At 40.2% G+C, this 144,179-nt stretch overlaps 6 protein-coding genes across 9 annotated transcripts in view; 2 read left to right on the top strand and 4 right to left on the bottom strand.

Moving 5' to 3' along the window:
* Positions 1 to 6,647, top strand: part of rsph10b (radial spoke head 10 homolog B) — a 16,541-nt gene extending 9,894 nt beyond the window's left edge. Inside the window, exons 14-20 of the mRNA XM_007893571.2 lie at positions 733 to 840; positions 1,312 to 1,464; positions 2,480 to 2,575; positions 2,967 to 3,063; positions 3,838 to 3,975; positions 4,937 to 5,120; positions 6,410 to 6,647. Of these exons, the coding sequence (XP_007891762.1) occupies positions 733 to 840; positions 1,312 to 1,464; positions 2,480 to 2,575; positions 2,967 to 3,063; positions 3,838 to 3,975; positions 4,937 to 5,120; positions 6,410 to 6,596 (963 nt within the window). The 3' untranslated portion in view covers positions 6,597 to 6,647. The remainder of the gene's footprint in view (positions 1 to 732; positions 841 to 1,311; positions 1,465 to 2,479; positions 2,576 to 2,966; positions 3,064 to 3,837; positions 3,976 to 4,936; positions 5,121 to 6,409) is intronic.
* Positions 6,648 to 8,241: 1,594 nt separating this feature from the next.
* Positions 8,242 to 27,463, bottom strand: ccz1 (CCZ1 homolog, vacuolar protein trafficking and biogenesis associated). 4 transcript variants are annotated; one of them, XM_007893568.2, is made up of 17 exons: positions 27,374 to 27,463; positions 24,099 to 24,207; positions 22,269 to 22,362; positions 21,521 to 21,618; positions 20,954 to 21,047; positions 19,847 to 19,924; positions 19,219 to 19,266; positions 19,046 to 19,129; positions 18,368 to 18,543; positions 17,679 to 17,760; positions 17,140 to 17,201; positions 14,976 to 15,087; positions 13,253 to 13,286; positions 12,451 to 12,568; positions 10,807 to 10,965; positions 10,527 to 10,654; positions 8,242 to 10,103 (listed from the first exon to the last, which is right to left on the bottom strand). In XM_007893568.2, exons 2-17 carry the CDS (start codon positions 24,110 to 24,112, stop codon positions 10,048 to 10,050), a joined length of 1,437 nt encoding a protein of 478 aa, XP_007891759.1. In that variant the 5' UTR covers positions 24,113 to 24,207; positions 27,374 to 27,463; the 3' UTR covers positions 8,242 to 10,047. The 4 variants fall into 4 exon arrangements, with proteins under 4 accessions (XP_007891759.1, XP_007891760.1, XP_042197033.1 ...); XM_007893569.2 differs by having other exon boundaries at positions 18,368 to 18,519; XM_042341099.1 differs by having other exon boundaries at positions 24,099 to 24,204.
* A 6,628-nt stretch (positions 27,464 to 34,091) lies between these two features.
* LOC103178700 (parvalbumin, thymic) lies at positions 34,092 to 38,243 on the bottom strand. The gene is made up of 5 exons (XM_007893567.2): positions 38,091 to 38,243; positions 37,220 to 37,287; positions 36,855 to 36,987; positions 34,990 to 35,099; positions 34,092 to 34,352 (listed from the first exon to the last, which is right to left on the bottom strand). Exons 2-5 carry the CDS (start codon positions 37,278 to 37,280, stop codon positions 34,327 to 34,329), a joined length of 330 nt encoding a protein of 109 aa, XP_007891758.1. The 5' UTR covers positions 37,281 to 37,287; positions 38,091 to 38,243; the 3' UTR covers positions 34,092 to 34,326.
* Positions 38,244 to 40,613: 2,370 nt separating this feature from the next.
* Positions 40,614 to 44,222, bottom strand: LOC103178699 (parvalbumin, thymic-like). The gene is given in 5 exon segments (NM_001292852.1): positions 40,614 to 40,827; positions 40,960 to 41,069; positions 41,684 to 41,816; positions 43,304 to 43,372; positions 44,148 to 44,222. Coding segments are annotated over 4 exon segments (330 nt in total). The 5' UTR covers positions 43,365 to 43,372; positions 44,148 to 44,222; the 3' UTR covers positions 40,614 to 40,801.
* Positions 44,223 to 57,285: 13,063 nt separating this feature from the next.
* On the bottom strand, positions 57,286 to 61,524 carry LOC103178698 (parvalbumin beta 3). Its single transcript, XM_007893564.2, has 5 exons — positions 61,399 to 61,524; positions 60,274 to 60,341; positions 59,532 to 59,664; positions 58,254 to 58,363; positions 57,286 to 57,635 (listed from the first exon to the last, which is right to left on the bottom strand). The coding sequence occupies exons 2-5, from the start codon at positions 60,332 to 60,334 to the stop codon at positions 57,610 to 57,612; spliced, it is 330 nt and encodes a 109-aa protein (XP_007891755.1). The 5' UTR covers positions 60,335 to 60,341; positions 61,399 to 61,524; the 3' UTR covers positions 57,286 to 57,609.
* Positions 61,525 to 87,467: 25,943 nt separating this feature from the next.
* lmtk2 (lemur tyrosine kinase 2) lies at positions 87,468 to 143,660 on the top strand. The gene is given in 15 exon segments (XM_007893563.2): positions 87,468 to 87,564; positions 107,651 to 107,775; positions 108,309 to 108,462; positions 111,623 to 111,684; positions 112,696 to 112,814; positions 114,251 to 114,338; positions 121,195 to 121,331; positions 127,290 to 127,374; positions 129,052 to 129,173; positions 129,851 to 130,000; positions 131,173 to 133,966; positions 133,969 to 134,328; positions 134,982 to 135,120; positions 135,948 to 136,205; positions 139,873 to 143,660. Coding segments are annotated over 15 exon segments (4,701 nt in total). The 5' UTR covers positions 87,468 to 87,485; the 3' UTR covers positions 139,902 to 143,660.
* Positions 143,661 to 144,179: the final 519 nt, after the last annotated feature.

The following is a 144,179-nucleotide window of genomic DNA, read 5'->3' as shown; positions in this document are numbered from 1 at the left end:
GTAGAGGTTGGGTGAGGACAAAATTGGCCAGATTCCTCCCCCCCCACTGTAGTCATGTAGCCTGTCAACATCTAAAGGTTAACACATGAATAATGGCCGCTTGGGGAGATACTGGAGGGTGCTGGTTCTAACTGCACGTGCAAGTCTAATAGAGGATCGTTTGGATAATGAATAGGACTGATTGATTTCCTCCCAGAATTTCAGGAACATTAAGAACAATTGTGGCACTTCAACTGACGCCCCAACTGAGATCAGCTAACTTTGAACAAGCCAGAAATTGAACCTCGGATCTTACTTGGGTCTGTGTCGTTTTGTGTTACATTAGTCCTTTGCCCACTGTATAATTGTCCTAGATACATTATGGGAGCCAGTGATATAGTTTAACTGAAAAAGTGCTTTCCTGACTAATGTAATGCCAGTTTATATTAATAATCTTTTCATTTGATATTATGCCTTAACATGTGGTTGACACATCTCACAGCACTTCACAAGATTTTATTGTGAAGCTTTGTGATTGTGTATTTGTAGGTAGTAGACAATTTGCACACAGCATTGTCACACTAATAGCCATGAAGTTAATGATCAATGTTATTTGTGAGGTTGTTGGCCAGGACACTGGGAGAAACTCCCTTATAATATAGCATATAAAATAAACCAACATGGCTTGGCTTATTGTGTAAATAAATCCTTGAATAGCATTTATTCTGTTTTAATGTTCTTTTCTAACTGCAGGATTTAGATCTCCTGAGTATAGATTTAACCCCTGGACAAATTGTGAGATTATTTTCAGAGGACAACCCTGCAGTGTCTAATGGCCGTGACTTTAACATGGATCTGGAGGTATATCATAAGATCAGAGTGTGATACAAACTTTAGTGATTTAATGGGTATAGTCACTTTCCTATAAATGTTTAGTTAAATAAGAACCCATATTCCATAATTTGTGTTAAAATAAAGCCGATTGCGTCTTTTTCTACATTTTCACCATTTTACCATTTTATTAAAAAAAGTTTAAAATGTGAATGGTAAAACACTAAATACATTTCACTACAGGTAGAATGGTGTAGGAGTCACAGTTTTATTTTTTGGCTTGGTGGGATGGAGTCAGATTTGAACCAAGGTAAAAGCGGTAGCCCTAGAGTGAAAGTGGTATTTTAATAAAAATAATAATATGAGTGAACACATGAATAATTAAGTTTTGGAATACTTTGCCTGACTCAGGCTGCTGACTCCGTTCAAATAGAATCCAGCACTAAGCTGTGCACAAAAAGGTAGAAAAAAAACTCATTGTTATTTTGGAACTTTCTTTAGATAACGTTTCTGGAATTTATGGACTCCCTGCTCGGCTGTGCAGTGATTTACGTAACTAAGGATGTGATCAAGGAATCTGAAACACCTACAGACCTGAAGAATACTTTGAGTGTGGTTACAGACACAGCTGGAATAGCTGGAACTTGGGAGCAGGTAATGAGATGGATATCTTATTAAAAAAAGTGGGTATAGCTGATATGTTCAGATCAATAATTTTCAACTCCTATAAACACGTGATAATAATAATAATACTAATAAAATTCCTTGCATTTCATATAGCGCCTCATCACATCTTCGTGATGCCTCGAAGCGCTTCACAGAATATACTATAAAGTGAGTTGACTGTATATTTTGTGGGCGAAATGCATGATGTTTGGAAGGCTGGATATTGATCATTCATTAATGATCAATGTTGATTAATAACAATCATTAGTTACTGGTTCTTCTCCCCATGTTCTTTCCTGACTTGTTTAGCCGATTATTTCCGTGGGAACCAATAGCTGTCAGTTATTTTGGGCATAAAGAGCTAATTACTGTGTGAGCCTATACTGTGTGTCAGGTCGTTGATTGACCATAATTACATGAAGACTGAACTAGACTTTGTAGTGCCACTGCTCTGGATGAGATCAACTAACTCAAGCGAATACGGATCTATACCTCACAACACACAATTTAATCATTCAACTGTTGTGCAAAGGGAAGATCTAGTCGGAGGATAGATAAAAAGGCTATCTAAAAGCAATTTTCCGCCCATGTGGGTATTTCTTCGACATCCTACCTTCTCCAAAGAAACAATGAATATATCAAGTGAATCTGTTCAGAGCTCAGAAATATTTATTGAAAGCTCCTTAATTAAATATGTGCATTGTGTATTAGTCTGGCTCAGTTGGTAGCCCTCTTGCCTCGGAATCAAGAGATTGTGGGCTTGATCAAGCCCACGTCGGGATGTTGAACTCAAATTGTCTTCACTGACAATCCAAACCAATGCAGTAATGGGAGTGCTCTACCTTATTAGAGGTACTGTCCTTTGCATGAGGTGTTAAACCTATTTATTAACCTATTCGGGTGAATATGCCTGCTATATCAGCGCTACCATTTTCATTCAGTCGATTTTGAACGTGTGAGAAATATAAGGTGAGAATCAAAATGAACTATTGTTTTTTACTAGGATGTCGAACAAAATGTTCCTGAAACTAATCAGAGAATTTCGAGTGGATCCAGCATCCATAAACGAGCGTCCATTGACAGTTCAAGGAGATCTGAGGTTTATCTAGAACCTTTTTAATAATATATTGGCAAAGAAATATGATTGTAATTTTATAAATTGCAGTGTTCTTTCGTATTTTATGCATCCTCATGTGGTTAGCCCACAAACTGGTGATAGATGAATAGTTGACTGCTGATGTGGGTGCTTGAATTGACCTCGAAATCATCCATGTGTGACTGCCTGTGTGAGTCACACACGTGTGTGTGTGTGTGTGTGTGTGTGCATAGATGTAGACAATATAGGATGAAATGAACATTAAAGGTTTAGTGCTCATTTCATTCTATATTAAATGCATTAAATGAGCATTAAAGCCTTTAATTACAAACATTACACACAATTTCATGTCCTCTTTCTATAACAATTTTTTTTTTAAATATTGTTTCTTTAGTTATTGAGAATGAGATTGTCAGACGATGAGTTTTCAAAGGTGTTTGGAATTCAAGAAAAACATTCTGGAATCCAATCCAGTATGAAACCCAATCAGGGTATGTTCAGCGGGTGAAAATACAATTGTAAACACAGAAAACACTTGAAACTATAATGAAATGTATTTAGTGTTCTACTATTCATATTTTAAACTTTTTTAATAAATAAATAATCTAATGGTAGAATAGTGGGGAAAGTTGGCCCTAGTTTTCTTCACTGATTTAGTTGGTAGGACACTCAAAATTAGATTGGAAGTTTGTGGGTTAAAACATTACACGTGATTACAAGATCCCGTCTGCCTGCTCAGGTGGGCATTAAAGATCCCATGGAATAATTCGAAAAAAGAAGGGAGTTTTTCCCAGTGTCTTGGCAACAATCCCCTAAATAATATTGGGCATTCACTTCATGGATGTTTGTGGGACATTGTTGTATACAAACTGGTTGCCGTGTTTGATCACAAAATAGTCACTGCACTTCACAGTATATCCTGTGAAGCACTTTGAGACGTCTTGACAACGTGATAAGGCGTTATATCAAACGCAAGTAATATTGTTATCTATATCAGGAGATGTCCTCTTCAAATGTGCTGTATCAAAAGAAAGGAAGATTATTTATGCAGGGAGAGGGATGGATTTTAAAATAATCTTTACCTACAAAATACACAGTGTCCACTTATAGCAAATACTGGGAAGTATTTTGAAATGTTTTCCCTATGTGAAATACGTTGTATCAAAATTGCTTATTGTTTATTATTATCCCTAAAAAAAACAGATTGACTTGTTAGTAGTTTTATAGAATCTAGTGTTGTACCTCATTCCTTTTGATGTGTTTAGATTCCAGTAGGCCAGGTACAGAACTTCTGAATTACAAGGAAGATGATAGAATGCAAACCATCTTGGAATCTATCTTGATAATGGAACCACCAGTTGTAGTGGAAACGAATCGCAGTTCTGAGTCTGTGGCACAATCAGGTGAATAAATTAAGGCTGGTCTTATTTCCATGAGCAACATTTTGCAAAGTGCCTGTTTAAAGTCTGCAGTACTCAATGGGACAAGGCTCCAACTATAACTTTCAACAGTAATTGGGAGTGAAGAGTTTTCGTAAAATAAAAGTCATATTCTTTCAGCTTCACAACTGGGTTTGTAACTTGCAATGTTACCACCGGTGTTTCCCACTACAACAACAGGAACGAATTACATTTGTACAGCCTGGCTATACATGCTTGGATGGTCTCTTCCAAATTATTTTGTGAGGCCAGGGTTATAGCCGCTTGCAAGTGTTAATAGTCAAGAACCCGCAGGGCACATAGTTCCAAAGGGCTGCTGGATGTTTTGGCGGGCACAATTGTGGCAATGTGGATTACAATATCTGGTTTGTACCCTGCGAGAAATCAGCATATTTATTCTGAACGATACATGTAGACCAAGAGAAAAGAAAATCCAAGCCTTTTATTCCATCATGTACCTCACATAGCTTCCTCAAGACTGGTTTGTTCCATCCATAGTCTATGTAGGCTTAGTCTACAGCAAACGCCTTGTTTTGTGACCATCAAATCTTATGACCGTTTGAGAGAAGATATACTGGGATGAGGTCCCAAAATGTCTGAAAATAAATGAACCACGTGAACCTTGTAGGCCATCCAAGTTCGATCCTTGCGAAGTTGTGTGGAGTTAGCTAATCTGAGCCAGAGTGGCAATGAGAATAGACAGTCATCCTCAGTATTCCCAGAAGAGGAAGAAACAGCCAAGGTATTAATAATCAGTAATGCCTGCTGTAAAATGTTCACGTGTGGATGTGAGGTGGGTTTGACTGTGACGAGCACTCCCTAACCAACACTCAGGGCCTCACCTAGTGCCTATTGAAATAGTTCTTACATTATAAGTCATTAATAGTTTAATCAATTTTCTTTTCTCCTATGCTATTGTTTTCAGACAAGCAAACTGAAACCACAAATGTGTTTGAACTGTGGTTAAATCAGATTTACATTTTCTTCATGAAGAAGCTATTTCCTGCCTATGACTGCAATGAAGTTCTCAAAGTGGAGGCAAAGAAACTTAAATTGCGACAGAAAGAGCTGGATCACTTGGCTAAATTAAAAGTATCGGAACCAACTAGGTAATGTTCAAGTGACTAAAACAAATCTTAATTCCGTAGGATACTAATCCCTTCAAAAAAGATAATTTGGTCACTCACTGTTTGTGGGACACTGCTATGCGCAATTGGCTGCTGTGTTTCACCCACAAAATACACTGTCGCTACACTTTCAGTATATCCTGTGAAGCGCTTTGAGGTGTCTTGAAGACGTGATAAAGCGCTATAGCAAATGCAAGGATTATTATATATTCCTAACCAGGTAATTCCAGCGCCATGCTGGGAGGAGATTGGATTAATTTTAGAAGGGGTCCAGGATTTAACTGAAGTAAATCTTGTCTGGGATGGGTAGATATCTGGCAAGTAGTGTTCCCAGGAAAGAGAAAAATACTTTTAAAAATGTATATATTATTTATGTGTTCATATATTTTAATCACTTCCCAAAGATCTATCTACCTTCTGCTTAAACATCGCAGTTATTCAATCTTTTGTGTCTTTCTGAGGCAGCGCATTCCACATTTTTGGATATCTGTGAATAAATAATATTCCCTATAATAATAATCCTTACATTTGATATCCTGGTTGTTAAGTCAGTTAGAGCATTGCTTTCTGGGGGTAATAATCCCTACAACAAAAAAATCGGTCACTCAATCCATTGACTGTTTGTGGGACACTGCTGTGCACAATTGGCTGCCACGTTTCACCCACAAAATACAGTCAATTCACTTTACAATATATTCTGTGAAGCAATTTGAGACATCTCAACGACATGATAAAGCGCTATATCAAATACATATTACGTGTTAGCCTGGAAATGCTTTCTGATCTCAATTCTAACTGCGCAAATTTTAAGATTCTGCCCCTTTCGTTTATGATCTCTCCTCCTGAGGAACTAGTTATCCACTATTTAGTTATGCTTCATTCAGTAAAATGCTATTGACAGTGCACGATTCCTAACATTTACTCCCAGCGATACCTGACTTACTAGCTAGCATTAGCATTTAGATTCGTAGATTTTAATTGGTCCGACTGACTTTTGAATGTACTAGTATGTTACTGTATCAACATTCTTCATACAATAAGCTTTTAGATGTTGCATTTCAGAATATGCAGCATTTCCTTAGTGAGTAGTAATGAAGGCATTTACTGACACGTAAACTGTCTTAAGTTCCCCACCATCTCAAAATTCCCTACCTCTCATCGGTTCTGGAAAGTAACAGGTAATGTGGCATTCTTACTTACATGCTTCCAGCGCCTTGGGATATCCTCCTCATGTGATATAAATGCTGTATAAATACAATTTGTTGTTACAGTGTGTGCGAACAAGAGAACACCACCAAACAAGAAGAGGAAATTAAAGTTTTACGAGAAACCTATTCCCCTGAGCAGAGTGTGGAAAATGGAAACACTCCTCTACCAAAAAAGGAAAGCCCGATATCTAACACTGTATCTGGCACCAGCAAATCTGGAGTAAACAAAAAGAAGAAGAAATCCATTTAAAAACCAAGCAGTCTTGAAATTGAGCCGTTGCTTTTCATTAAAAGATAATTCAAATAAAAAACCTTTTATTGTTTCAGCATACTATTGTTTTACCTTCAATTCATATGTGAAGGTTCCAAAGTATAGAAACTATGATATTTTCTACAAAATGCAAAATACTGCAGATGCTGGAAATCTGAAACAAAAACAGAAGTGGCTGGGAACACTCAGCAGGTCAGGCAACAACTATGGAGAAAGGAAAGTGAGTCAACATGTTTTGGATCCACAAAAGACGAAGGGTCTTGTTCTGACGAAGGGTTGTGGACCCGAAACGTTGATTCACTTTCTTCATAGATGCTGCCTGATCTGCTGAGTGTTCCCATGATATTTTCTACCCTGGTTTAAGAGCAATTCTCAGATCATTAGAAGAAATGGCATTGTTCTGCCACTAAAGAAATGAATAAACACTATTTAAGTAAAGGTTAAGTAAAGTTTCACGTCAAAGTTTAGCGTTTATTAAATGTGGGAAGTTAAAAGGTTATTTAACTTTACAATTATTATTATCTTGTGATTTGCCTTTGAAAACCAGAGCTGATAAACCTTTTACAACATGCAGATAATGAACACTAGAGGTCACTTTTGCATATCGCATTGCTTTCTGATGCTTTTTTGCTGTTTCTCTGTTTTGCCACAATGTTAATTTTTTCATTTATTTTAAAGTGTTTTAAACCCCTCAGATATACATGTTGATATTACATTTGATAAGCACATTTCACTCGACTTTCAAACTCAAGCATTGTTACACTTTTTTATTCTCAAATGCCTTCATGTTTTGAAATCAAACCTCATAGCATAAATAATAATAATTTGATATAGTGCCCCTGGAGTACATCTCAAAGCGCTTCACGAGATATGCTGTAAAGCATATATATTGTATGTAGAATTTCCTGCTTTATTTCTTTTGAACCTTCCAGTCATGTTACATTTTTGTCTGATCTTATGTTCCACACTGCCCTTTTTTTATGAAGGACTGCTGTTGAGTGTAGGTCAAAGCAATTTTAGTTTAAATGTTGGTCTCGCTCTCTCTGTTGCAAATATTACTGTTATTTTCTAATCGTTTTGTTTTTTGAATGCTTCGTTAATGACATGACCACACCAAGAGCCTGATCTCACTGGAATTTACTGGCTCCATAGTGCCACACCCTAGTGGAAGGTGAAGCACAGCTGACTCAACTATCCATTATCAGTATCTGACCCTTTTTGGAGATGGGTCTTGTGCAACTGTGGGTTACTGCTGCTGACACTTACAAACCATCAACCATGTTCTCATCTCCAAATACACAGATTTGCTTATGCAAATCCAGCAGGAGGTGAGAATGACATGATCCCTGGCTGATTTCCCCCCTCCCTGACCCTGTGGATGAGTTTTTTTTGAAAAAAACATAAGTTAGGAAACTTTATACTACGTCAATGTGTGTTAGTCTCTCCTCTGAGCGAAAAGGTTGTGGTTTAAAGCCCTTGTGTCAATTCAATTCACTTTACAGTGTGTTCTGTGAAGCGCTTTGGGATGTCCTCCCGTCGTGAAAAGCGCTGTATCAAATGCAAGGATTATTATTATTATAATGCAGTTCTGTGTGGTAAGTTGCAGAAGAACAAGAGTCTCACATAGTGCAGACACATTTTATTTCAAAATATGCATCGTCACAATTATAAATCAGCACTGAGCTTTCCCACACAAACCTTCGGAGAAATGAGGAAGAGAAAGAATAACAGTTAACAGGTGGAACACTTATTTGTTTGCAGTATTCATCAGGGCTTTGGCGATGGTAAAACTCACATTTGGTGATTAATAAAATGTTCAAAATTTACAGGTAGCACATTTCTTACACCTTAAGAAACATTATTTAAGGATGAGGTTTATTTTACATCGGCTCCCCTCTGGCTTGCTCCCTGACTTTATTAAAGCTGGCAAAACCATGGAGGAGATTCACAAGGATACCAAAGATGAGAGACTTCATTTCTGTGAGTAGAGACACTGGAGCAATTTTCACCAGAAGATTGAGGAGACCTGATGTAGGTGTTCCATCAGAGTTTTTGAGGTAGAGGGAATAACTATTTCCACTGGACTAAATCAGTAAGTACGGTAAAGGGCAATAAAGATTATCACCTAAACAAAGGGAGAGATTAGATATTTTTACCCAATGCAACTGTTTTGGATTGTTTGTGGGGGGGGGGGAATTGCAGCCAAGCCTGGTCCTGTTCTCATACTTCTACTTTGTGAGTGTGTATGTGAGGAAAGAGTGAAAAACAGTAGGATTGATCCCCTCCTTCTCACAGGGGCATTGTGGTCAAGTATAGGACCACAGCTAAGATCAGCTAAGTCCAACCAGTGATTGAACCTGGGTCTCTATGGGTCCAATATTATGGGCAGGTTGTCATAGTAATGGAACTGCTCAGGTGAGCCTTTGAGAGAAATTGTGTTATTCACGAGGAGCTGAATAAGCCCTGATATAATTGGCAAAATACAACAAACGCTATAAGGACCAGCAGCAGTCTGACCATGAAACTCATTTATTTAAAGCTGTGATAGGAACTATATTATTCAGCTGCCTGTTTCGTGTGCAAAGATTTTTAAAAAATGCAAACTATTTCCTGGCTTTTTTGTGAGAAAATATTTTTTTTTGAAAAATAGTATCAAATACGAATCTAGAAACTGTACGGCTTTGTTAATGGTCAGTTTCTTTACGGATCACATAAACGGAGTATCGGGAGTAAAAAATACAGATAATCCGTCAAGTTTTACATGCAAAATTAGTAAACATTATGCATGCAATACTAAAATGCAGTCTTGATTTCAAGAAATCATGAAAAGTTTACCAATTTACTGCAACCACCTTTATGTACTGTTGTTGAAACTATTACAGAATCATAAATACAGAATAACACCTAAATCAAAATCCATATCTTTTAAGTGGACAAATAATTCATATCATGTAAAAAGACTTATTTACATCTTGCCTTCAAGAATTGAAAATTTCTAACCCATGTATTGAGGGTTAATGCATAAATAAACCCAAATACACACACGTACACGGAAATGAATTAAAAATCTCACTCAAGCGTTACTGTAAATTTATTTTACAGTACAAGTTTGTCATAAATTACAGGAGTGGAGTGGATAAAGTTGACGTTCTTTAATTCCGTTTCTCTATTAATTATGATAAATATTTAAAATCTTAACATTATTTTACATTCCATGAGGATTTCCTATATCAGCCGCTGCAAATTCCTGGGTGTAGCTGGGGCTTCTTGCTGAAGGCTGGTTTATTATCAGCCCGATGACCTCGCAGTCTAGAGCTAAAGGAGCCTCGTGTCCCATTTAACGTCACGCAGTTAACCTTATATATCTGACTAAGCAGGAAACTCACATTCCATCTGTAGACGTGGTTACAAGCGGCAATCTCAGCAATCATTAATCCAAGAAGAAAATGTTATTGAACTGAGTCGCACAAAGTTTCTTGACTTCCTCTGGCGACAAAAAAAGGCAGGGAAAAAAATTCAAAAATAAACATTGGTGATGTAGCAATTTTAATTTAAGATAATTTTAAGGTTATTAGTAATATAAGACATTATTATTATTCAAAGCGCTTTGAGACAACTTAACGTGATAATGTGCCATATCAAATGCAAGAATTATTATTATCAATGTACATCTCCAATCACTTCCCAATAGCCCAGGAAATGGTTAATTCAATTCACTACAAATTAGGGAGCCTCGTGAAAATATTTAATGTAACTTCCTTCCTAAGCCAGGGCTGCTGAGTCCAATCGTAGTGTCCCAATGTCTGCCCCAACTAAGATCAACACACTCAGCACAGTGATTAACTCTGGGACCCTGACATTCTCTTCCTGCACAGACAGAACCCATTGCTCCCATGTGAAAGATCTTACCGTTCACTTCAATCAAATTGGCATTTTTCTGATTCAAGATGACGTAAAGCTCCCGCTGGTCCGATCTTTTGCCGACGACCCAGTAATCTGTCATTGCCTTCACTATGATCTCTTCGTCCTCGTCCGCTCTGCGTACAATGACAACAATTGACTGTGTATTTTGTGGGCGAAATGCTATAATAGTGTTTTACTGAATGAAGCCGAGGTCAAGACACTTTAGTTGATAGCAACTGACTTTGTTACATTGGTAGTTACTGCCAATTTGAAATAAATATAGTACCTTGAGAAGTCACTGTTAATATCTCCCAGGATCTTCATAAGATCTGGGTGGACTGAGGTCAGGCACATGCTGGCTGTTTTACGCATGTGAATTGTGGTTTTCTCAGCCAGGTTCATGTGATTGAAGTATATGAATTTGAAATGTGGTTCCTTTTCAGGCCTGGAAAATAAGCAGATCGAACATTAAGGCGTTGTCCAGCAAAAGGAATTTACAAATAGGCCCGTTCGGTTTCGTTGGGTTAAACCATGCCAAAGTCATTTCTTGGTAAGCTGCTTTGAGAAATTATTACCAAAGTACAAAAGTCTCTGACACTATGTAAATCAGTGATGAGTTAATTGATAAGAACATAAGAGGTTCCACCATCCTGGTAGTCACATGAACATCAGATAGGTGCCTAAAAGACAAACTATATCCTGCATCCGAAGATATTATTTCCTAAAAGAAACCATTCTAATTTGCTTTTGAAAGAATTGAGACTTTGTACTTCCACCGTCTCCCTAGGGAGCCTGTTCCATACATTTACTACCTGTACCATACATCTGATCAGCTGGGTGATGATCGCAATTGGCCTCAGTGCCCCTGGGTTAGGGAAGGGGGGGGGGGAAATAAATGCCAGGGTTCTTGCTCCACGTCACTACCCAGTGACTCCAGCTGAAAAGGTTTAGGTGTCAGGCTGGCTTCATAGGTAAACAGCCGATACTCACCGCCACAGCTCAGTCGTGAAGACTTTGGCGAGTAGCCAGAGGGTGACTGGGAGAGGAAAGTGAAGGAGAAGAGAAGGTAGGCGAACAAAGTGCACACTACAACTTTTTTTTGTTTCTGAATTGGTGAATGATCCACAAGCCATAAACAGGGGATCGGATAACTAAAGACGTTCTGCCTATTGTGCTGTATTTGCAGATGAGCTGATCAACATCTAAAGTGTTCCATGAATCTATGGGAATCAGCAGATATCTGACGGAAATGCCCGGCATCTATTTCATGCTCATTTGTGATGCACTTAAAAATTAATAACGTAATATAGTTTGATCCCTGACAGCAGGTAATAGATACAAATCCCATTAAAAATGCTTTTGACAAGCGTGAACAGGACATGAATCACCCTGTTCGACAGCGAATGAGCCAATTGCTGTACTGTTTCTTATTTTATTGCGAAGCTCAGGCTGTTTGTCTTTTAGGCACCATCTGAGGACTCGGGGTCAATTAAAACGTCAGGCAAAGCTAATCAATATGAAGAACGTATCAATGACTCCATTGGAACATGGGAACAGGATTCTATTCCGCCATTCTATTAGATCTCGGCTGATCTGTACCTCAACTCAAAATAACCACCTGTGCCCCATATGCCTTGATATTTTTACCTAACAAAAATCTACCCACCTCAGTCTTAAAAAATTAAATGGATCCAGCATCCACAGCCTTTTGGGAGAGACAGTTCCAGATTTCCACTACCCTTTGCGTGAAAAGGGGCATAAATACCAGACGTGGTTGACCGTTTCAGGTCAGTTGGCATTAGTGGTGGGACCAGGGTCAACGTTCAATTCAGCACCAGACCAGGTGCACAGAATAGAGAGACAATGCTCCCAATAACACAGTCATTTGTGGATCACAGCCTGCCGGGATGGAGAATGTGAGCAAACTAACCCTGACAGACGTTTGTTGGTGTTGAATTGCTCGCAGATGTCAGACGCCAGCAGAGTGAGCTGTGGGCCCACAAGGCTGTCTAGCTTCTGGCAAAATTCCCTCGTCATCTCCACTGAGGCTGTCAAAACAAACCAAGGCAATTTTTAAATCATCATTGGAAGACCCAAGGAGCACAATGTGTTTGAAGATGAGAAGATCAGCATCTAAAGTGTTCTCAAATCTATGGGAATCAGCAGATTTCTGATGGAAATACCCGGCATCTATTTCATGCTCATTTGTGATGCACTTAAAAATTAATAACGTAATATGATTTGAGCCTTGATAGATCCCTGTATTAAGTGGCATAAACCAAGGCAGTTGTCCAGAGATGCACAAATATCTGTCTGTATTTACAGGGCAAACCTTTATCGTTAGAAAACAGTAATCCGGGTCCAATATCTCAGGGGCAGCCCTCATAACATAAAGTGCGAAAAAATGGGTCGTCACTTCCTGGTGAAGAAGTCTGCACACTTTTTGCGCACGTGTGCAATTAGAAAATGTCATCAATGGTGACCCCATGACCCAAGTGTCAGCCATTCCTGAGTGTGTGAAGTAAGCCGGGTGAACCACCATTTTGATTAACGTGGTCCACAGGACACAGTGCTATTAGGGAGCCTGCTCTAAAAAGATTGGGGGTGTGGGGGGAATATTCTAATGGGGTTGCCCTATACTCTCAGATGTTCACTTTCAGAAGGGGACTAAATGTGACGCACGTGGTTACAAAATCTAAAGTAGAACAGGACTTTCCGAGAAAGCAACTCACCATCGATCATAAAACAAACTGCGGCACTCATGGCCTGGAAACAGAAGCAGAACATTTATACATTTCAATTACAATGTGTAACCTGACCAGTACATATAGCAGAAGCACAGAGCATTGACAGTACAAAAAGAGGCCATATAGGCACCGCATCAATTGCAAGAATTATCATTTATAGTGTGAATAGAAACTATCGAAAGGATAGGGTAAACAGAGAAAGAAGTAGAGAAAGAGAGTAACCTGATTACTACCAGAAGCAAAATGGGGCAAATTGGAAGAAGCATTTTGACACAAAGGATTAGAATATGGAAATATAATAATAATCGCTGCATTTGACAGTGCCTTATCACGTGATTGAGAAGTCTCAAAGCGCTTCACAGGATTTACTGTAAAGTGGATTGACTATGTATTTCGTGGGTGAAATACGTATCATGTATGTCTGTTCTAGATTAATCCATATCAACGTTGAAAAGAACACAGAACAGATAGCTCCAGCGAGAAAGCTAGTATAGGAGTCAACTATTCGACTCATGGTGCCTGTGCTGATGCTTGCTTTCCCTCTAGAGCTCTCCTATATAAGCTATATCTTTCCATTGGAGAGCTCCTGCGAGAATTCTAGTTAAACCTTTGACAACCTGAACAAAATCTCTTTAATGCAAATCTGACTATCGTAGTGCTACCAACGGGCCTAGATTCCCATTTCCGCCTGGATCAATGGAGGAGCATTAAACTCACTGCAGAATTTCCATCGCATCCTCATCCAATAAATAGCTCAGGTGTTGCTGTATACAGTTACCATTTTGCATCAAAATTGCATTACCAAAGAACTTTTCTCAGTTCTCTGAACAATGCAGCCATCAATCAACGGTCATCACAAAGGGGCACACATAGCGACTGAGGCTGGTATCATATTGGTGTTGCAAATTTGTTTTGGCCGGTCCACAAGCTTGGAGTTATTGAGGTAGAGCTCAGTTACACATGTCTAGACCCGCTTCAGTTGCCTTGTTAACTGGGTAAAACTCGCCTCATTAGGACAGAACAAAAGGATAGATTGTTGCTTCCCATTCCAGCTGGAGAACTTTTATGTTTATCAAATGATTCTGGGAAAAATCCCTGCTTCTATTGTACACAATACATAGAAAATTCACAATGATGATACGGGTCAAAGCACATCAACACACCCCATTGAATAACTAGCTCGGTGTTTCTGCGCTAGGTGAAGGGACAAAATAACTAGGTTCCTGCTTATCATCCATCACTGCTCAGCTCTCCCCACACCATCACTTCTCACGGAGACAAAATTGACGAGATTAGTTAAACAGCTACTGAGGCTCATTATCTGGAGTTGCACATTAAGAACAGGCGTGGAATTGGGCTAAAAATGACATCTTCTTGTAGAAGGAAACACCAACATGAAAATGTGAGCCGAACGGCCTCCTGTTGTGTTGTACTTGTCCATGGTTCTGTGGCAATCTGGGCGCTGTAGGGTGCATGTGTGCGTGTGGAACTAGACTCCAGCGGAGTAAGGAAAGGAGAACATTTGGGGGTGGGAAGAATTATAGGAGGGGCAAATGGGGAAGGGGCAAAGAAGGGGACGAAAGTAAAAAATATAACTGCACTTTCTACCAATGGTTTCTCATACAGTTATTTCACCAAACTGCAATGCAGCAAAAGCTTACCCTTAGCCTTGTGCGGTTAAAAACATGAAAGGGCACCTCAGTCTCACCTTGTAGACAATCAGGTGCAACTCCTCGTACTTATCTTTAGTGTTCACAAAGATTCTGGGGAATCTTATTGGGATTTCCGGATCATTTATATTACTCGGGCCAGTCAGAAACCTGAGAAAGATCAAACATTTGATGATTAGAATCGTTCAGGCCTTGAGGTCAACGGCTACAGCATAACTGGTCTCTTACACCTCGCTGTTATTGGTAGAATAAGCCTTGCTTTCAACACACACACACACACACACACACACAAGTGATGAAACTCAAATGGCCCCTGTGATGGAAGAACATCACTGGGGATATGTTTCACTCAGGATTAACTTCAGAGACACAAAAATGAGCTGAGGATAGCACTCCAAGGATAGCACTCAGCAATGCGGAGGAACGAGCATGCACACACAAGGGAAAAACTCCACAAGAAATCCGCAGGCCAGAAGCAGAGGCGTCGCATAGAAACCATTTATGTAGAATTCGGAACATTGATTTAAGTCGCTGAATTGAAGTAAGGAGAAAGGCTTACACTGTTTAATGGAACTTCACCCCATGCAGTTTTTATGAAAAAGAATTTCATTTCAGCACAACAATTAAATTACTTTCTTACACATTGAGAAAAATCAAACATTTAACGATTAGAATCGCATTTAAAAAGTCCTTTCCTTTCCGCTGCCTCAGCTCCGAAACTGAGAAGAGTTTTTTTCTCTTAAGAAAAATCATTGAGGATAATATAACTCAAAGGAGGGGTGTGTACTGAAAACACCCCACTCTTCACCAGATTATTTTCTACTACTGATAAACCTAATAACTGCCCCTTAAACCCCCCCCACCACCCAACACACACACATATACACACAAGCAGGACAAACAGTTGTACAAATTGGTAGCTGACGACAGATGTCACTACACGGTGATCAATCGCAGGCACTTAATGCAGTCTCCTTCGGCCATTAGGTGACGCTGTGCCACAGCTGGTCACGTCGTTAGCTCCCACTGCACGAGCACAGGACAAAGAACATCATCACCCTCTACACAATCCCAATTAAGAGGTTAATAAGCTCTATGAATTTCAGTGCTTTTCTCCATTCAAGCAGGCAGCCTGCACCGCGGAAATCCCATGGCTTTATTTTGAAAACTAGTTTCATTACCTGTCCATCGTCAATCCCTCCCTCCCCAATAATTCACGGTAAGTTCCTTGGACAGGAGGGAAGTCCAGTCCAGGGATAGCTTCGGAGACACTGTCATCTCCTTGGCCAAGCCACCAGGAGGCATACTTGAAAAATCTGTCAAATAAGACACTGCGCCCTCGCGCCCTTACACACAAACAAAGATAGACGCTTCTCTCCCAACACCTCCTATAAGTAATGGGGAGCCGGGTGCTGTCAGTCTAGACTGGATTTTGAACATCAGTCCATCAGTGAGGTTTGCTCAAGGATGTAACTGGACAAAACACACTGCATTTTAATGACTGTTTTATACTGATATCAAACTCATTGCAGTGTGGTGTAGGGGGAGTGGGGAAGAGAAGGTTCACAGGCTTCTTGGGATTTGTTTCAAAGCAAGCCAGTTGGTGCAGTTAGCATTGTGTGTGGCTGTAGAGGAAGCCAGGGTGCGACTGCTTTGCAGTTTCTGTACTGTAAACACTGTAACTGATTGATTCAGCACCAGGCAGTTCCGAGGCCTGAAATTCCTCATTTCGGAAAATTCTGCACAATCTGAAACCATTAAAAGACAGTGGTCTTAAAGCTAAGCCCATGAAGGGTTTTCAGGCCACATTTATACCACCAGAATGTGACATGTTGTTTGTGTGGAGCACCGCATGTTCATGTAATACAGGGGTCTCCAACGGTCAATCGCCACTAAGTGGGATCTGGCACATGCTCAATAAAAACAAGGAGCGATGCAGTTTTAAACAAAACTGCAGTTTTAAACAAAGTTTATTTCCAGATGCATAGAATGCTTTGTGCATCTGGCTTTGTGGCTTCCAGCGCCTTGGGACGTCCTCCCGACGTGAAAGGCGCTCTATAAATGCAATGTTGTTGTTGTGATCAATTGGGCTAAATATTGACACAGCTCCTTCCTCTTGTCTTTTTGATTATGCTTGATCAGCTGGTGACCCCGGATTCATATTTAGATTCACCATCAGAACACAAAATGAAGTCCATGTACCTTCCATAGTGATGGAGGTTTCCCGTCATTCCTCCTCTCCCCGGCGAATCTCGACCTATCAACTTTAAGCACAGCACAGAACACAAAGTAAGTGCCCTGGACTGTCCCCATCAGGCAAGTGATGTTAACAAAATGTGAGTTCTGAGTATCATTGAACGATGTGTTGCTAATAAACCTGAAGCCAGGTAAGAGATGCATTTGAGAGCTTTAAGCAATAACCATGTGGGTAAACCCAGGTAGTGTTGAGCTGCATAGGCCGGTGTGTTGAGTTAGCTTATCTCAGCATTTGGGACTACAACTAGACTTGGTAGCACTGGGCTCTGGAGGGTGAGCAATGGCAAATTCAGCCAGGGAATCCGTGCCTGTTTACTTTGCAAGGCCCCATAATGGAAAAGGAATGTATGGGTGAGAATGGGCGAAGGAGTGTTTTGGGTTTGTCAACAGAGCTTGCACGATTCTACCTGAAGAATGAGGATGCTGACCCTTGTGAGGTGGTTGAGATGCAGGAAGGAAAATAAATGTACTGTATTTAAAAGTACCTCAGGCTCCATGTGTCTGGGGAAGAGTGAGGTTGTGAGATACTTGTAGAGGATTCTCATATCATCTTGTTCAAGTCCACTCCTGAAAATAAGATCACAATACAGGATCTGTCACCGACTCTTCAATAGTTTCTATTTCCTACCTATCTTTGCTGGAGTTACCAGGACCGGTTAAAATCACCCACCGCCTGTTGTATTACTAGTGCTGGGTAGTCTTACTGGAATTGGTAAGGTTAGTATTACTGCAACAAAGCCTCGTACTCAAATCCACTGTGCGTAGAACAACTTTCATTTACACAGCACCCTTCATGTGGGGAAACGTCTTGGAGCGCTTCACAACGGTGGGGCAGTGGCTGAGTAAGGGACACGGCATAGGGAGAGGGGAAAGGTGGAAAGGGCCATAAGCACAGTCCAAGTGATAATAATAATCGCTGCATTTTATATAGCGCCTGATCACGTCAGCGAGACGTCTCAAAAACGCTTCACAGAATCTGCTGTAAATTGACTTATTTTGTGGGCGAAACTCGGCAGCCAATTGCACACAACAGTGTCTCACAAACGGTCATGAAGAATGATTCTTTTTTGGAGGGATTATCAGAGAAAAGGGTTGGAATTTCTAAATTGAGAGCACATGTTAGAGACCCCAGTATTGACTAAGATATTGCTTGTCCCCCCCCCATCCAGCATACCAGATGAGCTGGTCGTTGTACAGAAACGCAGTGTACTTCACTAGACTCAGATTCTCCTCCATCCTGTTGACAAACGACTGGATTTTCAGGTACGTCATTTTATCCAAAGGGAAGAAGCTGATTCCCCCAAACACGTCCAGCAAATCACGTGACTGTAAGTGCAATGTTTGCAGGTACTGAGGGAGGAGTGGGGAGAAGAGAGACGGAAAAGAAGCCAAGAGGAATTAGACTCGTGTGCAGTATAGTATAAACACCGGCATGGACTGGTTGGGACCAATGGCCTGTTTCCGTGCTATGTAAATTGTTCACAATCTATTATTTCCTCCCCACCCACCATCAATTTCCTCCCCTCGTGAAGCCAGCTACTCTTGTCTCAGTCTTCACATGCGATAGTTGGTTTTGGAGGGTTATTCAATTCATCGCAAGTGGTCCTGATCCTCTCTTCACCCAATATCATAGTCGGTGGCTGAGCTTTCAGACATTATGGCCCTGCCCTTCAACAACAACTTGCATTTATATAGCACCTCTCATGCAGGGTAGCATCCCAGGGCTTGTGACAGCGGTGGAGCACAATGCCGAGACTGGGGGAGGGGGGGGTTCGGTGACCGTAATGCTTCAGGAACTATATAAGATAGAGGGTAAGTAAGGTTGAGCTAAGGAAGGAATCAAGGTGCCTACCCTGAAGAAAAACTTCTCCAGCTTCTGAATCAGCAGTTCCACACCTCCCAACTCCATGGATCTTGCAAAGGTGCCGTTGAAAAGCTGAGCAAAAAGGCAGGAGCAGACATTAAAGTGGGGAGAGCAGCCAGTTGGAGGGAAGTAAACAATGCAAAGAAAATAACTGTCCTTACTTTGTACATACTGTAGCACTGCTGTATCACAGCCCCGTAGACCGTATCCTAAAACATAGGGTTACTGTGTTATAAGATGAGCAAGAAACAAATTGCATTGAAGATGTTACAGGAAAGGTTCATACAGATGATGTTACAATTATAAGTATGGACTTATCCCAGTAACTCATTGAGTGTTTTTTAAGGATCGTTTAAAGTGAACATGAGATTGAGCTTTGAATGCAGACTGTTAAAGCACTCAAGAAATTGATGAACAACAACTTGCATTTATATAGAGCACTTCAAGCAGGATAGCGTCTGGAATCGCTTAAAGTGTTCGAGCCTGACGCCAAGCCAGGGGGAGGGGACCGTACAGGAGCCGTCTTAAGGCGTGATGTGAAATTGGGGAAGCAAGGCGGAAGGTTGAGGGATAGAGTTCCAGAGCTTCGGGGAGTAGGGGCTGAAGGCACAGCCACCGTTGTTGGAAAGGAGAGACGAGGGTCATGCAGGAGGCTGGAGCCAGCTGAGCGGAGCGTGGGGAATAAGCAATTTGGACACGTAAGAAGGTGCCAGGGTGTGAAGGGAGATCAAAATGGTAGGTCTTTAAAATACTGAAACAACGTTTGAAATGAGCGAGACACAAACTAACCAGTAATTCATCCTCCTGGTATTCCACAACAGTGCTTCCATCTTTATTAACCCTTTCAATAATAGGATTAGATACTACCTGGAAACACACAGATATAAATAAATAACAGTACTTGGTAAATTAATTAGCCTTAATTAACTAACCTTGTACACTGATGGAAGGGTAGGTTAGGGAAAAAGAGCCAAGCGAAGGAAAGAGAAGGATGGAGGGAGGGAGGGAAGAGAAAGAGAGAAAGGGAGAGCAAAAGGGAAAAGGAGAGAGCGAGAAGATGCTAAACCACAAAGTATTTCAAAACTTTTCAACCTGCTTTCTCTTTTAGCTGCCACATGTTTCCAAAACATTTTCAAAATGTTCCGCTGCAGTTCAGATTTCCAACCCGATCTTTTCTTTTTAATTCTATTTAAAAAGTCAATTTTGTGCATTTTTTAAAAAACTGAACGAGAAAATGCTCCACAATGTAAGGTCTGGGATTCAAAGTTTGCTGAAGCAAATAAATCCAAAAATACCACAGAAGAAAGCAGTTATCAAGTTGTTAAAACGATGGGTTAACATCACAAAGAGGCAATCAGGAACAGGAACCCAGGTAATTATCTTCTTCCGAAGCCCTAATAACAAAAATAATAATCCTATTGAGATGTTGAGCTATCTCAAAGCGCTTCACAGAATACATTGTAAAGTGTATAAAGGCTGTATATTTTATTGTGAATGCAGCAGCCAATTGCACACAGCAGTGTCCCACAACAGTTGTGAATTGAATGACCAAATTATTATATTTTGGAAGGATTATTAGCCCAGGAAAGCGATTCACCAATTGTCTAACAACTGGGTTCCTACTTACTGCCAGGTAAACAGAGGCGTGCGTGTGGAGTAAAGAGTGTTGAGTCAATTGCAGATCAATTACTGTCACTCCAAGAAAGTTCAACGAACTCAGCACAAACCCCGAGGGAATCAAACTTGGGACCTTCCTGCTCTGTATGGCTCAGACACTCATCAACCATGGCTTTACACATTGCGCCATTTGTGGAGGCAGCTATTCAGGTCAACAAGCCAAACTGCTCCAGCGAAACCCTCACAAAACCTTTCTGCAGAATGCCAAGTAGCGTGTACCATAACCATCCAGAAACTCTCCTCCGGTTCATGGAAAAACTGTCGATTCTTCTGGGTGTGTAAGGATTTTGCAGGTTTGGTGGGACAGAAGGTCCTGTGAACGGGAAAAGAAAAATCACTGAAAATTATCCCGAACTTGGTATACTCCAAAAACATGAAATTCCATCTCGTCTCAAGATGCAAGTCCATTTTCTTCCGTTCCGTTGAGCTCGGCAGCTCAGGCTCCCAGTCACCTGCGTGAAACTCTTTTAGATATCCTCCCAACGTGAAACACGCTTTGTAAAAGCAAAGTATTATCACAAAATGAATGCAAGACAATAATAATAATCCTTGCATTTGATATAGCGCTTTATCACGTCATTGAGATGTTTCAAAGCACTTCTCAGAACATATTGTAAAGTGGTTTGACTGTGTAGTTTGTGGGCGAAACGACAGGATGTGTCATCAATGCAAGGGTATATTATTTGAAAAGTAGGAAAGTGGAAACCTGGTCTAATAGTTGAGTTATAAACTCATATCTGGGATGCGTGTTTTGTGAATGGTAGTAAATCGATTGATTAATTTTACCTTGTGAACTGAACAATTGCTTCACACAATCCAACATTCCTAATTTTTTCATTCTTCTCAACCTCAGTAGGGTGATAAAAGAGGATCTTTTTCTCTTCCTGGAACACAAAGAACATCAGGGTCACAATCACCTCTCTCCCAATTCCTCCTGAAAGCGCTCAACTATTTTTTCCCCTTCTACTGGGACTTCTCCTTCCAGTACTGCCTTGGCAGTGGGTGTTAGCAGAATGTCCGAGAACATAAGGCCAATCTTGATCCTGTCCATTATCCACATGTGGATCTCTTTCATCTGGGGGTGCAGTTGCCTGGATAGCAAGCTGGTGTCCCCCTCCTGAACCAAAATAGGCATTGAGGGAAACTGGGCACCTCAAATGCTGCTCAAGCTGAGATCAGCTATCTCAGCACATACCAAACTCAACTTACGCTGGGTTACTTGTGGAGATAAGAGTGGTAATGACATTGCAAACTCTAAAATGGCTGTGATATCTCCAAACCTCTGCCCAGGACTTTGTGAGGATGGTAGTTATGATAATGCTTTGAACTTGCAATCGTCCTCATTCCAGGAGCCTTTTCTATCAGCAGTTTGCCGCTTTGTGGGAAGGTGCAGAGAAACACAACACATTTTCCAACCAGGCACAACCACTATTCCACCCCCCTCACAATTGAGACCATTAATGCTCAAGCCTTAGATTCAAGCGACTCACTCTCAATCCATCCGGCACCTAGTGAGTTTAAATTTCATACCTACCTCACCTTCCCTTGGTCCCAGTTTTGGATTGTAAATGAAAAAGTTCTGCAGCGACGGAGGAAACTGCTTTTCTTGTGCTGTTGTCATCCTAGGGCTAAGCACCAAGGAAAAAGAGACAAGGTTAGATGTAGAATAGCTCTATCTCTTCAACCATGTCTTTGGTCAACAGCCTTCACTTTCCCTTTCTCCACTCAGTCTCATTATTTATCTGTTAAACGTTTCAAAGCGTCCATTTCGACACAAGTCAGGGCATCTGTAAATCCTATCTGTAAGTCCCACTGTGCTTACTTACACGTGGCGCATCAGAGACCTAATAGTCTAAAGATACGTCGAAAACTAAATACACATCTGTTTATGGTCTCTCCTGAAGTCCTGACAACCCTCAAGATTAATTTGTCATTGACCTTATGGTTGTTTGTGAGTCCTGACTTTCCTTAATTCGTAAGTTCAAAAATGATCAGAAAGGACATGTGCAAATTGCTACACTATGCATTATTAATCACCTGCAATTCCACCGACAACTCCTGCAGATACTGGGTCTAATATTGCTTACGAGGGTATATGCTACTGGATCTGGTTTCAGGTCTACAGTATCAGTGTCGGCTTCACAAGCTGGTTGACAGTGTTTAATCAGAAGGAAGGAAAGGGTTTGGATGTGAAGTGCATTAATGAGAAGGCCACACCATTCCTTCCACTCAGCTGCAAACAAAGCAATTACAGAACCTAGATTTTAAAATAATTACTCGCTCCATTTTAAGACCAGAAAAGTGTATGCTTAAGCTCATCAGTCATCTATCCTGAGATGAGACATTAAACTGAGGTCTTGTCTGCCTGTTCAGGTGGACGTTAATGATCCCATAGCACTATTCGAAAAGAGAGGGGAGTTTCTCCCGGTGTCCTGGCCAACAATCGCCCAGATAAAATCGACCACTCACTCCATGAATATTTGTGAGGCACTGCTGTGCGCAATTGGCTGTCGTGTTTCACCCACAAAATATGCAGTCGATACAGCCATACAGTATATTCTGCAAAGTCTTGACGATGTGATAAGGTGCTATATCAAATGCTGCTATTATTAATGTTATTATTATTATTCAGTTTTATCCTCCTAAGTTGTCAGCCTGGTTCAGTACTCTTGCCTCTGGATTAGAAGCTTGAGCGTTCAAGCCTCATGTCAGGACATGAATTGACAGATGAGGTTCACACTCCAGCCCAGTCCTAGTGGAGCACTGCTTTGCTGGAGGAGCTGCCCTTTGGGCGAGACGTTAAATTAATTCACTATCTTCCTTGGTTGGGCGGACGTCAAAGATCCCATAAAACCTCTACGGCCAAATGTCCAGCCAATAATCCTCCACGTCGTTGAGGTGTCTCAAAGCTCCTCATAGTTTTACTGTAGGCAAATGCGGCAACCAATTTTACACACAGCAAGAATGAGGCACGTGCTCAATTAACCTGGAAGATTTCTGCCGATGCTGAGAGACACTCTATTCTCTTTTTGAAAACTGCCATGAGATTTTTAGAACAGCCGATCATAACTTGATCTAATCTTACTTCATATAGACACTTCCCAGAGAGACAGGTGGTTAAGCAATCAAAAGTGACACCCTGGCTGATATTATCCTCCCAAGTCAAGGGTACTTGACCACCACCCCAGGTGAGATCAGCTCACTGAACTCACAATCGAACCTGGAATCTTTTGGATCTGTAGTTCACAGTTTCACACTGGACAGCAGTTTTACCAAATGAACCAATAGGTGGGAGTTCTTATGAGTTTTCATTCCACACTTCTTAATGGATGCAATGAGACAAATAATGGGAATCGCGGCTCACCTTATCATCAACATCAGCAATGTCCAGTTGTGAGTAGTCTGCCTGTCCAAGTGTTTGAGCACATTACTTGGATCTCACCGGGCAACAAACAGTCTCAGAAACCAAGCTGCTGAGAGAGAAAGAGGGAAAGTCAGAACAAAACTAACGTCCACTGACCTCTGCGGCCATCGACCTCTAAGTCCTGATTTCCTTGGATTATTGGCTTTTTATAAAAAAAACATTGACTTTGGATCAGTAACAATTGACTAGATAGAAATAGAGATCATCAATGTTCTCAGTGTTCCTATATAGATTTGGACCCTTGCTCCCAACCAGCACTGAAAATCATGCATTTTATAGTGTTGTACAACAACAACAAGATTGCATTTATAGAGCCCCTTTCACGTCGGGAGGACGTCCCAAGGCGCTGGACAGTTGGGTCGGGACCCGAGCAGGGGGGAAATGGTCAGGGTGAGGGAAGGGAGGGAGCGAGGAGGGGGTAGAGAGTTGAGAGGGGAGCTGAAGGCACGGTCAAAGAGAAAGGTCTTGAGACCGGCCTTGAAGGAGGAAAGGGAGGAAGCGAAGGCACTGGGGGATGGAGTTCTACAATGCTGAAACAGCTCAAAGTGCTTTGCGGTAATTATTTCAAATCAAGGGACTTTTTCGTACACAAATGTGACAGGCTTTTTGCACACAGCAAGAGTCCCGCAAACGGCAGCCGATAGACAAGTGACTAATTTAAATGAAAGATTTTTGCTCAGAACATCAGGAGAAACTGCCTTCCGTTTTTGAATCGTGCCACAGTAACTTTATTGGGCACAGCAGGAAGGCCTTTGGTTTACCATCTGATCTGAAGGACGGCACCTCCAGCAATGAAGGGCTCCCACCTGTACTGAACTAGACCATGCTAACTCCCTGCTCACCAGACTTCCCAACTCGTCCCTCCAGACTGCAGACTATTCAGAACTCTGCAGCTTGTCTCCTCTCCTGCACCCGATTGCGCGAGCCTATCACCCCATCCTCTCCCTGCTCCCCATGCCCAATCTTATCTCCGTGACCTGCTAAAATTTTACCAGCCCGCTCGCTCCCTCCGCTCCGTGGGCACTGTTTCACGTCCCCTGCCCGTCCCACCATCAGCCTTAGGACCACCCTCTGGAACTCCATCTGAGAGTCCCTTTGCCTCTCGGATGGAGCTCCGTGACCCTACCCCACGTGAACGGCGCTATATAAATGCAAGTGGTTGTCGTTGCCTCACCCCGACCCTTGCCTCCTTCAAGGTCCATCCGAAGACCTTGCTCTTTGACTGTGCCTTCGGACGGCTCCCCATTCCCCCTCGGCCCCAACACATCTTGAAGCCAAACCCCACCCCCCCACCAACCCCTCCAGCTCGCATGCAAACCCTCAACTACATAAAGGCAAGTGAAAGGCACTGTATAAATACAAGTTGTTGGGCGTTGTGCGGCCTCCAGGGATTGGCCAGCAACTGTAATTTGCAGGTTATCTGCAGTATAACAGCCCCGCGCCCACCCCCCATACACACACACACACACACACACAGGACAGGGAATCTCCCCACCTGATCACTTGTGGAGTCCTGCAGCTCAGGGGTTAGAGCACTCGCTTTGCAAGTGAGAGACCTGAGTTCAATTCCAGGCAGAGGGCGAAACCTTGGGCAAGTTTCCTTACTCCACACAGAGCCTAATAATAATCCCTCCAAAAAAAACAAACCTATAATAAAATGGTCATTTTCAATCCACGACCATTTGTGGGACATTGCTGTGCGCAATTGGCTGCCGCGTTCGCCCACAAATATACAGTCAATTCACTTCACAGTGTGTTCTGTGAAGCGCTTTGGGACGTTCCCCCCGACGCGAAAAGCGCTGTATCAAATGCAAGGATTATTATTATTATTATATTATTATGATCAATATCAGGGCAGGGATGGCGAGACAGTGAGAGTGAGGAAGCAGCAATGGATCACGACAGTAGATCACCCTCCATTCAAAATGAGGTCCGAATATTAACAGTGGCTGATCCCAGCTCCAGGCAAACAACAGGGCAATAAATAAAGACATCCCCCCCCCCCCCCCCCAACCCAGTGGTTTGTACAGATCCTGTCTTGTGAGAGAGAGAGAGAGAGAGAGAGAGGAACCAGGAAGCACTTGTGTGTAGCACTAATTTTTGCTGAAAATCCCCTGTTAGCAGTGACATGAAGCCATGTGTTTCAGCAGCACCGGGGGGTGGGGGAGGGGGATATGGGGGGAGTGGGGGGGATATGGGGGGAGTGGGGGGGCTATTCCCCCCCCATCATCCAGTGCTTGTGTCCTGCAGTTAGGCCTCACCTGTAACCAGGCGACAAACTGGGACTAATCGCCCGAGTACAGAGGCCTCTCTCTCTCTCTCTTTTTTTGGGGGGGAAGCACCCAAAGCATTTGAACCTCAGGGAGGGAGGGAGGGAGGGAGAGGGGGCACTGGGGGGGGGGCGAACGAGGCGGATTCGGGAGCAGAAATAAAGCCGTTTGCAAAGCGCGTCCGCTTCACCGCAACCAACCTGTGCGGTTCTCGAGGCCTAGAGATCCCCCACACACACAGCCTCAAACACACACCCCACACACCACACACCCACACACACACACACCCCACCCCCACACACACACACAGCCTCACACACACACCCCCACACACACACACACACCCACACACACAGCCTCACACACACACACCCACACACCACACCCCCACACCCACACACACACACCCACACACACAGCCTCACACACACACCCCCACACCCACACACACACACCCACACACACACAGCCTCACACACACACCCCCACACACACACACACACCCACACACACAGCCTCACACACACACACCCACACACCACACCCCCACACCCACACACACACACCCACACACACAGCCTCACACACACACCCCCACACCCACACACACACACCCACACACACACACACCCACACACACACACCCCCACACACACACCCACCCCCACACACACACAGCCTCACACACACACACCCCACACACACACAGCCTCACACACACACCCCCACACACACCCCCCCACACACACACACACACCCCCACACCCACACACACAGCCTCACACACACACCCCCACCCCCACACACACACCCACACACACAGCCTCACACACACACCCCCACCCACACACACACACCCCCCCACACACACACCCCCACAAAAAAAAGCCGCGCCCCCCGTGAACGACGTCCAAACACACGGGTTTCACTTAAAAGTCAATTCACCTTCTTCTTCACTGGATTTCCAGTCCCCAAAAAAACCACCATCACCGCTACCACACGGCCCTCCCCTTCCCCCCTCACCCCACTACCGCCCTCCCCCCCGCGAGCCGTTTCCGTTTCCTGTTCGGCTCCACAGCGCCCCCCACTGGCCGAGCGGACACACCACCCCCTCCGCTGCTCCAAACCCTGACACGTCACCACATTGGCACTTGCACTGGGACTTGGAGGGCGAACACCAACCGCCTCCCTCCCCCACCCCCTCCCTCCCCCTCCCCCACCCCCTCCCTCCCCCTCCCTCCCCCACCCTCCCTCCCCCACCCCCTCCCACCCCCTCCCTCCCCCTCCCCCACCCTCCCCCTCCCCCACCCCCTCCCACCCCCACCCCCTCCTTCCCCCTCCCCCTCCCCCACCTCCCTCCCCCACCCCCTCCCTCCTCCACCCCCTCCTTCCCCCTCCCCCACCCTCCCCCACCCCTTCCCTCCCCCTCCCCAACCCCCCCACAAAAAGACACCCTCTGGGCGGGCGGTGGGTGGGCAGAGGGGAAATTGCGGTGCTTTTGCTCCGCCCACGGCGCGATAATCACTTGAGACGTCCCCGTTCGCGCGATATTGCCACGCGAGACGCGGACAGGGATTTACGTTGGTCGCCGTGTCTCGCGCGGGCGGCGGGAGGACGTGCCGGAGAGTGGGGGGGGGTGGGGTCGGGGGGGGCTCGACGGTCCCGAGGCGGCCGCCGCTGCGTGTCGGTGTTTTGCTCGAGCGTCTGGCGCCGCGTATCGAGTTGCGGGGTTGTATCTCCGGCCCAGGCGCAACCAGGCTCCAGACTGGGGCGGGGGGGGGGGGAGGGCGTTAGAAAATTTGGAACGAGAAGACATCTGTGTCACAGGAGTTATTGACGTGTGGAACGTGTTATCGCGACTGCCTATTGAAGCCGTTGCGTATGTAAAAGGGAACCAGATAAGCACCTGCGGCAAAATGGGCTTCGAGTAGATAGCTCGACAAAGCCAACAAAGCACAGGCACTCCGAAGCGAACAAACTTCTCTGCTGTCAAGTTCTATCGTGATATGATTTGATTTGAATCTATACACTTCTTTATACCCTTCAATCTTGTGGAATAGGGAACCCGAGCGAATGAAGGGTTTCCACCCGTGAGCAATGTTTGCACTGAGAAGGTGTTGGAATAATAATAATAACTAATTATAGTGATCAAATATTAATGGCTTTTACTCCACAGCCCATATCTGTAACCAAACTATGAATGACGCTCAAAATGGAAGAGTCTGCCAATTGACACCAAGCAGTGACACCTGTACAATACCTCTGAAACAGGACAAGATGACAAGAGAAACAAAGGATTTGCTCAATAAAATTTCATCTTAGATCAGCATTGTGCCTGGTTGGAGATACAATATTGTAACTCTATATCCAGCGATAGACACTTGAGAAAACATTAAAAAATGCGGAGCTCTTAAAACAAAGCCAACAACTGCAGAGCTAAAAATAGGAAGTCTTTCTCCTTTTATTGCCATCTTCTCCTGAAAGGGACAACTTGTGCTGCGACAGCCTCGCTCAGTCAGTAGCACTCTCTCCTCTGAGTCAGAAGGTTATTAGTTCAACCCCCACATTGGGTGACACTCCAATATAGTGCTGGGAGTGTGTTGTATTGTTGGAGGCGCCTGGATACAAAATACACAGTCATGTACTTTACAGTATATCCTGTGAAGAGGTTTAGGACTACCTTCCGACGTGAATGGCACTGTACCAAATGTAATGGTTATTATTATACATGAGTAGTAGGACTCTATTGAAAATTTTCCAGTGATGAAAACAAAGACCTAACTTCAGACTTAAAAGTTCTACAATTAATGCCAATAATCATCCCAAACTGCAACCCTGAAGCCAAACATCTATCATTTGAGGTCATTTTTAGATAGAACTATATGTCTTTAAGATTGTCATCTTTCAAAATCATTGTCTGTTTACTGATAAACAATAGCTTTGACTTTCAAAGGGCAATACGATCCAGAACAAGCAGAGCACTAGAATTGTGTGCTTGATAATAATAATAATAATAATCCTTGCATTTGATATAACACCTTATCACGTCGCTGAGATGTCTCAAAGCGCTTAACAGGCTATACTGTAAAGTGAATTGACTGTGTATTTTGTGGACGAAACACGGCAGCCAGTTTGCACACAGCAATGTCCCACAAACAGCCATGGAGTGATTGACCCATTTTATTTGGGGGATTGTTGCCCAGGACACCGGGAGAAGCTCCCTTTTTTTTGAATAATGCCATGGGATCTTCAATGTCCACCAGCTTGGATACGTGGTTGAGAGTTTCAAGGATATCGAAGAAGCGTCTAACTTTGTCAGGTTATAGCGTTCAACTAAAATAGACAAAATGCAAGTGGGTCACCACAATACAATTTTTGTTGTTCATCTTCATCGCTTGTAGAAATCCATCCATATGAATAAATCAGCAACGGCAGGAAATTTACATGGAAAAGTCCAAGCCATTGCCTCTTTCACATGGTTTGCGGTCAAAAAAGTAATAAAAGAAAGTTTGGTTCAAGCAAACAGGCCTCTTTGTTCTGTTTTATAACCCTCGGGATGAAATTGCTGCTGTCATGTGTCAGGAAGCAGCTATAGATTTTGAAAGATGGCAAGGACGTGCAGAAGAGAAATAATAATGATAATCCTTGCATTTGGTATAGAGCCTTACCACATCAGAAGGACGGAAATGCAACGCTAATAAATGCCCAGAGGAGACTATGTTGATTACAAGCATGTGTCACTCGGTCTCCTCTTTCCTCGGAAGATTGAATAATTTCGTCCACAAATCCAAATGCAAATATGAGCATGACGTGACTTATTTTCGCCATAAATCATTAAACAAAGCAAAACCCAGAGATCAGCATTTCGTGTAGTGAAACGGTATCGCCTGCACATAGCTTTCAAATAAACAAAGCAGGTGGGAAACTGGTATTGTGGTTACATCTTCATCCCATTTTCTTAATTGTTTGCAAGCCAACACCACACATTTAACCATGCTCAATGTTATTAGAGAACACAGCATCGAATGTACTTGCGACTGATACCTGACTCGAAGTCTTTGTGTCACACAAAAACTTTACCTTGCAGTTTTTCAGCGTGCTTTGACAATTACGTCAATGCACAACCCAACTCTGGGCTGGAAGAAGATTTGTACATGCTGTAAATAAATATCTACTGCACTTATGTTTTACCCATGTATGTTTCACTTTTGTTTTTGACGGAGATCAGATCTGTAACAGAGTTGGGAGATAGTGATACTACTACCTGTGATGGTGATGGTGTTTCCTGTTCATTGTGAGCTGGGATCCCAGGTACTATCTAGTGTCTGTCTGTCAAGTCCCTAATACACACTTAACAACAAATTCTGAGATGCTGGGTGTGATAGTTAGAGAAGGTTGTAAACAAAAATGATTGAAAAGAGGAAAGGTACACCGGTGCCTTTTTTTTCACATAATAGTTTGTTAGAAAATAAGTCACTGATTTCAGGAAAGGTAGGGGATAAATTCTGTGTGGGTGTGATTGGCACTATACCTGAAACCATCTCAGCTTATGTCCCCTGATTCAGTTGTTTGCACTCTCACCTCTGAGTCAGATCATGATCGAACATGAGCCAGGCTCTAGGGGAATTTGTGTTGGTTGAGCTATCTGTACCAGGATGGTGAAGGTGACATTTGATTATGGTTTCTTGGGTTTTGGCTAAGATCAAGCGTAACACTTGCTGGAAGTTGATCTGGTGTAAGGATCATTACTTGCTTCCTTTTGGAAGGGAAGATGGATCCCACCATTGTTATTGGCGTCTGAACCACAGCTCCGAATTACATCAAAACGTTCTTTTCCTAACCCTCCCCTAGTCCCCCAAAGTGCTGGCATAATCAGCGTTGGACTAATATGCACACAGAAATCAAAGGCAATGTTACAGAAGAATTTTTTTTGTTAAGAAATTGCAGCCCTGACCTTGTACATTTGTAGGTCCAGTGTAGCCAGTTCAATGCTTACTTAGGTAAGCTAAGCCATTAGAACTGTTGTGTGATTTAAGCACCTTTAACCATGATGGAAAAATAACATCATAAAGCGGCGAGCTGAAATGGTCTCAGGAAGTTCCCACAAACTATTGCTGGTAGCAAGATATCACATAATCATTCACTTATCAGCTGATCTTAATGTGGAAAAACAACGTCAGTGGAAAGGAAAGAACTTTGTAGCATTGTTTTATGAGATCTTATCTTCCTGATTTGGCAATTCATCATCTGCTATTGGCGTGACTGGAGGAGGAGAGTAAAGGTATGGTTGATTTAATGAGACCAAGAACTCTCTTCTCAGCCGCTGTTGCCTTTTCAGGAAATACTCAGTAGTCAGGGAAGATGATAAAACCTAAAGGATTCAAATGGGGTTCAAGAAGGAATGAACAGGAGATAGCAAACATATTAAATGACTACTTCCTGGAGGTTTTTACCAGGGAGAATACTAAGAACATCCCCCAACAGCCAGCAAACATTGTTTGAGATCCAGGACTTTAATATAATGGAGGCTGGGATTCCTGATAGGCTTAAATGGCTTTAAACTAACAAATCCCTTGGGATGGGTGAACTGTACCCTCGGTAGTAGTTCAGTAGCAGCTATACTCTAAAATTAATTTGCCTTAAATTCCATACAGAAACAATGTTGAAAATCCAAGGGCATTTACATCCAATAACTATCGGTTACTGGATACTTCTATCACCTTTTCAAACAATTGTACTAGATTAATGAGGCGTTACTCATTGCCTCTCTAGCTATGGTAGCTGCATTCTCAGGGACTCGATGGCCTTTAGATGAACATTTTGTCCCGAGAGCTACTTTGATGTTGACAGCACAAACCGTAGGCTTGGAGGGGATATGTTGCAGGAAAAGCATGGACAAGCTAAGTTACTTTCACAGATGGGCTAGTAGAAATCTTGAGTTTATCAATCCCATCTGAGTCTTAGATTGTTACGATGATGGGGGCAGGGAGAGGAATTCTCCCAGTAAACCTTTTTTCCCTCAACTGGTCATTTTTTTATTTTGTTTTTCTTTGGAGATTTTTGCCTCCCAAAGGAGAGGGTCCTTTGAGATGCTCTGAGATGCCGTCCGGAGTGGAGGGCGCTATATAAATCCAAGTTGTTGTTGTTGAGGGTCAGGTGGCTGGTAACAGGGAGGTGGAGTGGTGGGGGATTCTCCCTAGAGCTAATTTGATAATTAATAATAATCCTTGCATTTGATATGGCGCTTTATCAGGTCTTCGAGACGTTTCAAAGCACTTCACAGAACATACTGTAAAGTGGATTGTCTGTGTATTTTGTGGGCAAAACGCGGCAGCCAATTGCACACAGCAGTGTCCCACAAACAGTTGTGGATTGAGTAATCAAAATTTTTTTTGAGGGATTCTTACCCTTGGAAAACAATTCGCCAATAGACTAAAACTGGGTTCCTGCTTAGTGCTCGGTAAACAGAGGAAGGTAGAGGAAGGAAACTTGACTAAGGATTTTCCCCGGCCAGGAATCGAACCTGGAAGAACAGAACAGCAACTCCAACAATGAGCACTCCTCCAGCACTGGGTTGGTGTCAGACGAAAATATAAGCTCAAAGGCCCAATGGGGAGATTGTTTTCCAAGGGTAATAATCCCTTGTCTAACTTTCCGACAAGAGTGCTACCCTCTGAGCCAAGTGAAATAAGCTCCTATATAGTCTAATTCAAAGCTTGTGTGAAGCAAGACCCCAGAGACCAGGTTCAAATTCCTGTATGTGCTGAGTTAGCTGATTTCAGCTGAGACAGTAATTGGTGTCAGAGCCTTGGGTTAGGGAGAAAGGAAATCAACCTGGGTTTATGTACAGAAGGTGGGTATATGGAGTGGCAGTGAACAAGGATATTTTTCCACAGATTGAACTCCTTCCTTAAACAACCGGATAAGTAGTTAGGAGAGGGATTGTAGCCAAGTATGTATCAGTTCCTTCATGTCAGAAAGTGAAACACATGAAGGGAAAGTTTGGACTTTTATCAGGAAAGGTGAATGCATTGAAGAGGGAAAAAAAAGTGAATGTGTTCCAGATTAATATCATTAGTCAAAGACAATGCAAGTTGTTCATGTAAATTAACCTCAATTATGTTTGTTGCTCCATAAAAGGAATAAGATGCAGCTAATACCGCACAAAACTTAACTCATGGAGATAATAATAACAATATTAATCCTTGCATTTGATATAACACTTTTCACACCTTCTAGATGTCTCAAAGTGCTTCACAGAATATACTGTAAAGTGAATTGACTGTATATTTGTGGGTGAAACGCGGACAACAGTGTCCCACAAACAGTCGTGGATTGAAGTGACCAATTTATTCTTGGGTTTTTTGTTCTCTTGAGGGATTACTATTAGGCGTGTGGAGTAAGGAAACTTGCCCAAGGTTTTGCCCTGCTGGGAATCGAACACCAGGTCTTTCGCTTGAGAGGCGAATGTTCTAACCACTGAACTGCAGGACTCCGCATGGCCACAGCAAAGGAAAACTCATTTGACTGTTAATGTACTTTCACAGGTTCAAATATTTTTTTCCAGATCATCTTTCAAGTAGGACCGAACCTGCAAGATGTCATGCAATACACAGTACAACCTCTGCCTCATTCTACCATAAAAAGACATCCATTTAGTTTGTTGGATACAAGGACAGATCTTTTATTGTTTTGATCCTCCCATCTCATTGCTCTTACAGATCAGGTTATTCCATCTATATTATACAAATACCAGTCTGGACTGCAAGTCCAAAGCAACTTTTACAATGTTGTTATTAGTAATATGATTCTGCTGTATAAACTTGTGCCTTGTATTTTGATTTGTAGTTTAAGTAAGAAGCGAAAGAGGCAGTCTGTTCTCTTCAGTTCTGTAGAGTCTACGACATCACCAGGGTTACAAATTCTATAAATACATAAATAAGATTAGTGTTAACATGTGGATAGTTCTGCGTCAAAATTTAGTGCAATTTAGATAAAGGAGAAATGACCATTGACATGGTTGAAGAAATTAGTTTTAAGGCAGGATTTAAAGACCGATAGAGAAACAGAAGTGGTAGAGGGAGGCAGTTCCAAAGGTTTGTGGAGTAGTAGAAAAAAACATAACAGCACAGAAGGAAGCCATTCAGCAAACTATCTCTTTAATGGACCTCTGCAGCTATCTTCTCGAATCCCATTCTCTTGCCCTTTCCATGTATCCTTAAATATTATTTTCCTCAAATAATAATCCAATTCCTTTATAAATAACATATTGCAAATTTAAATTATAAATAAAATTACATTATAAAAATGAATTGTGCATTTAAAATTATATTACAATTACCTACAAGTGCACAGTAGCAATCTTTACCAGGTTTCCTGATTGTAGAATATTGTTTAACCCACAAACAAATTTACTGGAGAGCATAAAGCAGAACATCGCCCAAAATAATCACATAAGTTTTTGACCATCAGTGTTGAAAACTGAAGCCCATGTATATTCAAGTCAACAACATCTTTCTTAAATAATTCAACGTTTTGAAAAGGTCCATTTATTATCTTACCCTGAGTGCCAATCCTCTCATCACCATCGGTGTCTGCAGCTTTAAGGAATGCCTCAGTCTCAGCCTCAGTCAGCACCCTAGCAATTGGAGAGAACCTCTGCAGGAAGAACCTGAGAAAGAAAAACAAGTTATAATAATTCCTTTAAACAACATCAACAACAACAACAAACCAGACTCCTCCAATGAAACAATAAAGTGTATTGCTTCTCTGATGGTTTAGCTTCATTGTTCTGGAGTGTGGACAAGCTCAAATGTTCTAAATTTATTCCTGCTCTACAATTAGCCTCAGTATTAGGAAAGAAAGGTAAAACCAAAATTCCTATTGCTGATTGCCACCTAATTACTCTTGCTAGAAGGAATGTGTAGGAGGTTGTTGAGGGCAATCAATACAATTCTGCTGGATACATATTCCTGCCCTCCACCCCCTCCTACAGTCCAGGAGCACTCACCAATTAAGGTTGACACTTAAAGAATGGCCATTCAGGCAACCAGCACCCATGGATACAGACTTCAACACGAGTCTGAACTTTCAGAAGATCTTTCATTGGCTAATCTTAGTTTAGCACTCTCACCTCTGGGTCAAAAGCTTGTGGACACAAGTCTCATAATCTAGGCTGACACTCTGGTGCATTAACGAGGGTGCATGTATTAGGCTGCCCTTCAGATTAGATATTAAACTAAGGTCCAGTCAGGTAGATGTTAAAAATCTCAATCAATGTATTTGGAAGAAGAATAGGGAGTTCTCCTCACATCCAGCCCAATATTCCTTTCTCATCTAATGTCACCAAAAAAATCCGGAAGCTAATTGATGACTCTCTGTTTGTGCAATGTTCCAGGTGAAGATTAGCAGTCACATTTGCTTACATAATGGCTTGTATCAAAGTAATTTACGGTGTGAGATTATTGAGATGTTTTTCCATTATATGTCATTACATCAAATGGAAACAATTATTATTTTGTTAAATAAGTACTGTGCTCTTTTTGCTGAAACTATTTCATAGATTACCATACAGCTCAGAAACATGCCATTCTGCCCAACTAGTCCATGCCGGTGTTTATATCCATGTGATTGTCTGCCTACTCCTTATTCCCTCCCACACCCTTCTATTCCCATCTCCCGAGCTTCTCATTAAATGCATCTGTACTATCTGCTTCAGGAAGCAAGTTCCTCATTCTCACTAGCCTCTGCATTACAGCATTCCTCCTAAATTCTCTTTTGATCCTCTAGTCGTTATCTTATACTTGTGTTCCCAGTTCAGTCTAATTTTTTTTACATAAATGTATTCCCAAATAGAACTATGCTGCTCCCATAAGCAAAATTGGTAGAAATAATTCTTATTTTTTTCTGATTTTTGTCAGACAATATCGACCAGTCTCTGCCATTAGTTTGTTCCCATGTATTTATGTTAGTTTGCACTGAGGCATTGACCAGTATGGATAATCTGATCTATGAAGCCCATCCAAGACCATCTGTCACTGAGTTGTCTTAGTCTAATATCTGAGGTTACGACATCAAAGAAATGATTTAAATCCCAATCCCTATTTAAGTAGAACGGTTGATTAAAATCCACGATTTTTTTTAACCTGTAAGATGACATTAATGAAAGATAAGTTATTTAGGAATTAGTTATGTAAACCAAGTGTACAATAACAGTAATAATCCTAGCATTTGATATAGTGCCTGTCATCATGTCGTTAAGACGTCTGTCGCAAAGCGATTCACAGAATATATTTTTATACATAATATATTATTATTATACTGTAAAGTGAATTGACTGTGTATTTTTGTACAAGAGTGGGAAGGAAATAGGTTACAGTGCTCAGACACCCACACTGAGCAGATGAGACGTTATACATCAGCTTACTTCAACTCGTCCAGTTCTATGTAGCCACTGTCGTCATCGTCCATGGCCAGGAAAACATTTTTGATTTCGTCTGCAGACTTTCGAGATAGACCAGAAGTCTGAAAGAATTTCTTGAAATCGAAGGATTCAAGTGCTGAAAAAAGGAGAGAAAGGAAGGAACATGAAATGCTGTCTAGTGTAAACTTTATAATAATAATAATCCTTGCATTTGATATGGCGCCTTATAACATTGCCTTATGACATTGCTGAGATGTCTCAAAGCGCTTCACAGAATATACTGTAGAGTGGAGTGACTGTGTGCTTTGTCAGCTTTTGCTTATGACAAAGTGATGAAGACGCAGAAAATGAGGCAATGTATTCCTTACCCTGGCATTCTTTAATGGCGTTGCTAATGTCAGAAGCGGCCAGTATATCAGTGACTAACATTGTTAACCTGCTCGGGAATGAAATACAATAAGGTCATTGTGGACAAACATTTATCAGCAGATCTCTAATGCACGCTTGTACACAAAGCACTCACTCAGCACTGTTTCTCAAAGATCTTAGTTTGCAAATCTCTCAGAATAAATAGCAGCAGTGATTACACTAAACTTTTGAAAATAATAGTATGTTTTTCAATTTATATTCAAAATATAAATTGAAAATATAATTTCAATTTCCCTTTCTTTTCCAGTTTAAAGGTTGTTTTAAGACCATTTTCCCCTTCTTCCAGCTTCCAGAAATGCCAGCACTGAAATCCTTCAGAAAATAAGAATGCATTGATTTCAATGCAGCACATCTGATGTCTACAACCAAGCAAATCTTTTTTTTATTACATTTTAAAGCGACATGTTAATCATATATCCGAAGGTTTCAGTGCATTAGTTGATGCTATATCATTTGGGATCTCAAAGCACAGCATCCTTAAAAGTGTCCGGTTAAAACTAATACAAGAAGCATTGTTCTGTGCTTTAGAATGTGCAATAATAACTTAAAAAATAGTATAATTTTCTAAATAGCTTCTAGATAACCCTTCAAAGAAAAGCATTGTTTCCATGTCCCTCACATTCAGATATAAAGTCTCAGTGTGTGCGATGCGAGCTCAGTAGAAACTGTGTATTTCACACGTGAAACTGAGATAGTCTTCCAATTTCTCTTGCTTTAAACTCACAACTTGTAGAAACAGCAAGTCTGTTAATTTTCTACATTCTATTTGTAAGGGCAGAAAAAATCACACACACACACATAGAGTCTTACCTTTACGAACGTCTTGCTAGGATCTTGTCCCAGGTGTGATGTGAATGGAGCCCTTTCTGTAAGTGTGTGTGAGGGCGGACCTGGCTTATATTGCCAACCCATTAAGGTGATTCTTTACATTACTTGAATTGCGTTGGCTGGAATCAAATACATTTTTTTTTCACCTGCTATTGAATTACTTTACCTAGCTAATTAACTGATTCTATTTATATCTCGAGTTCACCTGATACAGTTCTTTTGGAAAGACATTTCCATTGGTTCTGAAACGCTATCTTTTTGTGTGTTTTTGTGTGTTGCCTTCGGAGCTTGCAATGCACCAACAAATAAGCATATTTGCCTTGAGGAGAACCAAAGTTTAAGGGGGAGAAAAAAAGAATCAATCAATCACAGTATAATGGACATTGGCACCTAATATAGTACTTGTTAATTAATTTTTGTCTGATAGCTGCACTCCTTTCAACAGCCCAGTTTATTCAGGGTTATCAACAACAACCACTTGAATTTATATAGCGCTCTTCACGCAAGGCACTGTTCTCGGAGCGTTTAACAATGGGGGAGCCTGACTCTGAGCCGGGGGCAGTGAGGAGGTGACCATAATCACGATCGCAGAGGAAGGTCTTCAGTCGTGATCTGAAAGGGGAAAAAGGGGGCAAGGCAGAGGGATTGGGGGAGAGAATTCCAAAGTTTTGAGGTGTAAAGCTTCAAGTTTTTGTGCCTGATGTAGAGGTGGAATGAAAAGCGGTAACATCCAGCCACTGAGTAAGAAATGCAATTATTAACCTGAAATGTCAGGATAATAAATAATAATAACAATGCATTTGATACAAGCCCCTATAATGCCCAACTGTCTCAGCACGCTTCACATGGAATTGCTGCGAAATGCAGCAAATGGATGCAATAAAGCATTGAATATTCACCATACATATCTGACTCAATGCTTATTAACTAGGTCTTTTTGGTAGTGAAAGTGAGACACGGGTATGTGACAAGCTGACCAGGTTTAATTCCATCCTGTGCATATTTGAAACTTGGGAAAGCTGTTTCAAGGTGACGCAATCTTAAAACCTGATCTGGTTGACAGGGCACTGAGGAGACGGCAGATCTCTTTGGAAATAATTGCATAACTAAAGGTGCAAGTGTCAGCTGATGTAGTTGTGCATTGTTCAATGATTCAGCCATTTGGTAATATCCCTCAATTTGCATTTATTTGATGCTCACCCCTGGAGTTATGTAACCTAACCCACTGGTAATGTTAGCATTGCACAAAACCAAGGGCAAGTATGAAAAAGATCGCAGCAGGAAATGCATCGATGGCAGAATCTAGGTGCAATATCAGTAAAGATGTTTCTGAGTTGTGGCAAGGAATTTAATCTTTGTTATCATGTTGCTTCCCCACATCCCCCCCACCAATGATCACACAGACTAAGTTGTAGGAACTAGCCTACCCCACCGTTTTGTATAAATGGATTTTATATTTCGATGCAATTGAACAAGTTTAAATTAAATCAATGGATAAGACTCTATTGGCCCAACTGGCCCATTGGCTAAAGGCTTCTACCTGCATTAGACTAGCGAGACAGAACTTGTTTAATATGGCCCCTCAGCATTGTCAAAATATCTCAAACTGTTTTAATTACTACTGTATCAAGTAGAGTGACTGTTTCTGTAGGCATTCATTTTGTACATAGTGACATACAGAAAGTCACACCTTGGATTCAGGGAAAGTGCTGGGTTTAGTTGCTGTTGGCCTCAATTCCCCAGTGTGTTTCCACAACTGATTTATATCCAGAGACTTTTGCCAGAAAGTATCTGACTATGATGAGGGACGAGGCTAGGACTGCCCTCTCCCCACAGTGCCAGCACATTGTCATAGTTTATATAGCAGGAATAGCCTCCTGTTTAAAATGCCTGAGGTCTGCCAGAGCCCATAGAGCAACACCTAGACGATTTAATCCCTGATGGGGCTTGTATTTCTGTGTTTGTGCCTGAGCATTTCTGTGTCTGTCTGTGTGTTTGTGCTTTCTCTCTGTGTGTATACTGCAATTCTGTATGTATGTTTTTATTTTAGCCTGACAGTCTACCTCATGTGTGCAATAGATTATATTCCCTTATTATTATGTACATCTCTACCTGAAATTGCTTATTTATATAATTTTACTATAAGAAGGAACTTTTGCACCTTCACAACAATGCTGACTTTGTTCAGTTAATAATAATAATCCTTGCATTTGATGTAGCATCTTGTCACATCCTTGAGTTATCTCAAGGTGCTTCACAGTTATATAAAATGTATAAAATGTATATTTTTGTCGGCGAAATTTATATCTTATAAGTTTAAGAATAGAAAGTGCACTTAAACAATAACCGAGCCTCAAAATGCACTTTGTGGCATATATTAACGCCCTCCACCTTAACCAGCCTTTTGGCTGAAATATTCTTTGAAAATGTTCTATTCCGACATTCACATATATATATATAGATTGCAAACTTGTTTCTCCTAAAAGTTTTTTATTTATTTATTCTGCCAGACAGTTTGAACAAATCCATCAATTATACACACAAAACACATGGACATTTGTACATCTTAGTAACGAGCCGTGTGGTTATAACAAAACCTTCAGGTAAGTATGCACTTGCCATGATTTGACAACACGCATCAGAACAGCACAGGCCCTCTTAGGCTTGTCTTCTCTCTTAGTGCTGATTCTCTTTCATGCACTTACCATGCGCTGGAATTCTGTAATGAATTGGATGCATTGAACTTGCATTAGTCAAGTGGTTTGTATCATTGTCATAATTCAACCCACTGGCAGTAAATTTATTCCTTTGTAGATGTAACTATGGTGATTTTTCTTAACACTTAACTTACCAGTTATCCCAATTTTGCCATCGCTGTCCTTGTCTCCGGCTGCAATAAAAATCTGGATCTCAGCTTCGGTCAGTGTTCTGGCACGAGAGGAGAAAAACTGAAGGAACTTCCTGAAATCAAGAGAAGACGACCATGAAACAATCAGTCTTGTGCCATTTCCAATGCATACCCGCAACAATAATATTCAAGAATAATTAAAGAAAGGTGCTTGTGGCATAAGTCACACTGATCAAACAGTGATAGTGCCACTGCTCAAAACTCCACACTATGTGGCCAATATAATATGAATATTAATAATCACTGTATTTGACATAGTGCCTTATTCCGTCGAAAGGATAACTCAAAGCGCTTCACAGGATTTACTGTTAAATAGAGTGACTGGGTATTTGTAGGCAAATATGGCAGCACAATTGCACACATTAACCATGATACAACCAACAATCAACCATGATAGCATTATCTTGTAAGCTTTCCAGCTGCTTATCCAGCTAGGACCATTCTATCCATGAGGGCTTTGGCTTGCGGGATTAACAGGAGCTGAACAGGATTCCCTGCCCCCAGTGAATGATCAATATCCATAGGCCAAAAGTTGAATGCCACAATTTCATGATTATCTATTAAAAAAGATGTCCATTGGGGGGTGTGGTTCTGTCGCCGTTGAAAGATTTAGGTACGCTGAAACACGTCACATACGCCTTTGGCCCTTTGTCACCCAACCTCTTACTTGATCTCCTCCTTCTCGATGAAGCCATTGTTATCCTGGTCCATTATCTCGAAGACCTTTGCCACCTCGTCTGCAGATTTCCTGGAGAGACCAGATGCCTCAAAAAACTTCTTCAAGTTGAGTGAATCAGGAGCTGAAAACCACAAATGCCTACTTAAAAGAGGACTGAAACTTGCACTGCAGCCCCTCAACAATACAGCACTAAACAACTTGTCTGCTATCTTGCTCTTCAGTATTCCACACTGTGCTGGAACTATGATAACAGTAATCTTTACGTTTGCTATAGCGCCTTCACATTGGAATGCTTCAAAGCGTTGCTGTCAAGTGTAGTGATTACTTGTAACAAACAGCAATTTGAAAACAGGAAGGCCTTACAATGATCGATCAAGTGAAAGGCTATGGACGGAACCTGAAGGACGGTTGGCCAGGACGCTGCAAGAAACTTCCTTCTCTTTTCAAGTAGTGTCACAGGATCTTTAACATCCACCTGCACAAACCTCAGAACCTCAGTTTAATATCCTATGCTATGGGAAAGAAGGAAATTTTGACATTGCAATTTTTTCCAGGGGCAGTATTGTAGTATCAATGAGCTCATTTAGAATGAAAGATGTACAATATATCAATCAGGAAGTGTTATGTGAATCCTCAGAGGAAATTTCAAACAGGTTAAATCCCAGAACCATCACCAAATTTGCTTTAAAAGCTACATTGGCACCTGGTTAGTTTGGTTTTCTGTCTCCACTGAACTGGAAGAGTTATGTTAAGTACAGTAATTGTAATTGTAGTGCCCCCAACTGGTTAAAATAGTGAACTAAACTGCAAGAGGGGATTGAACCTTTCTGTGTTTAATACTGAGTTACCAATACTAAATAGAGAGAATAATCGGATGTATTTCCTCAACCGTGATAGGATTTCAACCATTGTGTGTGAATTCAGTGACATCAAACCCCCTTCAAAGCACTTGTCACTGCTGCTCACTGTCAAATCAAGAATACTTGAAAAAAATGTACCGAATTGTCAATTTTTTAACCACAAACAACAAAACTAAGATGGGAAACTAACAATAATCGACTCCAAAAACAATTGTTAAAAGCTGATTATGATTATATGAACAATTTTAGACGGAGCTGACAGCAAGACTTCTTATTTTATACTTTTTGTATAAAAATACACTTGTTTCCCAACTTTTCCTTGATTTTGAGTTAGAAGCAGGTAGTTGATTACATGGATAAATCTAAGAATCATAGGAAATAACAATATATAATAATCCTTGCATTTGATATAGCGTGTTATCACATTTTTGTAATGTCTCAATGCGCTTCACAGAATACACTGTAAAGTGAATTGACCGTATTCTGGGTGAAATGTAGCAGCCAATGTGCACAGCAGTGTCCCACAAACAGTCGTGAAATAAATGACCATATTATTAATACATATTATAGTAGTATGGTTTGTAGTACAAATGTTTAAAGAAGTTTAGACCCAGTATCTCACAATACAAAAACGTTGCTAGAGACATTTCATGAAGCATTACTCATTGAACTTAAATATGAAAAATCTTAAATATTTTGGATTTTACAGGTGAAAACCTAGAAAACTATAAGAAGTGTTGTACTTTACCACTAAATTGCGAGATAGCAGAATCGATGTCAGAAGCAGCGAGAATGTCAGTGATTGCCATTTGCAAAGCTAAGAGAGGAACAATTAAGAGAGAGAAAAAAGTAATTAATATCATTCACACCCATGTTAAACATGATTTTTAACATATTAGTTTTGCCGATGGGTTTATATAGATATAACTATATAAAAAGTTTACGTTTATTTTTGACAGTTACAAAACTTATACTGGAGCTTTATAGAAAAAAATGTTTGCTTTATAGTCAGTCGTATCAATAAATAGTGATCAGGGTCTAGACTAGATAAATAGACTAGAGGTTACTCAGCATTTGAAAGAAGAAAGATAGGTTAACTCGGGTCCAACTGCTTAGACATAATTCCTTCGCCCTCAAACATTAATACATTAACCAATATTTCTCTTTGACCTGCTATAGATTTCCAGCAAATACCTTACAAAGTTCTCTGAGATGCTAACTGTGTGGAGGGCTCCATATAAGTGCAAGTTGTTGTTGTTGTACTGAGTAAATACTTTGAAAAAAACAGTTAAGTACTCCTTTTTTTAAAAAAAAGCCTGATTATCAATTTCAGTTTTCCCAAACACTGCTCCATCCCATCTGTAATGGAACAAAACTTGCGCAAGTAACCTTGTAAATTACACCTGGTCATTGTGTAATTTATAAAGAGTACAATTACGCATGTAAGGTGAGAGAGAAAGAGAGAGAGAGAGAGATCTGGGATAATCTACCAATTTATCCAGCACAATGCTGTGGTTATTTGACAAAAAACGAGGAGCAGTCTTTATGTGATCCCCTGGTCCGATGAACAGGAAGAGTCAGACTTAGCTTACCTGGTTGTGTGATCTTCTTTTTCCAAGAGACAGCAGGTCAGAGTGAAGATGCACTGGCTGACTGTGCGTGTGTGTGTCTTTTTGATGTGAAATCCTGCGTTATATACGCTTCATTCGACACAACCTCTGCAAAATTAATCTCCCAGCGTCATGGCTCACTGAAGAAGGGAAGGGTTCAGTGTCAAGTCAATTGTAGTTCTCATCACACCTTTCGGGAGGGAGGGAGGGAGGGAGGGAGAAGAGATTAGTTTGTCTTATCCAGGTGAGGGATGCAGGTGCTTGGGATGGAACGTTTCCCATCTGATTCCCAGTGAAAACAAGCCAAGGTCTTGCATTCCCACCCTTCATCTTTCCATCACGTAACCTTTCACATGTGTAAAGGATGTTAGAGCAAAGTTCTGACCCCGTTAAACACACGATTCAAATGAATAATCAGCCACCAGCTATTACAAAGATCCACCTTGTACCCAATGCCTCTCAACTGGAGTTGACAGAAAAGTCATTTTGCATAGAGTTCACTATAGTTGTAATAATTATAATCCATTATAATTATTAATATTCAAACATAAAATGGTAATTTGCTTTTGCATATTATTGCCATTCACTTAATTTTGTGTACCCACTGCAACTAAGTGTTGATTCCTTCAAACACAGATAAGATAGTTTCCTTTTAGGAAATAGCATTATGGGATGTAGTACATAGGTAGTTTGGGACATATGTACATGCGACCGCCAGGAAGGTGGAAGGCGAACTAGATGGACCTTGGTCTTTTTTCATCTAGCATTTCTTATGTTCTTATATCTCATGGGAGCGCATTACCACTTGGTAACACTATAGTATTTGTGTACTTTGATAGTTACAAATTAAAAGATTCATTTTTCAAATAAAAATACAGGAAGAGGAGCACAGGGCAATTGACAATGCAATCTCTATATCTGGGTTACTGTTTATTTACCTTTAGAGCTCAGTGAAGCTCAGTGTTGAGTATACGAAGTTGGTGCTGGTATTAATTGCAAACACACAATATATGGTAAAAGCAGAAGATTTTATGTATTTTTAGGTCATTGGTCTAACTATAACTGTAATATAGTCAATAAAATGACTGTATAATAATATTCCTTGGATTTGATTTAGACTCTTTTCACATCATTGAAATGTCTCAAAGCTCTTCACAGAGTATATTGTAAATTGGATTGACTGTGTTAATTGTGGGTGAAACCACGGACAGCAGTGTCCCAGAAATAGTCATGGAATGAGTGACCAAATTATTATTTTTGTGGGGGAGGGATTATAACTCCCGGAAAGCGATCCGCCAATCGACTAACAAATGGGTTCCTTCTTACTGCTAAATAAACAGAGGCATCTGGAGTGAGGAAACTTATTCCTTGCATTTAATAAAGTGCCGGAACTGGAAGGATTGGACGTTTATTCTGTGTTTGATTGACAAGGATCAGATTTATTATGATTCTGGTAGGATGAACCTTGGTATGTCATTTAAATCTGGACAATCCTCATGTCAGGCCTAAAGGAACCTAAAAGGAAATTTAAGATGGTATCGATGCTTAAAATAACCTACTGAAGCACCATCTTGGCTGTGCCAGATTGCATTTTGTAGTGTCATACATAATAAGAAAAATGCAGTATACCACATTTGAAATCTGTTTCTGGGGGTAATAATCCCTCGACTGCTACATTTCACCCACAAAATATACAATCAATTCACTTTACTGTGTATTCTGTGAAGAGCTTTGAGACATCTCAATGACGTGATAAGGCATTATAGCCATGCAAGGATTATTATTATTAAAATATGCTGTGAATAATTAATTTAATCTTTGAAAACATATTAATCAATAATAATCCTTGCATTTAATAGAGGGCAACATCTTAAAGCACTTCACCATTAATTTTCCGTCAAGTGAGTGACTGTGTATTTTTAGACTAACATGGGCAGCCAATTTGCCCAGAGCGAGTCCCACAGCTATGAAGTGAAAAATAAATTTATCAGGAGGATTGTTGGTCAAGACCTGGGAGAAACTCCCTGCTCTTCTCAACTAGTAACAATATTCCTTGCATTTATCCAAAGCATTGCATTTTCTTCAATGGAGTGATCCCAGTACAAGACTGGAATGTTGTCTCAACCAAGAGCAAAAAATTCAGATGTAGGGTTCCAACAGAAAAACTTGATTCAGGGACAAGAATGTTATCAAATGTGCCGACCTAACAAAGCAATAAAAATGTGGATCAGTTGAATATTAGTTTTATGAAATTAGTTTGATATAGCAATGTAGTAGTTACTTCTCTTAAGATGTAGGTTTGGAGGAAATGTTTTTATCCCTAATTGGAATTTATTATTAAATTAAGATTAAATTAAAATTATTAATAATAATAATTTTTCTTGGTCTTGAACCCTTATTTAAATGTTATGCAATAGTCCAAGGTTAACAAGGGTGCCCTTTCCCAAGAGCTTACCAATACAAAGGCTTGCCCTGTGAGAGTGCAGTTCAGGGACCTCTGGCTTCTTTGAGATAAAGTTGTCACCCAGTTCACATTTCTGTAAAAATGGTGAGCAGAAAGTCACGCGCCATTAAATGAAAAGAATGTCTGACATCTGTGGAAACCAACCCAGCTGCAACCTTATTCTCACAACCCGCTGAACCTTCTCCTGTTATAGACGGGGAGCTTTTGTTTTGTGGAGCTAGTTTTGACAGGTTAAATCATGGTCTCAAATGTCACTGGAGACAAAAAGTTAAAACAATGTCAGCAATTCCATCAATATAACAGTCGTAATTAGTCAGAGGACTCATACAATAGATTTCCAGGATAAGTCGGAACGAGAGGGAAAAAGTATTCTCATTTTCATTATATATATACTCTTTCCCATTATTTCATGAGGCAATGACGCAAGAGACACGACTCTAGACTACTAATGTGTATATTTTATGTATGACTAGAGGGATAGTCCTATAATAATTAGCCATTGTAATTCCTAGATCAGGTTTCTACATATAATTTTTGTCTACAGCTGATCTCTCTAATGCTATTCAAGTCTGAGTCTGGGTCTACATCACTGTGTCCTGATGTACCTTGGATACAATGGATAAACACAATTCTAAACACGTATAAATCTAATATCAATATAACATTCAGTGCATGTCTACTACCTATACTTTGGATAGAGCTATAGAGCTTTCTTAGAGCTATAGAGATTTATAGCATAGAAGGTGGCCATTTGGCCCCATCATGCTGGCTTGATGAAAATCCTGGCTTAATTAAAGAGCTATCTGTTTAGTCCTATTTGCCATATACCCTCTTATAGTTCTCATTTGCAGATACCGTCTTTATCTAATTCTCTCTGAAAACCTAACAATGGTTGTATCTTAATTACCATTACATATCCTAACAACACTTTCTTTAAAAACTAATTTTCCTAACCTTGAGCAGAGAGCCCAGCAGCATGAGGAGGGAACTGAGTGAGGTGGAACAGAGTGAGAATTCTGTTAAGGAGTGGGAATTCGGTGCAGAGGGGGAAAGAGGTGCAGAATTAAAAAATATATCATAGGTATATTAAAATAATATAAAACGTGTCTGGGAATATGGCAGGGCAGCTGAGACCAGTTGTATGCACAATGTGTACCATGTGGGAACTCCAGGATGCTTTGGGTGCCCTGGACAGACACGTGTGTAGGAAGTGCCTCCAGCTGCTTGAGCTTGAGCTCAGAGTTTCTGAGCTCGAGGAGAGGTTGGTGTCACTACATAGCATACAGGAGGCTGAAGAGTCCATGATCGAACATTTCAGGAGGTGGGCACCCCACAGCCACAGAGGGTTAAGAAGGAGAGTGAGTGGGTGACCACTCAGCCTGGTAGGAAGAGGGGACGGGCAGTGCAGAAATCCCCTGACAGTGTGGCACTCACAAACCGGTTCTCTGTACTGAATACTGGTCAGGGTGATGACATCTCTGGGGATGGGAGTCAAAAGCAAATGGGTGAACAGGGATGAACAGGTTAGAGTATCAATGCAATTGCCATTGAGGACACAATAGTGTAAAGAGTAGTATGTTGCCTCCCTGGTGCCAGGGTAGAAGACATAATGGAATGGGTGCAAAACGTTCTACAGAAGGAAGGGGAACATCCAGAAGTCATGGTCCATGTCAAGAAAAGGGCTGAGATCCTACAGAGTAGACCACCAAATAGTGGGAAAGAGATAGATGAGCAAATAATAATAATAATAATAATAATAATCCTTACATTTGATATAGCGCTTTTCATGTCTTCTAGATGTCTCAAATCGCTTTACAGGATAGACTGTAAAGTGAATTGACTGTATATTTGTGGGTGAAATTATCAGGCGTGTGGAGTAAGGAAACTTGCCCAAGGTTTCACCCTGCCGGGAATTGAACCCAGATCTCTCGCTTGCAAAGCGAGCACTCTAACCACTGAGCTACAGGATCCCAAATCTGCAAGCAGATTTCAGAAAGATGCAAAACCAATAGAGTAGTGATAATGCGTGACTTCAATTATCCTAACATAGACTGGCAAAATAACAGTGTAAAGGGCAAGGAGGGGAAGGAATCCTGAAATTTGCGCAGGATAACTTTCTGGATCAGTATGTTTCCAGCCCAATAAGGAAGGAAGCAGTGCTGGATCTAGTTCTGGGGAATGAAGTGGGACAAGTGGAGCATGTTTCAGTAGGAGAGCATCTGGATAACAGTGATCACAATATCATTAGGTTTAGAGTACTTATGGAAAGGCCAAGGAGCAATTAAAGGTGAAGATACTCAACTGGAAGAGGGCTAATTTCAATGAGATAAAAAGGGATCTAGCGAAAGTGGACTGGAAAGAAAGACTGGCAGGTAAAACAGTTAATGAGCAATGAGCCTTCAAGGAGGAGATAGTTCAGAGACAGAACAAATACATTCCCACAAAGGGAAAGGGAGGGCTTCCAAACCTCCCTGGATGACTAAGGAAATTGGGATTAAAATAAAACAGAAAAAGGAGGCTTATGAGAAATGTCAGGTCCAAAATACAGAAGATAATCAAAAAGAATATAGAAAGTACAGAGGAGAATTGGAAAAAGAAATAAGATGGGCAAAGAGATTGTATGAGAAAAGTTTAGCGGGTAACATAAAAGGGAACCCCTAAGTATTTTATAAGCATATAAAGAATAACAGGTTAGTCAAAGGTAGGGTGGGTCCAATTAGTGGACCAAAGAGGAAATCTTCTTGTGGAGGCTGACGTACTGAATGAGTACTTTGCATTTGTCTTCACAAAAGCGGAGGATGCAGCCAATGCAGCAGTATCGGAGGAGAGGGTAGAAAAATTGGATAAGATAAGAATAAACTGAAAGGAGGGACTAAAAAGATTGTTGGTGCTCAAGGTAGATAAGTCACCGGGTCTGGACCGAATGCCTCCCAGGTACTGAGGGAAGTTAAGGGTAGAAATAATGGAGGCTCTGACCACAATCTATCAATCCTCTTGGACACAGGGCTGGTGTCAGAGGACTAGAGGGTTGCAAACGTTACTTCCCTGTACAAAAAGGGGCAGAAAGTTAAACCCGGGAATTACAGGCCAGTCAGCCTAACGTCAGTAGTGGGGAAACGGTATTAAAGGGATAGTGGCAGCACGGATACAGAACTGGCTTGGAGACAGAAAGCAGAGAGTTGTGGTGAACAGTTGTTTTTCTGACTGGAGGGAAGTGTTCAGTGGTGTCCCCCAGGGGTCAGTATTGGGCCCACTGGTGTTTTTGATCTATATAAATGACCTGGACTTGGGTATAGGGAGTACCATTTCCAATTTTGCAGATGATACTAAGCTAGGAAAGTAGTAAACGGTGAGAAGAATAGTAGCAGACTGCAAACGGACATAGACAGACTGGTAAAATGGGCAGACAGGTGGCAGATGAAGTTTAATGTGGAGAAATGCGAAGTGATGCACTTTGGGAACAACAACAACATTACATTTTAAAGTACCTTTCACGTTGGGAGGAGCAAGGCCCTAGACAGACAGAGTTACAGACCTGGGCTTTTTAAGCAAGAATGAGGAGAGGCAATATAAGCTGATGGTACAATCTTCAATGGTACAAAGGGGGTGAAGGAACAGAGAGACCTGGGGGTTCATATAAGTAAATCTTTGAAGGTGGCAGGACAGGTAGATAAAGCTGTTAAAAACAGCATACGGGATACTCGGCTTTATAAATAGGGACATAGAATGCAAAAGTCAGGAAGTTATGATGAACCTTTATAGAGCACTGGTTAGGCCTCAGCGAGAGACTGTGTTCAGTTCTGGGCCCCATGCTTTAGGAAGGATGTCAAGGCATTGGAGAGGGCCCAAAGGAGATTTACCAGGATGGTACCAGGAATGAGGGAAGCTAGGATGATTCTCATGGGGCAGAGGACGTTAAGAGGAGATTTAATAGAAGTTTTCAAAATTATGAGTGGATTTGATAGGGTGAACAAGGAGAAACTACTTCCACTGGAGGGTTGGTCAGTAACTCGAGGACACCAATTTAAAATAGTTGTTAAAAGAAACAGAGGGGAGGTGAGGAGAATTTTTTTTATATAGCGAGTTGTGCAGATCTGGAATGCATTGCCTGAAAAGGTGGTGGAAGCCGATTCAATATCAACTTTTAAGAGAGAAGTAGATAATTATTTGGGAAGGACAAGTTTGCAGGGCTGTGGGGAGAGCGCGGGGGAGTAGGATTGAATTGGATAGCTCTTTTCAAAGACCTAGCACAGACACGATGGGCCGAATGGCCTCCTTCTGTGCTGCATGATTCTATGAACCTCTCCCTTTACTCTTTTCGTAATTACTGTAAATTGACTCCCTCTAGTTATTGACTTACTGATTTATCATAACTTTCATATCATGGCATTTCTGGTGTATCATCATATTGAAATCCCTCAGAGTGCTTTATGCGCATTGTGGCTTTAGCTGAATTTGAACCAGCTAAAAACTGGCACTAGACATTGCTTGTCCAGCTGTAAGTAGGATGTTTGTTTGGTGGGGTTATCAGGAGACAAGTGAGGAGAGTCCTGTCACCGAGTGATGTGTCTTTAGCCCCAAATTGCAATCAACAATCAGTCAGGCAATCACAACAGCGCCAACAACAACAACTTGCATTTATATAGCGCCCTTCACCCAGGGTAGCGTCCCAGAGTGCTTGACAGTGGTAGAGCACGACACCAAGCCAGAGGGAGGTGACTGTAGGCACGGTCGAAGAGGAAGTTCTTTAGGTGCGACCTGAAGATTGGGAAGGCGGAGGGATACAGGAAGAGTAAACAACTCTTACGTACCTGCCTGACTCAGATATCAAATGGCCGACTCATGGCAAAGAACGCCTTCAATTTCGCTCTCCCTTTACCAAGTGTGTCACCATCGAGTCAACTCTCATTCTCTTAATTGACAATTCAATTCCATTACCAAGACGAAGAGTATGCAGACAGTGTGCAGGAGACCCAAGGGACATAACACTAATGTAAGTGATGCCACTGTATAGGAAAATATTGAACTGTGTTGACCAAACACTGTTGCAGCCTTCCGACTGATAATCTCACTGTTTTCCAATACTTTTCCCTCTTCCAACCCTCCTTGCCCTCCGCACTATCTGATACCGAACCTCAGCCCAGGTGGAAACTTGTTATAAGTGGCGGATTGTATTGAATGCGGTTGGCCTGCCTTTATCTCGATTTATTTAATGTAGAAAAAAACACTCGCAGCTATTTGATATTTCCCTTGCATCAAATTTGAAACATTTGACATTGTAGCTCCTTTAAAGGCAAAGCTTAAAACACAAATGAAGTTAAAATTCAATGTTAGAATACAATGAGATCATCAGTCAAAAGCCTGCAACGGTGTTTGACCAACACGCTTCAAAGTTTCCCTATTGAGTGGCATTATAATCTGATTGCGTAAACTGAGGAACTGCTTCACTGCTGTTGCTTGCAGGAAAAAGGAGATATGAGTTGAGTCTACAATAATACAGGTTGTATTAGTCATTCACTCCCTTTTGTTTTCCCACAAAGATCACATTGTATTTAAGAGGATGTCTATAATGCACTTTAAAGCTCCCCTCGTTTTGGCTTGGCTCCCTTTATGGCTAGACTTTGTCCTTCTATTGATCACTTAAGCGCTCTGGGAGGCTAACATGCATGAAGAGCACTATATAAATGAAAGTTGAGCCAGTTTCTTATTCGTGCCCACCTCTGACCCTTGATACACACTGACATCAGTTTACAACAGAGTTTCTCCTGATGCACTTTATCTCTCCAATAGCTGGATCAATATTGTTGAAGTAAGAACATTTCTGTTCCATCAGTTTGACAAACATTTTAAACCTGCGTTTTAAAGTTAAAAGTTGTTCAGTGTTCTGCCAAAGAAACTTCAAAAACACTGGGTGTGGTTTTTTTTTGCACCGGTTGCAGGTTTTAATATCTCAGGATATAACAACAACAAAATTACATTTGTATAGCGCCTTTCACGTTGGGAGGACATCCCAAAGCATTGGACAATCAGTGTTTCAGACCTGAGCTGGAGAGGAAGCAGGGTGATCGAAAGCATAGTCAAGGAGGAGGGTCTTGAGATGGGCCTTGAAGGAGGTGAGGGAGGGGGCGAGGCAGAGGGACTGCAGGATGGAGTTCCAGAGGGTGGGGACAGAGTGGCAGAAGGCCCGCTCGCCAATGTGGGGACTGGAGAGATGGGGGAGGTGAAGCAGGCTGGAGCCTGCTGAGTGGAGGGAGCGGGCAGGTTGGTAGGGTTTTAGAAGGTCACAAAGGTAGTGGGGAGCAAGACCATGGAGGGCTTTGAAAGTGAGGACCAGGATCTTGACCTGTATCCTCTGTGTGATGGGAAGCCAGTGGAGTCGGACGAGGATGTGGGTGATAGGGTCACAGAGTCTGGTACGGGAGAGGACACGGGCTGCCAAGTTCTGGATGATCTACAGCCTATGGAGGGAGGAGTTGTGGAAGCCGACAAGCAGGGAGTTTGCATAGTCAAGCCTGGATGTTATGAAGGCGTGTATGAGGGGCTCGGTGGCCTGCAGTGTGAGACATTGGTGGAGCCGTGCGATGTTGCGGAGGTGGGGGAAGGTAGAGCGGGTCATGGCGTGGATATGGGGTAGAAATGATAGTTGAGGGCACTGTTCCTTCTAAGCTGCGTGCATGCGCAGCTGCTCAGCAGTCTGTTGTGTGCTGCGCACTTTTTCTATGGTGACACACACAGCCTTTAAAAATTAGAAGGAACATAGGTTGAGGGTCAAACAAGACGCCAAGGTTCTGGACTGGCTTAGCAAGGTGGAGTGTGCAGCCATGAATGGTGATGCTGTCAGCGCCTGAGATGTGGAGGTGCTGACGGGAGCCGATCAGGAGAGCCTCGGTCTTGTTGACGTTCAACTGAAGACATTTAGTTCTCATCCAGGACTTGATGTCTGACAGACATTCTGTCTGACAATATATAGTTTGAGACACGGCATGTCACGTGACTGCCAGGATGGTGGAAGGCGAACTGGATGGACCTTGGTCTAGCCTAGCAAATTCTTATGATTTTATGTTCTTTAAGAGACCAATTCCTCTTAAAGACAGTCTTTGCACCCCGGGTAAAAGCTACAGTCACCCTCGGTTCCTCGTGTGAGCAGGAGCTATGGTGGCTTCAAACCAGCCCGGTCCAAACCCCACCACAGTCCAACGAGCCCGGCACTCTGTGTGCCTCCCACTGACTGCAAAGGTTATTCCAGCAATGAATGCACACACTGCAGTTATGACATTCAGGAGTTATTTTCAGAGCCCTGGTAGTAACAATATTGCAAAATGCCTCATTAGTAGATATAGGATCTCGCAAGCCTTACATGGCATTGAACAGCACCCTACTGCAAGCTGTCAACAGAAGCCATCCAGAAAAACCTTAGCGCACAACAGTTTTGACTGAACTCATCCTGGCCTGCGATGAATCTTCAGTTACATATTTCCCCCGTTCTTCCCAATTTAGCATAGAAGGAAACCTTCTAGTAAATAAAATGCTTCCCATTCTGTCTGGAAGGGGCACAACCGTATTTATATTCATTAGCTTGCAGTTGTATGTTGCTGATATTCGAAAAAAACACACCCCAGATCTCTCACTAGAGTCGTATTTAGTTGCTATATAACAGCACAAGTCAATGCCTGATCTGTGGTATTAACAGATTAGCATCATAAACTGATATGGTGGCGTAAACTGATAGTCTCTTCACTGGTAGCGATCTGATTCCCTTTTTATCCTCCCTGTGTACTGCATGAAAAGTTCTAAGAATATCCACATTCAGAGTAACTCAGCCTCTATCAGCACCAGTTGAGGGGAAAAGAGTCACAGTACCTTTCAGTGGTATTCAAGATGGAAAGTTACATTGTCTGTTGAACAGGGATTGCAAAAATAATTCACGTTAGAGAAGGGTGTTTCTCCCAGTTTTCCTCAATTGCCCCCGATTTAAAAAAAACATTCATTTCAAGGCTGTTTTGTGACATTGCTTTGTGCACAAGTTGCCTGCTGCCTTGGCCTACTGATACACAGACACTACACTTTCTAAGAGAGAATGTAGTAAAAAATACTAATCATTAGATCTGGTAGTGTTTTACATGTCAGACGGACAGGATATACTGTAAAGTGCAGTGTTCACTTTTGCAGAACAAGTGGAAAGAAATATAGGAAAATAGGAATAGAAGGAAACCATTCAACCAATCTAGTCTATTCCACCAGTTGATTTTATCCCATTGCCCCGGCCTTTTACCATACCCATTTTCAAATATTTCAAAATAAATGGGTTCTTCAAAGTTCGTTTAAATCAGAGCAGGCAGACAACAGGATGTGATTCCTGAATAGGTTAACATCTCATCCAAACACTCCTGTTCACAAAGCCTGGGTTCAGTCATTTGCGGTGACTTATGTTCTGTTGCATTGCAAAACAAATCAATCGTTGGCATAGTATCTTTGTACCCCAAGGGCTTCTCTTTGTTCTCAGTGGAATGCGATCACTGTGGTCTAAATGGGCTCTGCATAGTTGCACAGAATTTGGACTCAAAAGTAAATTTAGTAGTGAATCAGTAGAACATTTAAAGTTCTGAAGGTAGAGAAATGCAGCATATTAGAATTTACAAACATTTATAATGTAATCCTATCAATGTCTACTAGAGGGCAGTGGTACAACATTTTGGTGATAGTTCAAGTTTGGGTTCAGTGGGCAATTAGCTTTCTTTGGGTATCTTATCTTGAAAAATTAACAATACTATATCTAAACTGAACTCTTGTGCTTACAGGTCTCAATGTGGACCAGCGTGATTTTATGCGGAATGTAATACCTCATTGATTGATTGTGTTATAACTTTAGATTTCTATTTTATGTGATTTAAATGGGCTCAAAGTCGTTGTTATTTCAAAGAAACATAATGTTTTTCTCCTGCTTAACCTGGTTTATATTCTCTCCAAATTATCCAAATTTGAACTAATTGTTTATTAATCTCATTGTTGTGTGTGTGAGATGATGCTGGCACAGATTGCCGGTCACTTTTATCCATATGACGACACTCACTTTTATTTCCAATCAGCTATATTTTATAAAAAAACTTTGGGATGTTTGTTTTATGTGACATATACAATTATAAAGCATAAGTGAATGCCTGGACCTTCCCATTCCCTGCAAATGTTAGCAAATTATTCCATTTTGCCCACAAAGTACACAGTCAATCGACTTTACAATATATTCCGGGAAGCGCTTTGAGACGTCTCAATGATGAGATGTATAAAATGCAAGGATTATTATTATTATTATATATAACTGTGGAATAAGGGAAATAATGCTTGTTTCTTCTCCCAAGAGTCACACATACATGTTTTAAACATGGGTCACTTAGCAATGATCAGAAGCAGGCACACATTCCCTAAACCCCAGAGTGAATCCCACTATCAATTGTGGTTCTATTATTGTTGACTGAGAACATCTAGTACATCAAACATTGGAGAAGCCAACCTAGAGCTGTCTTGTGTGTATGGCTTAGTGTCATGTGAGGAAGTGTCTTTGAACAAGCAGAGGAAAAATGTTTTACTTAACAAATTTTATACTATTTCAATAGAAAAGGCACAGTGCTGGTTAATCATAGGCAAAATGGTGAATGTCCAACAGGTGGTGAGGAAATGGTCCCAGGCAGACCATATGTTTTAGTCAACTTTAATAAAGCATTGATTGAATGGATAAATCTTGAAATATTATCTCTTTCAAATTTTCAAGTCGCATTCGCCTCTTCATGTCTTTCTGACAATTGAAACCCAGACTAATTTTCTAGCCTTTCTATTCTGAGCTCTGCGCTGCTCAACTACTCACTGAATAAACCAATGAGTCTTCTGGAGAGGGGGAAGCTATACAAATGAAAATAACAGGAGGGAATTTGTTATCAGCCTATAAATGTAATGAGTATTTAGGAGCTAAAAGAATAGCTTGTTGCATTATTTATTTCGCACAAAAAAGTTTTTGTCCTTGGAAATGTGAAGTGTGAGTCAATTATATTTGTATACTTTAACTTACATTGAATTCAAAATGCAAAATTATGTTTCCGAAGTATATCCACCTACAAATATCACAGTAAATTCCCGTGAAGCAAATTGAGATGTCTCAACAACATGATCTGGCGTTACATTAAATGCGGAGATTAATATATTAATTATAATATAAAAAACTATTTCCATGGTGTTTTAACAGTCACTTAATTGGTTATGTTCTGTGGGTCTTGCTGAATGAAAGATACGAATTAGTAATTAGAAATAGATTGCGGTAGAACACACATATTGTCCATAAACATGTGTTCCCATTGTCCCACCCAATACCACTTGATTTTCAAAAAAGGCTCAAATAATGCTAACAATTTAAAAAAAAATCTTCTCAAAGTTAACTGAGTGGAAAACTTCAATGATGTTACCTAATGTTCAAGAAGGCAAAACATCTTATTGAGGTTAACACGTTTGGAAAAAAATCTTAACAAATACTAAATTAAAAAGTACATGCAAGTGAAAAGGCAAAATCTACGTAATTATTCAACTATAAACCAAGTTATGAAACAGTGGGATGCTATTGTGTTTACGGTTTCCAGATCACAGCAGATGGGACAGAAAGCGATACACAGAGACTTTGCCAAACTGTTTTATTCTTGATTTCCTCCTTCTAACCACAATTTACAAATGTTTCATCTGGGTTAGTTCAATCCATACGGCACCTTCTATAAAAATTAAGACATTGAAAACAAAGGCTGAAATGTCTGTTGGCTGCAATCTTGTATTGTATTGTATTTCATCCAACAAGTACAATGTACAGGCATTTCGCCAGTGCTATTTGACTATAAAAATGTACAAATAAATAATCTGTGCCTCATGCAATGTGCAACGTTTTTACAGGACGTGTCGAACTTCAGCCATGAAAAATCTGTTCCACTTATCTTGGTCTTCAATGGTTTATGCTGACACCAGTTTCCAGAACTCTGTAAAACAGATGATTTGGATTAAAATCAGTTTGGAAGAAGATGAATCCGACTATCACATTACACAAGGGCAAACAAACTCAAAGAAAGAAGAACCTATCAATTGAATGTCTCAAAGCATTTCACAGAATTTACTGTAAAGCATCAAGACGATTTTTGTAGGCAAACTTGGCAACGATTTTGTATACACCATAAACAACCATCAGGTAAATTAACCATTTATGACTGGAGGCTTGTAGGTCAGGACGCCAGGAGAAACTCCCTCTTCCTTTCAAATAGTGTTATGGCGTCTTTAATATCTACCGGAAGAAAAGGCAGATGGGAACTTAGTGTCTCTCATCTTTAAGGATCACAAAGTCATGTTCCCCCATAACTGACTGGGCTATGAGGTCAAAGTGACGTTTGAACCCACAACCTGTTGCCTCAAATGCAACAATGCTGCCAAATAAGTCAAACTGACATCATGCATTCAGATTACATTAACATGTGACTTTGTGTTACGACTTCATCATTGATGGAACTTCAGCATTTATGTTTACTCATTTGGGTACAAGAAATGCACAATATGCGAAATGTAAACATCATTTGCAAAGGATATTTTGCAAAGATTTGACGCACCATCAGCTCCAATCATGCCATCACCATCTTCATCTCCAGCTTTCAGGAAAGCTGCGGTCTCAGCTTCAGTCAGTTCTCTGGCACCTGTGGAGAAGCTCTGGAGGAACAGCCTGAAATAAAGAAAATAATACAACAATCACCTTAGAAACTTGCATCCACAGGTTGGTCAGACTCCGCCAGTGTTAAGCACTCCAGGACACTCCCCGGCATGAGGGATGCTATATAAATGCAAGTTGTTGTTGTTGTCGGCAGCAGAGAAATATGCCCCCATTTTCCCTCAACTAATATTTATTTCCAACACCACATATTAATTTAGACAAAAATGTGAAAGTATCATTGCTTGGGATGAGAGCTATTGTGGCTTTATTGCGTGCACAAGTAATACCTTGGCTCCAACCCAAGATCTAAGATGTGTGGTGTTGTGAATCTGCGGCATCCTAATAGGCATTTTAAAAATACCCTTTCTCAGCTGTCGTTTTTACATTGATCTGATAGGATTTTAGAATCGCTAAAATTGCTACATAGAATTGCAACCGGATTTTAATCCTCGGGCTCAATTCATATAGTTGGCCCTCGTGTTCCTGAGATAGGAGAGGAGAAAAACTTAATCATCGTCTATTGACCTCACTGGAAAGTCTACATGTGGATTTCAGGTGAAAATGGGCTTGAGCTTGAGCTACAGTATTGGTTGACATTCACTAGCCAAGCTCACGCATGTCACTTAGGAAAGGTAGGGAGGGGCAATGTGTAACTGTAACAATGTACCCCAGGAGGGTAAGGAGGCCCTTGTATTAGTGTTGGTGATTGCTCTTCCGATGAAGCTACTACCAACTCTCTCAGTGCCCTGGAGAACCATACATGGTACAGATAAATGAGATAATAAACATAAAATAACTAGAATATAAAATATGAGTAAATCTTTTGCCACACAAAATATACAGTCAATTCGCTTTCCAGTATATTCTGTGAAGCACTTTGAGACGTCTCGGAGATGTGATAAGGCGCAATATCAAATGCAAGGATTATTGCTATTATATACAGGAGTGTTTGCCTTCAAGAGAGACAAAATTGGTGGAAAGGATGGTCAAAGATGGCTGGTAAAGATAAATGAGATTAACAAGTTCAAAAATATAAAATATTAGTAGATCTTTGAACATGTCTATATTGGCATTGCTTATGGACTTTTAATGCAGAGATCTCAAGTGCCTTGTGCCTTTCTTCCTACATTGCATAAGTAGTACGATCTTTATGGTTAGCTATTAAAGTTGAGATTCTTACTTGAGCTCAGCATCCTCAATGTACCCACTTTGATCTTGATCAAGCACCTTGAAAACCTTTTTGACATCAGTCTCACTCTTCTTGGAGAGACCACAGGTTGTGAAAAATTTCTTGTGGCAGAAAGAATTGACGGCTGGTTGGAAATATAACAACAGGAGAATGATGTTGAGATGCCATAAATATCGAACTCAGATGGACCTTGGAATGAGGAGCGAGCAATTTGATCAGAACATTCGAAAGACACCAGGGTTGGAAATAGTGTAAGAATGTGGGGGAGCGAAATAGGACTCTTGTAACGCCAGCTTCAAGCTGAAACCGTAGAGCCTTCATCTGAGAAGTGATATTTATTCCAGGTCTAGCACAGTTAAAGGAGAATTTCTTCCTCCTTGTAACTCATCAGTCAACAAGAGATTTTATTTATGAGGGGAATACATAATTACCCCTGAACACTGCAAAACTCTGACCTGAACCAAAATTGGGTGTCCAAAAAAACTACTCCATTTCACCTTTCTTCCACTTTTACTCAATGATTTGCAATTTTTTTTTCTGTCTGGTCTTAAGTACAATATTGTTTTAACATCAACCGTTTACATCAGTGACAGACTATATATATATATATATATAAAACACGTTGACTTCGAAAGTTTCAAGCCTTGATATTACTGCATTTTAATTGCTTTCTATTTCTGCTGAACACATTTGAATTGCTTTCAAAAAAGGAGACAAAAAGAAAATACTTTACCAGAGCACTGGGACACAGCAGAGGCGATGTCTGCAGCAGTGAGTATATCTGTGATGGACATGATGAAGCTGTAACAAGAGAATGAGGAGAAAATAAAAATCTATCCCAATATCCCAATGCAAGTTTTTGCAAACTTTCTCTTAGGAACTTTTGTGTGTGTGTGTTGTGTGTGTGTGTGTGTGTGTGTGTGGTGAACGGGAGGGGTGGAGGGGATTGCTTGAATTGACTGCTAAGACACTGAAAGAGTTGGAACGGTTTTCTTTTGCTTTCTGTTGCAGCAGCTTTTGCTCGTTGTTTACTGGGAATATGAATGCAACAGGTGGTCCTAGCAGGTGCCTCGCCCACTTGTTTTCGAGGAGCTCGTTTCAACAGTGAAGGGTTCCTCATTCCCTGGCTTGTGCAAGTGGCTCTATAGATTCTGCACAGTTACATGGTAGGATTGGCTTGGATCCAGCTGTTTGAAATGTCGATCCAGTGGCCCCTTCCCCTGCATCTTAAAGCTACAATGCAGAATGCTCCAAGATCCAGATACATAATATTGAGATCTTTCCATTTCTTGTTTTCCAATGAGTCGTCCACTTTGCAGGCTACTTGCTTTCTGATAATCGTGCTTGGAAGTCAATCACCAATTACCAATGCACATGTATAATACGCACCGTTTTATACATACATATATACATATATGTATGTTATATTACTTTCAGTGTAACATTGCATGTGTTCATTTTCTTGTCTTGCACTTAAACAGCAACCACCAACTAACTGCTGATGCAATTCGCTTCAAACATTAAATATCATCAAAGCTCTGAGTGACAACCTCAATCTCAGAACCTCCCAACCACCCCAATAACCCCCCACCCACCCCCCAAATAAAATAAAGATGCCACAGTAAATGTTTGAAGCAGGCGATGTTTTCTAGGATGCAATGTGTAATTAACCAACCAACCAACCAACCAAGCAACCAAGCAACCAAACAACCCAACTCGTTTAGAGAAAACAGTTGATTGATCTAAAGAAAGAGAGAGAAGACCTTATGCAAAAAAGATCAACTTGTCTATCTGCAAATGGGTGGTGGGTGGGGTGGGAGTCTACCGACTTGAGAGAAGGTGGGAGAGGAGATCTTACCGGTGTGTTCCTCCTGACTTGAGTAAGGAATCAAGTTGCAGGTTTGTGGAGCTCTTGGCTGGGATAGCCTTTTGGTGTGGAATAGTCCTTTATATATCCTCTCTGTATAATAGCGCTCCATTTACAGATGCAGGATTCCAGCGTCACTGATCTGATAAACAGTGGGGTCGAGGATCCGTCTCGAATTATAACTTGCCTTTACTAATCAGCCTCTTCTATTTATAGCTGGGAATACATATGGTGATTCTTTTTTTTTTTGGATGGGTGGGAGAGGATTTTTTTTTTGCACCAAATCAGATTGAGCAGCAACATGCATTGGATGGGATGAAATCAACTGCATCGACTTTCATCTTTCCACGTTGCATCAAAAATTCATCTCTTTTTTTTTCCCAATAAAAAAAAAGTTGCTTCCAACACTAACCGTGTGGTGCAGGATTTCTTAGTCGAATTCAGTCGATGGACTGGTTGGAGATGGTTCCAGTCCACAGATGGGTTTGGCTGGGGGGGTTTAATCATCTAAAGGCAAAGGACTGGATGCTCAGTTTTTTTTTCTTTTCATGCATTGCAATCTGTGGTGCATTTTATTTATTTCCAAAGTACCAGTGGGTGCCTTGAATTCGTATTTTTTATTGCTAAATTGTCCCCCCCACCAAATCTGCCAATTAAGGGACTCACACCAATTTGGTGAGATTTAATGGTTAGCTTTATTGGCAGATTTAGGAACCTGCTCCATAAATTAACCAGTGGTCGACAGCTCCTTTTAAGGTGCTAAAGTAGGTGCGACAAATATTTTACTGAAACAAAAAGTCAGCAAAAATGTTTTTTTTTTTGGGGGGGGGGGGTGGGTTTTTAAAAAAAAAAATGCATATTCGACTCTGGCTGAGAATAATCATTTCCTGGAATCAGATCAGTGCCAAATCCCCAGGTCTTTCTGTCTGAAATGATACTCGAGTTGACTGTATCTATATATGGTTAAAGTAACCATACACCTTAGTGAGATACAGTGATTTAATAACTGCTTCAACCGCTGGTACTATTATTTAAGGGCAATGCAGCAAGAGACACAGTGGGGTGACTGACCTCTGGCCATGGTTAAAACAGATAAAAGAACCAAATCTGAAACATATGAATGATTACACCGAAACGTTATTTTAGGATAAAATAATAATTAACAATAATCCTTGCGTTTGGTAATTTTCGCGTCTCCTCGACGTCTCAAAGCGCTTCGCAGAATAGACTGTGAAGTGAATTGGCCGTATGTTTGTGGGCGAAACGCGGCAGCCAATTGCGCACAGCAGCGTCCCCACAAACAGTCATGGATTGAAGCGGCCAATTGTTTTTTTTCTTGAGGGATTATTATCAGGCGTTCTTTTATTTTGTTGTTTTGTTTTTATTTTATACGTTATTTTGCTTTATTTTATTTTTATTATTATTTTGCTTTCCTGCAACACGACTAACCCGTTTTTTTTTTGATCACTCCTGCCCACAGACTCCACTTTACGGAGCAAACGTTCAATCTTTACAAACATATGAAGTGCAGTGGCCAACCTATGTGTGTAATCCATATCACCTGGTTCTGAAATAGAGATATATTATCAGTGGTCTTTGCAAAAGAGAATGGGCTGAATTGATTTGACTGTATTGTAAGGAACAACAACAACAACAAAATTACATTTGTATCGCGCATTTCACGTCGGGAGGACGTCCCAAGGCGCTGGACAGACAGAGTTATGGACCCGAGCTGGAGGATGGGGTCGGGCAGAATGGAGGGCAGGGGTGGGGGAAGCAGGGAGATCGAAGGCACAGTTGAAGAGGTGGGTCTTGAAGGTGGTGGGGAGGGGGCGAGGTGGATGGTAGGGCGTTAGGAAGTAGTAGAGGTAGCAGTAGAGGGGAGCAAAACCATGGAGGGCTTTGAAGGTGAGGACCTGGATTTTGAACTGTATCCTCTGTGTGATGGGAAGCCAGTGGAGTTGGGAAAGGATGGGGTTGATAGGGTCATGGAGCCTGACCATGGAAGTAATGATAATAATCCTTGCATTTGATGTAGAGCCTTATCACGTCATCGAGACATCTCAAAGCGCTTCACAGGATATATTGTAAAGTGGATTGACTGTATTTTGCAGGGGAAATGTGGCAGACAGTTTACACAAAGGGGTACTTGCATTTGATATAGTAGCTTATCTATATCAAAGCGTTCTGGGACGCTATCCCGAGTGAAGGCCACTATATAAATGCAAGTTGTTGTTGTTATCACGTCGTTGAGACAAAAGTGCTTCACAGTATTTACTGTAAGCGAATGCGGCAGCCAATTTGCACATCAAGGTGAGTAAACAGTCATGACATGAATGGCCAATTTTATTTGGGGGATTGATAGTGCCACTGGGAGAAACTCTTCTCTTGAAGAGTGGAATGGGATCTTTAACGTCTACTTGAACAGGTCCTTAGATTAATGTCTTATCTGAAGAATGGCATCTCTGACAATGCTTTAGTCCCAATCCACCACCCGCGTCCGCTCGACTAGCACTGACCTCCTGCTCATCCCTTGCACCCTTTGCCCCCCATTGGAGGTCGCGCTTTCAGCCACTAAGCCCCAAAACTCTGGAACACTCTCCCCCATCCCTCCGCTTTGCCTCCTCTTTCCCCTTTTTCTAGTCCCGCCTGAAAATTTTCCTCTTCGACCGTGCTTACAGCCAACTCCCCCTCCCCTCCCCACCCCCCCCAGTCAGAGTCAGGTTCCACTGTTAAGCGCTCTGAGACTCTACCCTGCGTGGAGGGTACTATATAAGTGCAAGTTGTTGTTGTTATCACATTGTTGAAATGTCTCAAAGCGTTTTGCAGAATTTACTGTAAAGTGTAGTGATTTTGTATATGTAGGTGAACATGGCAGCCAACTTGCACAAAGCAATGACTACACAAACTGAAGTAAATGACCAATTTTATCTCATTGAAGCTTATGCACAACCAATGTTCACCAAGTCATTTTGTGAGGAATTTTTAGCGTGTTCCAACATATTCTAATGAGATGCTAAACTACATATAGAGGTACAATGATGAAAATGATAATAATAACAATCCTAACATTTGATATAGTGCCTTTCACCTCATATGCTAAAGATCTTTTAGCCTTATTTAATCTCATCCTTCCGGAATACCAATCCTACCAGCATGAAGCTCTCTCTTAAATTAATCCAAAATCCTGGCCTTAACCTTATAGTAAACTGTTTCTTACCCTCTGCAAAAGGTACCCTCTGTATTCGCTGATGCCTTTCCTAAACATATCCACAATTAATAACATTTACCCTCTTGCCCTGCTGCTTTCTTTGCTTGTTAAGCATTCTACATAGCTCCTTAAGGTCTCCTTGGAGATGTCTCCTTATGAAGGCTTATCTAGCCCCTTCATTTATCACTGGGGATCTTCTGCGCTGCTTTCCTCAGCACTGTCTCAGGCAAACTCTAAGTGTTGGGTTGCCACCTATGTTGCAGAACTATGTTGTACACTATCTCCAGGTGTAGCATAATTGAAGCAGTTTGAACAGGACTTTTGAGAATTTTGACTCAATTGGTTTGGCAATGTGACCCCCTTTGCTTTCTTTATTGCGGCCTCATGCTGTTTGGACACATTGAGCTGTGAGTTAATAAACATCCCTGGGTCTCTTTCAACTTCTCCCATAGCAATTCTGTCCTCTCTGTGTCTCCCATTTTTACTGCCAATGGGCAGTTCCTTCGCCTTGAACGTCAGCCCAAAGTGATTATCCTGTGCAGCTCGCCTTGTACAACTTTGGCTGCCTCTTCGGATTCCACAGTTCCTCTCAGCTTGACGTCACCTGTCTTTCACCTCCTTTCATTCAGTCAGAGAATCCAGGTCAATTATGTATACAAGGTTCATGAAGATTCCAAGCTTCTGAGGTGCTCCTGCTCAATTCTCCTCTATTTTGACCCGACATCCATTGCAATTACGCTATGACACCTCTTATTCAGACAGATAATAATCCACAACCATGTCTTTACCCTTCATACCCTACAATATGTAGGCATGCGCCTTCAAAGAACATAGTCACTATACATTACTGTATGTCCTGTGAAATGCTTTGAGATGACCTCTGGATGTGAAAGACTCTTTATCAAATGCAAGGATTATCGTTATTATTAATAATAATTACATTAAAAATTATTGTATCCCAATCATCAAGTTCCTACTGTTGCACTTTACTGCACATTTGTCGTCGCTTGGTAATGAAAAAATTATATTCAAAAAAATTTGGCCACACAATCTACCATTGTTTTTGGGACACAGCTGTGCGAAATTGGCTGCCGCGTTTGTGTGATTGTGTGGCCAAATTTTTTGACATATAATTAATGTTATTAATAACCATTGGCATTCGTTTGAAAAAGAGTCACTTAAATATGTGTCAAATGCTTTTTAGAATTTCTGGGGGGAATATGAGAATAGGGGCAATTAACAGTAAGATTGAATTTATTTTAAATGCTTTGTTTGATACTAGAGATACACAATAACGAGGATTGTGCAACTCTGAAATGTTTACAACTTTATCTATATTATATACTGTTGTTGATGAAAAGGGAAAGAAGATAAATTGAATTGATGATTGCCAAATAAGATTTAAACGCGCTGTCGCTAACAGCAGTTTAGCCATTAATCTTTTACTGCAAACCGGGTTAAGGCTGTGACAATAATAATCCTTGCATTTGATGTAGTGTCTTATGACATCGTTGATATATCTCAAATCGCTTCAAAGAATATATCTTAAAATGTAGTGACTGTGTATTTTGTGGGTGAAACGCGGCAGCCAATTTCGCACAACTGTGTCCCAAAAACGATGGTAGATTGTGTGGCCAAATTTTTTTTTTAACATAATTTTTTCATTATCAAGCCAAGACAATTGTGCAGTAAAGTGCAATAGCTAACGACTTAATGATTGGGATGACAAGAGAGCGGTTTGAGCAATCCACATTGACACATTGAATAAAAAAAAGGACTGGGATATTGTCCTATATGTCTGTGTATCCCGGGGCATCTTAATTTGTACTTGTGCTCAGGTTGTATTCAGCTCTACAAGCAATTAAGAGAAAGAATATAAATGCTGAAAAGGGAGAAGGTTTATTCGCAGGGCACAGAAGAGAAATGGGGTTTGTCCATTGTTGATTGCCTAGTGCTTCATGATTCTATTTTAAGTGTTTTTTTGCCCCAAACCCAGCCTTACAACATGCTCTCACAGTTGTTGCTGATCCTCTCCTTTGCATTATGGGCTTATATATATATATATATTACACCAGATGTTGTTCTTCGATCTGCAAGCTTGAACTCCCCCCTCCCTCCCTCACTCACTCCCTCCCTCCCTCCCTATCGCATTTCTTTATTTAGGACAGGACGAGCTTCAGTTTATCAGCGAATTTGGATGTCTTGCTTTGCTGTGCTTTATTCTGCAATGAAAGAGGATTCCAGGCAGACAAGACTATCAGATGTCGTGTGAGTGAGCAGCACTACTTGTACCATTTCGGCTCAGCTCACGTAGAGATTACAAGAGCAAGACTTAACTTTAAAGGCCATGTGCATGTGATTCAGAAGATAACACAGTTATTTAAAGAACCAAAGATCGCCCTCTATTCATTCACTCTCTGCCTAGCTCTTTTTTCAGAGAAGGTTTTTGCTGTCCAGTTCAATTGTTTTCAAAAATTGAATTTAGTGGAATTTTCTGCTGGTGGATATATTTTGCTCACAAAATACAAAGTCAAATCCACTTTTCAGTATATTCTGTGAAGCGCTTTGAGACATCTTGAAGACATGATAAGGCACTCTATCAAATGCAAGGATTATTATTATAACAGTCTTTTGATTTCATTGAGATGCCTCAAAGCTCTTCACAGGATATATTGTGAATTGGATTGAATGTGTATTTTGTGGGCAAAACTGCGGACAGCAGTGTCTCACAAACAGTCATGGATTAAGCCACCAAGTTATTTTGGGGGCAGGTGGGGTGGAATTATTACCCCCATAAAGCGATCCGCCAATCGACAAACAACCAGGTTCCTATTTACTGCTAGGTAAACAGAGGCATGTGGAGGAAGGAAACTTGCCCAACATTTCACCCTGCCCGGTAATTGAACCCAGGTCCTCTCGCTCACAAGACAAATGCTCTAACCAATGAGCTTTAGGACATCACAGTCCTGTAGCGTGATAGTTAGAGCACACACCTTGCAAGCGAGAGGACCCAGGTTCGATTCCCAGGCAGGGCGAAACCTTAGGCTGAGACGGCGTCTCAGAGCGCTTTGACTTCACTTGTGTGAATGTTTTTTTTTCATCTGATATTCCCAAACAGTCATCTTCACTTCATACTGGCTCTCGAATTGGGTCTTCTGCGTCAGTTACATTGGCATAGAAATGTCCATTACACATCCCTTGAGAACTTTACTGTAGAATATTTCCTTTCACCATAGATTTCTTTCCACTCTATAATTAAATACTTTTGCTTTAACCCAATGCCAGTCACCATTTGTTATTTATCTATTTAGAAGTAATTCTCAAGTGATGGTCATATCAGAAACAAACAGTGAACAACATATGCAAATATTATTAGTTTTTAATGAATAATTTTTATGATTCAGAGCAACACAATACACTATGTGTTCACCACAAAATATACGGTTAATTCCACTTAACAATATATTCTGTGAAGCAATTTGAGACGTCCCAACAACGTGATAAGGCGCTATATCAAATACAAGTATTATTCTTATTTCTTGATAGTTCACACATTTGAAAATGCCGGTGTCTAATTTGGAATACTGAAAAAGTGGATTATCCGTTTGGTTTGTGAGTTTCGCAAAATTGTCAATTGCGATCCTGAAAGCCAGCAAAAAGTAAGACTGATAAAAAAAACTGCTGAGCAAAAGTCGGCTAGAGTCAGCAAGTGGGTTATCAGATTTTTAACTGAACCAAAACATTCTGAAGAGCCAACGTCTCACTAACTGGAAGTAAAACTCACAATCCATGACCTGGAAATCCAATTCATGGATATCCCCATTGAGAATAGCATTGCGAGAAATACTCAAGACAATCTGAGCACATTTCATATGATAATATTAAATTGATCCTGACACCATGGTTTGGATAGCAACACATTCTGATTCAAAAACAAACACATCAATTATTAAAGCTCTTTAGCTCGGAGTATGGTTGCATGAGGTCCATTACTGAGTTTACTTTTCCAAGTTGGAGCAGCCTTACTGAAGATACATTTCATCCGGTAGTAATTTTTCTCTGAGATATGCTTGGCTCCACATATTGACCATTTGAACGTCAGGGGACAAGGGCAGTGCACTGGGATCAAGTTTCGAGGATCAAGTAGCCACACATGCACATCATGTTCATATTCAGAGGCCATAAAAGCTTCTGAGGATGTCTAACAACCCTGTTTAGTTCGGCCCAGCCAAATAGAAGATGAAGGAGTCTTTAGGCAGATACGGTAGACATTATAAGCACAAGATTTAATCTTCATATGTATTGAGTATGCCACATAACTTTGCAATCTTCAGCTCATTGCAATCTCCTGCTTACCTTATTAATCGACCCTATGAAGGTCTATTTACCATAATTCTCCCCCCATTACTCCCTTCATTACTTGTGAGCCTGGGATTAAAGAGAGAAAGAACAAATGAATAGCAACACAGAAATTATATTCATCTAGTTATAGCTATTTATTACTCTCTTACCGATTTTACCTGAATTGAATTGAAATGTGGTTTTCAGGCATAGTTTTACTGATATTCATTGTCTCAAATTCACTACAATACAGTGATGTCAACCAGCTACACTTTTGACATTGTGCACTGTCCTATATTGTGAGCTATTGCAATGGACAATATTGTGATTTGCTGCTATACAACATTTTCGAATCGGATACATTCTCATAACACAAAGCTGTTTACAGCTTCCAAATCTGGAAAGATACACTTTATCTACAGAGTATACTACTACTACTACTACTACTAATCCTTGCATTTGTTATAGCCCTATATCAAATGCAAGGATTATTATTATTTTATTAGCAGGTGTTCATAGGCATTTTATTTGCATGCATTTGCTTACAGAATCCACTCACTACAATTTACAATAATTGAAGCGCTTTGAGGCCTCTTCCCTACGTCATAGGTGCTATATCAAATGTAAGGTTTATTATATTATTATTTTAACATTTCTATTGGTGTAAAAGTGTTTTTAGTAATTATGCATCTATACTAACAAAGTTAGAAAAAAGGAAACTCTTATGAGTTTCTTATGGTATGAATGATAGTTATCCATATTTTAAAGTCTTTGTTGATCCCTGTGGGTACATTATGCGCTTTGTTAAGCAGTAATGCTCTGGTTACTATGATGTGTATGTTTTGGAAATTAGGAGCTACCTTTTTATTAAAATACGCTTAGTCCCTTGAGATTCCCCCAGCAAATATTCTATCATTCACTCCTACAGGCAGAACTCGTGCAAAGGGTCAGCTACATGGGCACCTGCACCTTCATTCAGTATCTCACCCAAGGCAACCATTCTTTATATGTGCGTCTAGAGCACTTGTGTCCATTGGTTGTTCATATATTTGCATATTAAAGCAGGAGGAGAAAATATCTACCTGGAATAAATGAAGGGTAAGGTATTCAGCGTTGAAATAAATTCTCATGCAGGAGTATAAAGCACTTTGAGACGTCCTCCCGATGCGAGAGGCACTATGTAAATATAAGTTGTATTGTGATAATAATAATAATAATTATAATCTTTACATTTGGCATAAGCGCCTTTCAGGTCAGGTGTACATCTTGAAGAGCATCACAAGATTTACTGTAAAGTATAATGACCGCATATTTGTTGGGAAATGCAGGAGCCAGTTTGCGTACAGCAATGTCCCACAAACAGCCATGAATGATCAATCATATCTGAGGAAACGTTGGCCAGAACACGGAAAGAACTCCCTTCTGTTTTCTGTTTTCAAGTAGTGCCATGGAATCATTAACATTCACCTGAACAGGCAGATGGTGCCTCGGTTTAACATCTCATCCAAAGAATGGTTCTGTCGCAGCTATCAAGCTACCGGCCCATCTCCAACCTCCCCTTCCTGTCCAAGGTCCTGGAACGATTTGTCGCCTCCCAGATGCGCTCTTTCCTCTCCACCCATTCATTATTCGAACCCCTTCCGTGCTGCCCATAGCACAGAAACTGCCCTGGTCAAGGTCACCAATGACATCCTGACCATCTGTGACCAGGGCTCCCTCTGCCTCCTCGTCCTCCTCGACCTATTCGATACGGTCGACCATGCTATCCTCCTCCACCGCTTGTCCTCCCACCTCAACCTTCAAGGCCCTGTCCTTGAGTGGTTTAGGTCGTACCTCTCCCACCGTCTTCACTTTGTTTCCACAAATGGTTTTTCCTCCAGCCGTCTGGAGGACGGCTGTCTCGTGCGGTGTCCCTCAGGGCTCTGTCCTCAGTCCCCTCCTCTTCACCCTCTATATGCTCCCCCTTGGTGACATCATCCGCAGACATGGGGTTAACTTCCACATGTATGCGGATGACACCCAACTCTACCTTTCCTCCTCTACCCTCAACTCCACGACCACTGATGTCCTGACAACCTGCCTGTCCGACATCGAGTCCTGGAAGAGAGACAACTTTCTTCAGCTCAACGTGCGTAAAACTGAGGCCCTCCTGATTGGCCTTTCTCGACTCTCTACCCCCTCCTCGCTCCCTCCCTTCCCTCCCTTCACCCTGACCATTTCCCCACTGCTCGGGCCCTGACCCAACTGTCCAGCGCCTTGGGACTTCCTCCCGACGTGAAAGGCGCTCTATAAATGGAATCTCTGTTGTTGTTGGTGTTGTTGCCAGCAACGTAGTGTTTGCTTCATTAGAGTGTCAGCACTGTAATTGCTATTAGCTACAGTGTTTTGAAAGAGATTTTATGACTATTATTAAATCCCATGGTAGTCTACACAATGATTCAAATTGTGCGACAAAGGATAATTATACGCTCCTATTGCTAACCCATGAATTATACTATTATGTCTGTGCACGCAGCTTCAATGTTTAAATGAAAATAATGAGCTGATTACGGCTAAAACAATGAATCCCAGAAATCTATATATTAGGAATAGTTCCAGCACTCCGAGATGGTACCCCCACCTCCCCCCCCCCCCCCCCCCCCCCGTGTAAGGTGCTATAAAATTGCAAGTTGTTGATGTAATTTGCCTACTATAAGTAGTTTTTTTTTGTCTGAGGGCATCTGACATATGCTCGCATATGAGGTACTCTCAACTCCCACTCCAAGGCCAAACTCGACCTGCTCCTGCTGTTTTCAGCTAAGCTCCTAAAGCAAGCTAATCTTTGCTCCTTCACCCACGTCAGCTCACAGGCCAACCTGGACCTGCTCCTCCTGACCCTGTTTCCAATTTCCTGAGTGGTTTTATTCTGGCAGTCAAGTTGAATTGGAACGGCCCTTTGAAAACAGCAATTTTAAAAAAAAAATCCAATTTTATGATAATTATCGTGTTCACAGAAATAAACAGAGGAGCGGCTTAAAATGGATGCGTCCTACTGTGCGGCAACACAGCTGTTGCTTGTGGCGTTGCTATGCTGCCAGCTGAATGTGACTCTTGGGCTGCAAGCACAGCCTTTTCAATGTTGAGAACATAGGGCTTGGTTTTAAGTGTTTCCATATGTTTACCTTTCTTTTTTTTAAAGTGTGGGTGACATTTTGTCTTGGCATTTATTAGGAAATCTACATGCAGAACAGCAGAAGGGTAATACCAGGTCACTTGGTGTATTTCATAACCAAGCAGTCTTGTGAGAAAAGGGGCACCTCGACAGTTTTTATTGGATTTTTATTAGAAAGTTTTTTGAGAACCACAATGATTAAAAATGTTCGAAGATCGACAGGTGATTATTAATGGCACACTTGACGCTATCTGAACACATCAATTGCAACTACAAATTGTATTCATATAGCACCTTTCATATTGGATGAATGTCTCAAAGTGATTCACAAAGACAATGAAGATCCCCATGCAGGGAAATAAGGAAGTGGGATTTAAAGTTGTTGACCCCTTAAGGACATGATCGCAAAGATATATTTTAGGATGGATTCTTCTATTATTAGAATTAATTTTCTATTATTATAAATACTACTCCAGCTGTGGAATAAGACAGACCAACCAGGAGTTCTTTTAAAGTCCAAATTTGGAATTAGGTGTTAAGTCGGGCTGATTCAATAATGGTGACAAATAAATTGTTGTAGGAGAAATGTAAAGGCGTTTAGATATTATATCCTATTAACTTCAATCCGGAGATACTCAAAGGCATCTAATTGATATCGTACTTCTATTTATATAATCTGTCAATGAAAATGAAATCAATGGAGTTGACAGCTCCTCTATAGTCAGCCAGTGACCAGATCGCCATGTCCTATGTTACAGGGTAGTGCCACCCAGTTCCACAGATTAAAACTATGGCAAGACTCCCACCGTTAGGGATGTAATATTTTGAGATAGACCAAGTGTCTTCCATTATTTCCAATTAATATAATACAAGTTGAGAGATAAAACTAGAAACAGATATCTCAAGATATAGCAGCACAATTGTTGATTATTTTTCTCTTGCGAATTAAAATGAGAGATATTGTTTGATAGGAATAAAAAGCTGCCTTTAAACCATCAATGTTAATCTCAAAACACAGCACCAGTTTCAGATTTGACTTTCCATTGCCTTGATTCATCCGAGTTCAGTCGGTAGCACTGTCACCTTTGAGTCAGAAGTTTGCGGGATCAACATTGGGACTTTCGACTCACAGTCTGCACTATACTCCAACACAGTGCTGTTGGGGCGTAGGTTGTGTTGTTGGAAATATCATCCTTTGGGTGAGTTGATAAACCAATGTCCAATCTGCCTGCTCAGGTAAATGTCAAAGATCCCATGACACTATTGGAAAAGAGAAGGGAGGTTCTCCTGAGGTCCTGGTCAACATTCCTTCAAATAAAATTGGTCACTCACATCACAGTGGGACATGTGTGCAAATTGGCTGCTGCATTTGCCTGGTCATTACACTTCACAGTAAAAAAAAACGACAAAGTGCTTTGAGATGTGACAAGATGCTATATCAAGGATTATTGTTATCTCTTGACTGCCAATTACTGAATGTTGGGCAGTTTTACAATGTGGTCTCACATCTACTGAAAATTGGATCTACAATCGTTTAATTTTAAAGATCGTTATAGCTATGAAAACGTAGGACTACATCTGGCCTTGTTAGAAAAAATTGCGAGATAGTCATTAATTGTCTCTTTCTTTGGTGAGTAGAGAGAAGGTGTATCATCCAAACAGCATTTTTTTTCCAAGAGACTTGGCATGGATGGTCTTCCACTAAATGTTACCATGCCTCCTCATAGGTAGGAAATGCATATTAAAATGTCATCTATGATTTACCGTTCATCTCTAATTATAGCATATTGAATATAAATATCTCCTCTCAGTACTGCCAGCCGGTTTAACACTATTTTCTTTTCCCATTAGCCAGGGGGAAGCCATTTTTTNATTTACAAAGCGCCGAACTAGCAAATTTGTAAATCATACAAAGAAATGTGTAAATCCTGTATAGTCAACAAGGGCAGCAGAGGTTATGTTCTTTGTTGTGATTTGCTGCCACTATCTGGACACATCTGCCCTTGCATTTTAGGTAACAGCATTGCAAGTTATTTTTGCAAATAGTGTCATGTGACATAATTATCAGCCCAAAGTTTTTTTCCACATTCTTCACAATACTGGACCCTGTGTTCACGAAATGTTTATTGCAACATCTGTTTCTGTGACTTGTTTAATTATTGGTGTTTCTTGGGGTATGATAGGAAAAGCAGCTGCCTCACACGCTGCTGTACTGAGCCACATTCTTGCTAAGTGCTGCACTGTACAAATTATATATTTTGTATTTTAAACATAACTGTATTTCTTATAGTTTTAATCCGGGTTGTTTGACTTTTTAGATTATACAATACAAAAATATCCAAATGTTTTGGTAAATCCCGTGAGGAAGCCAAGGGGCAGCAGGTCTCATTTGCCATCTGTCCCTCAGATAGAATTGTATTCTATCCAGATGTTCTTTATGAAGAAGAGGGGCAGTTGTTTTAATCCGTTTTGCTGCCACACAATTGACCATGTTCGCAAGTTCACCATTGATGAGCACGTGAAATCTCGGAAACATTGCGAACACAAGGCAGCGGCAATAAAGAAAAAAAAGGTAAAATACTTTTGATATATATATTATAATAAATGAAAATGTATGATTGTTTGCTTTCACTTTAATTTTGAAAGAAAATCTTAACTTGTATGATTACAAACGTTAATCTCCCTCCTTTTCGATTGAATTTTAGAAGCACATAAAACCAACAGCAAACAAAAACAAATAGACAGAACATTTCTAACGACAGATGCATCAGGAAGATTAATTTTTATTTCATCCTTGGATCTGGTGGATCTGGACCTCAAAGAAAACTTGCTCTGACAACTTGTTTCTCTCGAGCCACTGCATCATCTATGGAGAGGAATGAATTCATATTGGACTTTGTGCGGTGTTTGGACTAGAGCAGACATACTGCTTGAAAAAGCTCCTGCCTCCCAAGAGCTTCTGTGCAAATACAGGGTACAGGGAGGGACTATTCCAACACCATCACAGCTTCGTAATACATAGGATCTTATTCCTGAGGATGAAGCATTTTTGAAGAAACATGTTGAGGGCGTGGATGTGTACTTGTTCCTGGATGAGACCACTGATTGAAACTGCACTTTTGCATCTTTTGAAACGTGTTATGTTCTGTTTTTGTTCAAGAAAACTTGAACCAATTGTTTTTTTCCCAATAATTTGTGATGTGCTATTTCTTCAGGTTTAGTTTTTAAAAATGAGAAAAAAGTGTAGGTTAGCAGCAAAATGGGTCTCTCGATTAGCACCAATCATTCCATCCCTCAGCAACCCTCCGCAAAATTCGCAAAGCACTCCACCATTTCCCGCAAACATTTCCAGACTTTTTTATTGGCCCATGATATGAGAACATAGTCTTAAGGTGACATTCTGTATGAGTGCAGGACTGGGAGCTGTCGCATTCAGCTGCAAAAACATTCATCACATATGACACTAAATTTTTGGGCAGTCCCCTGAGCCATTTTGATAAAATAAGCGCGATGAAACGGTGAGTTATTCCCTTCTCTCTCTATAACACAGATCAGGAGTGAGAAACTGCAATTTCAGCTCATATCAGGTAGGTGGCATCAATCTGAAAGTAGATTTCCATGCAGAAGGTTTAACGAAATACAGTGTGTGATTAGCTGATAGAAAACCATAAACATTTACAATTACATTTTTGCAAATAAATAACTAGCAGCTTCAATTTACAATCATGTTTCTCTCAAGCGTCAAAGATTAAACCTTATTCCTCAGTGTTTCTGCTGAATTATAGTGGATTTGTTAAATAGGTTTGCTTTGGTATCTGTGCCAACAAAATTCCCTGTGTGTAAATAAGGTTTTTCTTGCCTCCCCTTTATTTTTGTGATCATCTTGATTTGTGCTCTCTCAAAATTGGTGTTTGTGAATGTATCTTACACCAATGTGAGTGTCAGCTTGGGTCAGAGCGCTAATAATCTCAAGAGCTTTCCTTCAATATATGTGCATTTTGTTGGCCTAATTTTCAGGATATCGAGATACACAGTGACATTGGAAGACTGCTTTTAAATTGAGTCTTGAATATTTGGTTGCAAGATAAAATTATGCATCAATGGGGGATAGATCAAATAAAAATAATAATAAGCTTTGGATTTGATATAGCGCTTTTCAAGTCTTCGAGACATCTCAAAGCGCTTCACAGAATATATTGTAAAAGTGAATTGACTGTATATTTAGTAGCATGCTTCGTAGTCTTTACTTATTGAGTATCAGAAAAAATACATGAATAGGAGAATGACCATGTAAATGTTGGAAGTATATTAGCTCAGTTACTGCATCAATAACCTTAAATTGTACAAAATGTAATATTGTAATGCAAATTGCATACTACAGCTGATCTGTGAGCCATTTACTGGTAGGATTTACTTCGCATTAATGATTACACAGAAGCATGTCTTCATTTTATGAAGGAATCAATAAAAAGATTTTGGCAGAATTGATTTAGGAATTTGGCTACTTTAGCCATTCATTCTTTATTAGCGTGACATGGTGTTTTAATACACTACTGTACCGCAGCACAGCAACAATTACAATATTAATTAAAAAGCACATTTTTCTTTGAGGTTTCCTGCTGCCTCTGTGCTAATAAAATTTTCTCTTTCCTTAAAGTCTATTGCAGTGGCATTCTTTAAGTCAAATATATTTGAAATATCTCAGTTCTCCAAGTTCAAATATGGTATCTCATCTCCACTTTATTGGTCAGGAGATTTGGCTGATTATTTCAGTTTTCTGATGTCCTAAATGTACCACTGGATCAAATGCAAGATTCATTAATTCACTGATTAATAGTGTTCCAGGAGACACAAATCGTACACAACTTTCCAAACATACCAAATACATTTTGAGAGCTGGGAATGACATTGTAAAATTATGTTTTTGTATACTATGACTGCACTCACCCATACATTTTCTAGCAAATCCACAAGTTCATCACCCCAATCCTCACCAGGCTCCACTGGCTACCTATTTCAACGAATCAACATTAAAGTTCTTCACAAGTGTATAAAACCTTAATACCTTCCGATCTCCTTGATTTTCTCATATTCCACTCCTCTGCTCGCCCCTCCACTCAGCTAACACAGGCCTGTTGGAGGTCTCCAGCCCCTCCGTGCCACCATTATGGCTGAATCCTTCATTCACTACAGCTCTAATCTCAAGCCTCTCTATCCACTCCACTTCCCCCCCTCTCGATCTTTAAATCCCATCTTAAAACGTACCTCTCAAAAATGCCTATGGTCAGCCCCCTTCCTCCCTTGCTCGGCATCTGACCTACCGGTGAAGCGATTTGAGAGGATATCCTGCATAAAGGGCTCTACATAAATAATAATAATCCGTGCATTTCTTATAGCGTCTTATCACATCTTCGAGACGTCTGAAAGCACTTCATAGAATATACGGCAAAGTGAATTGACTGTATATTTTGTGAGTGAAATCCGGCAGCCAATCGCGCACAGCAGTATCCCACAAACAGTCGGGGATTGAAGTGACCAATTTATTTTTTTGAATGCATTATTACCCCCATTATTAATTAAAACGTTCTCATTATCAGTTGCACCACATTGAGGTCATCTCCAGGGAAAACAGGTAGTGGACCGGTTATCCACACTAATTTGAAGCCCTTATGTGGATATCGGGACAGCACAGATATCACTGCATGTGTTTCATTCACTCTCTCGAAATTTGTCTGTGTATGTGTGAGAGAGTGTTCTGAGTGAGTGTGTATGTGATGCATAATTTCCAATCAATCTGAATTTACAGAAACAATGGTGCCGCAAAATATGTGATTAAATGTAATCGGAGGAGACAATTTACGTGAATATTTATGGCAGGGAAAATGAATAATGCCTACCATAACTAAACAGATATGAACAGTGATTCCAAAATTAATAACACTGGAAGCTTCGATTGAACCAATTCCAATTATTCCACTGATTTTTTTTTCTTGTGCAAGAATTAGCAATTATTATTTTACAAGAATCTTTTAAATGTAAATGACAACATTTATTACTTTAGCAATATTCGTCACATTTCCTTCAAAGGTTGTTTGACTTGAAAGTAAGCTGATAAATGTCAGAAAGATTAGTACAGTACAACACTGGTGCATGTTGATATAGATTTCCCACTGTAAGTAATAACTGCACTAACTAAAAGCATCCCTCAGTGCAGCCTTTATTTAGAAAATGCACTTCTCTTTTATTTTCCCTAGATTGTGTACCATTTGGCAGTTAAGAGGGAAGAGTATCCATGTTTTTGCAAATGTCGCTCTTGAGCTAGCAAATTGAGCAAAAGCGGTCAGCTCTCTGATTTTCTACCCCCTGTGGAGAATGCAACTTGCAACAGAGCTACTCCTGATCCATGATACTCAAAAGGTAATAGGTGTTTTCATGAACCACATTTAAGTGCTTATTGAACTTGGAAATGATTCCTGGTATAAGTCTGAGTGTATAAGAAAAAAATGTTTTACCAATAGGTCAGAAATTTATTTGATCTGCCTTTTAAGCCTGTAATGAAAGCCTGTACAGTATTTAGTGTAAGCAAATAATTTATGAATTATTGTGCTGTGACAGATGCCCATTAGGGTTGTGACTCCTCAGACTTATTTGAGATCCTGACAGACGCCAGAAAGAGTCTTTTGTTCCATTATGGGTGAAACTCGAGTCTGAGAGGTGAAAACACCAACAGCACCTCCCTGGTTTACACCTTGTGCATTTTAAGTGTATGATTACATCATAAGTGAACATAATTATGCACCTGTATATTTCAATAGTACATTTTAAAGGCTTGCCTTCACTTTGTCCATACAATTCCTGTCCTTGGATTAGCTTTAAAGGTTTGATGATATGACAAGTCACTAAAGAGCCTTAAGGCCCCTATGATCCCATACCTTCTTAATACAACCCTACACTCTTCCCAGTAATGCACAAGCGGTTTCTTAAGTGAATCTAGTCCCCTGGCCCAACTTGTTCTAATTGCCACCTATAATATCAATTAGAATAAATCAAATGTCCTGCCAATCTCTGGCAATGATTCTGCTAACTATTTCGGGATCAGAACCCTCTCCAATTCATCTCCATAAAGGCCTACAATCTGTAGAACTATTAGAAATTGGATGTGATTGGGGCATTGTTGTCTATTTTTTGGATGATTTGATGTTATTACGGGTCAACCGTACCCCATTTGTTCTGAATTATTCCACCACATTTCCGATAACCAAGAAGTCTCCTTTGAAGTGCTCTTGATTTATCTCTGGCCAAGATTAAATGAGGGGTGTAGCTCACCACACCCCAAAACAATTCATGCATTTACAATTGCATTCTCCCACTCTGTAGTTGCCTTTAGATCCCTGTGGGTTCCAACCCTCTTTCAAGTTAAAAAAAAGTATAATTATTAAAAAGTATCCTTCGACCCAGTAGAATTCAAATCTACAGAAGTTACGCGCTAAAGGTTTGCAATGCCATGGTCAGACCACACCCGTTTTATGTTTCCCAGCACGATGGGATGTCCTCGCGACATGAAAAGCGCTATACAAATGTCATTTTTTGTTGTTGTTTTTGTCATCTTTCTTTTAAAAATGAATGGAGATCCAAAAAGAGTAACAAATCTGGCGCAATGTGTAAAAGAAATGAATTAGAAAAACGTAAGCTTTACCATTTCGGAAAAAGCCAGTCAAGGGGGGAACCTCAATGAAATATAAAATATTTCATGTTATTGACAAGGTAAACCCAGACTATTAGTTCATGCCAAGGAAAGAATGTACACCCAAAGGATATAATCCTTGCATTGGGTATAGCTTCTTTCACATTGGGAGGACGTCTCAGAGCCCATTCATTGTGAAGTGAAGGTGTATTTTGTAGGGATCTTTACTGTTCTCCTGAACGGGCAGATGGGACCTCACATTATCCTCTCATCCAAAGAATGGTACCACTGACAATGCAACAAACACCGCCAGTGCTGCATTGGTGTGTCAGCCTAGGCTATTTGAATTCAAATCCCGATACATATATTGTTATAATTTATAATAAATTATATGATAAATTTATTATTAAAATAAAATTAAAGTAAATTGAAAAGTCCACTCAACAATGGTTTTCTTTCACAATCGCTTTTATCAGGTAGCTAATGTTCTCTTTTCGACTACTAACTAAAATAAATCAGTGAAACGGCGATTTCTAAACTGAAAGAGGCAGCTCGACTATAAACGTGTATTCTTTATATTAAAATTTACTTGACAAGGTTATACATTCTTGTCATAACAATATTTGGACTTCTGCCAAGGCAGTCCATCATACCAAGTGCTGACTTGTAAAATCTCACTTATTAAAATCGATATATTTATTCTTTTTTTAAAACATGATTTTCATTTATTTCACTGTGAAAAATAAAACAACTTATTTCGGTTCAAATGGGCGTGCAAAGGATCTCACTTGCTGTGATCATGAATCTCAGTCTAAACATTTCCTTGATGTTGGCAGCTCTGCAAAATGTCGAGCGTGTGGTGTTACCATTAGAGCTTTGGAACTGAATTCTGTGGGATCTGAAAGGTCAACATATAATTGGCTTCAAAAATAACAGTCCCACTTTTAGCATTAGCACATGCCTTTTTATAAACCTCTTTCAAATTTATGCTTCCCAATAAAATATCAATAAGATATCATCTAATCTCTCCTTCTACACCCCCCCACCCCCACAAACACACAAACACTAATTAAGGAAACGTAGTCAGGGGGAGGGGGAAAGAGTCCCATGATATTTTAACTGAATGCAAATAATGTTGAACAATGTTGGCAACACTTAAAAGGGCCAAACTAAACAAAGGGAAAAAAGCCTTAGTTCCCCTGCTTATGAATATAGCAGGACCTGAGGTAATGCAAAGATTGAAAAATAGAAAATTGCACAACATAGGAGTGTATAAAAGTGGAAATGATCATGAGGTCATTCTGGTTGGTAATAAGAGATAATGAACAATTTTGTTAAATACAATTGCTCACGATCTCTCATTAACTTCTCCCCTCTCCGAAACCCCTCATGAAATAGTAACACTGTGCCCTGTGTCATCCTGGGCAATCTGTTCTTCATACAAAGTAGTTAAATCTAAAGCACTTATTCAGCTTCTTTTTCTGAGTGTGACCTCCTTGTGGAATTCTTGAGACATTAAAACTTATTATTGGAGTCCATCTTATCTAAAGCTTATTTTAGCATCCTGAAAACTTTGCTAACATCGCATCTTAATCTTTTTCTCCAGTTTAAACCTGCTTGTCGGCCTTCCCAACTCTTCCCTCCACAAGCTGCAAATCATGCAGAACTCTGTAGCTTGTGTCCTCTCCTGCATCAGGCTCTGTGACCCCATCACACCCACCCTTGCCCGGCTCCACTGGCTCCCCACCCCTCAGAGGATCAATTTCAAAATTCTCATCCTCAGCTTCAAGGCACTCCATGGCCTTGTCCCCTCCTAACTCTCCAACCTGGTAACCCCTTATCAATCTGTCTGCTCCCTCCGCTCAGCAGGCTCCACCTGCTCTGTGTCCCATTGTTGGTCAGGTCTTCAGCCTCTCTGCCCCCGTCCTCTGGAACTCCATCCGACATTGCTTCCCTCGCTCCCTCCCTTGCTTCCTTCAAGGCATGCCTCAAGACCCTTCTCTTCGACCATGCCTTCAGCCACACTCCTCCCTTCAACCTCCCTGGTCTCACCCCCTCATGTCCTAATCCCTGACTGATCAGCGCTTTGGGACGTCCTCCCAACGTAAAAGGCGCTTTACAAATGTAATTTTGTATTGTATCTTTTTTTTCCCCCCACATAGAACAGGTGTACCTTGACCTAACTGAATGAAGCAAGGTTTAGGTGGTCATGTTTCTAGAATCAGAAATTTCAGCACATAAGAAGCACCATTTTACCTCTGCCTTACTAGTTCCCAACTAAAGCTAACTGCTCTAATTCAATGTTCGTGTTCTTTCCTGTATATTTATATATATACGTATATATTTTTAAAATGTTTATCATTCCACTCTTTTAACAAATTCGACTTTAACTTTAGACGATAGAATTGGCTCAAATACTAACTCGCGTTTGAACAGTGCAGGTCACATAGAAAGAAATGCCTTGCGCTAATCATCCTGCCCTTCGAATGGGGCGCCTTATCACGTCATCGCGACGTCTCAAGAAGCATTCCGCAACGTGTACTGTAAGGCGTCCGCGTACTCTCGTCCAAAACATCTTTTCCCACCTTCCCTTCAGATACGCTTCCAGGAACAAGAGCTGGGTTTTAGCAACCTTGTCACATCGGTGGCCGTCTTACAAACCTGTTCTGCTGCGAGTTGAAAGGGATGAATCATAATCTATATCAACAAGAAGAAGATTTCATTTATAGAGCGCCTTTCACGTTGTGAGGACGTCCCAAGGAGCGGGGGGGGGGGGGAAATGGTCAGGGTGAGGGGAGGGAAGGGAGGGAGCGAGGAGGGGGTAGAGAGTCGAGAGGGGAGCTGAAGGTACGGTCAAAGAGAGAGGTCTTGAGACCGGCCTTGAAGGAGGAAAGGGAGGAAGCGAAGGCGAAGGCACTGGGGGATAGAGCTCCAGAGCCTGGGGGCTGAGAGGCTGAAGGCCCGGCCACCGATGGTAGGGCGGTTGGGGCGGGGGATGTGGAGCAGACCGGAGCCAGAGGAACGGAGGGGACGTGAGGGGATAGTAGGTCGGAGAGGTATCCTCTCATCCCTGGGCATTAAAACCCTCTCCAACAATACAGCACCCTCTGTATTGTTTAGGATTGATTTTTCACCCCCTCACCCACACAGGTGTGTGTGTGTATCAGAATATAAAACCATCATCCCAGCAACTGGCCCTTAGCAACACACCCCCCCCACTCCCTGGATCTGCCTCCTGCCTCCTGACTCCCTCCTCCTCCTCGGTTGCCAGGCGAATGACGCAGTAGCATCGCCCCACGGGGAGTGGGGGGGGGGGAAGCAGCAACGTCACCGGAAGTTCCGCCCCACGCACAGAAGCGATTGGCTGACAACTCGCCGGGTCCGTCCCGGAAGACCCAGAGCCCGATTCTATTGGTCGTTCGGCGGTCAATCAAAGCAATCAATCGCGCGACGTGGAGGAGGAGGAGGAGGAGTGACGACGGTTTTTTTTTGCCTCCTCCTCCTCCTCCCCCCCACTCGTCATCATTGACGCGCGCGACCTGTCATGGCGGCTGTGGGACAGCCTCGCGGACGATACTGGTCGGCGGCGAAGCCCGGACAAAGCAACGCGTAGAGGTAGAAGCGAAGCTGAGAGCCCGCGCGTTGTGAAGACACCGGGAGGGAGGGAGAGAGGGAGAGAGGAGTGGGGGCGGAGTTGACAGCGCCGCCCGCCCGAAGCCTCCTTTTTTTTCCCCCACCACCACCGCCGCCCCCCTTCACTCTCTCTTTTCGTCTTCATATGTGAGGATGCGTTTCTATGGCGCGGCTGTAGCCAACCGGAGACACAGACGACGACGAAGAAGAGGAGGGCTCTGCGGCGGCGGCGTCGGCGGCGTCGCAGGTCCCGAAGGAGAAACCCGGTCGTCGCGCGCTCCTCGTTTGGGGCCGTTCACCGAAATTCCGGGTGGGGGGCGGGGCGATATATGTCGATATCTGTCTGTCTATCTACCGGTCCCTTTTCGGTGCGGCAGTTAATAACACACTGATTTAAAGTGCTCCCCCAGCCCCCGCCACACCCCCCCCACCCCCCCGCCCCCCCCCCCAGTTCCGTCTGCGCTCCCGGAGGCCCTGTCGAGAATGGCGATACGTTGGGATGTTCTGCTGGTGTTGGCGTTGCGCAGTGTTCAAGGTGCTCCACTTCCGGAAACAGGTGCAGGTTCGTACCCTCGTTCGGTGCCTTTTCTTCTTCTTCTTCTTCGTTATTTTTCTTCTTTTTTTTTCTTAGCCTCGCGAAGCGTTCGCATTCACATCGTTTAGTTTCAGTTGCAGGAATCGGTTATCTCTGTGTGTGTGTCTGTGTGTGTGTGTGTGTGATCTCTGTGTGTGTGTGTTCTGTGTGTGTGTGTGATCTCTGTGTGTGTGTGTTGTCTGTGTGTGTGTGTGTTGTCTCTGTGTGTGTGTGTTGTCTCTGTGTGTGTGTGTGTTGTCTGTGTGTGTGTGTGTTGTCTGTTTGTGTGTGTGTGATCTCTGTGTGTGTGTGTGTTGTCTCTGTGTGTCTGTGTGTGTGTTGTCTGTGTGTGTGTGTGTTGTCTCTCTGTGTGTGTGTGTGCGTGTACATGTATAATTCGCCCACAAATGTACAGTCACTTCGCCTCGCCGCGCGTTTCCGCGAAGCGCTTCGAGACGTCTAGAAGACGCGACAAGCGCTAGATCGGAACGCAAGGGTTATTGTGGTTTTATTACGCGTGGGTTTTTTTTTTTCGTTTCGCGAAACTAATCGGATGCGGAATGATGCACGACGACAGCAAAAAAAAAAGACGGGGGTGGAACGGGGAGCCTAGATGTATGGTGATGAGTGCGGCACCAATCGGAATTCTGCATTCGGGTAATTTCGTGTGGCTGCTGAATAGGCAAATGGGGTTTGTAACACATAGTAATGTTTAGTAGTAATAATGATGATAATCCTTGCATTTGATATAGCGCCTCATCGCGTTGTTGAGACGTCTCAAAGCGCTTCACAGGATATACTGTGATTTTAGGGATTATTACCCCTATTATATGTTTAATATATAATACTAGAGGCAGTGGTGGTACATTTCAGAATGTTTTAATATGCTGTGATCTATTGTGATTGAAAATAATACAGAGCAGTTGAATAGGGCAACTGGAGTGAAGTATCCTACTTGTCTGCCTGACCTTTTTGCTCAGCTGGCTCAGACCTGCTGGGTTTCTTCCAACCCCACTGTGCCATTATTGATACCTTCAGCCACTTCCCACTCTCCTGTGGAACTGCCATCCCCAGTCTATCTGCTTTGATCCATCTTTATCTTTAAATCATATCTTTGACAACGCTTATGACCAATTTCCAAAGATATCCTAATTCTTGAGCTTCTCTACTTAATATACTTTATGAAAAATAAATTTATAAATTACACATTAGTCTTTATGTTAGAAGATGGCGTGTGCTATCTAATCGGTATGCAGGCTCCTTTGAAGAAATTTGCTGAATGCCACCTTGAAAATCTCCTTTTGAAAGAAAGAATTTAACTCAAATGCTGTTTCAGTTTGAAACGGAATGTATTTGAGCGGTGAGATACAGAGATATTTATTTCTTCATAAGGAATGTCATAGTTAAATTTGGAATTTGGCTGCTATAGACCAAAATAAAATGCAGCTTCAACACTGTACAGTTTCTTTTCAAATAATTCTTAAAGACGAGGAATTCAAGTCAAAATCGATCTCTCTGGTCTGAAATCTGTTCAGATTGTGACTGAGATGACCTGAATTGTTTCATCATTCTCTGAGACAGTGAGACAGCCCTCTGGCCTTCCAGTATGGCAGTTGGTAAGTGACTGAGTCAGGGTTGTCACATTCTTTCACATCTACATTTTTTTTATTTTTGTGACAAAGTGCACTCTTTATTTTCTGTTTTAATATTTTTAAAATGTTTATCATTCCACTCTTTTAACAAATTCGACTTTAACTTTAGACGATAGAATTGGCTCAAATACTAACTCGCGTTTGAACAGTGCAGGTCACATAGAAAGAAATGCCTTGCGCTAATCATCCTGCCCTTCGAATGGGGCGCCTTATCACGTCATCGCGACGTCTCAAGAAGCATTCCGCAACGTGTACTGTAAGGCGTCCGCGTACTCTCGTCCAAAACATCTTTTCCCACCTTCCTTCAGATACGCTTCCAGGAACAAGAGCTGGGTTTTAGCAACCTTGTCACATCGGTGGCCGTCTTACAAACCTGTTCTGCTGCGAGTTGAAAGGGATGAATCATAATCTATATCAACAAAAGAAGATTTCATTTATAGAGCGCCTTTCACGTGGGAGGACGTCCCAAGGAGCGGGGGGGGGGAAATGGTCAGGGTGAGGGGAGGGAAGGGAGGGAGCGAGGAGGGGGTGGAGAGTCGAGAGGAGAGCTGAAGGTACGGTCAAAGAGAGAGGTCTTGAGACCGGCCTTGAAGGAGGAAAGGGAGGAAGCGAAGGCGAAGGCACTGGGGGATAGAGCTCCAGAGCCTCGGGGCTGAGAGGCTGAAGGCCCGGCCACCGATGGTAGGGCGGTTGGGGCGGGGGATGTGGAGCAGACCGGAGCCAGAGGAACGGAGGGGACGTGAGGGGATAGTAGGTCGGAGAGGTATCCTCTCATCCCTGGGCATTAAAACCCTCTCCAACAATACAGCACCCTCTGTATTGTTTAGGATTGATTTTTCACCCCCTCACCCACACAGGTGTGTGTGTGTATCAGAATGTAAAACTATCATCCCAGCAACTGGCCCTTAGCAACACACCCCCCCCCCACTCCCTGGATCTGCCTCCTGCCTCCTGACTCCCTCCTCCTCCTCGGTTGCCAGGCGAATGACGCAGTCGCATCGCCCCACGGGGAGTGGGGGGGGGGGAGCAGCAACGTCACCGGAAGTTCCGCCCCACGCACAGAAGCGATTGGCTGACAACTCGCCGGGTCCGTCCCGGAAGACCCAGAGCCCGATTCTATTGGTCGTTCGGCGGTCAATCAAAGCAATCAATCGCGCGACGTGGAGGAGGAGGAGGAGGAGTGACGACGGTTTTTTTTTGCCTCCTCCTCCTCCTCCCCCCCACTCGTCATCATTGACGCGCGCGACCTGTCATGGCGGCTGTGGGACAGCCTCGCGGACGGTACTGGTCGGCGGCGAAGCCCGGACAAAGCAACGCGTCGAGGTAGAAGCGAAGCTGAGAGCCCGCGCGTTGTGAAGACACCGGGAGGGAGGGAGAGAGGGAGAGAGGAGCGGGGGCGGAGTTGACAGCGCCGCCCGCCCGAAGCCTCCTTTTTTTTCCCCCACCACCACCGCCGCCCCCCTTCACTCTCTCTTTTCGTCTTCATATGTGAGGATGCGTTTCTATGGCGCGGCTGTAGCCAACCGGAGACACAGACGACGACGAAGAAGAGGAGGGCTCTGCGGCGGCGGCGGCGGCGTCGGCGGCGTCGCAGGTCCCGAAGGAGAAACCCGGTCGTCGCGCGCTCCTCGCTTGGGGCCGTTCACCGAAATTCCGGGTGGGGGGCGGGGCGATATATGTCGATATCTGTCTGTCTATCTACCGGTCCCTTTTCGGTGCGGCAGTTAATAACACACTGATTTAAAGTGCTCCCCCAGCCCCCGCCACACCCCCCCCCACCCCCCCGCCCCCCCCCCCCAGTTCCGTCTGCGCTCCCGGAGGCCCTGTCGAGAATGGCGATACGTTGGGATGTTCTGCTGGTGTTGGCGTTGCGCAGTGTTCAAGGTGCTCCACTTCCGGAAACAGGTGCAGGTTCGTACCCTCGTTCGGTGCCTTTTCTTCTTCTTCTTCTTCTTCTTCTTCTTCGTTATTTTTCTTCTTTTTTTTTCTTAGCCTCGCGAAGCGTTCGCATTCACATCGTTTAGTTTCAGTTGCAGGAATCGGTTATCTCTGTGTGTGTGTGTGTTGTCTCTGTGTGTGTGTGTGTGTGATCTCTGTGTGTGTGTGTGATCTCTGTGTGTGTGTGTGATCTCTGTGTGTGTGTGTTGTCTGTGTGTGTGTGTGTTGTCTCTGTGTGTGTGTGTTGTCTCTGTGTGTGTGTGTGTTGTCTGTGTGTGTGTGTTGTCTGTGTGTGTGTGTTGTCTCTGTGTGTGTGTGTGTTGTCTCTGTGTGTGTGTGTGTGTTGTCTGTGTGTGTGTGTGTTGTCTCTCTGTGTGTGTGTGTGCGTGTACATGTATAATTCGCCCACAAATGTACAGTCACTTCGCCTCGCCGCGCGTTTCCGCGAAGCGCTTCGAGACGTCTAGAAGACGCGACAAGCGCTAGATCGGAACGCAAGGGTTATTGTGGTTTTATTACGCGTGGGTTTTTTTTTTTCGTTTCGCGAAACTAATCGGATGCGGAATGATGCACGACGACAGCAAAAAAAAAAGACGGGGGTGGAACGGGGAGCCTAGATGTATGGTGATGAGTGCGGCACCAATCGGAATTCTGCATTCGGGTAATTTCGTGTGGCTGCTGAATAGGCAAATGGGGTTTGTAACACATAGTAATGTTTAGTAGTAATAATGATGATAATCCTTGCATTTGATATAGCGCCTCATCGCGTTGTTGAGACGTCTCAAAGCGCTTCGCAGGATATACTGTGATTTTAGGGATTATTACCCCTATTATATGTTTAATATATAATACTAGAGGCAGTGGTGGTACATTTCAGAATGTTTTAATATGCTGTGATCTATTGTGATTGAAAATAATACAGAGCAGTTGAATAGGGCAACTGGAGTGAAGTATCCTACTTGTCTGCCTGACCTTTTTGCTCAGCTGGCTCAGACCTGCTGGGTTTCTTCCAACCCCACTGTGCCATTATTGATACCTTCAGCCACTTCCCACTCTCCTGTGGAACTGCCATCCCCAGTCTATCTGCTTTGATCCATCTTTATCTTTAAATCATATCTTTGACAACGCTTATGACCAATTTCCAAAGATATCCTAATTCTTGAGCTTCTCTACTTAATATACTTTATGAAAAATAAATTTATAAATTACACATTAGTCTTTATGTTAGAAGATGGCGTGTGCTATCTAATCGGTATGCAGGCTCCTTTGAAGAAATTTGCTGAATGCCACCTTGAAAATCTCCTTTTGAAAGAAAGAATTTAACTCAAATGCTGTTTCAGTTTGAAACGGAATGTATTTGAGCGGTGAGATACAGAGATATTTATTTCTTCATAAGGAATGTCATAGTTAAATTTGGAATTTGGCTGCTATAGACCAAAATAAAATGCAGCTTCAACACTGTACAGTTTCTTTTCAAATAATTCTTAAAGACGAGGAATTCAAGTCAAAATCGATCTCTCTGGTCTGAAATCTGTTCAGATTGTGACTGAGATGACCTGAATTGTTTCATCATTCTCTGAGACAGTGAGACAGCCCTCTGGCCTTCCAGTATGGCAGTTGGTAAGTGACTGAGTCAGGGTTGTCACATTCTTTCACATCTACATTTTTTTTATTTTTGTGACAAAGTGCACTCTTTATTTTCTGTTTTAACAATTAGATACTTTTAAATACTGGATGAGAGCTCTGAAGCATCTTTTTATATAGATAGTCTTGCATATTGAAACATTTTCAAGGAAAAAATATCTGATTTATATTTTTAGTAACAATCTATATTTGCACACTATTCTTTAGAACTTGTATACAATGAGGATATGTTAAATTCATAATGTTATTGCTGTTATCGGCCATGGGCCATGAGTTGACTGCCATTATTACCAGTACGATGAGTTCCTATTTCAGTTAATGTATCCCAGAAGGTTGAGAAACAGTCAATTTTCACAGCTGTTGCATATCTATCAACTGACTGGAAGGTAGTTATTTACAAAAAAAGCTTTTGACCCTTTTTCCTTTTAAAATGGTGGTTGCTGGAGTAGAAAGTGAAAACCGCTCCCTTCACCTTCTTCCATTGTAAACCGAAATGTACTGAATGCCAACAAAGCATCAGCAGCCAAAAAAACATGCAGTGATCAAGTATAATAATAATAATAATCCTTGCATTTGATATAGCGCTTTTCACGTCAGGAGGACGTCCCAAAGCGCTTCACAGAACACACTGTAAAGTGAATTGACTGTATATTTGTGGGCGAACGCGGCAGCCAATTGCGCACAGCAATGTCCCACAAACAGTCGTAGATTGAAAATGACCAATTTAATTATTGTTTTTGGTTTTTTGGAGGGATTATTATTAGGCTCTGTGTGGAGTAAGGAAACTTGCCCAAGGTTTCGCCCTCTGCCTGGAATTGAACTCAGGTCTCTCACTTGCAAAGCGAGTGCTCTAACCACTGAGCTACAGGACTCCATACTCCACTCCAAGTATGGAGTGATGGAGTACCTGAAGCCTTCCTGAATTCACCAAGACTGAGATGTATTCGTTTCAGTGCTAGCAGGGCAATAATTCAAACACCATTATGGATCAGAGTCTCAGTATAAATAATATGTTTATATTGTAGGTGCAAGTTCAAGTGGTTCTGTAATATCCCAAATACTCAGTGCTGTGGAATACATTCCATTTGCATTATAGTGCAGGTTCTACAGTGTTGAGAGCAACTCAAAAACAAGTGGGCTTATTTAAAAGTTGAAATGCAAGTTTTATTCCTGCTGACTGAGCCTAAATGTCTGTACTGGTGAGCCAAATGTATTACCTGCTTGCAGCTGCACTATTATAGCTCTAGAGCATCACTTGGCCATAACTCCATTCTGTATCCTTTATTCCAGCATATAACATTTTGCTTTTTAATTAGTTATGAAAGCGTATCTCAAGTTTATTATCTAACCTTGTAGTTCTGTTAAGACATTTTTGGAATTTTTTTTATTCTAGCAAGTATAAGTTCTTTGAAACCCATTTCCAATAGCAACTGTCAGTCTGGTGCTGATGTATACCAGAATCAACAACAACAGCTTGCATTTATGTTGGGGGAAGCTTCTCAGAGCATCTAACAGTGGCGGAGCCTGACGGCGAGCTGGGGGGAGGGAGGCAGTGACCGTAAGCACGGTCGAAGAGGAAGGTCTTCAGTTGTGATCTAAAAGGGGCAAGGCAGAGGGATGTAGTGGCTGAAAGCTACTTGGTGCAGTATGGATATTTGGTGCAGTATGTTACTAGGACGTTCACTGGTAATTATGGCTCAAAGTATATTTCAATATTGAGATTAGTTTTTGTGAAATTTTTATGCAAATAATATTGATGCCTAATTTTGTCTCATGGGAGATATTGCTGTATGAATCTTACCACAAGTGTTCATTTTGAACTCTGGGTGTGATGTATGCACTGGTTGGTTCGAGTTGCTTTTCTCACTGGTTGTATGTTTATAAAGAGTGAAGTCCATTTCCAAACTGTTAAAATCAAATACTTAGTTGAGTACCCAAAAAAGAGTATTTTGTTAATTGGTTATGCTTGTGTTCTGTTCATACACCTAGAAATTGAATATTTTCACTGCTTCTTGTGTTTCTCCTACACAACCATCTCAAAACCTAGCCAAAGCAGACATTGGATCAGATTGTGATTGCAAACAGCAACCAAGCCTGAACTGATGCTACAATGCTTTGAAATCAAATTAGGGCATATAGACACAGGGGAGCATGGTATCAGAAGGAAAATCAATTTTGAGCATTTTTTAGACGCATCAGCTTTGTGTTGACGTTGCAAGGTGAGAATGTTGTTGGATCAGCATACAGGATTGTGTACTTCGAACGAGAAGGAATGAGTCAACTCTAGGCCAGCTGGCACAGGATATTTTTCTGCAAGCAAGTAGTAATAGGTCAAGTGCTCAACCAAGGGGCAAAGGGCCAGTTGAAAAACCAACCGCACAAGTTTTACAATTTGTTTAACCATTTAGCAGTACTCTATGTGTATTTCATTACGTAGTTTAATTTTCGAAGGGGAATACTTGGAAATTGATACATAATTTGATTTATTGCTTGGTGTATTTCATGTTCTGATGTTATCGTTGTTGACGAGCATTGAATTACATGTTGGCTGATATTTGAATGCAGAAGTTATTAAAGGCAGAAATTTTTGCCATTGCTGCACTTGGCAGCTAACTCTTACAAGGCTGTTACTACAATAATTGCAATATGACCTATCTGAGACCTATTTGATGTAGTGTTTGGTTGGATATGGTTCCAATTCCATGGGTGCTGGCAGTTTTCCTTTACCTTACCCAAATGGTTGAGGAGCATGTGGAGCAGGTTGTGACTATATGGAAATTGCAGAATGTCGTAAAGCTCTGGGGAAACTCTTGTAAAACACTTGGAAAACTTGCATATGTTCTATTCACAAATTTCTGTAAGGTTTTTGACCTAGTGCCTCATGAAAAAGCTGGAAATTATGGGGATAATTGGCCAAATCTTGAATTTTATTTGGGATGTGTATTCCAGCTCCGAGATCCTTATAAGAGTTGTTTGGAGAATTAACCAAACTGTGTCTCAAATGGGTACGATAAGGTCGTCCACTGTCACCACCTTATTTGATGCATTAATATTGGACGGACCTTTGTGTCTCAGGTATTTCTGCTGGAACTGCTTCACTTCCTTCCTTCCTTTTGCAGACAATATTGAATTGCATTGTTTGTGCACTCACCTGGCGCTTTCGTGTGCTTCACTCAACATCTTGAAAACATCCTACTCAGTAGGCCATGCTGGTGCGATGTGTAGTGTCGTGGCTCTGCACGACTTGAGAGAGGACACTAAAGGTATCAATTGAAGGGTACAAGAGTACCGTGTGAAGTCCAGAACCAAGTAGTGAGTTTGAGTTGTGGGGAGAAGTGGCTGGTGTCCACTGACCTGTCGCTTGGTATCCAGGTGATGGAGGCAGTATGTCTCCTTGTGTGTCAGATGCCCGGCTGAACAAAAAGATATTGTCAGTTTATGGCTGGGGGGCCTGATTCCAGTATCGACTACTAGTTAGTGACTAGTGGGAGGGAGAGAGAAGAGAACCTGTTCTTTCAACATCTAAAGGTGCTGAGAAACAATATATTGGATGCAGCTTTGTTTTTTTTCACTGGCCTTCAGTATTGGCTTCTTTTCTCCCCGTTTTGGGGAGGATGGTGGCAGGCGGAGGAAGAATGTAATTTTCAATTCAGTCACAGAAGGCTCTGTCGTTCCATGTCTTTCTACGTTTCTGAGTTTCAAATTTCCATGTTGTGAGGAAGTGCTGAGTGGAAGGCAGGCATTCCCCATAGGAAGTGAAAATGAAACTTTTGCACACCTCCAAATGGCCAGAACAACTGGTGCATGATATAGGAAGAAAAAGACTACCAATTATTACATTTTTAAAGTATTCAGTTGTGTTCCTTCATAAGTGGAAGGAAAGGTTAACTTTTTTGTATTTTGAATCCACCCTTATTATTGCATGGAAAAGGTACAGATTGGAAATAAGCAGGCAGGTAAATTGATAACCGAGTACGGCTCTGTCCCCATCTATTCCCCTACGCGGATGAGATGTCTGTTCAGGATTAAATATAATTGCTTGAGGGCATTCCACTAAATTTGAGCTTTGTAGATCAGAATCTCTCTACATCGCTGTGTGCAGCAACCATATCTCTTGCATTTACTGGAGGATGGGATTTCTATTTTAATTTTTTTCACTTATGAAAAATGTCAGCCAGAAGAATTATTGAGGTTTCCGATTTAGTTACTGAAGTTTTTTTTGTTTCATTTGCTGCTTCAGGTTGCCTCAGATGTTTTTTAACCAAAAGTAATACTAATTTCTCATAACCGAAGAAGTCCTTGTATCCTGTATCTTGCAGCAAAATAATTTTATGTGTGTGGCACCGAGTGAATTTCCATCCTTCATGTTGATTTTTGAAGATCATCTATCTTAAAATTATAATTGTTGCAGGGCACACAATACAGTAAACCGCAAAATCATTTCTAGGCTAAAAGAGCATGTGATTCAGATGAAGGAAGGATTCTTCTCATGCATGACTGAAAATCCACTTAATAAAATGAAACAATCGCACTGCACCAGTAGAATGGATAAGGAGATTTAGAACTGAATGCAGCAAGGAACAAGCACTCTGAATAATATAGCCCATGTTAGAAATTTGACACAGTGAAGAGACCAGAATAGGCTTCCCCCAACATGAAAATATGAGAACAAATTGAAAGAAGTAGCAGTAGATACGAATGTAAAATGCGCCAAACTGCTTCAAAGATTAATGGTGACAACCACTAGCTACTCAGATTGTGTTCAACACAATAATTAACATCTGATTCTAAACCAGTAAACACAGGTATGAACCCCAGGGTAAGCGGCACAAAAGAATTCCTATTACGTAATCAAAGTGTATGATCCACTTTACATGTAGGTGAACCAGAAACAAAATGTATGCCTAGGGAATGAACCACTCCTCCCTCCGGAATGCTGCTGCGTCGTGAGAGATCTGATTTCCAACAAGGCGAACTAAAATGTACTAAAAGAATTTCAGTGCATTGAAGCGTAAATAATTTGTGTATAACCACTTGGTGCTTTAAATCAATTTTAGTGTAAATTAAAGTAGAAAAAGTATGAATTATGCTGCTTGCATCATGTCTGATGCATACTTTTGTATTTCCTTAGTAACCTCATTGGCCTATAGAATAGCCATCACTCTCCAGGTGAGGATTTTTTTCACTCAGTCATTGGGATGTGGAATGCCCAATCGAGCAGGCTGGTGGAGTCCATTGTAGCTTTCAAGAGGGAAGTAGACAGTGTATGAAAGAGGGACTGAAGGGATGCAACAATAACTTTTATCTTGTGCCTTTCACATGCCAGTGGAAGAGACAGTGAAGGAAAGTTTACACCCCTTATGCCCAGGGAGTAGAGTATGGGATGTTGACCTCGCTCAATGGTAGCATCCTCACCTCTGAGTCAGAAGGTTGTGGGTTCAAGCTTCACGTCAAGACTTGGAATCGCATCATCTAAACTAACACTCCAATGCAGTGCCGGGGTGAGGTGTTGCAATGTCGGAGGGCAGAGAGATAGGAGGGCTGCTGAAGGCACGGTCGAAAAGGAGGATCTTGAGTCGTGCCTAGAAGGAGACAAGGGAAAGAGTAAGGCAAAGGGATTGGGATGGAGTTCCAAAGGATAGGAGTAGAGATACTGAAAGCCCAGTTGCCGATGGTAGGGTGGGTTGGGCAGGAGACATGGAGCAGGCCTGAGCCTGTTCAAAGGAGGGAGCAGGCAGGTTGATAGGCGGTTAGCAGGTCAGCGGTAGGAGGGAGCAAGGCCGTGAAGGGCCTTGAAAGTGAGGACGAGGATTTTGAATTCTATCCTCTGAGGGATGGGGAGTCAATGGAGTCAGGTGAGGGTGGGGGTGATGGGGTCAAGAAGCCTGGTGTGGGAAAGGACACAAGCTGCAGAGTTCTGGTTGATCTGCAGTTTGTGGAGGTAAGAGTTGGGGAGGCTGACAAGGAGGGAGTTTCTGTAGTCAAGCCTTGAGGTGACAAATCCATATATGAGGGCTTTGGCAGCCTGAGTGGTGAGGCAGTGATGGATTCGGGCACTGTTGCAGAGGTGGGTGAAGGCAAAGTGGGTCATGGCACGAATATGAGGGAGAAAGAACAGTTGAGGTTCAAACAAGATGCCCAGGTTCCTGACTGGCTTGGTAAGGTGGAGTGTGCGAGGTGCTGACTTGAGCCAATCTTGGTCTTGCTGTTATTCAGCGGTAGAAAGTTGGCTCTCATCCAGGACTTGATGTCTGACAGTCTATCAGGATATCAGTTGTCCTGGAATCGAGGATGGAGGCAGAGAGATAGAGTTGGGTGTCACCCACATACATGTGGAAGTTGACCCCATGTCTGTGGATGACATCACCATGTTGAAGAGAGGGGGACCGAGCATAGAGCCCTGAGGATCACTGCACGAGACTATGCGGGGGCTGGAAGAGAAACTGTTGGCGGAGATAAATTGGAGGCGGTGTGAGAGATAAGACCTGAATCATTCAAGGACAGCAGGGAGGTCGAGGAGGCAGAAGGAGCCTTGGTCACAGATGGACAGGATATCGTTTGTCACCTTGACCAGAGCAGTTTCCGTTCTGTGAGCACACAGTCAAAAACACTTCACAGTATATCCTGTGAAATGCTTTGAGATGCCTCAACGGCGTGATCAGTCGTTATATCGAATGCAAGTACTATTGTTATTTAAATAGCTCAGTTCTAAAACCTGATTCTATATTCAATCTTAAAAATCAACTTTAATGTTATTTATTGACTGAATCCAGATTTGAGGCAGGCCACTTGTAGATTTGAAAGCTGTGGAATAAATAAACCTCTTTGCTTGCTGGTGTCTCATTCCTGAGCTATGACTGCCTTCGATCGCTGTCATGTTTGTCTTTGTCATGTTTTGTAACCTGATCATTCAACCATGTGAAACTAAATAGAAAGGTGTATTGGTGTCAGAGTGGTGAGTTTTACGGAGAATTTATTTCTCCTCAACATGTTTGCTGAGTATGTCAAGGATGTTTTCATAGGAATAAAAGAAATACTGTCTTGCAAAATTCTTCAATAAAATTGAAGCAAAGAAAGATGGATTGTGGGTCGTTATCACTGAAACTTGTGATACTGTAACATCTGCAAATATGTAGCGCTAATTGAAGCATTAGAAACTCTACTAGTATGGGTTTATTTAACTTATTCGTATTTCTAGACCTATCAAAATAGATCCTCTATTCCTAGGATTCCAACAGCAAATGTATTGTCACATGGCTGGTGGGATGGATTTTATTCTCTCTTCCTATTATGTTGGCAATAATCAGGCAAATTCTTTTTGCACATTAAATTCTTCAGGTAAATGTATATCTGAAATTGGATCCAGTAGTTGCAGAGTACTGGCAGCTCAATTGATGTATGTATGTAATTTGTCATTGTGTGCATCTATGCAGAACGCATCTTACTTAGGATATATGATGCTTACACTTAGTAACAAAAATGGAATTGTTGCATTCAGCAATACTGACATTCACCTTTCAAGTGTCTTAAGTTGAGGAAGGGGAAAGAACAGCATCAGTTCTGAGTCTTAATGACATAGAGAAGATAAGAACATAAGAATTTGCTAGACTAAAGAAGACCAAGGTCCATCTAGTTTGCCTTCCACCATCCTGGCAGTCGCTTGACATATCATGCCCCAAACTATAATAATATATATAATATGCACTAAGATTCATCTTGCTTTGCAACGTTGCCATTGTTGGTAGATTTTGTGAAGGTCAGGATACGATCTTACAAAAAAAACTCAAAATAATGAATCTCTCAAGATAATTGCATATGTGTGTTTGTTCATAATGGGTGAACTTGGATCATAATTTTTAACTAGGCATGTAACAGATCGATGTAGCTAGTGCAATTTCCAAAAAGACTTACTACCACTTGTAGTGTATTGTATTCTATCTTGAGGATCTTGGACCTTTTCTTTGCACGCCACCTTTTTTTCCAGAACTAAGTGGGTCGGTTATTAGATAACATGGTAAAGTAAAACCTCTAAAATTGACAACATCTGCCTGACACCTTCATCTTTCTGCCCCGTGTTGCCTACCACCACCCCCATTCTGTCTTCCTCACCCACCCCGCCCTCAGCTCCGACCACAGCCCCCATCCTACATTAATTAGCCCCCATCTCTCCTTCCTCCCTCTCGTCCACCATCACCACAATGAAACCCACCACCTGCTGCCTCTACCCCCTCCCCACCCAACTGCTGATCACCCAGCTCCCCCCTCCTCTGCCCACTGCTGGCAGACACTATTAACCAGTCTCTCTCCTCAGGATCACTCCCACTCCCCCTGAAAACCATGGTCATCACTCCCCTCCTTTAAAAAAAATCTACCCTCGATCCCTTGGCCAATACCGCCCTATCTCAAACCTGCCCTTCCTTGCCAAAGCTCTGGAACGCTTTGCTGCCAACCAACTTCACGCATATCTCTTCCTCCACACCTTACTTGAAACCCTTCAGTCCGGTGTCCGCCCTGCACACAGTACAGAGACAGCACTCGTGAAAGTCACAAATGATATCCTCTCTATCTATGGCCAGGGCTCCCTCTACCTCCTTGTCCTCCTGGACCTCTCTGCCGCGTTCGCCACAGTTGATCACACCATCCTCCATCATCCACCTCAGTGGGACTGCACTTGCTTGGTTCGAGTCCTACCTTACAAACCGCCAGCACTACATTTCTGCAAATGGCTTTTCTTCGCGCTTCCACCTGGTCAACTACAGGGTACCCCAAGGATCCATCCTTGGTCCCCTTCTCTTCCTCATCTATATATTTCCTCTCGGTGATGTCATCCTCAGACACGGGGTTAACTTCCACATGTATGCAGATGTCACTTAACTCTACTTTTCCACTTCCAGCTGCGGCCCCCAGTCCCCTGATGTTCTGTCAGCTTGTCTGTCAGACATCAAGAGCTGGATGAGCGCAAATTTCCTGCAGTTAAACGTCAACAAGACAGAAGCCAGACTCTTTGACTCCCGCCGACGTCTTCTGGCCAACGGTTCCGACCTCCTCAACCTACCTGACCTGTCCTTAAAATTCTCTGAACCAATGTGCAACTTAGGTGTCAAGTTCGATCTCCAGTTATCCTTCCTCCCCCACATCTGGTCCCTGACAAGCACCACTTTCTTCTACTTCCACCATATTGCCCGTCTCCGACAATACCTTACCCCAAAATCTGTGAAACCCTTGTCCATGCCTTTATCACCTCTCGGCTGGACTACTCTTAACGCCCTCCTTGCTGATCTTCCCTCCTCCGCTATTCACAAAATTCAGCCCATTCAAAACTCCGTTGCCCGCATTCTCACCCGCACTAAACTTCGTACCCCAATTACTCTAGTCTTTGCCAAACTCCACTGGCTCTGACACAGAGCGGATCAACTTCAAGATCCTCAGTCTAGAGTTTAAAAAAAAGTTTGGAACTTCCACCCTCAACCCCTTCACCTCACTCCCTCCTTCCCCTTCTTCAGGTCGCACCTGAAAACTTTCTTCTTTGACTGCGCCTATGTTCATCTTCCCTTCCCTCTGGCTCAGCCTTGGGCTCCGCCATTATTAAGCACTCTGATACGCTGCCCAGTGTGGAGGGCGCTATATAAGTGCATGTTGTTGTTGTAAAGTACCTGGCAAAACTTTATAACATGTCAGACTGTCATCATCAACCCTGATTCAAGGCTTTGCCTTTACTGTTCTTGATGGAAATTTTGGAACCATCTGGGAGAGAACTTTGGCATAGAAGAAATGACTAAAGAAAATTCTATTAGCAGTTCTCACTCAGAAATAGCAACTTATACATTATGGCAGTGTTTAGATTCTAAGAATTTTCAGAAGTGTCCCTTTTGTCATTGTGAACCTAAACAATGTGTTGGTGGACAATTCAGCTTTGGAAACATAACATTCAAGTTCTATCATCACACTGAATGGACCACTAACTACTTTCACTCTTTAAAAGGTCAGCGACTTTGACTCTTACTGTTCTTGTGGCTAAGAGCAGCTAATACAGACAGACCAAGGTTGTACCATGAACATTTCTGAGTAAAGTGACTTAAGAATTGTGCCAAATCGATTTTTTTTATTACAAGCTAAAAGTGTTTGTGTAAATCTAATTTTTCATGGGGATGCGCATGGTACTAAATAATTATATACTAACCCATGAACATGAAATACAAGCCATTTCTGAATGTTGCTAATTATTTAACTATTGTTTAATTTTACATTAATAAATGCATAGATACCATTTTTTTCTAAGCTGATACCAGTCCTGCACCTGTAAGCCTGGGAAAGTTACTGACCTGTTGCATACATGGTATGTGTTGTTCTTGAATAACAATTAACTCGTGCTTGCCAAAAAAAATAGGCTTGAAGTGATTTCTAGGCTACTGACAATAGCTAGTATGCAAATGTTTATACAATTGCCTAATCTTTGTTTCAGTATTTCAGGCTTTTAATTTGGTGACTTTTATCATATGTTGTGACAGTGGATTGAATTTTTATGAGGAGAGTTTAAAATCGATTAAAGTAATTACTACAACAACATTACATTTGTATAGCGCCTTTCACGTCAGGAGGATGTCCCAAGGTGCTCAAATTAGTTTGAGTTCAGTTTACCAAGGTCATGATTTAACTATTAGATTTCATGGTAAGCCTGTATTGCAGTATTAAGGTGCATGTTGCCTCCAAACATTTGGACCCGTTCTTCTGTTAAATGTAAAATTATTTAAACCACGCTGAAGGATAGGCCCCTAAGCACTGCTGGGATCAAATCAAACTGGTGATGCAGCTGCTTGGATTTAATTGTATGTCATGTGGGTTGATTTGCAAATGGTTAGACGTACTTTCGCCAGACAGATCAGATTCAATTCGGATTACAGTTTATCGAGAATTCTGGGGCAGAACTTGTGTCCTTTCAAACCTGCAGAACCTTTGAGCTTTGTACCATGTGTTATCTTGTGAAAATGATTTTAAAGCTATAAATAAATCCAATTCATTAAATCATATATAAGTGGAGTTTACATGGAACTGAGGCTGCAGTAATATAGGCCTTCATTTCTTAGCACTTAAGTGTTGTCACAGCAACTCATCTGAACTAAGTAAATGAGGATTGAAGAAGAGATGGGAAATAGCTAACTAAGGTTACAGTAACACATTTAATGAGCAATTTAAGTGGTTTAGTTTCTCAACATGATTTAAATCTACATTATTAACTGTTGGTACACAATTTAATTTGGAAAAGCTCCATATTTTTAATGGATGTTATATTGGGGTGGATTTTTTTTAGTGGCTAAACATAAATTTATTTATTCAGCGATAATTTGGATTATGCAAATAATCAAAAGGGCATACATTTGTTTTGGAGTAATGTACTCAATATCAGCTGCTGTAAATACTACATAAGGTGTAATTTAATTTAACACTTCCTAAAGTGACTTAAAGTGGGTACAGTAGTTTATGAATGGGTGTAGAGAATTTGGAGAGATGGTGGATTTTAGATGCTTTATATTTTAATAAGTTGGGAGTTAACCGTCATAGGTGTCTTTACAGTACGTCCTTTACAATGAGTTCCTAAAATATCCTAATTGGTTTGCTGCTAAAATCTATTCAGTGCCTGCTGTAGTCAAATGACTGATTCCCACTGGTTTAACCTTCTTGAAGTTAGTTACATATTTTGCCTTCTCTTCATTTTTAACAATTTATGATGTTTTCTGTGGTCTGTGAAGAGGTGGTGGGGAGAAGAGCGTTCAGTGCCATGGCAGAGTTCTCAATACTATTTCCCCTTTTCTAAATACATTTCAAATAATGTTTTTGCATTCACAAAACTGGATGGCATTGCAATACTTGCACTAGTGTGCAATGTTGCTGGTTTCTTTGGTTCTAGCCACACTTTATTAGTTTTATATTTGGTTTGAAAAAATCATATATCTATCTGTGTTTGTGATTATCATTTATTACTCACATTATTGTGTTTGTGATAAACCTAAGTTAATTTGCCTTTTCCATAAATGCAATATTAACCTAAACGCTTTCTGTAAGCTTTGTAAAATCTTGAGTAAAAATCCATCGTAGACTTGATTTATTTTAATGTTTGATTTAAGGATTGTATTTCATTGTGGGATTTAATTTAGGTGGATAGAGTTTGAATTTAGCAATAACTTTATTAATTAGTTGTTTAAAATGCCAGCCACCAGTAAGTAATTGGCTGTGGACAAAACTGATTTTAGTCATATGAGGATTATAAATCTCAAATGAATTAGAATAAATTTATGTGTTCAAGGAATTGGATCAGAGATTAACTTTAATCCAATTCAGTTCTGCTGAATCAGTTTTGCTTGTGTTTGAACTTCTTCCAGTGCTTCAGATAGTTTGTTATGATAATTACTGTTCACAGAATTATACAGCACAGAAGAAGGCTATTTGGCCCACCGTGTCTGTGCTAGGTCTTTGAAAAGAGCTATCCAATTCAAACCGACTCCCCCGCTCTCTCCCCATAGCCCTGCAAACTTGTCCTCCTCGAATATTTATCTACTTCTCTTAAAATTTGTTGTTGAATTGGCTTCCATCACCCTTTCAGGCAATGCATTCCAGATCTGAACAACTTACCTTGCGAAAAAGTTTCTCCTCAGAGGGAAACAAAGTTTCCCTCTGTTTCTTTTATCAACTATTTTAGTTTCTCCTTGTTCTCCCTATCGAATCCCCTCATAATTTTGAAAACTTCTATTAGATCTCCTCTGCTCCAAGGAGAATAATCCCGGCTTCTCTCGCCTCTCCTGATAATTGAAGTCCCTCATTCCAGGTACCATCCTGGTAAATCTCCTTTCCACCCTCTCCAATGCCTTGACATTCTTCCTAAAGTGTGGGGCCCAGAACTGAGCACAGTCTCTCGCTGAGGCCTAACCAGTGTTTTTAAAAAGGTTCTTCATAACTTCCTGACTTTTGTATTCTATGCCCCTATTTATAAAGCCTAGTATCCCGTATGCTTTTTTTAACAGCTTTATCTACCTGTCCTGCCACCTTCAAAGATTTACTTATATGAACCCCCCAGGACTCTCTGTTCCTTCACCCCCTTTAAGATTCTGCCATCAGTTTATATTGCCAATTGCTTTTATATTTACAATTATATTGTTAAATGTATTTCTGTTCCTATGAAAAATGGGTGGCAAATATTAATGCTAGTGTTTGCTCTATGCTTTAATGAAGTGCTTTTACAACCAGGACTGGAAAAACTGGTTGTAAAGGAGAACCTTCAATTAACCAATGAAGGACATTAATAATAATAAGGAGATTCAATCAGGAGATTCACCCAAAAATCTTAGGAATGTGCTGGCAAATTACAAGTTACCAAGAAAAATCTAGAGTGGCAGCATGTTGAGGTGCTTAACCTTAATTCAAAGGTTAAGTGCCTCGACATGCTGCTACTCTAGATTTTTCTTGGTAAATTGTAATTGTGTTTATTTGTAAGGTGGTGTGAAGCTAAAATAATTATAATAATAATCCTTATATTTGATATAGCGCCTTACCACGTCTTCGAAACATCTCAAAGTACATCACAGAATATACTGTAAAATTAATTGACTGTATATATCCGCCCATCAACTAACAGCTGGGTTCCTACTTACCTCTAGTAAACAGAGGGGCATAGAGCAATGAAACTTACTAACATTTTGCTCCGCCCAGGAATCAAACCCAGATCCTCTCGTTTGCGAGACAAGGGCTCTCATCAATAGGCTACAGGACTCCATACCTAAATACCATATTCACACTACACAGAAAACTTGACTCATTTTGGGGATTCACAAGATGGTGGGTGGTGACACCATGCCTATAGACATAAGGTAGTACGAATAAAAAAAATCAACTTTGTTAAACTACACCCAATGCTGCCTTATTATTAGACTCCCAATATTAAATTCTGAAACAATATATTTCGAAACTAGCCATTGAATGCCTATGTGTGTTGTAAGTGAAGAACGGGAAGCCTTGCATATTTTGCAGGAGTGTAATTTGCCAAACCCATCCTTGAAGGGAGTAACTTTCTAGGGCTGTTTTTCTTCCATTCGGTGTGCTTCTGATATTTATATTGTTGCAATTGTAATGCATTGTAATGTTTTAGGAATGTTAGCAACACAAAGCATTTTAAAACACTTCAACAGATAAATTTTAACAGATAAATATGTTTGATACTGCTAACTTCAAGTACCTTAATTAATATTATTCTTTTGGGTGGATCCTGCTCAAACATACACTCCAAAAGAGGAAGACATCTGAGAAACATATTGTGCACCACTCCCTAAAATTGCTTCTGTTGGAAGTTATGACAGACCAGCTGAGATCACTTAACTGGGTGCAGACCAGAGACTGAATCTAGAATTCTCTCTGGCCAGTATGACTCAGTACCACAACATTCGTGCAGTTATTCAACAAAAACAAGTTATGAATGTTTTTTTAAAAAATTCTGCTTTTTCACAAGTTAAATGAAAAGAAGTACTCTCAGAACTGCATAATAACAAATAAAAGCTTTGTTTGGCCACTACATATAATGTTCTCCTTTACAACCATTTTTTTCCAGTCCCGGTTGTAAAAGCACTTCATTAAAGCATAGAACAAACACTAGCTTTAATATTTGCCACCCATTTTTCATAGGAACAGAAATACATTTAACAATATAATTGTAAATATAAAAACAATTGGCAATATAAGCTAGATGGCAGAATCTTAAAGGGGGTGAAGGACAGAGAGTCCTGTAGCTCAATGGTTAGAGCACTCGTTTTACAAGTGAGAGACCTGAGTTCAATTCCAGGCAGAGGGCGAAACCTTGGGCAAGTTTCCTTTCTCCACACAGAGCCTAATAATAATCCCTCCAAAAAAACAAAACAATAATAAAAAAAATTGGTCATTTTCAATCTACGACTGTTTGTGGGACATTGCTGTGTGCAAATGGCTGCTGCGTTCGCCCGCAAATATACAGTCAATTCACTTTACAGTATATTCTGTGAAGCACTTTGAGATATCTAGAAGACGTGAAAACCGCTATATCAAATGCAAGGATTATTATTATTATAGATATGCAACCAGTCTTAACTGGTCTTTACACTATCACCCTTTTTAAAAACAAAAAAAATTCACACACTCCTCCTTTAGGGACAGAGAAGGGAAATGTATGGAAAATAATATTGGATGGCTGGAATTAATTTGAAGTGGTAAGGATGAACTCCTTACCAAGTTTGTGCACTTGATTACAGAGCTATCTTGGAAGTTAACATACAGCTGATGTAGCTGACTATCTATTTATATTTATCCCATTATTTAGTGATGTTAATGCAGTGGGTAGAAAGTGACATCACCAGCAACCCAATGACCCGGTTGCGGTCCACATTTTAAGCATGGGAAGCTAGATAATCCATGCCAGAAACCAGGTACGAGCGCTCCGAGACACTACCCACTTGAAGGGTGCTATACAAATGCAAGTTGTTGTTGTAAACTATGCTTCCGGATAGTGGAGTCCACAGTAGACCAAAGCAATGGGGAAGGGGCGGAGGGGCATTATAACAGATTTACCCTGAGTCTGAGACGTCTCAACGATATGAATGCAAGGATTATTATGAATGTTGCTGAACTAAAAGAATCTGGGTGATCCCACAAAGTGGCTCCTTCAGTAACAAACTAAATATTTTGAATTTGGTTCAAATCACAAAATTTACATATAATAATAATCCTTGCATTTGATATAGCGCTTTTCACGTCGGGAGTCCCAAAGCACTTCACAGAACACACTGTAAAGTGAATTGACCGTATATTTGTTGGCGAAATTTGGCAGCCAATTGCGCACAGCAGTTTCCCACAAACAGTCGTGGATTGAAAATGACCAATTTATTATATGTCTTTTAATCACTGAACCTGTGATTTTCATCTTGATTAAACTGATTACATCGCTGCTATTTAGTGTATTAAGCAGTGAGAACGTGGAGAATCTTTATGTGCTCATCAGAGTTTAACTTTGCCTTACAGACTACAACGTTGCAGATATGGATCTTAGTCTGATTTAATTAGTGAGTTAATTTAGTGTTTAATTAGCTGCTTTCAGCCAAAGTTGCATTTGAGGTTTGGATATTGGGCTTGGCGTGCCACTGGGTCAGGGAATTCAATGTCAGCTTTATATTTATACAGAGGTTTTTGTGTTGGGAAGACATCTCAAAGTGCTTCAGAGTAGAAAATTATCCAGGGTTGCCATTGCTGATGGCTATCTGGAAATTACTGCTGGATGAATTTGGCGACTGATTTCCTTCCCCTCCCGTCCATTTTCCGGTCAGTAGAAAAATAAGTGAATTGACTTTGAGGATGAAAAAATATTGGAGGAATGAGAACTCTTTATTCAGTGCATAATTTAAAGTTATACAAAGTCTTGCTGTACATTTCAACCATCTTGAGTTCAATTGTTGATTGTGAAAATGTGCACTGTATTTCTATGATGACTTTGGATTTCTGTAAATTTATGAATTGAAACCTCCATTATATGAGTGTTCTGTTTGGACCTTGTGCAAAGCTCTGATATCTATCAACTGTGGGTCATAATCCAGGAATACATAGGCAGGTGCCTCTCCCATTGCTTCACTTTCAACATTAACCTCTTGATGAGAATAAAGTCATGTTTTTAATTGACACTCACCTACAAGGCCATTCACGGCCTTGCTCCCTCCTACCTCTCCAACCTACTATCCCCCTACCTACCTGCCCGTACCCTCCGTTCCTCCGGCTCCGGTCTGCTCAACGTCCCCCGCCTCAATCGCCCTACCATTGGTGGTCGGGCCTTCAGCCTCTCAGCCCCGAGGCTCTGGAACTCTATCCCCCAGTGCCTTCGCCTTCGCTTCCTCCCTTTCCTCCTTCAAGGCCGGTCTCAAAACCTTTCTCTTTGACCGTGCCTTCAGCTCCCCTCTCGACTCTCTTCCCCCTTCTCGCTCCCTCCCATCCCTCCCCTCACCCTGACCATTTCCCCCCTGCTCGGGTCATGACCCAACTGTGCAGCGCCTTGGGACGTCCTCCTGACGTGAAAGGCGCTTTATAAATGGAATCTTGTTGTTGTTGATTTCTGAGCATGTGTCAGATGTTTGTTGATTACTTTGGTCATTGAATTTCCAAGGAGGAGAGGGGGAAAGGAAATTGACCATTTATTTTTCATTTTATTCCCCATCCCCAGTGTCTTGCTTGAATACTTTTAAATCTATCCTATAATATTGAGTGCGGTAGAATTTACAAGGTAGCCTATAAATATCTTGGGATGAACAGCTAATGCAAGTTAATACTTCTCTTTTTCTGCATTTATGTTCAAGTATTTCTTACAGCATAATCAATGTTGAGCATTTTCACAAGTAATAGAGCAGTAAATATCCTTTGATCAGTTCTGAATCCATCTTTGTACACTTCATTGCAAACCTTGATATTGCTTTTGTGTACAGGGCACAGATATAGCCTTGAGGAAATGAAGTACGATTTGCAATCTAAAAGAATGATCCACCTGAATGCATCCTTTTGTTCCTGGGGGTCTTTTAAAAGAAAATTGCGATTTGATGTTTGCTTTTAGTATGAGTCATACCATTAGGAATATTGGTCTGCTGCAATGTTTACATTATATCAGTATTGACAGTGATATGCCTGGATAATTACCTTGAGACAGGCCATGTGTTGATATGAACTCACCTTTGATCTTATGGTACACAGAATACAGTATTTAAAGCTGTTTGTGTCACTGGAATCATTTAAATGGTATATTCACATAGGAAAGATGAACTTTTAGACCAATTCTAACAGAATTAATGTTTATTGTGAAGTCCACATCTGATATGAAGACTGCCATGGATTGCCACAAAGCTTCAGGGCTTAGGGACTGAAGATGTTGAAATTGTGCAGTAGTCCAGAGGATTAGCACTAAGTGAGGACTGGACAGTTTGGTTATAGAGCATCTCTATTTACACATGACCTGTGATTTAGTTTTGACTTCCAGAGCGTGATGCTACTCCATTAATATAGTGGGAAATTTGCTAGAGAGGCCTTGCTAAATATTTTTTAGTATGAACTAATGAACCTTACTACTTTTATAGTTTAACTCCAAACTTGCACAGATGAATAAATAGGCAAATGTAGTTCAGATGGCCAAATAACTATCCAATTCCCTCTTGAATTTGCTGGTGCAATCTGCCTCCCTCGGTAGCACATATTCACCTTTAAAAACCATTCTAATTTATAGAATCTCTGTACATTTGTGCTCTACACGGTGTAAAGCATTAGACTATCAGGCAGATTAACTTGTTTGAATTATACATGTTTTATTATTATGATTTTTTTTCCGATCTGTTTGATCCAGATGTTGGAAAATAATTGTAATCTGTTTTTCCAGGGGAAGCAGATGTTGGTGAATTCTCCTCGTCACTTCTGATACTTTGCGTGTGTAGCTTAGTCGCCCTGATCATCGTGGTTGTGAATTGCGTATCCTGCTGTAAAGACCCAGAAATAAATTTCAAGGTGAGCCCATAAAATGTACTTAGTTTCTGGTTTCATTTTATTTCATTTCATTCAACCGTGAACAGTTTCCATGAAAGATTATTTTTAGACAGTCGGTCAATCTATCAATTCAAATGTAATTTGTTTTGCACAGTGATTATAAATGACTTCTTTAGAGGATTGCTGCATGATGTTTTGGATGAGTTGTTGACTTTAGAAAAAAAATGTTAAGATCTGTTTTTCATTCAACTGAGATTCCCATCTACTTATATCAGCAAATCATTGTGAACATTTTATCCATCAAAAGATTTCTTTCTTTCTAAAATGAGTGCTAATGCATATTTTATTATTCTATTCAGCTGACTAACAGTGAAGTGTTGGGCAATTTTTTTTGTATTATTTTTGATATTGTGTTGTGTGCAATTGATTTCAACACTATATTGTGTGTTTATAAATGAATGGACAAAAATTGCTGTACATTTTCATTGAGTTGGAACTCCTTTCATTATTTTCCTTCTCATCAGAGGCTGATCTTTTTAAATCGTTTGTTGCAGGAATTTGAAGATGATAACTTTGAAGATGAAAATGACTTCATACCCCCTGCAGAAGACACTCCTTCACCTCATGCACCTGCTGAAGTATATACACTGGCTGTTCCAAATGTTGCATTGCCTGCTCCAACGCAACTGCAGTCAGTCAAAATGCAAGGTATCAACTATTCTACATCTTTTGGTAGAAGCCCTTATACCTTCGCACTCATTAAATGGGCTAATGCCAGTTTTCTTGGTATTGAAGTCAGTGCCCTGTAATTTATTGGTTTGTTGGAAATGAATGAATAATGAAATAAGGAGGGTTTGCTTTTACAATTTGGTAAATATTCATTTTTTTAAAACCAATTGAATCTAATGAACTACTGCTAAAATAATTTCTATCAGCATGCGTTGTTTCACAAAATGATGTGCTCTAAACCTCAATTCATGTAATATTCAAAATTAATACTGTCATTTTGATATGTGCTTTAGAACAGAACCTCTGCAATGTAATGTCAATAACATCTAAAGCATCAGTGTCATTTTAGAGTAGTTTTATAAAGGATTTTTCTGAAGTCTTTCAAAATTTGTTGAACCAGATTATAACAACCACTCAAGATAGCATCTCAGAGCGCTTAAGAGTGGCAGAGCCTGAAACCGAGCCGGGTGGGGAGTGGGTGGGTGGGAGGGGGTCGAAGAGGAAGGTTTTCAGGCGGGACCTGGAAGGGGAGAGAGGAGGGCAAGGTGGAGGGACAGATGGAGAGCGTTCCAGAGTTTTGGGGCATAGTGGCTGAAAGTGCGACCTCCAGTGGTGGGGCGCGCGTGCGAGGGACGAGCAGGAGGCCGATGTCAGTCGAGCGGAGGGGCCGGTTAGTGGATTGGGGAGTGAGGAAGTCGGAGAAGTAGGAAGGTGCCAGGGAGTGTAAGGATTTGAATACAAGTGTGACGATCTTGAAGTCGATCCGTTTAGTGATGAGGAGCCAGTGGAGCCTGGCCAGAACTGGTGAGATGTGGGTAGACGAGTGTTTGTCAAGATTTATCAAGAATATCTTATTAAATTTTTGAAAGGAAACATCTTGAGAATTTGAATGCTGAAGTGCATATAAGGTTGCAGTTTCACTTTGTTGACCTGGCCAAGTTCGTAGCACTCTTTCCACTGAGTCAGAAAGTTGTAGGTTCAACCTGGGACTTTGACTCTCTAAATAATAATCCTTGCACTTGATATAACAGCTTATCACATTGTCACATTGTCAAAATGTCTCAAAGCACTTCCAAAGATATAGTGTAGAGTGCATTCACTGTCTTTGTAGGTGATCACAGCAGCCAGTTTTCATACAACAAAGTCCCCTAAGTGTCTGATAAATGTTTAATATTGGGTATTATTGGCCAAGACACCGTAAACATCCCTTCTAGGGAATCTTGTCTGACACTAGTACAGTGCTGGGAGAATGCTGCATTGTCAGAAGTCCTTTGGATAAGATGTTAAACCAAGTCCTGTCTGCCTTTTGGGGCCGATGATAAAGGTATTAATGCACTTGTCAAAAAGACAAAGGAGTTTGGTCCCAGTGTTCAGTTCATGACTGTGGGATATTGCTGTGCGCAATCTGGCTGCCACACTCATCTATAAATATTCGCTGCAATTTACAGTAAATCCTGTGAAGAGCCTTGAGCCTTTTTGACAACGCTATAAGCCTCTATATCAAAGATGAGTCCTGTAGCTCAGTGGTTAGAGAATTCGTCTCGCAAGTTAGAGACCTGGGTTTGATTCTCGGCAGGGCAAAACCTTAAGCAAGTTTCCTTACTCCACATGCCTGATAATAATCAAGAACAAAAAATATAATAAATTGGTCACTTCAATCCACGACAGTTTGTGGGACCCTGCTGTGCGCAATTGGCTGCTGCGTTTCACCCACAAATATATACAATCAATTCACTTTACAGTATATTCTGTGAAGCGCTTTGCGATGTCTAGAAGACGTAAAAAGCGGTATCAAATGCAAGAATTATTATTACTATTATTATTATGATGGTAATCATAATGTAAAATATGAATGAATGAGAATGTCCTATTATTCTCCTCAACCCCTGGCTAACCAGACTAATAGGTGGAGAGCCAGTCTGGCAAGTTGGATTTCCCGGCTAACTGCTAATCCTTATATTTAGCTTTAAAATAAATAAAATAAGTTTTTTAAAAAATATATTTTATTCTGTGACTTTATTCTGTGAGTTGTCCGGTTAGTCGGCAGGTATCCTGCATGGTTGTACAATAAATAAGCTTCACTGCAAAACGTTGCATTTGTTCTTGTAAAAGTGCATACAATAAAAGTATCGTGGTGCTTTTATTTTGGCTGTTTATTTTGGGACTGTTGGAACTTGATAGAGATAATATGATTAAAAAAGGGATGTGCAGTTTCCCGTAGGCAGTTTTGTTTAAACCTGTTTTGTGCTGATAACTGGGTTAACATCATCCTTTGACAAGATGGGGTGGGAGAAGATGATAGATTTTGTATCCAATACAGAATCTTGTCGTGATGTTTAAAGTTGCACGTTGTGCTAATTAAACAGGTCTGTTGCAGTGTAAACAGGCATGTTATAATTTGGTTTGGACAGATGTTCTGTTTTTCCTTTAGTATCTACATGATAGTGAATTTCCTGTTTCTGATCTGAAACCCTTTGTTGTGACGATGCTGGATGTCCTGACCTTTGGCACGGTTTCACTGTAAACATCCTACTTATGTTATTGTCATTTGGGGGCTTCCTTTTGAGTAAATAGGATGCATGTACTTGTGTTGAAAGACAAAGAATCTTTGATTGCATAAAATTCCTGATTGTTTTTGTGTTTGTGGTGTTAGAAACAATTCTACTAACATTGATAACATCCTAAAATGCTTTGATTTTGTTACTTTTTTATATGTATATATTCTTGCCTTTCAAGCGAATACAAATTATAAGTAACCCAAATCTTCAGTGCTGACATCTGCTTTAAAATTAATATAAGGTTGTAACTTTACATATTCAATTTTTAACCTTTTATGTAGGATGCTGCAGTGGTTTAAATTCTCTGCTCTCTTTGGTTATAAATATTTGGTTTATAAACCTTTTTTTGTTTTATTGAGATATTTTTGTTTCTGGTCTCAGGAACGTGGTCAATATTGACCCTACACAATCCTCTCTCTTTCTTCCCTCCCCTACCACAGCTCATGACTGTTGTTCAGTTTGATTCATTGCAAACTGGAGATTCTAAAATCTTACTGAAAAATAAAGCTGTTCTGACTGAAAATTTTCCTGTTTTGTTTTTATAAATTCCATCTCTGTTGGGTTTGCACGTGTGGCCTCAGCACCAATTTCACGTCAGCATCTTAGTTATATCCAGGAAATTGGACACGGATCATTTGGCAAGGTAAGTGTTTCTTTCATAAATCAAAGATGTTCATTCTATATAGATTCTAGTGGACAACTACTCAATACTACTACATTTAGTCTTTGCTGTTGACCCACTAAGTGTGCATCTCCTAGCAAAAATATTAGGAACAACTGTAAGTAAAATGGTATTTTGAATTAACTATTGAAAATTAAATTCTAAAGAAAATATTTTAAATCTCAGATTAATCCTGTTAAATTCCATTTATTCTATACTTTAATTTGTAAAGTTAAACCGTGGTTTCTCCATTGGAATTGTGAGCAGGATTATTGAGTCCTGGTCAGACTTTATGTGTTCTATTAAACCAAACTCAGCTATACCCAAACAAATGAAACATTGCTTTTTGCTATTTGCTAAATAATGAATACTGATTCATAGTTAACAACTGATTTCCATTGAGGGAAAAAACAATCTTTCCATTGCTATTGACCCACTAAGTGTGCATCTCCTAGCAGCTTGTTTTGTCCAAGATATTGCTATTATTTTCTGAGAGAGAATAATCTGGAGTAGTAGTAGGAGATATATTATGCAGAGACTTTGCTGTATAATAATGAGACAATAACAATCCATGAGGCTTTTGGTAATTCATCCTTTAATGTAATTATTAGTTTAAAATTGCAGGGTTAAAACAATTTACCTTTATGAATTAATTGTAATTCCCAATTAGATATTGCATGTCTTGATTTTCATCTGAAATGCATCATTAATGTTGTAATTTGGAGGGTTTGTTCCCAGTAAGACAAGTTTATACTACAGTTTTCCAGATTTACATCTATTTCCTATTGCCGTCCCTTCCTGAGGATGGAAGCTTGATGGAATCTGTATAACGTAGAGTTGGCAAGCAAATGTAAAAACATCCTCTGTCACCTGCCTCTGTGTCCTTGTCCTTTTCCACATTTTGTGCTATCAGAGTGTTCATGGGAAATCATTTCTTTCTTCAGCAGGAAGATACAAAAGTATATAATCTGCTATCCTGCATGTTTCTGACAGGTTCTTCTCGGGGAGATCTACAAGGATTCCAATCTAGTAAGGGTGATTATAAAAGAACTGAAGGTTAATGCAAGTGCAAAGGAACAACAACACTTTCTTAAAAATGGAGAACCGTATAGGTTAGTCTGCATTTTTTCTAACTGAATAGAAAATATAATGTCTACCAAAATAACTAGGTTTATAATTTTACATTTTTTTATGTTTTTCCAACTCCATTTCATGGATTTTATTCAGTAATGAAACCTTGCAGATTTGGTGTGCAATGCTATTTAGGCTTGGTTAAACTATAATGAAATGCAATTACACATGGCTGATTTAAAGAGCTGATTAATTGCTTTCTGGGATCAACAGTTTGCGCTTCCCTTTCATGAAAGGTGAACAACTCGCACAGCAATGATGGGGATCACTGAGCAGGAGGAGGGGGGAGGGAGAGTTTAAGGGTTTTGTCCAAAGGCAGTCAGATTTAGAAGAGGGGTTTCAAGGCCGGCAGAGAGGGCATGAAGCCAAGCGGTATAGAGTGGGTACATAACTTAAAATGTGAGGTTTTAAGTTTCCTGTGCCATAAAGTTCTGCGTTGAAAGCTTGTCGAGTGGCAGTGTTTATTTTGTCTATCTAAACATTAATTTAGATTTAAAAATGCTGCATCAAATTTTATATTTTTATAGATGCCTCACTGAATAATGTAACAAATTAATCCTACTGTATATTAACCTCTAGCATTAGACCAATAAATCAGTGCAATTTAATTAATCTATGCTCCTTTTGGAATTTGGGTGTGTTAATAATGCTTGGGTAGAATGTGTTAAAATGCTTTTGCAGAAGTTCTGTGCAAAGCTGATTTAATTTGTGCATGTGTTGTATTCTGAATGTCAAGTACCTTTAACTCCTTCACATACAGAATTTTATTAAAACCTGAGAAGAAATAGTGAATTTTTTTTGCCCCTCTGTCCCGCAGGAATTGCTTAATTCTTTAAGAGTGAACATATTGTAACACTTTATTTTGATATGTTTTAGTCGTTCCTAGCTAAGCATTATTATTTGTCGATCATACTTGTGTTTATTTCCGATCACCAACTTTTGCTTTCCTCTGAAATCGTTGGAATATTTGCCCATGTATTGCCATTTTATTATTAGAATATGACAGCTCTTGTATTTTCAGTCTCCTCCCATTTCCTTGCCCTTTCTCTGTAACCCTTAACACTTAAGTGTCCATATTCTTTTTAAATACCTTAATTTTGTTTGCATGTGCACAAAATTAAGATCATGTGTCAGCATTCCACATCACTTGGATTTTAGTAAACTGTTGTGTGCTATGTAATACCAATTTGAAACTACTTACTTAAACAATGTATGTTTTACATCTTTTTTCTTTCCATCTGAAGTCTTCTGCAACAGCCTGGTCTTTTTAGATGAATCAGTCTTAGAACCATTTTATTGTGTTTATTTGGAATAATTAACTGTGAACAATTACATTAAGTTGTAGAAGTGTTTTATACCAAATCATTCTGTGCCCTTAAAGTGTGAGTCTTCATGTTTTTTTTGTTTCTAATTTTAGAATTTTGCAGCATCCAAATGTTCTCCACTGCCTGGGACAGTGTGTTGACACGGTCCCTTACCTGTTGGTCTTTGAGTTCTGTCAGCTGGTAAGTAAACAGTCAGCTGTTGGTGAGATTAATTTTCAAGGCCATTGTCCAGAATTTAGTATAACATGACACTCTTAAAGAAGGTACCCTTCTCCCCATAAAGCACAAATAAGTTAACAGCAACAAAGATGCACTGCCTTGTAGCCAGTACTAAGCCTTTGACAAAAATTGCAGTGAATCCTTTCCACTGCTCAATATTTATCCTAGCTGTCCTCCCAAGTCTTTGACTGGAAATGGAGCTCACTAATGTCTTCCAGTCAGAAGTCCCAACATAGCAGTTCTTGATGAGTTGCTTTGAGAGTAAAGTAATTTTGTAAATAATCCCTTACAAGTGTGTATTAAGCAATTATCTTAATGATCATATGTGGTGTACTTCATATTGAAAATGCTTTTTTCTCTGAGTGACCTGTTTTGCATTTATAATTTGCAAATTAATTTTTGTATTTTGAACTCTTTGCAGCCTTCAAGCTATGCATCTGTTTATAGAGGATATGTATTCAGCTTTTACTGATTACTTTCTAATTGGATTAACTTCTCATATTCTTGTCCTGCCAATGCAAATGCATGCATCCTAATTCTTTGGCAATGTGATCATTTCGGATCTTACTATTTATTTTTAAAGCACCAAATAGATCAGGAACGCTATGTACCACCATGAAGATTTGAAAATTCCATCCGCACTAGATGAGCAGCATTACAGTAAAGAACTGAATAGGACTTTAGAGGAAAGCACCAGCAAGCAGCAGGTGGTTGAAGTTGTATTGTTGATTTGGTGGTGTAGACACAAAATGAAAGTTTGGGTCTGGAAAATGTAATCTGACAAGTTCCTGAGAAATTTGTTGCAAAGTTTGTAGACCTGAGGAGAGCAACGGGGAATCAACTAGTTCAATGAGAATTTGTGGGTTAAAGCCAGTGACACATGGCTGATATAAAAATACACATTCAGAAAATTTCAGATGATAATATTTATTTGGAAAAGTGGAGGTAAATTTACTAGTCGGAAAGGCCTGCGAAAATTAAGAAACCAGTACAGAAACATACTACAAAGAAATGCTTGCCAGATGCATTTTGCAAGCTCTCCTGGGTTTGACAGTCTCCCAGATATACATGTCATCTATGGTAGTTATTTTAGTGCTGGCCACAGAAGAGTTTATATATATATAAACAGTGCGTACAAATAATTCAGTTTATCCATCTTGAAGCACCAGATTTGTTTTGAGAAAAGATAATAGACCACAAAAATATTTATTATATGATTTTGAGATGTACAGGCAAATGTGGATGCTTACGTTCCATAGACCAGCTATCGGGTATATGTATAATTTGTTTGGTGACCAGGATTTTGATGAGCTTAAAAAGCCATCATAACAAGTAGCTGAAATGGATGGAATCTGAGTACTGGGTGTATTAGAGGCCAATTCATGCAGTTCATCAATTTGTATCCAATGCCTCTGAAGCTAGCAGTACCTGGCAAAACATCTTGCTTAATAATAATTTTGTTGAGCAATGGATCCCCATTGTTTTTTCCTCTCCCATCTACTCCGGGTTTTATTCTGATTGTTCCTGTTTTTAAAATGTAAAATCATATACGAGAATTAATGTGTGATCATTGAGGAGGCATTTAATGCAGCTTAGTTATTTTCAGAAGAAATGTAGATTAATCCATTATGGTGTAGGCGCAGTGTTTGAATGGTGGGGAATTTCCCAAATGCTGGGTGTCTTTTCTGTTTGCAAATGTGACCGATAAACCCTGATATGATGAATGTCACAAACCATTCTAGAAATCATGGGTGAGTTAATATCAAGAAGCAACAATTCATTTTTTAACATTTCTGTACGCAGTCCATTTTTAAAACAAATGATAAATGAACAGAACTAGTACACTATTGAACGTTAGTAAAGTTTCACCATGGGTATAAATCATTAAGCAGAAAATAAAATTGACAAACTTTGAATGTGTATCGTATCTTTCAACTGTTGAAGTGCACCCTCTGCTGACTAGATATGGAACTAATTTAAGGATTATCCAAGGATTATTTGATATATGATTCATGTTGTGGAGTAACAGCTGTGTGTGACAACATTGCAATATACACTGGAGGGGTTTCTGATGATGTATATAGTCGTCTGTATCCTGAGATTATGTTACAACCTCCTAATGATTACCATGGCAATCATTTTGCTGGTGTGTATTTATCCAAAATGTTGATAATTGTAGAATTCCCACATTAACAGGATTCTCATGATCGTCCTCTGAATGTACTGAAACCCTTCACTGAAACCCTTTTATTCCAGGTTTATATCTAGCGACTCTTGTGTTGTTACTCCAGTTGTGTCTTGTAAGTAACTTACCCCTCAGCCACATGACCCCAACAATGGTACAAGATATACTTGAGTTCTGTTTTTTAGCTTTGCACCATACTAAATCTAGAAACATAAATTGCCTGTTTTTTGCTGGATGCCAAACAGAGTTACAGCATTCTTTCACCGAGTGACTGTAATAGATTGTGTGAAAGACTGGGCTGGTAATTTGTACAAGGTTACTATAATCTTAAGCTTTTTGAGAATTCCATCCTTTTCATGCATTCAAAGACCTTGATTTGAATATTTAAAAATAACTTGCATTTATATTGCACTCTTCAGGCAGAATAGTGTCTCGGAGCATAGTAAAAGGAAACATTTTGTTTATAGGGCGAATGTGCAAATGCTGACTTTCTCAAATTAAGAACTGTAAAGTGCCTTAGCACCGAAGATAATGTGCCCTTTGCTCAGATCTTCATTTTTTCTGCAAAGCAATGATGCTGTTGCTTTATTGAGTGTCACATTTTTTTAATTGATTATTGTGATTTTTATGAATTGATTATTCATATTATGGACTGAGTGAATGTTCAGACTTTGACCTCTGGTTGGACTGAATGTTATGATGTTTCAAGCTCTTTAAATAGATGTATTGCTCTTGCAGGCAATTAAGATTCTAAGGGAGTTTCAAATTCTTAGAGCATGAAATATTCCTGGCTAATGGGTAATTTGATTTCTTCAAACTAAATACATTTTTTGACAGACATTCATTTCTTGTTTACTTGAACCTCTACTTATCACATCTCATCTTGCTTCCATTGAAAATTGTGACTGCACTGAGCTAAGGCAAAAATAGTTCAATGTCTCACACAAGAACACTGATATTTTGTCAGTTGTATGGCAGAAGTTATTAGTTGCACAAATTAAACCTCGTTAATTTCAAACACCAAATAAATTTGATCTTTCTTAATGCACTAGTGTGAAGGTAAATATATTACCATACATTTAAATGTTTTGTGATCCAATAAAGTGATTTTTAAAAAATGTATATTAGACAACATATCCTGAATGATGACAAGTTACCAGATGTATTAAAGATCATTAGCTCTTTTGTTTAAAAATGATGGTAGCTCACAGGGTAGTAAAATGATGCAACAAAAGAAATTTGCTTGAGACTTTCAAAACAGTGCAGTATATAACATTTTTAAAATATTAAAAGGTAAATAATTTAAAATATTCAAGACCGAGAAAGATTAATTCCCTAATGCATGCATAACATACTTGCTTAGCAGAAACTTTAAATGTTGAAAATCCATGTACACTTGTGTGAAATATTTTCACATTAAGCTTCTTTGGGAAATCGAAATATGCTATGGATTTGTAAGACGATGATAAATTCATAATTATGTATCTTTTGAGTGTGTTTCTGTATTATGTCATTTATCATGTTCCTTTGCTCCCCGATACTCTGGAACGCTACAACACGTGAACGGCGATATAAATGCAAGTTGTTGTCGTTATTGTAATATTATTGGTTCAGATAGGACGAATCTAAATCTCACAGTTAACGTGGCTTGCTCTATGTGAGGAGTGCTATGTAATGTAAGTTGTTGTTTATTGCACAATATTTGTAGCATAAATTTGTGGACACCATATTGCATTGCATGAATTTAGTTGTTTAATTTAATTTTACTGAGGAAGAATTGTTGCACTTATTTGGTGTTGAATTGCGTTTGGTTACTGAACCATGAAGATGAGCTGTTTATTGGATGTTTCAGTTTGACAAGGTTTTTTTTTGAACAGAATACATTAATACGATGAAAAATGTTAAGTTGTTGTCAGAGTTAAAAGTAAGTATGTTTTAAAGTGCATACCAGAAAATACGTCGGGAAGACTTTTTACACAAACATGCTTTGATATCCAGCCACCATTACTGCTATGTGTGATATTTTTGGCAAGAAGATGGATAAGAGTTGTAAACGAGTGCTTCTGAAAGGGGAAACGCTGACTCCATGCATTTTGTACAAATATGTAAGCCTTCCCATTTGATGGAAACTGCAGTCCACCAGTTGCTGTTTTGCTGAGTGTCAGCTTCTCTTATTTTAGCGGGAAAAAATTAAACAGCTGTGTGCTGCCATCTAAGGCAAACTGTACAATGTACTTATGACCTATGCTGCCATTAACAAAACATTGGCTTAAAGTTGCTTTGGAGTAGAATAAAAATCAAACAAATCGGCAAACTTTTTGATATTTGGTGGGGCTTGCATATTGCCGATTTCTGGTGGTAGAACACAATATAATCTTTACCTTAGAGTGAGTTTCAGTTTTGAATGCAAGAATCCCCATAACACAAGATTATTGCAGTCACAAGCAAAAAAAAAAGTGAACTACTTTCCTTCAGATATAGCACAAAATATTAACCCTGCAAAATGGTAATTAATTTTTGGTCTTCAAAGAAGAGCGGTTTGTTTGTGAAAGCTTTAAGCATCCATTGCACAAAGTGTTTTGAGATGTCTCAATGACGTGATAAGGCGCCATATCAAATGCGAGGATTATTCTTACTACAATAGTGGTATGGATTCCCAATCTCTCCATCTTTCCCCCTCTCCATCTAGCTGTCTTCAAAAGCCACCTAAAAGCCTACCTCTTCGACCGTGCCTTGCTCATTTTATCTGCATGAGGCTGCATCAAATCTCACCCAAGAGCTGGACTGCAGTATCTTGGCTTTGTTTTTGCTGTGGAGCATTAGCTATTCCTGGCAATCGTTTGCCTATTAAGGCAGTTTTTTTTTTGCTGTATTTTAGGCGCTACATCAAATGCAAGCATTATTATTATTCACATGATAGGATGTGAAATAGGCAAATGTGATTATAGTTAGAGCATTGCAAGTAAAAGTGCCATCAAACCTAAAAGTGTACAACTACTAGTGACTATTTCTCTAGTTTCAAGCGGTCAGCCGGGTTTTCAAGAGTTGTGAGGTGAGCGTTGCCCCCTCTCTCCCCTCTTTCAGGTCCGCCTGAAAACTTCCCCTTCGACTGTGCTTACGGCCACCTCCCTCCGGCTTGGAATCAGGCTCCGCCACTGTTAAACGCTACCCTGCGTGCAGGGCGCTAACTAAGTGCAAGTTGTTGTTGAGTAAACACAGGAGAATCTAGATACGCAGATCACCTTCTACCCTACCACACATTTTTTAAATTACAAATTTCAGTTGACGTGACCATCAAATTTGCTTTCCACTTTTTTTCCCCCGTAGTCACTTTAAAAAAATCTTGTCAAAGGTAATCCCCCCCCCCCCCATTTGCCTTTTGTTGATGCTGATGCACTGTATTCCACTCAAATATTAAAATTTGTTACCTGGTGCTGCCGTCTATTGGTCATGCCATCTATTATGCCTTCCAAGCTAGTACTGTTTCAGATTGTTTTTTTTACCAAAGGTTGGTTCCAGTTTTGAAGTCATGGATTTAGTGTTTTGTAACCCAATTTGATTTCTTTTTACGAGCAATATGTCCATAAAAAATATATTGGATGCAACAACAAAGGGATAGGTTAAATATGTTGTACAAACTCAAATGATCACTTTGTTTTTAGCAAAAAAATGTACTTGAGATTTACATTGCTGTATTAATATCCAGAATGGCTAAACTGGTTAACTTATGAGCAACGTTAACTCTGGTCTTTGTTCATTTTTAGATAGTTTAATTTATTTAATTGCATTTCAAATGGTTGAGGCTTTGCTGATATATATGGTAGCTCTTATCTCTCCTACCAATCTGTCCTGACATTTCAATTTATTTTCCGTGTCTTCCTATATATCCAATCTTGCGAATCATCACTGTGTCTACAAACCATTTGTTTTCTCTCTATTTGCTTCCCTGTTGGTCCAATCTACCAGTTCGCATATTTAGCTAGAATCCACCATACAAGAGGTTCGGATAATTGGGGAACAATGTCAGATGGTCTGTCTGTGTGTGTCTGTCTGTCTATCTATTTGTGTGAGTCTGAGTCTGTGTGCATGAAATTCAGGTGTGAGTACTTGCCATCCATAAGGTTTTAAATGAGTCTCTTTTTCGCATCTGCAAGTTGCCTGAGTTTCTTGAATTTCTTTTCATACTGGACTGAGCTGAATTAGACTAAATCAAAGCATATGTTAGATGCTCTAAATTGTACATTAAAATGGATCTCAATAGAGAGCTTAGCCCTCTGGTAAATCCATTGTGTTTATTTAATTCACTTGTACAAAGTTATCTGAACGACACTTGGGAGGAAAGTTTTTTTTAAAAAAAACCTATATACAGTTGCCCTCTCAATCAGTTTTTACTTGCTGTCCAAGCTGAGGTGCTGAAAAAGTGTGTTTTTTTGTCCAGCCTTTAGTCTCAGCAAGTCTCGCCAACTGTTTTGGGTGGAGAAGTGAAAGGTCATGGAAGCCTTGTTGAGGTCATGATGTTATTTTAACATCTAACTTCAGAAACACAGCAGATGTGTAACAGTTCTGCTTCAGAGAGCTGTTCAATGTAGAAATGTGATTACTAAAGGTTGTTATAATGCTTCGCTTTCACAGGGCGACATCAAAGGCTATCTGCGGAGTCAGCAACAAGACCCAAGCCATGGGGGTTCAGAGCTGCTACAGCTACAGAGGATGGCATGCGAGATAGCTGCTGGGCTTGCTCACCTACACAAGCACAACTTTGTACACAGGTATGTTTCTAAAACACTCTCCACAGCGCAACAATCTCAGTGAGAGTTGTTGCATTTGTTTTCTTCCTTTGACCATTAACCGACTAGCAATCTGTGTACCTTAGCATGGCGTTCCCACAACAGAATCGTTAATCCAAGTCTCTACCACCAATGGAGCCACTCAACCTCTTAAACATTAAAAGTACCTTTTTTAAGATAAATGTTGACAGCTGGCGTGGTTTTATGTCCTGGCTGGCATTTTGAGTCCACTATAGTTTGAGGAACTACAAATGGGTAATTCCTACTTTCTTCCCAAAGCCTGATTCTTCCTTTGTTAAAGTCTGTTCAGAAAAAGGCACAAGAAATTCACTGTTGTATCCGTCAGTGTACCAGTCTCAGACACTGAGTTTGAGGTATCGCAATCCAACCAAATTGCCTTTAGTCAGCTATAAAGTTAAATATTTTCACTGGTGTAATTGCTTGAATAAAACTTGTGGCATCGTATTCCTTTAAACTTGTTAAATATTAAGATTTTTTTCACAGGTTTGGTTCTTTCATTTAAGTCCATTTAAGAGTGAAATCAGGATGCATTTTTTTTACTCAAAGGGTGGTAGAAATCTGGAATTCTCTCCCCCAAAAGGATGTGGGTGCTGGATCCATCCACATCTTCAAGAGTGAGGTTGATAGATTTTTGGTAGGTCAGGATATTTAGGGATATGGGGAGAAAGGGAAAATTGGAATTGAAAGGATTAATTGAGGTACAGATCAGCCATGATCTAGGAATTGGTGGAACAGGCTCGAAGGGCTGAATGGCCTCCTCCTGTTCCTATGTTCATTTCATCGAGTATTAGATTATAATGCACCAAGTTGTGCTAATTTTTAATGTCTTCATATTACCCAATTGCCAGGTTTTGAATATGCTAAACAAATTCATTTATCTTAAACCTTGAAACACAATTCATAGGATTTATTGTGCTACCTGTATGTTTCTATTCAGCAGGGTAAGATTTTGTATGTTTTACTTGTGCATTTGTTTTGAACCAGTTTAATGGGGGAAAGGTTATAAATTAATGTTATTTCTCTGTATTGAGAAAACTAGTATAATCAATCAGCATTTGGTTTACTATATTTTGTAGTAATACATATCTTTCCGTTCATTATTGATCTGGAAGTACCTGCAATATATTCATTATTATTATCTTTACTCACTTTTTAGAGAAAAGGTTTGTTAAATAGCCGATAACTCCAGCACTTTACAAACAGGATCTAGGTGCCTTGGCTTTGTATTTTTTCTACCATTGTATTTGACCTACAAATGTATGGTATTGTACAGTTTCATGTATCTGTCTTCAGCTGAGCAGGTGGGGGGGACTGCTTAATTGAAAATGAGATGAAAATTGAAGAATTTTGTTAATATTCCTTGGAATGATAACCTAAGTGAAAAGCACACAGAACTGGATTACCACACATACAGTTCATTGTGGCTGATGTAAATAAATAGGAAATAAGGAGTGTAACTTAAGGAATTCTATTTTAACAAATACAAATTATTGAGTTTTACGATAAAGTCTATTTTAACTGCACATCCCAGGTTACATACTCCAGTAGTGGTGTAGCATTGCATCAAAAATAAAGTTTGTGTCATTTAATAGTGATGGCTTAATATTTGTATTTGATCTGTAAGCATGATCTTGCAGTCAGACGAGATATTGATAGCTGTCATTAGTGCAAAATAAGGCCAGGTAGTGTGAACCAGAATGTTTCAATGTAGTAAATGCTTGTCTGTTAAAACTTACATTGACGAATATTTTGCCTGGAACTTCAAAGAAGTGTTTGCTCTTCATTTAACTTGATGCCTTCAACATAATTGGATTGAGACCAGCCTATTGAATTACACAATTCACATAAATTATTTTCTCACTTGCTGATGACTGCCAAAACATGATGAGCACACAGTTTGATGTAAAGGATCATTTTACAGTGATTTTTTTTATAGTGTACTGAAGCAAAGGTCTCCGATCATATTGATTGATTTCCCACAGCTCTGAAGTCCAAAGGCAACTCTGATACCAATTGATTTTCTAGTTTTTTTATATTTCAAAGCAGTCAGCGATGACTTCCTTGAAGATATCTCATTTTATCGGATTACTTTTTAATATGTATGGCTTTGAAAGTATTTAATAAATCTTTTGAAAATATTTGTTGTTGGTATGTGTGAACTTGACATTGGTACAATAGATTACTTTGTACTAGCAAGATTGAGCAAATATCCTTACTAATGGATCAGTTTTTCTTAAACTGGAAGTGTATGTGCCAAGTTGAAATACAACACGCTTAAGACTTCAACTCCCTCCTTTCTCCCCCACCTCACACACTCAACAATCACCCACCCAAGTGCCTCATGTCCAAATAATTAGTTTGCCATCTGTTCCTGAAACCTGCAATGGAAAGCTGTTAGTACTTATGGATGTTGGATCCTCTGGGTTGCTATAGCAAGTGTTCATTTCTGGTAACAATATCCTGATGCTGTCCGAGTATGTGGAAAAGCTCCAGCATCAGTGATTTTGTTGCTAGTGGTGAATTGAAGCAGCTAAGCTTTGCTCCTCTCCTGCACTAACCGTCTGCTTTTCAGATTACTTGGACCTGGCATTAGTTGTAAAGTGCACTCTCTGCACTTGCACATGATTGCTGACATATAGGAAATGTCACAGAGGTATTCCTTAATTGGACTGAAATCCTGGTATATTTGTTTAAACAAGGGCTTCACGTTTACAATAATTGTATGCCTAAAATTTTATTTCCTTATTAAGTTTTTTTCTTTACAGACTTATGGAGCTCTGTGTTCAACACTACATTTTGTTGTGCAAGCTTGGTACGTGGATAGGTTAGCATGCTAGCCTTTCACCATGGAACAAGTTTCAAATCGTGGGATGAAAGTCATCACTTAAATGAAGCAATTCTGATAATCATTTAAGATGTTCTGCTCGTTGCTGTACTACTCCCAGTGTTAATGATTAGGCCCAATGCTGTATAATTCCCAGTATGACGGAGTGGCTTTTGTCCAGTTTCCAAGTCAAATTCCTCACGATAGGCAATGCACTTTTTTTAAACCAGGGAGTAGAAGGAGGATTTCTCACCTCCCTGCAACAAGCGTTTTGGAGCAAGTCGATTATCTTTCTTTGGGGAGGAAGAGATTTTGAAAAATGGGTAATATTGTCACTTCAGACTATATTAATAAGACAAAAAATCTATCTAATGTTAGTTCCCAGTCAGTGCGAACCTGTGCACTATAACTTTCATTGGGCCATAAGGCATACATAGTGGCCTCATAGTCAGTTTAATATTTAAGCGAAAAATAGCATCAGGATGAATTTATCTATAAAATATATTTTTATTAGCAGCAAAAATTCCTTATAGTCACTTTTATTTAAAACAAAATAGACACTTTACAGCACTTCCAAAACTGAGCAGATGGGCCAAGAACAGCATTGGGGCAAATGGAAAATGTTCTCTTCTTTCTCAGCCATATACCTCACCTCCAACTTTAAGAGCACAATCAGCACTAGTACTTTTCGAGGTGTTGGATCCTTTGGATTGCATTTTTGTTGACTTGTAAAACAAAATGATTTCTAATGCAAATGCTCATGGCTTCATTCATATTAGTATATAAAGTACAGCATTTTGGTGTTTTTCCCAGTATGTTGTGTATGGTATGTACTAATAATAAATATGTAGCAACGAGTGTTTTGCCGGGTTAAATTAATGAAGTGACCAATTAAGATTCTGTAAGTGAAGCTCGCTGCCTGTAACACATATATTTTTTAAAATGTTAGCCTTCTGCTTTCACACCTCGAAAGATAATACGATATAGATTCACGGCAACAACTTTGCTGTACGTTTGAGTATTTTGCAGAGTTGTGCTTTTTGCCCTGATTTTAAAAACAATTGCATTTTTTTAAACTATTTAATTTTTTTAAACTGAGGGTTTTTGTAAATGATCAAATAAAATTTCACATTGGTCTTTGCTAACTATTCTCTTAGGCATTTAAAAAAAGAAATGCACCTTCACTTAGGTAACCAATTTGAAGCATTCACAATGAAGCAAATATACTCCCTTTTCTTTCCTTCCTTATCCCCACCGGCTCCCCACAGCCCCTGTTTGCACTCCTTTCATAAACGTATGAATTCAAACTGGGGTATGGTTCCATGAGTGACCATCCAGGGTTGGTGGATTAGATGGCAGGAAGGATCTGTTCCAACTAAATCTGGTTGGTTCCTCTAGAAAATCAAAAGCCTGGAGTCTGCTTTGGCAGATAGCATACTGCATCTTGTTCCATAAATAGCTTGAAACATTCAGCATGATTGTACCACAGGATGGCGGTGAGGAGCTGGTCAGTGTTTGAGTCTACAGCGATGCATGCAATTGCTCATAATTTCTAATAATTGTATGTTTACTCCGGCATAAAAATGTTGCTCTGTACTGTATTTAAGAAAACTTGTTAAGTTTCAAGAATATTGCAAGATCTTGGTTTTTCAGTTATTATGTAATGTACCTACTGATAGTTTTCTGTATATTTTGCAGACTAATAATCCAAAATAATCCTTAATAATCTTTACATTTGGTATAGTGCCTTTCACATCGAACACAGCTCAAAGTGATTTTATGTTTTGCTAATATAGTTATTGACAAATTTGTTTTATAATTCCTAAAGTTTAAGAAACTATAAAGTAAAAGAATAGTTTTCCGACACAGACTCGATGGGCTGAATGGCCTCCTTCTGTGCTGTAACATTCTATGAATCTAAAACTGAAAATATAATCTTGCAAGTGTTTGCTTTAAAATTACAGGCAATTCCTTTTGATTCTACATATGTGCTACAGGCAGCGAGCTTCACTGATAGAATTTTAAATGGTCACTTTGTTAATTTAACACGGCAAAACGCTCGTTGCCACATATTTATCATTAGTCCATACACAACTTACTGGGAAAAACACCAAAATGCTGTACTGTATATACTAATACGAATGAAGCCTCGAGTATTTGCATTAGAAGTCATCTTGTTTTACAAGTCAACAAAAATAAATATGAAAATTTCAGGCAATTCCTTTTGATTCTACATAGTTCAAAATCGCTTCATTCTTTGGAGCTCATTCGTAGATGGAGGTATGCTAAACATGGGGGAAGAGATGGAATTGCTCTCTGTTCGATACTCTTGACACTTAGCACTTAATGTGAAATGTTGAGAGGCTGGAAAGTGAACTGTTTGCCTTCTAATGTCATTGGGAGATGCTGATTCTGACCTTCTATGTAATATCGCTTAGCACTATGGAAGTACCTTGTGGGTCTGTGATTTGTTGCTAACGACATAGTCATGAAAGCACTAGAAGTAAATGCTGAGAACTGTACATTTCAAACTTCTTATAGGTAGTACGATCAATGCAACCATGCAGTGCAGATGAAAATCAAAGTCACTATTCTCAAAACATTTACTGGTCATTACATTGCACTTGAATGTCTCAGGACTGACGTTTGTCTGAGTCTCGTCTGCTGAAGTCAGCATTAGGGGAATGCAATCATTTGCAAAGCCATTTGCAGCTTCCTGTAAAACCAATGCAGTTTTTCTTCCGTGGGGGAAGGGAGTAATGCAGAACAAAACCAGTACTGCAATGTAGCATTGTGACTAAATTAAACCTATTATGCGTAATGCTAAATATCTCACCAACTAATTATTATCATGGAAATCTTATAAACTTGAAAGTAACATTTGTATAAACCATCCTGATTGGCTAAGAAGATGTTATAAGCCATAGGATAGATGACTCTGTCTGCCTGTAATTCCCTTATTAGGATAATTGTTACCAAGGGTCAGTTATCGATCCAATGTGCCTCGGAGCTCTGACTGACATTTTATTTATTTCTCCTGTTCGCCTTTCCGATTTGTGCATTCCTGCTTCCTGCTTCCGTCTCCATCCTGCCAGTGACTTAGCACTACGAAGCTGTTTCCTCACGGCAGACTTGACTGTAAAAGTCGGTGACTATGGAATAGGGCTCAGCAGATACAGGGTAAGTGGTTTAAATATCTTCATTTTTTTCACGCTTGTCTTTCAGTGCTCATCTTAAAGCTGAGCAAATTAAAAGCAGCTTATGTGATTTGAAGGCTAAATTCTGCATTGCTCTTGGCATAAGACATTTTATAACTTAAATTTGGCACTATACAAATTGACCAAGGAATGCCCTGTAGAGAATAACTGAACAAATATTGTTTTTTTTCAAAAATGTTATTTTAAAATCCTATGTAGGTGTCAGAGGTTACATATGTTTGATTGCAGTAACTAAGAAAAATAAAATTTAATGAGGTCTCCGATATGGAAACTTTGCTGTGGAAGAAATCTTCAGGGGTGCGAATGTCATAACTTTCTTTTTCTCTGGGATTTAAATGTCAATATTGTAGTTCATAGATGGTGCTCTTTTCCCTTGCATTTTGCTTGAATACCAAAAAATGTCCTGTTGGTACTGACCATTCACAGAAAACGCGGATTGCTAATCCTTGAAAATATGTGGCTAGTCTTAAATTGATGGGGTGGTAGCCATTGCCTCTTGGGACCAGATATTATTTTCCAACCAAGGGTACATAAAGGTCATCTATTGCAAGTGATTAGAGTGACGTGTGAGATGACGTGTATAAATGTATCTGGTGAGGATGAATCTGGGCAGAGTAAAATTGTCAGCAGACTTTACCTTATCTGTATTTATATTCTTTCTACATAAGCTAAACATTTTAAAATAAAGGTGCAATTTGTTTCTTGTAATAAGAGACTGCAGAAGAAGTGCAAATGCATTTTCAGATTATATATAAGGTTGCCGCAGAGAGCTTTCCCTGAATTTGAGTACTTGTTACCAATGTATTGGCATTGTGTGGGAACTGGGTATTTATCTGAAATATTTTACTGTATAACCGTTTCCTCAGTCACCTTCGGGCACCCAACAGACCACCATGATCATTTTAAGTTTTTAAAAAATAATTTGTTAGGATATCTATGTAAATGCTCACCGAGCTCAGTGTAGGCAGAAGAATTAAAATGTAGGGATAGAACTTGTGCTGCAATTATTGTACTGCACATTGTGGAAATAATTTCCCTTTTCTTTTCCTACATAAATGTAAAATGGCTGTGTGCAAACAGAATTTAAAAGCAAAATATGTTTATATTGTGACATGGGATACAAATGCATATGGTGCCCTATAGCTCAGTGGTTAGAGCACTCGCCTCGCAAGTGAGAGACCTGGGATCGATTCCCAGCAGGGTGAAATGTTGGGCAAGTTTGCTTACCCCACCTGCCTGTTTACCTAGCAGTAAGTAGGAACCCGGTTGTTAGTCGATTGGCGGATCACTTTTCCGGGGATAATAATCCACCCCAAAAAAACGATTGGTCACTCAATCCAAGACTGTTTGTGGGACACTGTTGTGTGCAATTGGCTGCCACGTTTCGCCCACAAATATGCCGAATTTACTTACAGTATATTCTGTGAAGCGCTTTGAGACGTCTAGAAGACGTGAAAAGCGCTATATTTAAATGCAAGGATTATTATATGTTCTGCAAGACAAATGCAATACAATTCCTTGTTGTAGAATTGTTTAATTCCCTGCAGAATGGACAATCTGTTAAAATGTGAGCAAATGTATTTTTCTGAATGATTTCTTGGTGCTTTTCTTGTCTTTTCCCCCCCTCCACAAAAACTAGGAGGATTATGTTGGAAGCGATGATGGGCAGTATATCCCTCTGCGCTGGATTGCACCTGAGCTTGTAGGTGATGTCTATGGGAGTATGGTAATAGCAGAACAGACGAAACAGAGTAATATTTGGTAAGCCTATACTCATTGCTGCTAAATACTTTTTGCCTATGAATTCTCTGTCCGCTGCACTATGGGCAAGTTCAGCTATCAACTGCAGTATGAAAGGTGCGCTATCAACCAAAAGCCTATAGGAATGAATCCTTTAAAGATGTTTTAGCCACCATCATTTAAATTCTCCCCTGCTTTCTCTTACTGTAAGAATCCTTACTATCACCAGCAGCAACAATAATGCTGTTTGAAACAGCAAAGACATGCCTCGTTTTCAGTTCATTCGTTTGTTAGGAGGGGTCAGAAGAGAGAAATTACTTATAGTCCAACGATACAATATCTAACTTCTTGCCCTTTTTTCTGTGGGAGTCATTTGGAGTATTTTGTCAATGTTCTGAAATAAATAACTGAAAAATTGTTGTTCTGATGATCCTTTATCAGAAGACTGAAAGCCAATATACAGTCAGTGGAAGATGAGCTGAGTGGCCTTTTTTCCAATGCTTTAGTCAAGCACGCATATAGAATGTCACATAGTTAAGCTGCCTTTGATTGTACAGAAAGGCAAATGTTAAAATTTAAATATATCTGTCTTCTGGTAAAATTGTGACATTGGTTACATGTGTTTTTTTAATGTCTTTGACAGAATTATATTGTTGAGTAACCAAATCTGACATTTCCACTTTTACCCTTTTTTTTAGGTCATTGGGTGTCGTATTGTGGGAGTTGTTTGAGAATGCCTGCCAACCTTACGGTCAGCTGTCTGACAAAGAGGTGCTAATCTATGTTATACAGGAACAGCAAATTAAACTCTCTAAACCACAGCTGGAGTTGATTCATTCTGACAGATGGTAATTGATTGGTTTTATAGCTTTATATATTTGGCTTAAAAAAAACATCCCACTGTTATTATACCTGTGTTTGTCATAGGGCTTCTGTAGATGAAAAAATCTGTTGCTAGGAAACCAAGCTGCGTGAGACATTTAACTTGACATAAAATACCTAAATGTATGTATTTAGAATCTAAACTTCTAAAGAGTCATTGGGTATCATGTCAAAATTTTCTGTTTGAAAATAATCAATAAAGTAGAGGTTAATATAATGACTAACTGTGATGTAACCTTGGTACCTTTTTGTCAAGTAACGCTCTTAAACATTGAATAATTTAGATGTTTGTTAGCAGCTAAAGTGAGGTCTAATCTTATACTGGGTTATATTGATACGATATTGTGTGTTCTCAGTTCATGACAGCTACATTTGTACTCCAATTAAGAAACCATATGGCACGTGCATGAGTTGTGACAGCAATATAATGACGCCCTACACTGCATTGACTCCTAATACATAAATGCGCAATGCTTGTTGGGCCATCAAGATCTCTTTTGTTGGTGCACATCCAAATCTGATCCCATGAGTACATTGCAGAGTGCAAGCAGAAAACAGCTTGTGGCTTGAACGGAAGTTGGTTTCAAAGCAATGAGGAATGAAACTAGCACAAAGTGCTCCTGTTAACAGTGTAACTGATATTAAAGCATTTCCAATTAGTTTTTAAATAATTGAGGATTTACAATGAGACGAGGTCATTTCCTGTAAAAGAGCTAATGCATTAAAGATAAATGTAGAAATCCCAACGTCGCGAGTTTCTGGTGTGTGTTTTTCTCAGGGTGCAAAATGCTGTTTAGGGAAGGCTTGCAGGAATTGCTTAATGGGAACAAAGCTTCCTCAGAAGGAAGGAATGAAAACTGTACTTCAACCTCATTTCACTTTTCTCCTTATTTAATACCTAAAAATCTTTTGTGCTGAAATGTGAAATTGGATTGAATGTAAGATTGGAAAAGTTACTGACTATTGGGCTCAATGAATTATAAAAATACTTGCATTTGATATAGCGCCTTATCAAGTCTTCGAGACGGCTCAAAGAATTGGGTTAATTGCACACTAATGCTCAGTCAAATGTAGCTGCATGATCTTGTAATACTAGTATAAATAGTTGTGTTTCTAATATTTAGTATCTGTCTTGCAGGTATGAAGTTCTGCAGTTCTGTTGGCTAACTCCAGAAAAGAGACCAACATCAGAAGAGATTCATAGGCTGCTCACCTATCTTCGAATGCAGAGCCAGAAGGAATGTGAGGATGACTTTGAAATAAGGTGGAATGCACTGAAGCCCAACACTAGCAGCCGGCAAGCTATGACTTGCAATTCGTCCTTTCCAATCCTGGAACATTTTGTAGCTGATAGACTAAACCAGGAGATGGATGATATCCTCACAGTTACTGAAACGAGTAAAGGACTAAGCTTTGAGTATGTGTGGGAGACTGCAAAACATGACCATTTTGAAGACCACAGGCATGGAAATGAAGGAGCTAAAGTAAATTACCAGAGCATCTTCTTTCCTGCAGTTGCTTTTGAGAAAAATGGGTTCTCAGTTCAAAGTAATTCAGATGAAGCACTCACCAGAGCACGGGATGATGGAAGCCAGCTAGTTTCATCTCCACTTATACCAGGGATTGTCCCTATTCTTGATGTCCAAAATCCTTCAGTTGGAGGTGAATACTATATACAATTGGAGGAACAAGGTGAAAGTAAACTTGATGATGATGATGAAACTTTAGACCGTCCAAATCAGAGAGACCAACAAGTTCCTCTGACTAAGGATTCACAACTCTTGAATCTTAGGGACATGGATGATGAATCGAGTACAGATATAGATTTTTTCCCACACTACAATACTGGCTTCCCAAATTCTGATATAAATGAAGGTTTGTTTGGTTCATATGCTTCTAGTAATGCTGAAAGTCCTTGTCACACAAATATATTTTGTGACAGTAGAATGGAAGACATAGGTTTAAATGGAGTCTGTTTGAAGCCTGATCAGATCATACTGCGTGATCTACCTGAACATAATGATCCTAAAGGAAAAAATACAACTGTTCTAGTTTCGGGCAAAGAAACTCCCATGGAGTCCTTAATCCAATCGACATCTTTTGAATTGATCCCTGATCACTTTTTAGAAGATGAAACAAACCTGGTTTACATGGAGAACTTTATTGATCATGGTAATATGGGATTACTACATGCAGAAAAGCTGTCTTCTAATTTCCGTTTCCTGAAAGAAAATAAACTTTTACTGGATTCTTCACCCTTAGGTGAGACTGGCAGTGACTTGAGGGTAGAACATTTAGGAAATAAATCCAACACTTTAATGGACATTGGCATTCCTTCTGTTATGCCACAAGTCACTGCTGACCAGACGTTAACCAGTGATCTAGAGCATGGCGGTGGCAGGTCTGTACAGCCTTTGTTAGAAAAAGTACCGTTGCCTTCCATTTTTATAAGTGAGGGTAAAGAACAGATTAGTCAGAAGTTAGATAAAGAATGTATAATGTATGATACCTCAGGGTCAGAATGTGACACTACTGATGGCTTCATCCACAAATGCGATGATGTCACTTTGCCTCATGTTCGCTGCCAAGAACCTGCTCGGTGCAGTGAAAGTGCCGCTGCTAATGTGTGCAATACCGCCAAAGTGCAAAGCCTTCCAGAAGATCTCATTTGTGGGATGACAAAGGAAAGCGGAGCTGAAGCTACCGCAACCAAATCAGCAACGCAGAAGGTAGCTACTGAAATAAGCACCTCAAATGTTAATGCTCCTGGTTTGAGTAAAGTTCTGTGTACAGTTGGCACAAATGAAAATACATTAAGTAAACTGGTTCAAAATACTAATGAAATATCAGCTACTCCTTCACTGTTTGAGCAAACACTAGCAAATATTGGTGTATCTGAAATCTTGAGTGGTTCTAAAGGTCCTGAATTATTAGTCCCCATGTCTTCAGGTCACTTATCTGTAGAAATACCAGAAAAGATTGCATCTAAACCCTCCACTGGTCTTACAAATGTAGATTCATTGGCTCTCATGTCCTCTTCCGATTTAGTGAATCAAACTAGTCCTGTAGAAAGTAGTATGTCTTTGATGCAACTCAATTCAGAACAGTCCATGGAAACACCAGATTCTTTAGACTCCCTGGAGATACATGGAGTGTTGGGGGCTTTAGAAACACAAAGTACAGTTTCTGAAAAACTAAAGCCACCTCTTAGGCAACCTGACAGTGGCTATGAAACCGAAAATCTAGAATCTCCTGAATGGACTTCTCAGTGCTCAAATCCAACTGCTGTTCCAACATCATCCACCCTCAGTGTCCCTGATGACCAATTCCCAAACACTTCGCCTACTGATCAGCTCATTACAGTTTCGAAAGAAGATGGACAAGTAGGAGTAGAAGCCATTGCCGGGGAGGTGGCCTCGAATGCATTAGTTAATGGTCACCAGAATTCTCATCGAGACTCTGCTTATTTCTCTGATAATGATTCTGAACTAGATAAAAGAATGGATAGTGAGAATGCTGATAAGCTTAATAAGGAAACCAACCTTCCATGTGCTGTCAGTTATAAGATTAATCAGTTCACCTCTGATCAAAGTCATGATAATGTTTTGAACAGTTTGGATTTTGATGAACAATCAAGCCAAGCACTAGAAGAGAACTTAAAAAGGAATAATGGATCACAAGTGCATCCTGCACATCACAAAGGAGAATTTCCAACTAATGTTCATACTGGAGATTATTTAACTAAGCAGGAAATATGTGATGAAAGTCTGGATGATTTGGATGAGGTTAACAGTAGTGCATCAGGATCCGTGCCGGGAGGCCTGTTTGACTTCAAAGCCGTTGGTTCTCTGCTTTCTGAACATACGAAGGAGGATTTGGAAATAATTGTTGAAAAGGACATTAAGAAACTTTGTCTTATAGTAATGAAGGAAATAGGCTGAAGGAACCTGATATTGAAGGACGGTATCTTGGCAGGTTAGATGAATCTGAATGTTTCAACCCATCAGAGGAACAAGATGGAATAGATGCAGATGAAGAAGATGAAAACAGTGACGATTCAGAGGATGACTACAGAAGTTTCTCTATTAATAGTCCCAGTTCAGAGAGTGAAGATGATGCAGCACATCCTGTACCGATTGTGGTGACTGAAAATGATGATGGAAGGTCCCTGAAAAGTTTACTCAAAATCACTGCATCCAAGCCTGGTGGTTCTCTAAAGGCGGTTGAGAAAAACACAAGATTAAAGAAGATGGTCTCTTTCTTTGATGATGTAACTGTTTTCCTGTTTGATCAGGTAAATAATGATTTAATAAATTGGCTGGTGAATCTTTTCGTGTTAATTGGTTAGATTAACCGATTGCTGGGTCTTGGGGGAGGAGGAAGAACATCATCTGTGGAGGGTAGTGGTTTCAGGTTGTATTGTGTAGATGTGAATATTAATTTAAAAACTTGATTTTTTTTGAGATTTTGCTCAATGAGTGATATCTATGCACTTTCTCCAAGAAGATGGTTGTGGAGTCTGCACTGGAAGATTTTGTGTGATCTGTGGAAAGAGTGCACTTAATGGACTGAATAACATTCTCTGCTTTGTGTTCTTAAATGGATGCTTTCTGTTCTTGCAATACTATGTATAGAATTCGACCTCAATCACTTCAGTGATTGTGAGCCATTACCTGTGGATTCCATTGCTCACGTGAGAGGCCAAAGTAATGACGGTCATTGTTCTTCCTCCTCAAAGCTAACAGAAGAGAAACTAAATCACTTTGGTGAATCTTTCTCAATTGATATCTTCCTAGTAGCGAGTCAGAAAGCTTCACCATTAGCTTCACAGTCACGGCATTTCATACTGTAGCACGGTGGTCAGATAATAAAAGCAATGTGTAATTATTGTATTGAGAAATTGCTATAGATGGTAATCTGAATGATTGATTGTTTTTTGGTTCTAAGGAGACTCCAACCAAAGAATTAGGAGAGCATTCAGCAGGTGAAAATAGTCAGGTTTCTGACTCTGGCAGTCCTATCGCAACATCTGGTTTCCATTATTCCAGTAGATTCTCAAACTCCGAGAGTTCCACTGATGAAGACGGTATGATTGTTTGTATTGCTAGACATGACTAATCTACAGTTCATTGTTCTGTATTAACTGGCCTGAAATGTAGAATCGAACAATATCTTTCACTTGTATAGCGCTTTTCACATAGGTTAAACATCTCAAAAGATCAAAGATGACCTCAAAAGAACCTTTCATAGTAAGAAAAAAAAACACACACCGACCAGGTGGGGGCAGGACTTTGTGAACACTGTGCAGTGTGTAACATGCTCATTTGGCAAAATAATAATAATTTGGTCACTCAATCCACAACTGTTTGTGGGACACTGCTGTGATCAATTGGCTGTCACGTTTCGCCCATAAAATATACAGTCAATTTACTTTACACTATATTCCGTGGAGTGCTTTGAGACATCTTGAAGACCTGATAAGGCACTAAGTTAAATGTAAGTATGATTATTATGAGTGGATGCCTGAAGTTTTTTTTGGGGGTGGGGGTGGTAAATAGATGCAGGAAAATGGCCAAAGTGCAGTCAAAATGGTAGATGTTTAAAAGCATTTTGAAAGCTGAGTGTCCAGGTAGGAGATGGAGGGAGGCGAACCTTACAAATTGTAAAAGGTCAGGTGAAGCGTGCACACATGCAGAATAAAGCCCCCTTTATTTATTACTTTTATGAGGACTGTAAGATTTGGAATAAGTTTATGAAGGGCACACAAGAACATCTCCTTTGTGTATGACTCGATGACATCCCTTAAGTTGCAACCTCAGATATACACCTATTTCCACTTCTAACCAAAAATTCTTAAGTGAAAAATATTTAAGAGTAATATATAAACAAAACCAAATTGCTTTTCTTGTTTAGGTTGTGGTTTTGAATGGGAAGACGACTTCTCGATGTCCTCTCATGAGTCATCATTTATCACGCAAACAGCAGGTCATTTCGCTGCCTCAAAATCCACTCCTCCCCCCTCATCAAGGTATTTTTCACCTCCACCGGCTTTGAGAACCTCCGAGCAAAAGTGGACAGACACATCGTCCTATTCTCGGTTTTCTATTTCTCCTTCGAGCATTGCGAGCTTCTCCCTTACTCATCTCACAGATTCAGATATTGAGCAAGGAGGTATGTATGTGCTTCTGTCGTCGAGTTAGTTGCTAATATTTTACATTAAAAAGCTAAAATTTGTGCAATTTAGGTTACATGGTACTGTGCAACCAAAAGAATGTATGGAAAAAGAAACGTCTGTTCAGGTATTCGCTGAAGGCATCGTCAATTGGATTAACCTTTTGAAATAGGTTTTGAAAGTAGAAAGGGAGGGGGAGTGATGAAGGAAGAGAAGTCCAGAAGACGAGGGCAAAGTGGATTAACGTTCACCTACCAATGTGGGCACAGTGGTTGGGGCCTGCAGCAGGCCAGAGTTGGCAGAGCAGTGAGGAAAGCTGGGGAAGTAGTCGCAGAGGTACAATGGGGCAACACTATAGAAGCAACGTAAAGTCGATCTGCTGGGGGACACAGAGCCAATCAAGCTGGGAAACAATGGGATTGATTCTCCCAGAGCTTACTGTGCCAGAGATGTGGGCTGCAGAGTTCAGGATGATCTGGAGCTTATGGAGGGTGGAACAGGGGAAAGCAGTGAGCAAGATGTTGAGAAGTTTTGTCTAGAGGTAACTATTCCAGAGACCCATAGCCGTTCGGACCATCGGGTCTGTGCTGGAGGTAACCAAATCGGTAAAGATCCTTTGCGTGCTGGTTTTGCCGTGTTTGTCAAGAGAAGCAGTGTGGATAAAAACAACAACAAAATTACATTTGTATGTGCCTTTCACATCGGGAGGACGTCCCAAGGCGCTGGGCAGACAGAGTTTTGGACCCGAGTTGGAGATTGGGATCGGAGAGGGTGGAGAGCGGGGGGGGAGCAGGATGATCGAAAGCATGGTCGAAAAGGAGGGTCTTGAGACGGGTTTTGAAGGAGGCAAGAGAGGGGGTGAGATGGAGGGACTGTGGGATGGAGTTCCAGAGGGTGGGGGCAGAGTGGTAGAAGGCCCACCCGACAATAATGAGGCGAGCGAGGCAGGGGACGTGAAGCAGGCCGGAGCCCACTGAGCGGAGGGAGCGAACAGGTTGGTAGGGAGCTAGGAGGTCGGAGAGGTAGGGGGGAGCAAGACCATGGAGGGCTTTGAAGGTGAGGACCAGGATCTTGAACTGTATCCTCTGAGTGATGGGAAGGCAGTGGAGTTGGGCAAGGATGAGGGTGATAGGGTCACGGAACCTAGTGTGGGAGAGGACATGGCTGCAGAGTTCTAGATGATCTGCAGCCTGGGGAGGGAGGAGTTGGGGAGGCCGACAATCAAGGAGTTTGCATAGTCAAACCTCAATATAATGAAAGTGTGTATGAGGGTTTTGGTGGCCTGCGGTGTGAGTGGCGGAGCTGGGCAATGTTGCAGAGGTGGGGCAAGGCAGAGTGGGTCATGGCACAGATGTGGGGTAGAAAGGATAGGTAAGAGTCGAACAAGGTTCTGGAATGGCTTAGTAAGGTGGAGTGTGCAACCATGGATGGTGATGCTGTCAGCACTTGAGGTGAGGAGGCGCTGACAGGAGCCAAGCAGGAGAGCCTCGGTCTTGTTGATGTTCAATTGAAGAAAGTTAGCTCTCAGCCAGGACTTGATGGCTGACAGCAGTGGTCCTGGATTTAAGGGAGGTACAGTTGGGGTCAACTTTCACATGCATGTGGATGATGTCACCAAGAGGGCGCATATAGATATTGCAAAGGAGGGGACCGAGGACAGAGCCCTGAGGGACACAGCACGAGACGGCGTTCCTCATGGGCTAAATAAGGGGCTAAATTGGGAAGAGCTATGATTTCTGTACAATGGTTTGCTTTCCGACATAAATATATGAAGAATACATCCAGCTTAAAGATGTGCCTGGTATATTATTTACAGAATAAATAGGTTAATCTATTAATTGAAACCCATTAACTTCAATTATTTCTGCTGAATGCTTTTTACAGAGGAATATTGCTTAATTTACACAACGCAAATTAATAACCGCTTTGATAAATATGGACGCACTAAAAATTAATTTATAATATATAAAATCATAAGTAAAAATTATAAGCCTGCTTCTGTATGTGCTTGACATGATGTGTTTTCTTACCTAAAGTATCTATTAACTGAGGACTATTCTATCAGTTTAATTTTAGACCTACCACTTAGCAAGCCATTTTACACTGGGATTAGCAAACGATTTTGTTATGGTTAAGAGGAAGCACATCTGTTGCTCAACTGAGACTAACAACAGGACTCATCTGCTTTAGGTTTCATGTGTAGCTGTAAACATTCAGTTAGCTGTTTTGAACTGGAAGCTGAAGCTGGACATGTTATGCGAACTCCACTTCTATTTTGCCTTCATGAACAGGGGGGAACAAACTGGAAATAAGCTTCTGCTTAACTTTGCTGTCCTCGTACTGTTTCCAGACTACTTGTAGCTATTTGCTGCAGCATAAACACAGCAAAACTTTCAATTTGGCCAGGAATTAAAACAGATTAAAAGTTTATGGGTACATTTTGTAAGTCCTAAGCCTTAACTGGCTGGAAAGTAGCTTTTTTGCTGATCATTGAAGTGTCCTCTGAATGCATTTAAGACCAGTTGTATAACAAATAAACAAGGGACACACCTTTGTTTCACTTTTATAAAACATGCAGAATAAGATTGTCACAGTATATTTTCAATAGATTTATAACATAAAATATATTGGAATAACCTACATTCACTGCCCTTTAGAGTTGGTCCATACGTGTGTCTATTTTGAGTTTATACAGACGGTTGCTTGTTGCAAAATTGTGAGTAGTTGGTAATAAAAATGTTTGTTTATCAAGGCTGTGAGATTGGAACAGTGTGAATGGAGCATGTGTGCATGGTGTGAGTGCACCAGGTGTTTGGTATCTGCAACTTACTGAACAGAATGAACTAGAAACAAGAAAATTCAATGTACAAAAGAAATTATTTGATCATTATGAAGTACCTTGAAGGTGAGAAGTTGTATTTTAAAAAAATTCAAAATACAATACACCTATTCTTGTATTATCACAAAAATCTCATCAAAGTTTGGACAAATGCTTAATTTCTTTTAGCAACTTATAGATGTGCATTTAGTAACTGAGGCCTCTTAAGGAAACTCAATATTTTATTATGGAACTGAAATATTTAGTCCTTTGTTTACTGTAGTGTTTCATGTTGTGTTCAAGGTGAGGTATGCTCGCTTTGGGAAATGGGAGTCTTTCTTGCCCTTTGTCAATGCAATCATTGAATTCCCAGTATTACAGTACAGTATTAATTAGGATTTGCAATTATAAGATTTCCATTAGAAAGCAAGTTTCTTCTGCATTGGTCAAACAATCTTTTTCCTTCCAATATTTCTCCCTCGCCTTCATAATCCAATTCTGATGTATGCTGCACGGTGTTAATGCTGTTTAACACAAGCTCCTTGATGTACAGTTTGGCTAAGGCAGGTGAAACACCCTCTAGAAAAAATCTATAGTTATGAAATCTAGGATTCAGGTTGGGTATCAAGCAATGTAACTGGGGATTATATTGCTGTAACATTATGCAGTAACTAGTTACCATTCTCTTGAAAGAAAGAGAGGGGAGACATAGTTGAATCTAGTTAAGTGAGCAACCTCCCTTTACCTCAACATGCAAAGAATATAGAATATAACACTACCAAATTAGTTTGTTGTCAAGAGTTTTTAAATCTTATGTTATTTAATGTTTTTTCTTCTTTTATTTGTAGGAAGCAGTGAAGATGGAGACAAGGACTAAAACCAGATTCTCTAGGGGGTGGTACTTAACTTTATGTAAAAAATAACAAATCATGTGATATTTTAAATCCTTATCAAAAAGGATCTACCTACATTTGCAAAGCAAGGTCATTGTAAATTCACAAAGGAGTATTAAATGTTAGAACTGTAATATTAAATGTAATATACATCTTAAATTCTATCACTATTGAACAACTATTAGTCTCTGACGAAGGTGGGTATAAAATGGCTTTAAAACATGAACCAGCCTGTGTACACAAGACTTTCCAGTCCCCTTTAGAATCCATTACCTATAACTTCAGTTTGACAGAACATAGGATTGTTAATTGATTGCTATTTTTTCTTTAAAATATTGTTAATGAAGATTAAAACAAATTGATAGTTTTATCTGCAATTTTCTGTATAACGTGACATAGTTAAATAGGAAATGTTTGCTTTTGGAGGAGAAATAAAATGTCCCAAAACTGATAAGTTAAATTCCATGTTGCAAAGCTTCCTACAAAATATTTAGATTTGAAAGGATGTTGATTGTTCCAGAATCGACAGTTTGCTATTTATGTAGAATCGTCGAGTGATTTTTTAAAATGTATTCTGGTTTAGTGTAACTTACTTTAAATGATCATGCACAAATATCACTGGTCAAAGTGAGTAGGAACATGAATTGGGATGCCTATAACATGCTTTTTAAGATGGCTTGTCATTTTCAAATGCATATGTTTAGATTATTCCAATTGCCTTTCAATAACCCATCTGCTGCTCTGTAGGTAGGAATGGGGTACAGAATATGTGTACAGCAATAACGAACTGGAAAAGGCTGTAGTCAACCTGCCCTGATTGAAGAAATCTGAATCAATGCAAGATGTTCATGTTAAAACACTAGAGATGGCACAAATAGGTGTAAAACAAACACTACAGTTGAGAGAGATGTTTGGTTCTTAAAAAAAAACTTGTTTGGGGATATTGATTTACATTATAGTGACACCCAATATAACAGTGTTAGCTATATTGTAACTAACATTGATATATTTACAGTGTTCAAATACCTAGTTCCAAAATTGCCAGTGCTCCCCTTGTTCTGAGACCCATTTGAGTGGTGAGTTCTCAAAGGTAGCGAGTGCATCTACAAATAGTGAATACATCTGAAATAAATATTTTTGTGCAGTGACAACACTTTGGTGAGTACCAAAATAGTAATGCAAGGATGACATATTGAGTGTTTCACTTGACAATCGTTGTTTTAAATATGATGGTGACTTCAAGTGATTCTCTGCATTGTGAGCAGCAGTGATCTATGTATATGTGATCTGAACCCTGAACCTTAAATCATGAATAGATATATTTGTAATGTGAGGGTACAAAGCAGGAGACTGGCTGAGATCAATTAACTCATAAATCAAGGTTTCTCCTCTGTTCTTTTATCTGCATGACTCCTCGATTGAGCATCACTTAATACTGTTTCTGAATGTATCTTTTATTTTAAGGGAAAAGTAGAATGAATTGGGCTCTGAGTGTGGGATTACCACAATCAAATCTAAAAAGATGGGTTATTGCAAATAATTGCAATGTCTTTAAAGCTTGCTTCTTGTTCTAATAACTGTTACCCCCCACATAATGGTAGCCAATCTATTTCAGTAAATGGTGGGGATGAATGTCTATTTTGGATATTTATGGACCCTGTCCTGGCTTTGTGGACAGAGGAAGTGGCAACAGATGAAGTGATAAACCTCAAGAGTCCTATTTCTCCTGTAGAAAAGGGGCCTGTTCAGTTGTTAATTATTTTATATTACTGGCAAGGACAGTTTAACAGTAAGAAATTTAATTTTTCTAATTGTTTAAAACAATTTAGTGCAATTGTTATGATTTGTAACTCGCACCAATACAACAGTTTACATATTAAGGAAACCAGCCATGCTTTTGTACTTGTAAGTAGCTAAATAACGCAGGCCTGTTTCTCTTGCCCTACCTAGTGATTTGAAGATGATGGGATTTCTTTTGTCACATGACAGGAAGAGTACAGCAGCTTTGTGGTCCATTCAATTATATATCAGAAAGGACAACTGATACAGGAAGCATTTTGCTAGTTCGGTATAGCACTGAATGCAGCATTCATGCGCTTATAATTGAACATATTGGGGATATTGTTTAAAGCTGCCTTGGTTACATCACTGACTCTCCTTTTTCCTAGAATAGAAATGTTGCTTGTTGGGATCAAACAGTCCATTGCAATGTTGAGGTACTAGCTAAATGTTAACATTAGAATCTGTTTTTCCCCGGTATTGGTAGATGGTCTGTGCACAATAAGGAAACACTTTTTTTCACGAAGCTGTGATTTCTATAAACAAGCAAATCAATATTTCAATTTATAACCTATGTTCACTATCAAATGTATAAACACCTTGGATAGGCACTACAAAATCCCTTGTTTTGATTTGTCCCAGATTAAACTAAAATAGTTTGTTATACAGGGACACAGAACTTTGATAACTTTGCTTTTATCAAAAGTCCAGCTGATCTCTCTGCAACATTCTTAGCTTTGTTTGTCAGTGTAGTCCAGTGTATTTTTCTCATGGCAGGAATTGTTTTTACTTAGCCCAGTGCATTTTTTTAAATATATGTGCCAGTCCAGCAATTTGTTATTTTCCTGAGATGTTTAGGGAAGAAACAACATTGAACGTATGGCAGTTGTTTTAGATTCCCCTGCATGCTACAGTAGGCTGAAGAAGGGGGTAATTGTTATTTTCCTTGCTTCATATTTTTGTATCTATACACTTTGCATGTATGCAACAGATCAATACTGTATTACACACCATCACTTTTAGTCTCAGCCTGACTTTGGAGTCTGTTGTTTTTTCTAGTTGACTCATTGGGGTTTACAGAACAGTAGAGCTGTTGGGGTGATCTGTTTTAAACAAATTTCTCCCCCACTCCACCATCCACAGCACTGAGCATTCTTAAACTAGCATGTCTGCAGTTATGCTAAATCTAAAACAGTACAAATGCATACTTTAATATGCATATGACTACAGAAATTAAAATTATTTTCAGAGTTGTAATATGGGTCTAATTTGTGAGTTTTGCTAACCACTGTACAGGGGGAATTCCATGTGCCCCTGATTAGTAATTAACTAATTATTCTATTTTTCATGTATTCATTCATTAAGAGCACCGGTTAGCTCAACCTGCAACTTAGACCACTGTCAGCTTCATTTGTAAAAGTGAGCCATAGAAACGTGCCTCGATGATCAAACAGTGCATGCTCCAAAAATATTTTCTTTATGTTGGAATTTGTAGGAATTCATGCTTAAATTGAAGTTTATTTGTAAATATTGTTAAGATCTTTTTCATTAAAAAAAGTATCCTTTTGTCTTCATTAGCTTGTTCTAAATTATTTCAAATGTACTTTAAATCATTGATGAAAATACCAGATTGTTTTGTTCAATGCATTGCTTTATCTTGCACATTTGGGAAGTGTAACTTAATGTTTAATGGTACTGGATGTATATAAATGTCTGTAAATGGGAAATGATGTAACAGTCATAAGTACAAGGTTTCCTTTTGTAATTTAATACAAATATTATGAAATTGACTACGTATCACAGTTAAAGAAATCAGGTCACTGTCCACAAGATGTGTACATTTTTGATATGTAATATTTGTACTTTGATTTCCATGCATAGTGTAATTCAATGAACTGTTTGTAATTTAAATGCACTATGGATATTTAATATTGAATAAAGTCAAAAGGATTAATTTACATACACAACTTGACTTCTTAAATTGCCTTCAAGCCTTTTCCGAAATGTTGACATGAAATAGTATTTTTTTTGGTTACAATAATTATTCACTCACCTGTAGAGACATCTTTCAAAGATCTTAGAAATTTACATATAATCGGGGTTTTAAAAAAACCTTGCTCTATGCAAATCAACTTTAAATGTTCGTTGCATTAGGTGATATGCAAAATAATCTTTTATATAGCCAGTCAAGTACCGTCAGAAGTTGGATTTTTTTAAAAAAATTAAATGCACTAAATTTGAGAAGTGGTGCAACGAGACGGTGTTTTCCTTTGGTTTAGATCTGAACTGAGGCCCTATCTGCCTGGTGGTTCAGATCCCATTGCCACTAGTTTGAATTGCTGGGTGTGCTGGTATTCTGATCAACTTCATTCATATAAACAAACAAATATTCTCTTGTGCTTCACAGATGAATTAGGAATAAAGTGGATGTTATTTTGGCAAACATGTAATTTGTACCAACGATGACCTACAAACAATATTGA

This window comes from Callorhinchus milii, unplaced genomic scaffold (genome assembly GCF_018977255.1).
Source record: "Callorhinchus milii isolate IMCB2004 unplaced genomic scaffold, IMCB_Cmil_1.0 Scaffold16, whole genome shotgun sequence".
NCBI classification, from domain to species: Eukaryota; Metazoa; Chordata; class Chondrichthyes; order Chimaeriformes; family Callorhinchidae; genus Callorhinchus; species Callorhinchus milii.
The sequence above is the reverse complement of the archived record's forward strand: the minus strand, read 5'-3'. Positions and strand labels throughout refer to the sequence as shown.

Coding starts and splice junctions, on each gene's coding strand:
- LOC103178698 (XM_007893564.2), bottom strand. CDS start 60,334: ATGTCCATCACAGATATACTCACTGCTGCAGACATCGCCTCTGCTGTG. Junction 58,364..59,531: donor ATTGAGGATGCTGAGCTCAA/GTAAGAATCTCA, acceptor TCTTTATTTCAG/GCTGTTCCTCCAGAGCTTCT. Junction 57,636..58,253: donor TGGCATGATTGGAGCTGATG/GTGCGTCAAATC, acceptor TCTGTTTTACAG/AGTTCTGGAAACTGGTGTCA.
- ccz1 (XM_007893568.2), bottom strand. Junction 19,925..20,953: donor AGAGTTTCTGGATGGTTATG/GTACACGCTACT, acceptor GTGTGTTTCCAG/GTAGTATCTAATCCTATTAT. Junction 17,202..17,678: donor CCAGACACATGGAGCCTGAG/GTACTTTTAAAT, acceptor CTGTGCTTAAAG/TTGATAGGTCGAGATTCGCC.
- LOC103178700 (XM_007893567.2), bottom strand. CDS start 37,280: ATGTTAGTCACTGATATACTGGCCGCTTCTGACATTAGCAACGCCATT. Junction 35,100..36,854: donor ATAGAACTGGACGAGTTGAA/GTAAGCTGATGT, acceptor TTTCTTTCTCAG/GTTCTTCCTGCAGAGGTTCT. Junction 34,353..34,989: donor TGAGAGGATTGGCACTCAGG/GTAAGATAATAA, acceptor ATGTATTTATAG/AATTTGTAACCCTGGTGATG.